The sequence below is a fragment of the Nipponia nippon genome, unplaced genomic scaffold (assembly GCF_047370975.1).
Source record: "Nipponia nippon isolate SJK-2023a ecotype South Korea unplaced genomic scaffold, ASM4737097v1 scaffold_3, whole genome shotgun sequence".
Lineage (NCBI taxonomy): Eukaryota > Metazoa > Chordata > Aves > Pelecaniformes > Threskiornithidae > Nipponia > Nipponia nippon.
The window spans coordinates 77,527,458-77,671,636 of record NW_028262347.1 but is presented as its reverse complement, the minus strand read 5'-3'; the positions used below and the strand labels follow the sequence as shown (position 1 = coordinate 77,671,636).

General features: G+C 40.7%; 1 protein-coding gene and 1 long non-coding RNA gene across 5 annotated transcripts; one reads left to right on the top strand and one right to left on the bottom strand.

The window, feature by feature from the left end:
• Window positions 1-36,686: 36,686 nt before the first annotated feature.
• On the top strand, window positions 36,687-121,096 carry SHISAL1 (shisa like 1). 3 transcript variants are annotated; one of them, XM_087767013.1, is made up of 5 exons: window positions 36,687-36,800; window positions 74,469-74,567; window positions 83,392-83,605; window positions 91,271-91,594; window positions 95,033-96,212. In XM_087767013.1, exons 2-5 carry the CDS (start codon window positions 74,501-74,503, stop codon window positions 95,046-95,048), a joined length of 621 nt encoding a protein of 206 aa, XP_087623139.1. In that variant the 5' UTR covers window positions 36,687-36,800; window positions 74,469-74,500; the 3' UTR covers window positions 95,049-96,212. The 3 variants fall into 3 exon arrangements, with proteins under 3 accessions (XP_087623139.1, XP_087623140.1, XP_087623138.1); XM_087767014.1 differs by lacking the exons at window positions 36,687-36,800; window positions 95,033-96,212 and adding exons at window positions 37,154-37,376; window positions 117,111-121,096; XM_087767012.1 differs by lacking the exon at window positions 36,687-36,800 and adding an exon at window positions 37,154-37,376.
• Window positions 74,572-122,464, bottom strand: LOC148054714 (uncharacterized). Of its 2 annotated transcripts, none has more exons than XR_015706740.1 (5): window positions 122,332-122,464; window positions 105,213-105,429; window positions 104,939-105,094; window positions 102,039-102,137; window positions 74,572-74,645 (listed from the first exon to the last, which is right to left on the bottom strand). It is a non-coding gene; the product is annotated as an uncharacterized LOC148054714 (long non-coding RNA). The 2 variants fall into 2 exon arrangements; XR_015706739.1 differs by lacking the exon at window positions 74,572-74,645 and adding an exon at window positions 101,159-101,234.
• Window positions 122,465-144,179: the final 21,715 nt, after the last annotated feature.

Below are 144,179 nucleotides of genomic sequence, written 5' to 3'. Positions count from 1 at the left end.
TTCAACATAGCTTGGGTCGAATATCTGCATCCTAAAGCTTATGGGAGTTGCCACTGCCTGGAAACCAAAAGTGCATATCCAGAGCGCATCCACAGAGGGACCCGCTTCCTAGCACTGCCCCGTACCCACTCACTCTTCCTTAACAGCTGAAACTTCCACCAGAGAGATTACATGGTTTTGGTCAATTTATTTCTGATAGATGATAAAATCTCACTGTCAAAGATGGTGAAAAAACCCGAAAATGTTTACCAAGCAAATGAAAAGTGCAGAAGTAAGGAAGTGAAGGCTATGTGAATCCTGCCAGCCTGGGACAGATGGTGGCAAGCTCCAGGCAGGCAGGGTGTTTCCAGCTTATACCTTACCTTTCATAGCTGCTCTGTCAAATTGCTCTTTCCTGATCTTTAATAATCAGATCAACTGTAGTTTCGGGCTGTATATTTTCTCCTCTCTCTCTCTCTGCCTATTCATGATGGTAAGGAGAGCAGTGGTGCTGCACTTGCCAAACCCCAGAGTGAAAGGACTTCTGGTCCCCTGGTGGGTTCAAGTTGGAGGGTCCATGCCCAGAACAGTGTAGTAGTGTTATTTTGTGTTATTGCAGGGCATTGGCGGTGGACTGGGAGCCACATAACCCCTCGATAGCTGCCATGTATACGGCATGTAGTGGTCACTGTGACTAATAGTTGACACACCTGGGCAGAGCTCAGCCTGTGAAAAAGGCTGTGGTTATGCGTATTCAACTACTGATTAAATGTAAACTGGCTATGTAAATGCACGTTCTTCGTAGGGCATTTTCATTTGCTGGGTATTTTCTTGGCTTGGTAGTTCATAAATCACTGGCATATTAAAAATCAGTTAAAGTAAATTATGTAAAATCCTTCATGCAGTGAAATAGTTTTCAAAATTATATTCATTGTCATTAGGGCAGTTTTTCCACCATGAAATAATTTTTCGAACGACTTGATTCAATAGACAAAAGAAGCAGTTGCAGTAATAAGGCATCATTCGTGTTGCAAGAGCTGATTGGAAAGCCTAAAGACAAGAGCTCTGTAATGTTATAAATGATTGAATTTTGAATTGCAGAAAAGACTGTAGCTATTTTTGACCATTACAAAACAAGCTGGTTCATTTTTTGAGGTGTATTATCAAATTCTTTCCACAGTTCATATGTAAAGTATATTAAAACTATTGCATCCTGATTGAAAGAGAACTGTAGCTTCCCTTAATTACTGAAGGAAGGAAAGATGTCCTCCAGAGATTTTTTTTAAAACTGAAAAAAATGTAAATTTACTTCCCAGTTTTCCTTCACTGCAATATCATGAAAAATTTTGGCTTTCAGCATTCTTAAGGAACCGTATTGCAAGCACAGAAGAAATGCTTTTTTCTTCCTTATAAAAGATCTGCCACCATTTGGGGGGCTTTTTTAACAAGCTGTTTTGTCATGGTAGGGGAAAAAGGTAGCAATTCATAAATAATTCAGTTGTATGTGTTTACACAAAAGCTTAGGAGAAATTAATTAGGTGTACCCAAGCCCTTCCAGCATTGCTTCCACCTGCACGTTCCAGGGCAAAATAAATGTGTGGGTCAAGCTCTATGGGCGCTTGGTAAGAACGATGCAAATGTGCCGGCTGCTGTCAGGCCTGCTGGGTGGGGTATGTTGCTGTTCAGTGCCTCCAGAGCAGGGCTCACCTGTGACCTGCCTTTCGCCACCACCTAAGGAAGTAAAAAGCTACTTTGAGCTTCTTTATTCCCTCTCTGGGAGGCAGCTGCCCTCCCCTTCACAGAAGAGCAGGGCCTGAGCTCCCTGCAGAGCTGAGGAGACCCTAAAGAGTAAGCTGGGCACAGACTGGGACGCGGGTCGTTTTCCCTGAGAACTGAGAGAGGGGAAGCCGGAGGGAGGACTGGAACTATGGCCCAGCTCTGGAGCAACCCAGTACCATCTTGAAGATGAGAACATTGACTCGTCATTTTCTTCGTTTATTCTCAGTATCTTGGGACACCTTCACTCAGACTAAGGCACAACTTAAGTGTGGTTTCAAACGAAGAGCAAAAATAATATGTAGTCTGCAAAACAAAACTGTTTTGTGGATGGGTCTATAGTTGAGGTTAAATGAGGGCTTTTCACACCTGAAAGTCATTTCAGATTCAAGTGTGACTGTAAAATTAAAAGGCCATTTTTGAAGCAATGCCCTCTGCAGATGTTCTTGTTCTGTAACAGGTGTGCACCTTCTGATATTGATGAATCCTCTTTAAAAGTATATTATATTTGCATGGAAAGAACAAGGGCATCCAGAAAAGGAGCTGGTTAAGACACAGCTACTGCACAAGGGCTTCTTTCACAGCGGCTCTTCAGCTGAAGCCCCGCGGCAGACGGGCACACGCAGCTTTACTGGCCTCTTTCTGGAGGACGATTTGCTCTGTCTTTTCCCACTCAGAAGGAAGCGGTGGTGCACACCCGAGACACCAAAGAGTTAATTGCCAGAGTCAGCCTCGGGAAGTTGCTAAGCAACATTGCTGGGCCCTGGCATCAGCTCAGCCACCAGCCACTTCTGCTGCCACATGATGCCTGTGGTCCAGCACCCTCCCTGCACTCGGGGGGGGGGGGGGGGGGAAGTACCCCAAAAACTTAGCTTGCTTCCTCAGATCCTGTAGTCTAATGAAGCTCACCTAACGAAAATAATTATTTTGTAATTTAGCTCCAGTGGCTTAAAAATTATTCCAAGTATAAAGTTTGTCTGTACGCTAAAACCAAATTATTCAGCTAATATCCGTTCATTTTAGATGTTTAAATCTGTCATTCCTATTTGAGATGAGCTGATTGGCTTTTATGATTTTAAAGTATTATTGTAATAAGTGAACATAAGTATTGACATCGTGTAAGTCTGAAACGCGATAAACATCTATCCAGTCACTGCGGTAAGTATGTTTTACAGAATTGATTTTCCAATAAATTACCACATCTTTTTCAGCCTGGTGTCCTGATCAAAAACAAGGCTATCAGGGAACTTGCAACCTTTGGGTAAATTAACAAGTACTGAAATCATTACAAATGCAGGACTGTATATTCTGTCACCCCAGCCCGATGACAGATCAAGAATTCTGGGCTACATCATCAGCTCTTAATGGAGGCATAACACTAGTCTATGTGCACTGTGGATTTTGCCCGCTGTGTGGAAGGTTAAAGTCCTGAATACCCTTGAGAGAGTAACAAAACTCCTAATCGGTAGTACATCTATTGTTACACCTATTCTCAGAACAGATCATTCTGGGACTGCCAGAGGTAATAAAAACTGCATTTTTATGGGTTAGTGTCCTGCAGCGATTTTGAGGTCTCACTGAGGACAGTGGCACTTAGCGGCTTTGCTTGCTTTGTGGATTCTTTGATATCAAGCAAAGTAAAACTCACACTGCAGCTTCTCCCCCTTATCAGGGTTCTTGTCTTGCTCTTTCAACCCGACTGCACTTACAAAACTTGTAGGAACTTAATTATTGGTCAAGTTTGGCTGAACTTGGACTGCTCAGAAGATACTGGTGGAAAGAGAAGATAAACAAGCACACAAAACCTATGAGTAAAGAACTTTCTTTTCCTTAGGGAACCAGCCTAAAATCTTAGTAACCACAAAGAATCCTTGCATAAGTTCCCTGTCTATCAAATGTACATGGATTTCAGCCTGAGGAAGGTACCTTGGATCAATAGGTTTGCATCCAAATTCTAACCCTTTGTTAAAGTGGTTTGCTACTCAGTTTTTTGTGATAAGTATTTTGCATAAATATTGATAATCCTCTTTTTCCAAGTCCATTTATGAGACTTTGTTAGCAAGTTTAGCAATATCACTGTTTTAACATATTTGATTTTTTAACTTCTCTGAGTTTTTGGATTCTCAAAAACTTCCATGGGCACTGCAGGCATCTGCAGAGTGAATTTATGTTTACTGGCAATATAAATGCTTTTCCTCATTGTCTTTTCTAGGTTTTTAGGAATAGTTTATGGCACTGTAGCAGTTTGCAGGCCATCGGTAGAAATGGCTACTCTAAACTCGCTCTTTTTTTATTTGATTATATTGCGTTTATATTCAGCCGCATCTGGAAACTATTCTTAGCTAAAGTCTGAACAACATTCTATAATATTTCGGCAGAATTTTTTTGCATCTTCTGATTTTCAAGCAAATCTCTACTCCCTTGGTCTGAATCAGGTTAAGTATGTGTGCTGCTGTGGGAAGTGGAACCATATCTCTGGAAATCAGAGTGAAAGTAAGAAGGGTGACAGCAAAATATTTCCAGGATCAGCCATGTTTTAATGATGATCACAGCAGAGTGTAATACTGACTAGCATCTTGTACAGTGACAAGTACAGAAAACTGCTGTGGAAGTAATTCTGGTCTTGTTCAGGTTAATGGGAATTTTACCATTGACTTCAGTGGAGTCAGGGTTTCTTTTTTTTTTTAATTGTTTTTTCATATTTATACCACTAGACAGCATAGAAGACTGACAGAAATCCAACATACTCTGCTTTTGTTAGTATTGCTCTTCTTCCTCTCTTTTTCTGAGCGTTTTTTAAAGTTCAGTATAACGCTTCTCAGCTAGCCTTTATTTAATTTCTTATCTTTATAGAGAGACTCCATGAATCCTCTTACTGTTCATATAGTAATTACAGGCTTCTTTTCTTCTGAGCAGACAGTAAATATATTGTTCTTTTTGCGTTTGGATGTGGAGTCTGGAGTAGCCCTGGGGTCATCCGAGATCGATGAAGGAGCAGCAACAGCACTGTGCCTTGGCTGGCAGCTAACAACTGTTCTGCATCAGCCTCTTTAGTGCACAAGTGGTTAGCTTGGGGGACTGGTAATGACATAAGGAGCCTTTTCCAGAAATGTGCTGGAAGGGGTCTCACGAGAACGTCTTGTTAAAATTCCACTTTTATAAGTGGAAATTTCTTTGCCTCAGAGATCAGTCCCTTTCCACGTATCATTTAATCATGACTATGAAAGATGACTTATCTCTGAGGCTAATAAAAATATTTTGCCTTCTGACATACATTATATTGTATTTTAAAAAGATGTAAAGAAAAAGGAGGTGATATGACACGTAAAAATTCCCAGCAAAAGGAATCCAATTGAGTACTTCCCAAGAACATTAACATTCCTGATTCCCCAGGTAAAGTCTCCCATCCCTCATGTTTAATGTCATAAATTGGTCCGTGAAGAACACCATCAAAATGAAGAGTATTTTCACCCATAAAATGATTGCAGATTGGTGGTGTTTTGCAGATTTGGTGGTTGTGGCAGGAGATGACAAAAAATTTCTATTATTCAAGCTAATAATCACTATCACCACAGTCCCACTTTCACCAAATATGTGAATCCCATTTGTACTGATGGCATGCTGAACATTAAACTAAGCATAGAGAAGATACGGGGTGAAATTCTGGTCCTACTGGAACCACTGGAAGTGGTAAAAATTCCACTGACTTCGGAAGGGTAGAACACTGAGATTTAATTTGGGTCTCTGCTCAGGGATTGTGCATCTTGGAGGCTAGCAAGCATGACACTGAGAAATGCATACTTTAAGTTAGGTTCCTAAGTGCCTATTTAGGCCCTGAAATAAATGGCCTAATTTTAAAAAGCACTGAGTACTTACCAGCTGGTGCTGATGAGACCATTCCAATGAACAGCCACTGTAGCTTGTTCTAACATACACAGACCAGTGAATATTTATCCCAAGTAAGCGTTGTTCACTTTTTTCTTTTTGCATCTGTCAAAGACATCGCAAAAAACTTTGAGTAAAAAAAGTAACAAAACGCCAGCTTATCGAGAAGGATATTGTAGAACTCACCTTTTCTCTTTGGCATTTTCTTCCCCTTATGTTCAGGTATGAAATAAAATGAGGATTTGCAACTTGACTGCGGAATTACAAGCAGATGAGAATCAGCAATTTGTTCCCTGCTGCATGGCCTAGATCCTTCACTGGGAATGCAACAAAAATACTGACTCTGGAGCATGACTTGAACATACTGATGAGAAAAGGTATTCAGTATTGTATTAAACTCTCTCATTTTTTTCTTCTGTGCACTGTAGGAAAGCATTCTGATGATCAAAACTGGTGGGTTTTCAGTGTCCTTCACAGGCTAAGATGATCAATGCTGCTGGAATACTGAATATGAGTTTTCCCTAAGTATGAACAAAAAGTCATTGTGGCAATGGGAGGGTGTTGAGCATATATGCTAAAAATAAGTAAATAAAGAGAAAAAAGGGATTGATGGAAGTCATTAAATCCCTTTAAAAGTACGGTCAGTTTTATAATACAATGATCATAGGTCAAAAAAGAAAATCCTCAAGTCAGCGTCTTAGTTGATCCTTGGTAGTTTTGCACAAATAGATAATGTCAGGTCTGTTCCATAAGATTTAACTCAGATTGATTTGAATCTTCTGTTCTTTGAAAAGTGGCTGTCATCTGCCTCTCTGTGTTTTAACTAAGTAAGACCTAACCTGCTATTTAAAATGTTGCAGAAGTGGCTTAACTGAAGCCTTGTTTTAGGTCTATTGCGATTGAACCATTGCAGTCTTGTGTAGATGCACTTAAATCAATGTATAGCTGCCATATAAAATTCCACCCTTTGAATTAAGCTAAATCAACAGAAGCCAGTTGTAAATCAATTGAACTGTGTCCACATGTGGATTTGCTTCATGTTTAATGAAATTGATTTAAAGAAACAATCCTAGTGAAACCACTGCCACTTTCTTTTGCAGGCAGAGCCTATATTATGTTGATTTATTTGGAACTAGGACTCTTCTGGCATACATATTGAATAGCCAGCATAGCTCTGCAGCTGCACTGTTGAACATCAACCTAAATTCTTGGTCTTGTTATGGATTTGGCTAATAAATTTTCTTGCATGAAGCCATGTTTCTCCCTCAGTGAGATTTAACCCATGCATTTGTCTTCCCCAATGGGTTGGGTTTTTTGGTTTTTTTTAGAGTGATCTGATTAATTTAATCCAAACAGGATTTCACCCTATGATTTTGTCCTGCCAGAAGTAGCACAGGCTCCTCATATCAGCAGTTATGTTCTTAACGTAATAGTCTAGCTTTTCAGCTTGATTTATGAACACACAAACAGGGAGAATTTTAAATTCAATCACAAAAAAAGGCCATGTATTCTCTAGCCAGGATGTTCTGGTAGGGTTTCCATCGTATCTAGGAAATTGATGCTTCCATGAATTTATGGCTTCAGATGACAGCAGTCTTCAGACTGCTCCTGATTAAATAACAACATTACTTCTAGGATTGTAGCTCCAACTATTTGTACTTCTGGAAATTGCGTAAAGATTAATTCATCCTCGTTCATATGTTTATCCTTTAGTGAACTGAGTTTTGTTTTCCTGTCCAGAATTCATAAGTGTTTCTTATATATGTGATTCATTTTGGCGAATATCTTCAAAAGGCAGCATGAAAGGAAAAGTTCAGACTTGCATATCTCCAATTCCTAATGTCTTATCTGAAAATCACAAATTTACATCCATGAGAGACATATGTAGAAAAAACCAATGGGTACCTATGATTTTGTCTACACTTTTTTTTTTTTCCCAAATATGCCAGTTATTCTAATAAAAGCTATTGCCACTCCCTGCAGACTTTACCTGATGGTAGCCATAGACAATTACAGCTACAGTAACACGGCTGCTAGTGTTCTGCTCATCGGTGTCGCGCGTCCTGCACACCAATCAGAAATTCAGTAGGAGCATGGGGATGCTAAGCTAAAGAAAAATGAGTAGTGGTGTGGCCTTTCACACACACCTCCCCTTTGATCTGGAGTAATCTATACATCTAATAACAGCTAATTGTGTACATACTCATTATTTCATAACTGTACTGCACAGCAATACTAGATTTTTTTTTCATAGTGCCAGACCCTAATGAATCTTTTCTGTAGTATATAATGTCTTATTTGCCTGCGGTGGTCTCTTCTTCGTTGTCCTGACTGGTAGTTTTCTGTAAGCACTCTAAAGGGAACTTCAATAACAACACAGATCTGGAAAGGAGAAAACAGATGCCGAGCACAAGCCAGAGCCTCAACTCATGCTAGAGATACACCAAGTGCAAATCTGCCTGCCAGCCAGTGCCCTCTCAGGGCTGTCATTCCCAGCATAGTGTGTGCTTACCATTCTCAGTATAACACTAACACAAGCATCCAAATGCTTTGAGATTTTTAAGGGGGAAAATTTGAAAAACCATCTCAGATTTGCTGCGAGTAGTTTCTTAAAACCTGCTTTGGTATAGTTAACTTCAGTAAAATATCCAAATGAAAACACTGAAGGAGTGTGACCAAGAGAATAATCAAAGATATAGAGTTACTGACTCAGCATGTTTCATTACCAAATATGGAAGTTTTTAGTCCAATTTCTTGTTTGCAGGCATCAATATTGAGATTCAGATCACTATAGTCTCTGGAGACAAACCCTCCTTATTTTGAGCTGTTCCTACCCGTCTCTGATCTAGACCCAACTTCCCCAGCCTTTGTTCCTTGTCCTTTGTATGCCTTTTATGCCTACCAGCTCAGTCTCTCGGGTCAAAATAGCCCACTATCCTGCCTTCATCTCCTCTTCCCATGTTTCTAGTCCCAGATCTTCCTCCTTCCCCCTGACAGGATGCAGTCACCTCTCCTTATCCCAGACTTACTGCCCAGCTCCTGCTGCTACCTCTTCCTTCAGTCTCATGCCCTCTAAAAATGGTTCAATTCTCAAACTACTGGCCCGTGAGGCAATGGTAAGTGGTCTAGGAAATAATTGCATTTTCAGATAAAGTGTGTTGTCAATTCAGATGGTGACCCACAAGGAATTCAAATGGCTGAGAGGCTTTACTGAGCAGAAGACTTAGGAACTCCTGCTCTAGAATACATTTCCACAGTTAATTTGACAATAAACTTTTTCTTGCCACGTATGTGACTTCTAAATATGTAGAAAGATTTTTTCAATCTCAGATTTATAATCTGTTGGGTTGGCAAAATCTTCTATAAATTCCTTAACTGTGCACATTGGCCTGACTTCATCTTTCATCCAAACCATCAAGTCTATTTCTGTTCCCCTACCCCATCTATTTTTACACGAGGACTTTGTGTGTTACATTCTGTGCTGTGCTGGCCATTGCACTCTCAATCTTCCCTTCATTCAGTCACGCAGGTTCCAGAGCACTGTATTCCCAAAAACTTCTGTCTCCCGTGACCCTGTTTGCAAGCTAGCAGCTTCTCTTCTCAGTTCTTACTTACTCCAGTGCTATTGTCTTTAGTCTCTACCTGGCACTTATCCTACTGCTTCCAGGCACATACATCTTCTCCTTGCCTTTTTCTTTTGCTTTTTAAAGTATTCTTTCTCTTGTTACTGTCAAATATAGCACCCTCCTTGTAGAGGTTGCCCTGCAGAATCAGAGCTGTGCTTGCCTCTCTCTTCCAGCACCAGCCTTTACCACGCTGCTTGTTTATGCTGCTACTCACTGTTTACCGTCACATTCAGCAGAAGCAAAGTATCCCCCGGTGACAGCAGCGTAAAAGCATACGCTAATTTTTTAAAATGACAAATAAGGTTTTTCACATTCTCTTTGGAGAACTCGTATTCTAGCCTGTTTGGGGAAGCCTTTTAAATTATTTTTTTCTACACAATCAGAAAAACAAATGGAAAATACCGGTTTTTTGCATGTTCCCAAATGCTGCGTGCTTCCCAGGATCTCAGATAGAACTATGCAACTAGGCAATTTTAAAGCTTGTCAAAGCTGCAGACAATACAAGGCCAGACAATACAGCATAGACATAACACATTAGAGTGTTACAGTTATAAAATAAGAGGAGATGTGCATAATAGGGAAAGGAGTGAATCGAGGGCAGGGGGGTAAACGGAGGGCTGAAATTCCTTCAGCAGTCTCAGTGGTTCTTAAACAATTGTATCTAGCTGCATGCTCCAAGTGGTTTTGAATTTGTCTCATTGCTCTCTAGGGTGGAAAGCTGCTCCTTCTGTGCTGTTCCTTCAGAACAGCCAAACACCCTTTTGTCTCTTCTGGGCTCAGGCTTATTTCTCTGTCTTCTGTAAATTCATACACTTGATGCAGGCATGATCTCTGCAGCCCTTAAAACCCAAAGTCATTGTGGCCTGGTGTAGTACATTTCAGCAAATAAACATAGCGCATGTGATTTTTTTTCGGCAGCAGTTTGTCTACTGAAGACCGCTTTAATTCTTGGGTCTCTCGCTGTTCCTTCAGCTGCCTGACTGCTGGACAGTCCCGGGCAATACTTATCAGCACCCTGTTTTCTTTATTATGGCACTCTCAGGCATTAGAGTAAAGGGCCTTTGCCAGCTCAAACTCCATAGTGTGTCTGATAATTGTGCTCGTTTTGGCTGGGATAAGAGTTAATTTTCTTCATAGTAGCTAGTATGGGGCTATGTTTTGGATTTGTGCTGGAAACAGTGTTGATAATGCAGGGATGTTTTAGTTACTGCTGAGCAGTGCTTACACAGAGTCAAGGCCTTTTCTGCTTCTCACCCCACCCCACCAGTGAGGAGGCTGAGGGTGCACAAGGAGTTGGGAGGGGACACAGCTGGGACAGCTGACCCCAACTGACCAAAGGGATATTCCACACCATATGACATCATGCTCAGCATATAAAGCTGGGGGAAGAAGAAGGAAGCGGATGACGTTCAGAGTGATGGCGTTTGTCTTCCCAAGTAATCTTTACGCATGATGGAGCCCTGCTTTCCTGGGGATGGCTGAACACCTGCCTGCCCATGAGAAGTAGTGAAAGAATCCTTGTTTTGCTTTGCTTTGCTTGCGTGCGTGGCTTTTGCTTTATCTATTAAACTGTCTTCATTTCAACCTATGAGTTTTCTCACTTTTACTCTTCTGATTCTCTCCCCCATCCCACCAGGGGAGAGTGAGTGAGCGGCTGTGTGGGGTTTAGTTGCTGGCTGGGGTTAAACCACAATACTGATAAAGTTGATGTTTATATTTTTGTATGAAGCTGTCTGCAAGCCATCAAAAAGTCTCTTATTACAACACAAGCTCTGCCACTGGGACCCTTTCAAGGACTGACCTGCTTTCATAAAGAGCTTCAGGCTGGTGCAATTGTTCATTAGCAAAGTGTTGTAGGGCATTCTGGGACCTGTGACAGTCCAGGAGTATCTGATCTAGTTTCTTAATTTTAATTATCACTACAGTACTAAAGGCAGCAATTCAGAACACTGTTTAGCATTGGGAAAGGGAGAATACATTTGCCACTTTGCCTATAATAATTTGGATTTCTTCAAATGATAGACAGGGGGCTAAGCAGAATCTCACAGGAGACCTCTACAAATGCCATTAATTTCTGTTTAATAGGGTAGGAGGGTATATGCAGAAAGACAAGAGAAAATATAGAGATATTTATGTAGAATATTCATTTTTGTACTTAAAAATCTTTCTGCAGCAGCTCAGAGACAGATGACACTCACTGTTCACCTCACTGGGGGAACTCAGGGTTTAAATAAGGCTTCTCTAGCTAGTTGAAATTTCTTGGCAGTTTATTACCTTGGTCCTTAATTGCATTCATTTCCCTGTGGAGATTCCTTTGAGAGAGATTCTCCATTACATGGCTGCTGGGAGATTTCCAACAATTCACATTTTTCTCAATTAATTTCAGACTCAAATATTGACTAATTTTGGGAATGAAGTGATAATAGGACTGAATTTCTGGTTCGGAGAGTTGGATATATGTACCATGGGGTATTAATCAGTATATACTATTAATTTATGCCCCATTGGATGACTCTCTAATGTCTGCTGTTTAGATGAATTCTCGACATTTTTGCTTCAGAAGCAAATCGAAAGGACTAATGTGATGGTGGCTTAATGCCTCTGAAGATAATGAAAGTGTCAGAGACTCTTTAGCTCATGATGTGAGAAGCTGGTGAGAATTCAAGATCTGAATGCTGGAATTAAACACAGGCTGAAACCCTGAAGTTTGTAGATGGTGGAAGATAAACCTCCTTTTCTCCATGTAAGCCTAAAATATCACATTATGATCACTGGATTGCATGCAGTGGTACAAATAAGTTGTCAATGGCTGTCGAATTTTTAACAAATCCAACTTGATTTGGATGCAAAACAGAACCCGAAAGCATTTTCAGGCTCATTGCTAGGCCTCATTCCGTCTGTATCAGTTTCTAATCAGTCATCACACAGAATTGTTGAAAAAAGATATCAATTTGAAGTTAAAACATAACACCTCATCCCTGCTTTAGTCAGGGAGCATAACAATATTAGGGCTTTCCTCAATGTCACTCTCCAAAAATAACTCTTAAACTGCCCAAGTACCTTTTAAGAAAAAAAGTTTAAGGAATGGTATGTGGTTCCTGTGACAGTGTCCTCCAGGCTTTCCCTGCTTTCAAATTCTTAACATATTGCCCTCTCATAAGAGAATGAAAGCTTCTGTGCTGCACTACCATAGCTCCTGGCAATTTTTGAGTAAGTAGCCCCACCACATCGGCGTGCTCATACCCAGTGGGTCCTTGTGTTCTGAGAATTGAAAAGATTCTTTCATTTCATCAGATCTTTGGACAACATTAATAATTCACCATTTTTTATTATAGAGGGCTACTATTCTACCCAAAAGGGCTGTTTAATCAGGCCTTTCAACTTTAATCAGCTGAGAAATGCCTGCTTTTTCAACTAATTCCTAGAAATAATGCCTGTCCATAAAGGAGGAATTCAGCCTGACATGAATGTACTTTTTGGAAATCATATTGCTATTAGCCAGAGCTTGCTACATATCTGGAAACAGAGCCTGCAATGTCAGTGAGATCACAGGCATGTGTATTTTTTTTCTCAAGTTCTCTTAAAATTTCTCCATAATGCTAATTTAACTTTTCAGTAGGGTATATCTGGTAGTCTGTGTTACAGGTTGAAGGGCGGTTGCTTCTTTAGTTTTCACTAGCAAGTGTATTTTCCTCCATAAAATTTTTGAAATGTGCGTCTAACAGAAGTGTCTAACCCCCAGAGTGTCTATTCCTTAGATATGTTTCCATTCAGAGCGTTACAGATGCTCAATCAGAGAAAACAGCGGTAGCAATACAGGAGGCAGCTAGAAAATTAACAAGGTCTTGCAAAGCAGAAAGAAATCGGCATGAGTACAGAACCCAGATAATGGCAGAAGTATGAATCATCTTCATCTATTGGATATATGAACTTCCAGGTATTACTTACCTGTACATCTTTGAAATGTAATTCCAGCACCATCATAGTTTTGGCTGGCTTACGAGTTTGGGGGCTAGATGTGCCCATAAAGGGAGTCAAACTACCAAAGCAACCATAACAGCCATGTGTGTAATTTTGTAGATAGATAGATAGATAGATAGAAAAAGGAAAAAAGCTGCAAAGGCATATACATAATATACATATAGAACAGCAATGATATATTAGATCCATTTTCACCTTGATGTCAGAGCTCTGAGGGCACCACCAAGCTCTGCGACCTCTTCTTCCACCCTGGGGTTTTGGCTGATGTGACACAGGCAGGTGATGTTGGGTCGGGCTGCTGGGAAAGCAGCTAGCTTGGAAGAAAAAGCTGTGAGAAGCCTTGCTGGGGACTTCCCACTCTGGCTTGGGAGCCAAATTTAGCTCAAGCCTCAGCCTTGGTCCTTGTTTGAGCTATACTGCAGGAATGCCTTGCCTGGCCATGGACTTTGCTGATCCTGACTTTGTCTTCACGGCTTGACTTCCTGGCTTGGTGCCACGGATCTGCCCCGTCATTGTGGACGTGTCTGGAAATCATGGGACTCTTGGCTGACCCTGGTTAACAGCAGCAGACCCTCTCAGCTCCCCTTGCACTGGCACCATGGTTCTGACCCCTTGTTGGTGAGGACGCTGTCCCAGCCTGTCTTGCAGTTGCCCTTAGCTCCCTGCAACCTGACCTTGCTGCTCCTTGACATTTGGTAATATCTCTTCATTCATCTGCTAAATATCACATTGCGATGAAAAAGTGCACTTAGCATCTCAAACAAGTGAACTAACGTGTATTTGAGACAGAGGCAGGGGTGGGAAATGGTGAGAAGATGTGACATCCTGGTCAGGAGTTTTTCCAACACTTAGCACCTTCTCCGATCGTTTGGTATTTCTTTCATGGCAGGATAGCAAGCACTTTGTAGCGACGTGGAAAATGGAGATTTAGAAAAACTGGTGGGTTTTAACTGATGTAAAAATATTCCTGCCTCTTTACTGCTTCCTCATAATATGTTTGCCAAACACAGCACGTAAGTACTTGTAACAGAGACTTGGGCTTCAACTGAGGTATTTGATACTGTGGGAGCTGTCTCTCATCACAATGAGACTTTACATGGAAAGATTATTTCCTTTCCCATATGAAAGGCAGATAGAAATGACTGAAGAAAAATAAGCCTATTGCCACAAATCGTAAACTTTTGTATTAAGGCTCCCGTTAGTACATTTCATGTGCCAAGTTGTTATACTCAAGATCTGAGTGTTTTTGAGGAGCTCTGACTAGAAAATAGGGACAGGGAATCTCAGATCCTGGGTGAGAGGGGTGGGAAAACAGGGCAAGGAATAGGGCCTGTGGAAGAGAGGGGACTGGTAGGAGCAAAGCGGAAGCATTTGAGGTGAAAAAAAAATCAAAGGTAATGAAAGAAAGACAGAGAAAAGCTCTAGATGGATAGAAATCACAGTACTCCATAGCTCAGTAAGCTGTATTACCTTTATTTCCTTTCAGCCCCCCCATCAGTGCATCATTCAGGTTATTCACACATCACATGGTGCCATTTTGCAAAAGCGGCTTTCCTCTACACTTCCAACACCTGGAACCAGACAGGATGGCACAGAGGGGGTTTCTGCAGGCACTCCTTTTCAAAAGCAAAGTTAGTGCTTTCCTGCAGGGAAACCATCTCTTTGGTGTCCTTCAGTGCTGAGATAACATTGTACTATCTGCAAACAAATTATCTGTATTGATCTGTCCAGTTAGGTGTGCCTGCCAACATGTCATTAACTCCCTGCTACAGCTAGAGGAACCAAAGACACCTCATGTAACTGATAACAGGATTTAAATGCATCCTTTGTACCAATATTTCATTGCCCTAAGAACCCTGTGGAATTCGATACTTCTTTTACTCCCTTCCTGGACCATTTCACATTCAACCATTCAGTAAACTTGCTATACCTATTCCAGGAGGTAACAAAGCATGTGTTTAGAGCAGAAAAGGTTAGTGTTAGCCACAGCCACTGGCTAAGTTTTTATATACAACTGGGGTAGACAACTGGAACAACTAGAAAGAAGTTGGTGTGAAGCAAACAAAAAAAAATTAGTAGAAATATTAAAATTTTTTTCTGGTTTCTGCAAAGGATGCACTTTGTAACCAACTTTGAATTAAAGCTGGGCTGAAAAGCTCATGGAGAAACACGGGTCTCCCCTGCTTAGCATATTTCCTTGAAAAGTCTGATCTCTCTTATTGCTTGTCTTTTGCCTAAACCTTTACAAATAATTGTCTTAATACACTGTGTTCCCTAACACAGTTTCTTTTTTTATCACAGGCTAACTGCATTCTTTTTTTTTTTAAGGGGAATTTGAAAAATATTCCAATCTATTCCTGAGGTTTAGCATTCAATGTTGGTTTAGAAGACAGTAACCTAACAAAATTAATTTTATTTTTATCCAACAGGGTGAAAACTTGGGGGGGGGGGGGGGGGGGCATAGTTTCAGAGGCTGCTTTTCTCTGTCCTCTTAGGAACTCTTACAATTGCAGGATGACCTCTTTTGTAGTTCTCCCATATGTCAGATTTAACATATCTCTGAATGTTTCTCTTCAGCTGGCTACAAAGCTCTTGCACTTGATCCATCATCAGTATTCTCCCTTTGATGTCATCGTTCTTCCATAGTATTGATGTTTAACATGGCCTTTTGTGTTTTACCTTCTTCTAACTGGGCAACTGTGTCCTCTTGAGCATGGAAAGAGAGAAAAAGAAGGCACCGTTCCCCAAGTCTTTCAGTCACTTCTGAGCTTGCACCAAATAGTTACCTACTCACCCTTCAGAGGTTTCAAAGGAGGTAAGGACCATCAAGGATTCCTAATGCTGAGTGCAAAAGGATATGAAACAGAAAACACCACAAGATCAGAAGACATAAAGGGAAGTCTTAAAACAACATGCAGTTCAGCAGTGGAATTCCTTGCCCCAGGAAATTGTGGGTGATGACAGTTTACACAGCTTAAAGAGGACATTTGACCATTTAATATAAGAGAAATACAATTGAAGGTTGTTAACTACACAGAATGCCCCTGAGCCACAGACTGTTAGAAACTGGAAGAACATTGCAGGAAAATGTCAAACCATGTTTATTCCAATTCTTGTGCTCCCCCATAGAGGGGTATTTCTGGCTATTGTTGGAGACTGGGTACTGGCAGAGATGGACCTTTGGTCTGACCCAGGACAGGTGGTCTTGCGTTCCTGAGCAAGTAACCATCTTAACCAGAGCGGGAGGGTGGGTTGTTTATTTTTGGCTTGGGTTCTTTTCTGGGATGGAAGGTCAGAGGCCAAAATGGGACATAAAAAATGAGGGACAGGAGTTCTTCTGTAGTGTGTTGGGGTTTTTTTCTTATCAAAACTTCAAATTCCCAATGTGCTTGGATTTGTTAAACTCAGCATGTTTTCCCATTTCATCTTGCCTTTTTTCCCTCTCTAATCTAAACTTACCTAGAGAGTCCTGGATTCCTTTAAACTAACTTCAATTACCTAGCTAAAGAATCTATATTTGGATCAAGGTCACCGTAGGGTCCCTTTGCAGTCAATGAAGAATGCTAGGCACCTCCAGTGGGTGATTCATATCATAGGTGGGCTGCATCTCCCTCAGGAAGCATGAATTAACTATGCAGGAAGCCTAACATGACCTTGTTTCTAATTTAAGCACATCAGCTAAGTGTCTAACTTGTCAAGGCCTTGAGTTAGGTAGGAACAGAACTTACTCTCCCTGTACCTTTATCCTTTTAGAGATTTATTACGTGCATGTGTCGTGAAAAGTCATCAGCTCTTTCAAACTTCTAATCCACAGAAACCACGTCACAGCTGTTGTGACATGAATATAAAATCAAAATCTACAGTAAACAAAAATGAAGGACAGATGCTTGGGATCCTCCATTTCCAGATAGTTTTCATATACAAACAACATTATCAGGATAAAACAGAACAAGTTTAACAGGCAGGATAGAGCATACATAATACCACATAAAATCAACATTTTTGCACCATACAGCCAACAACACAGGTCCTGCTATAATATGTGGCTAATCATTCTTCATTTTCTAAGTACAGGAAAAAGGAGCCATAAGGATTTTATTTGCCATACTATTGTTATATCTGTTTCTATTGGAATTCTTTTCTAATTTAGTAATCAAGCTAATTTTGTACACAATAAAATGTTGTCATCATAACTTAATTTTGCATTTTCCTAGGAAAGAAAAAGCAGACACGTAAATGAGGTTTCCTGTAAGCAATCTAATGGAATGCAGTTCTTAAAACTGAGCACTTAACAATTCTTACTTGTAATACACACAGAGACACACAGTTACTGTAGCTTTCTTTTTGGAAGCATGAAAGAATTTACAATATTGCTTCTACCACAAGCAGCAGAACTCTAGAAACCATTATTATGAATTTTACTTTTCTTCTCAAGAATTTCATTAGCTGAACAAGAGCGATTTTGAGTTCTCAGTTTTGGCAATATCCACACAAAGAGTATGAGCATTAAATGCTGTTACCCAAGATTTTACCAATTCAGTTTTCATTTTATGAAGGGATGATTCATATATACTTTGTGCGGTGTTTTCATAGGTGGTTTATCCAAAAGTGACTTTTCTCAGTGATGCTTTCATGTTTCTTTTCTCTGGAATGTTTAAGTATTCTCATTTTGCAGATGAGAAGACTCCTGTTCAAGTATCCTCAGACTTATACACCGAGTCTCATCTCTGTTACTTCATTGATATTGGCCATTTCTCTTGAGATTGTCACAAAGCACCAACTGGCACAGGTCTTCATATAAATACTAGTGGTCACACTATAACAATTATCTGGGAAGACCATGTTAGGGTCCACTCCAGTCCCTCCAAAATAAACTTTTTTAACATGTAGTAGTGACTTTTCATCCCAGAAGTAACCTGTCATGAAATGGGACACGACCTCAGTTTAACAGTGGACCCCAACACAAGATCAATAGATCTCAATCTTGACTGTTCATTGCATAAGTTGATACATATCAGTGCGGTATTATAAAGAGATACTTGAACTAGATACCTATCTCTGTGCTACAAGAAATGTAGTTTCCTTAGCCTGGTACTTCACTTGGGCACTTTATCGGTTCATTTGGAGACCACTGAGGCATGTCCACATGGTGTTGTGTGTTACAACTCCAACCTGTCAACACAAAAATCCTCTCCTAGAAAGCCATAAAAAACAGGAGCAGCACTGATTGCCCCAGAGTTGTTTGTGGACCTTCCTTCCCAGCAGTCAGTTCTCAGTCACGTACTGAGTATAAAGCTGGGACAAAAAGAGTGAACAGTCTTTTTACCCGTTAAATCACAAAGGGAGCAAGAAATGTTTGGCCAACTCTGAGTATGGCCAGGATGATATTATCCTGAACAATAATCGGAAGTGACTGGAACCATGCTGAAGACAGCAGTTCTCTCATTTTCCAGCTTTCCCACTCTTTCTCAGCAACTTGGTATTCTCCAAAAGTCTTCTATTCCAGCGCCGACTCGGCTTTACCCAGCTTCAGTTGGAAGGCCTGACGGCAGCTCAGCCATGGCCCGGGAGTAATGCCAGCTCCTCTTAGCATGCCTTGGAATTGTGTGTGAACACCAAGAGAAACACATGTTCTTGTACAGCTCCCGGAAGGAAGACTCACCAGCAAAGACTAATCATAAATCACAAAAACAGAGCTGCAAAAGACCTTAGGATGTCATTTAGTCTATCACTTTGCCTAAGGAAGAATCAACTGTATCTACCTCACTCAAAACAAATGGTAGTACAACCTATTGGGAAACACTTCCAGTGATGGTTTCAAGCATACAGCCTGCCTTCCTATGTTCTGGAAACTTTCTTTGAAATCTCTTACCATTGTGAACACAGATTGAAACCCAGTGATTACTGCAGTGTGCTGAATGGAGCACCAATGAGCTGCTGGCTCTTTAAGCATTTTCCTTAAAACGCTTTTTCTGTAACGGCTGACAAATGTGTATTCAGGTCAGTGAGATGCAAATGGCAATTTTATTGTTAAGTAACTTGTATGTTTTAGAATAGTCAAAATCAGGGGGTTTAATGGCAGCTGAACAGGATGTTGAAAACTCTTTCAGACCCTGGCTATTCTGACGCTCCTATCTCGCCCGCTTTCTTCTCTTCTTTAGAAACCTAAGTGCTCTGTCGCAATCACAGAGAAACTTCCCATGGGAAAGTAACCAGTCGTTGCTACAGTACTGGGAAGTGAAGGGGTTTTCCTGTCCATTTGCGTAAGATGCTACTGCCCTTTTAATGAGTTAGAAACTTTCCACAAAGCATTTAAAAAAATGGAAACAAAGTTGATCTGTGGTGTCAAATATTAATTAAGTGGACCAGTCTCCTGCTTCTTCCTGGAAAAAGGCTTTTGCTGTACTGAAATGTGGCTCTTGCTGCAGATCTTGTTTTGCTGGTGAGGTACGGTTGTTGCATAATTAAGTTTTTGCATGAAGTGTGAGATGCTACCTAACAGAACAGTATCAGCTTTCTTGAAACAGCTTTTCAACACACTCTTTCTGTATGACTCTGTGATATGGCTCAGCTCATTTTCATTAACTAATGATAATAAATAAAGAAAATAAAAGTTAGTTTGCTTAAGAGAGAGCTAAACATGTTCTAATTTAAATTTTTTTATACACAACCTGTTCTGCCAGCAACAATTTCAGACTTTGGGGGGGGGGGGGGGGGGGGGCGGGTCCTTGGATTCAGAGTCCAAAGACCATTATCTTACCAGATTTTCTTGTTAATTAAAATGAAAGGTAAGAATTTAGCTAAATCTCCTTTCCTTCATTTTTTCCTCATGATCTTCTCTTATTTTTTCTTTTCTCATAAATACCTGGATTACTTTTAACAAATAAATATTCTTAAAGACAACTACATGCATTTCATTTACATGCCAGTTAAAAGAAAAATAGCTTTCCTTCCTCTCATATTTCCATGTAATTTCTCTTTTTAAACATATTTCTTTCTCCCTTTGTGTCTTTATTCCTGGAAATTTTATTGCAAATCAATACCTGAAATCTCCCGAAGAACATAACATTCTGAATAGGAAAAAAGAAGAACTCGTTATGATAAATGTCTTCCGAAGAGATTTCTTTTTATGAGAATATAAACACAGAACCTTTCATCAGCATATAAAATCTCAGATCCTCATACGCCTCTGAGCCTGTCGTTATTTATAAAAATAATGAAGCCTTACATATGTCATGGCTATACACTCCTGATTTCATTTGCAATCCTAAGCACTTCAGGTACTGGAGGTACCAGCAGTGCTTAAACTATGAGCTCTTTGAGAAAAGTGCTATTTTATTTGGTCTGTGATTGCACAGTGCCTACCACAGCCTGATTATACCAATACACATAGCAAATTACAATGAGAAAACCACTCAGTTCACTTGAGACTGAAGACTCTCGCCCTATTCTGCACCAGCATCTAAGCAGTTAGCATCATGCTCATGGAGACAGAGGTGATCCTTGGCCTAGCAGCTTCACCACATTTGGAGCTCGGCAAATGATGAAATAATAAGCGTGGTTTGTCTTTTCTTTCCAGGAAGGATTGTCTTGTAGTAAGGCACCACAGAGGTCCTCGGGAGATGTTGGTTCAGCTTCTGATCTCTTCTACAGATTTCCTGCAAAAGTTGAGAGAAATCTTTCACTCTGCCTTTGTCTCAGCACTAAACTTCTAAAAAGCAGATTTTGGCATTTTCTTCTTCTACTCTGATTTTTTTTAAGCATTCATACTATGAGTGATTCTAAACGAGGAGATTAGCTTTGTTTGCCCAGTCTAACCCAATGGGAGTCCAGTATCAGTGGGGATGTTAGGCTGTACTGTAGTAGAAATTATGGAAATGTTAGTGATTATTCATCAATCAATAACATAATTCAAGGTTAGATATACACTCAGTGCTTTACAAATAGATGAAAGTGAGACATACTTCTAACCAAAGAATGACCTTAGAAAATTATGACATACAGTATCGAGAGCAGAGTGACTCAGACTGATAAATTTTACTAATGATTTATTTACCAAAAATGCATTTGTTCAACAGTCACAATTCTTCGCTGATTTGGCTGATAGTTTAAAAATGAAAAAAAGATTGGAAATATAAATATACTGCAATTCTTTGTTTTATAGAATCATAGAATCATTTAAGTTGGAAAAGGCCCTTAAGATCGTCAAGTCCAACCATTAACCTAACACTGCCAAGTCCACCACTAAACCATGTCCCTAAGCATCATCATCTTTTGAATACCTCCAGGGATGGGGACTCCACCACTTCCCTGGGCAGCCAATTTTTGCCTTCAAAACTATTTTACTGTTGCCAACATTTAATTTTAAAAAAGGATTAAAAAAGGAAGGATAACACTTCTATTCTGGTCAGCCAAAATATTCAGTAATTCCGAATTATTTCTTTTACAATCTGTGTAACTGGAAAAAAAAAAAAAAAAAAGTTGAGTTTAGCCCAGTAAAAACGTAAGGTAGCAGACACTCAGATGGTCTGGCTTAAAACAGGCAATTAGCAGTGAAGTTGGCATATGTTGTTGGTTGGACTATTTAGTTGGCTGGATGTTCTTGGATATTTTTATAAGCCAAACTATTAAGAAACTGCCTCTACAGATTTCCAGAGCTTTATTGCCATGAATATAACAGCAAATGTCAATAACAGAGTCAACTTTCTCAAATAAACAAGAGTGCCTCAAAATGTATAAGGAGCTGTGCTGTTGTCCATGTTTACAATTCAATGGGCTTTTTTCAACATTTTTTTAATATCAAGGATAAATTGGATTCTCATTTAATATAGTGTAATGTTCCTTGTAAAAGACAATGTGGTAATAACGTGATATTGCAGTTTATTTTCATATTCCTGTATTATTTAGTATTTGTCTTTCTAAGACACTAATTATGTTTGACAATGCCTAGTGTATCAAGTAATACTGCCGTTAAATCAGAATTGAAAGACTCAGTTCACTTTGACCAAATAATAAGCTCCTTCTATTGCCAAACATAGCCCCATACATTTTAATGGGCTCATATTGATCATAAGGGCAGAAGACATTACTGAATGATAGTCAGCAGAAATTACAGAAATGTTACGTAGAAGACAGCATGGGCAGAGAGACGATTCTCCCAATACATCCTTTTGGTGTCTTATTTCCTGGGCAAGCACAAAGGCTTTGTTGGCTATGTCTTAGAGGAATATCCTCCTCTGTGCTCTGACAATGATACACCAAAGATACTCTCTCAGCATAAATCATCCAGTTTGTGCCAGAGGCTGAGGTACTATGCACATACATCTTACATAAATGAAAGGGAATGAAGTCAATCATATTATTTTGTCTCTGTAAGCGAAAGGAAAGGTCAGTTCATTCAGACTGAAGCATCACCAACCTAGCCTAACTTCTTCTTTCTTCTCTCTAACCGGTCTTACATGGAAGAATGAAAATGGAAAGTTGTTTTAAATACTGCATGCTCACCTTTTGGTCTCAACAAAAACTGCATCTCTCTCTTCTCTCTTCATTGACCACCACTAAGGTTTATGTTTGCCTGCCAATGCACAGAGGATTTGTTTTTCCACACTGTAGTAAGCTGACATTTTGGCAAAGCAATATTTTTCTTATGAAGGAAGGAATTGGACACCTTAGCAGCTTTTTGTCATAGGCAAGCAAGGTGAGCTACAAACTTGAATTTATCATGAACAATGTGTACATTCTTCAGAGGAAGAAAGGCCCAACACTAGCCATGGCTTTTTCTTGAGTTCACATCTCATTTTTCATTGTGATGCCAATTTAATCTACCACAAGAGCAAAAAGAATGAGATCAGCAATGAGATTTGCCTGTAGATGAAGTACACGGTGCAAGTTCCTCCTAGAGATAAACCACCAGACTCACTGAACTATGAGTACGACTTACCAAAAGTAATGATTTTGTATAGCCCGTAGATCTCCCTGCTCATTCTACATTAGTAATTGTATCTTTCCAAACTCCAATAATATTTCAATTGGTGCTGCTCTGAAATAGCTTTATATGTGTATCTACTATAAAAAGGAAAGAAATTAACCTTAAAAATAAATTTTGTAATAAATGATAGAACCTTCCTTCTGTCTGGTATTGTTGAAAATGCAGTCAAGAGACTTATCTTAAAGGGAAAATAGGACATCATTTAGGGGAGACAGAGAGGGGGAAAATCCCATTAATGACACAATTTAATACAGCGACCTCAAAATTAAAACATCTATCATCATTTAGACTGCAAATAACACTGAAAATATTGACTTCAGTTTATGAATGCAGTAAGACAGTAGGAGAATGGCGTATCCTACTGCTAAAATAATACTTGTCAGGAAATTGAAGACACTTGGAATTTTGTTTGGCTTCCTGATCCATGCACTGTTATGCCATATTCCCTAAATACAGCCAGAGTTAATTATAAGTTGCAACGTGGCATGCGCTATGTGCATTGACTTTATGACAGTGGCATATTCTGTTCACTTTAATCTGTAGCTCCTATTTTGTGCATCACTGTGAACAATTTTGAAGAACATTTAACTTATTATTTAGCTTTCTGCTGTTTTACATTGTGGTACAACGCTACTTAATATATAGGGTATCCTATCATGCAATGCAAAATGTTGTGCGCTCTGAAAGCCAGTACACGAGTTGAGTTGACAGCAACATGCGTATTTCCTGTAGAATATAAGCCTGGTGCTCGTGCTCTCTGTACCCAGTGTGAGATAGCTGTGAATGGGTGGAAACCCCCTTTCCATCACTGCAAATGACCCATGCAAAACATTGGTGACCTGATATCTTAGGACCAGCATTTCTTATCTTCCTCCATTTCAACTGAGGCCCATGACCAAAGCTGGAGCCCAGAATTTCTGAAAATCAGACTCTTCAAGCCCTATATCCTGCACCTGTTCAAAACAGTAGTCTCATGGATTTCAGCAGAAGGAGCACAATCCTTTGGATCTGAAATTAGAAAGTCTTTTCTCAAGGCACTGGCTGAAAGCAATGTATCTATGTTGTGTTATATCACTTGGACACATGGATCTAGGCACATTAAGACAAAAAAAATCCAGACTCTTGACCTCTTCCCTCTTAGGTGATTGTTTACAGCTTATCAAGCATAAAGTACCTAAATTGACAACATTCTACCAACTTATTTAAGGAAAAAAAAAAGAACCTTTTTGTTTGTCAAAGGAGTAGAGGGAAAATACAGAGATGGAGAGAAATCAAGGGACCTTCTTCTAATTTTATGTATGTTGATGTATGTCATGAGTAACTTTGCTGAAACCAGAGAGACAAGCTGATAATAACAGAGGGTGAAGGAGGGTCACAGAACGGAGAAGGCTAGCTAGCTAGTTGGGGATCTCTGCACACCCTTAAACATCAGTTTAGTGATATACTTCTGTATGAAATTGGTCTGTGACTTACACGGCTTCAGATGGTTTCACTGCCTGGACATATCACAGGCAATGCCGCCATAATTACTGATCTTATGAAAGTGAGAAAGGTCCTAAGTTTATGCCAACTTAGATGCATCTACAACTGGCTTCCATGAAAGATAAGTCAGACCCTACGGACAGACAGAAATCACTAATCTATTGCTGTATTACCTTAACAACTGTTTCTGCTACGGAAGTCTAATAAGTATATACCAGGCTTCCAAAAGAAATAATAACTACTGAGCAGCAAATATAAATTATTTTGAAATACTGGTCATAATGCTGAGCAGAAAGCGAGGACTGTTTTATTTCTGTAACAATGTGTTTTATTATGATCAGGGGACGATTTTTTTTTTTTTTGCACCTGTACAGCCACACAGACTTCTGCAACTTCAGCTCAAGGGAGTGAAAATCCAATGTGGCCTTTGCTCCTTTTCAGAAAAGGTTAACAGTGTCCCCACTAATGGGAAAATGCTTCACATTCTCCCTGGAAGAAGCCTGGGAGAAGTGTTTGTCTCAGGAGGGACTTACCCATTTTGCCTTTATCAGCAGCCTGTGTGAATTTCTTCTGCTGCATGTTAGAGCGCTGGGTTTTCTTTAATTCCTCTTGCACTGTTTCCATGAGCAGCTAGCATACTGGAGAAAATATATTGCATTCTGGGGTTCAGGGATTTGGATGGCACTGTCACGGTGTTTGCAGACATGTGTTGACATGTTTTATATTTTTGGTTCAGACACTCTTCCTTGTTCTTTTTGGAGTATAATGGACCACAGCAAGCAAGCTACTCATTTTTAGTTAGGTAAGCTGGGAAAGGGGGAAGCAGCTGGAAAAATAGGAGAGGATGCAATTTCATTATAGGATCTTCTTTTGAATTCATTTAATCATTTAAATTGCATGGGTGTCAGTCAAGGTGGTACTGAGTGTCTAGTCAAGGAGAGTTTTCTCTGCGCATTGAAATTCTCGCACAATACTCAGATGTTTCTTTCAAAAACTGTGATTGAACAGTTTTTTGAGAAAGTACATTAAATGTACTGCTCTTCCCTTCTTCCTGACTTAGAGACACAGAGCTAGTTAAAAGCCGCTTGCTAGAAGACAGGTAGAATAAACCCTCAGAGTAACTGAAAACATTAGGAAGATATAGATGCTATATACATAAATGCCAGAGGAAGTGACTATCTTTAATAAATATTTCTTACAGTATTTGCAATTCAAATGTTATATTGGCATTTGAGTGCTAGAGAGAAGAGACCTAAAATGAAAATGACTGGAAAGTAACTATTTTTATTGCAAACAGAAAGAAATGTACAAGGTAATCAAACAGCATACACAATGAAAAGCAAATTAGATTTCTGAAACTCTTCCTGTTTTTAGTGACTCCCATGTGGCATTTGCAACACAAGCAAGCAAACTTGTTTATTTTATAAATAGCAGGCCACATCCCCATTACCCTCATGCCACTCTAACACCATAGGTGATGATAAGTTGATTTAACAGGTGCTTTCTCAGCCAGCTGGCAAAGGGATGCCATCTCCCTTCAGCTGCATCCAGCGTAGAGGGTGAGCTAGAGGGAAGAGGAGGGTTGGTCACGACAGAATATAATTTACTGGTTTGAACTGGGTATGGGGCAAAATCAGGTGCAGCCAGCGGCATGTGAAAGAGCATCATCTCTGGGCTGCTCTGAAATGTCAAGGGGGAGCTGAAATGCAGCGTAGGTGAAGAGAACAGAGATCGAGTCAACCTGGCATGTTAAGACATATCTCTTTTCCTTTACAAAATATAAGATACTCTCACATTTTAATCATAATACCTGATTACATGTGAAATAGGTTAGCAATATTGCCAGAAAGCAGGACTTTATACCTCAGTAGTGGTATACACGCAAATTGATCACCCCAGACAGATTGCCTGGGAGCCACTTTAACTAATGGCTAGCATTTCTCATTATTCTTCAGCATTTCTGTTTTCTAACTATTTTTGACTTTGTAACATCAAGGAACTTGGCAGTGACTCATGTAATGTGAGTTCCTCCCCTGCCTCTCCCATCATTTCCCTGGGTGATCCTGAACAAGTTACTTCATTAATTTTAATTGGATGCTGTCATGAGAAAAGGCTTGTAGGGCTGGGCTGCAAGTCTGCAGTCATTCAATCCTTGTTCAGGCAAATTCCTATTAATTCTAGCGGGAGTTTTCTCTGCGTCAAGACTGCAAGATTTGCCGCAACTGCATGTGCCCAAAAGGCTGCAACAGTTGGATGTTGTTTCTGGTTACGTGAAGGTTTATTACAATCTGCTATTAATACTTATCTTCGTGTTTGCCACTTGAACAAATCCAAAAAGGCCTTTTCCTCAGTCTTTACTGGCTGATTCCAATCACAGCAGGTATTGTCAGGTGAGTCTGTTTTTCTGTTACAGCTCTGCCTATTCCATTCAAACTCTGGGCAAGTCTTGGCAATGAAGGAAAAAGCACAAAATAATGTGTAATTTTTTTCCTACCATTGTGCAGCAAAAATGAACAGGTAGATACAGTTCCCCAGGAAATTTTATGTTCTTGTTCCCATCGCTAACTGGGCTGTGAACAGCTGGCTTCAACTGCAGGAGAAACCCAGCCAAATGTGATTCTTCAGCAGAGACCAGAGACAGTTTAAATAATTCTTACAAGATTCTTAAGAATATTGAAAATAAATGGAATGTGGAAATGCTAGATTAGAATGTGAGTGTGCCTGATTTACATAGCTTTGTAGAGCGAATATTGCTGTTATAATTAAAGCAGTGACAGCTACTGATTAAACAATATCCTTTTAAACGCATACAGGAGTACTATAAAAATATAAGAAGAGTCAGAAAAAATTATTGGAACTGTGCAAAATAAAGACAAAAATTAAAACAAATATTATTATTATGTTCCACTTGGATTCTCTACAGTTCCTCTCACATTCATTTCTGGTACCCAGGAGGCTGGGACAAGCTCTTGACATGTGGGAGGGATGAGGAGGATGTATTTGTGAATGTTTACCTTCAAAACTGAGAAACAACTGAAAATATTTGTGACTTCTTTTTATTTACTTAATTGTATGTTTTCCTTTGCAAGTGTTTTTGCCTCAAGAGAGTGTCCAGAATTCCAATGGGCATGACCAGTCACGCTGGTCGCATTCCCTGGCTGCCATGACAGGGCTTTAGTATGAGAGTCAACACAACAGGATTCAGAAACTCTGACATGTAAATGCCACCATGCATTTGGGTAAGAAGGAACCACAGTCACTGTCACCATGGTTGGCATTAAAGACCTCCACCCCTCTAATTCTGCACACATTTTATACAGGAGCCCTTAGATCCTTACAATGAACTGGTTTCTTTTCATCCCTTGCAGTTCCCTGTGTGCTCTTTGTTGAGTTGCTTCTCTTCCTTCTTCTTCGATTCTCCCTATAATTCTACATTTCTTCCCTTCTCTTCTGCAACCCCTGCTTACCCGCTTCTCTTTTGACACTCTGAAACACCTTATCTTCGCATTCTCTGTTCTCCACTAACCCCAAAGACTGACATTGCTCTTTCCCTGAGCATCTCCCCTACCACATACTGCCCCAAAGTCCAGATTGCTCTCCCTATTTATGCACAGTGAGCAACTCAGCACAATGGACGTTATGTGGTGAGTTAGGCAACCTGAGTATGACTCAATACTGACTGATATGCTTTCTGGCAAAATACAGTTTATGTTGTGAGGAGGAAAAAGAAATACTTTAGCCAAGATAAATCAGAAGCTCCACAAAAAGCAGCATGCAAAACAGTCTTCTATTTTAATGAAAATTATGGAAATACAAGCTTAATATTATGACATCGAATGGCTAGTAATTACTACTTACAGACAGTGATATTGCTTAATGTATTTCATCCTGAAAAAAAATTTCACCGGGCATTGCTCATGGAACACCATAGATATGCAGCCGTCATTTAGCAAAGGACAGCAAAATCACGACATCTTATTAGGTTTGTGTTGAATAGAAAAGGACCTTTGTTTTAGAAGTCTCAGTTATAATCCCTTCCTGTAGGAAGACACATGGAGCAGTATTTATCTAGCTCAGACAGAAGTGGATGAGTTTCAACCTATGCTTCCAGTCAGAGCAGGAATTTCTGATGTACTCAGGTCACCTCTGCTTGCTTTCTCCCTGGGTTTGGCTACCAGCCCATCAGTCAAAATGGTTTCTTCCATTTCTGTCAGTGATATGTGGTGTCTTAATGTAGGTGTGCCACCCAAAAAAGCATTTTTTTTCCCCTCAAAATAAACAGTGGCCCAAGAATGCATGGTTAAGGGACTGGAATACAAAGTAACCTATTTCTGCTTCTTTCACTAATAAAAAGGTGTCTGGTATAAATAAGCAAGAAGGGAAGGAGCAGCATGAAGCAAGCAAATTTGTATTGAAGTTGCACTTCAAAGTGAAGATAACATTTTCTAATACATCTGTGACCCAGATCCTCAAGGATATGTAGCTGTTTTACTCTGATGCTTAAATAATTTTAAGAATATGGGCACAGATGATTTAGAAGGACACCTAAATATCTGTCCTCCAAACTGCCTGTGGTTGGTGTGTCCGTTTTTGCAAAGGTTTGCAAAGGAGAAAATAACGAAGAGAGTATAATACAGTGCATAGCAGAGAAATTAAAATGCTGTATAAGCTCATGAGAATTTCTAGCAAATACCCGGACCCTGATGAAAGCAGTGGTGCAGTTTGGTACACTGGCTCTTCACACATATTTCTGTGAATGGTTGCAGAAAGTGAAGTGTAGAAGGGAGGATACAGCAGTCCAGTGAGGGAGAAGCATGCCATCACAGGGAAGGTGACCATCCCAGTTTCCATTTCAGGCAGGAGAACTTTACAGTGGAGTTAAAAATTTCCTTTTCTGGTCCACGAGTAAGAAATCCTAAACAGGAGGATGGAAAACTGTTTCGGATGTAATCACTCATTAGTACACAGGCGATTTTGATTATGAGCCATGCCCGTTAACAGTAAAGGCACATTTACTGTATGCAAATCCCAGCCCAAGGATGGCAATCTAAAAATTGTGAGCATGGAATATTGTGCAAGAGAAACCTATTTACATGATGGTTTTATAGTTTATTTTCTCTGTGTGTCTGCTCTGCACTGACAGATTCCACGGAGATTGAATATAAAGGAAAACATAAGCAACTCTGCAAAGTATGCTTCAGTCTCTGGGTTCAGCTCACATTAAAAACCCTTTCACCCAGCTTTTGCAGTTCGTTACCATACAGTAGAACATTCCCTTTGCCTGCATGGCTCAATGTTGCACTGCATGTTTCTCATTCAAACACTTTCTCTTTTTTCCTTTTTTTTTCCTGTGAATACTAACTTCAGGGAATATTTCCAGTGAAGTGCTAAGACATAAACGATGTAAATCTTTATAAAGAGTAGGGAGATCCAACATCTTGGCGTCTTCTGTTGAGCAGTATGTTTTGACACTTTCAATGTTTTAGGTTCTCTCTGTAATAACAAGGATTAATATGATGTGCCTACAAAGAGATTACGCGAATGAATTACACAGGAGATCGGGGAAAATCTCATTTTGTGCACCCATCAAAATAAAACCTTTTTCTGACTCAAAAGCAGCCTTCCTTTTCTCCCTTATTGGACCAAATCCTTAAATGTCCTACAGCTATAAGAGGACTGAAAAAGACTGGTGAACCCGAAGCTAACCTATATTCCCAGCAAAATTCTGAACAATCTATCCTGCAAAGGTCACTTATGCCAGCTAAGAAATACGAACATGAGTCAGTCCCATGTGCCTCTCACACATACCACCCTCCAAACCCCATAACGCGAGTATGCAGTGAGGGAGTTAGCTGTAGAAGAGCTCCTGCTGGTTTATAGTAAGCAAAATACAACAATACAAATTCCTTCTCATTTGGAGAACCTTAAAATACTTTACAAACAGTATGTCCCACAGCATATCTGGGAGACCAGATATTTTTGTGTTTTATGTTATGGATAGCTAAACTAAAACATGTTCCACTTGTCAAGGGTACCCAGAGAATCAAAGGCCTAGGGAAAAAAAAAAAAAAAAAAGATTCCAAAGAATCTTGCGGTGCAACTACAAGAAAACCCACCCTGTTTGCTATCCTCCCTGCTTCGGTTTAATATTTCCCAGTAAAATACAGCCATCGCACATCTGTGTAGCTCTTTCCGTGTCAAAGATCTCGGACTCCTTTAAAAATTGTGAAAGATACAATTCAGCAATAACAATCCCACCCCTCAAGTGTAGCCATATTTGGCATGAAACATAGCCACTGTTCAACAATCCAACTCTGTGTAATGATTTCTGACAGAAAGTGAACAGTGACAAAATGAAACTTGTGGAAAAACTATTAGCTGATATGCATTGTACAATAATTTAAACCGTAAATTGTGGAGAACGTAAAACTCGTCCCAGCACTTGCTCTCTTTTCTCTTCGCACTTCCCATTTGTTTTGCATAACTCTACTTATATTGCAATTGTTCCTCCATCACTTTTTTCTCTTATTAAGGATTCCACATCCAAGTCCAAATACTGCATCTAGCTGCATCTCTTTCATAACTGGAGGGTTTGGCTGGACGCTGTGGCCACAAAGACCTACTTGGATTTTGTAGAGCCAAATCCTCTTTCTTTCTTTCCACTTCCTCCCTCCTCTCTCCACCAACACAAAGTTATACAGTCCCATCCAGCTCTGACTCTTTTGGAACTGGTAACTTCTTTGCCGTGCGCAAAATGATTCAGAAGGGTGGGTTGTCTTTGAAAAAATGGCACCCTTGCAGAAAACTATAAAGATACCTTTGCTTTTAATGTCAGACGGGAATGCTGCTCCAGCTCTCCACCCTCTGCTTTACAAGTCCATTGTAACACAATTTAAAAGCACAGAGCTATTAACCTTTTGGGAACAATGGAAATCATACAGTTTCTCCTAGGCAATCAGTAGAAAGTGAAAGATCAAAAAGTATTTAAAAGATAGAAGAGGCTGGGGATGGCCTCACTGAGCTATTGAGGGATAATCCACCCATTGCGTAATATTTTGGTGACAAGTGTTAATGGGTTTTAAATGTCAGGTGTTGTAGCATAACCCACTGTCTACACAAAGAAGTAACCAATATTTTTTATTTGCTTATACAAAAATAGTTACCCTCCTGTCTTTCCTTTCTGAACAGCAGCTGGCTGGGGTGCATGTGAGTGGGAGAGAGGTGCTGTAGTCTGACTTGCTTAGCAATCAAATGGAGGAGAGAGCACCCTGAATTCACAGTAGGCTGCTCTGTGGGAGGAGGAGTGAATGTCCTTCCCTCCTTGATAACAGGATTAATGCCAATCCCACACATTTGTGTGTGTTCTGAGGTGGATTTATCGGTGTAAGCCCTTACCATGAGCTAGCATGGCAGAGGCATCTGCACTGTATAATGTTGTGGCCCCTTCTGCTTCCCTAGATGTGGGCTTGAAAGTGAACGTGTGTATTTCTGTACATGTGCCTATGTGTGTATGTAAATCACACAGCTAGATGTCCTTGCACTAGTATCATTAACTACTGTTTTACCTCTTTTATTTTCTTTTTTTAGTTTTGGAAACCCCAGCTAATGAAAACAATAACAAAATGTTTACGCTGTAGCTAGTCCTTTCCAAAGTCATGGCTCCAGTAATGTCTACAGAAGTATATGTCATTGTTCTTGGTTCTCATTCACTTTTTAAATATCAGTTTCTTCTTGCAAATGATACATATATATATACACACACACATATACAGCCTGGACAGCAACAGTAAGGCCCATCCCTGAGTCATTTCCTTGAAATTTAGTTCTGAAAACCATCTTTGGCAATCTTTCAGGACCATGTGGTAGCCAGAGCCATGTCCAAACCACCTGAGTTTGGACTTCCCTGTTTGCAGTCAGCACTTTGATTGTTAATTCATTACAGATGTCAACACTTCTCATCTGAAAGGATCTAATGCCTTGGGTGTACCTTGTTAGCATGCAAGTCCCTTGCAAAAAAAAAAAAAAAAAATCCATGCAAGTTCCCCTTAGATAATATTTAAAGATGAATTATGAAAGATGACTGAAACAATACTTGAAAATACTCTCTTTTCCAAATATTATATGGAAACTGTGCATTTCATATCATAACAGCCCAATGAAAACTATGTAAAATACTAGGAAAGGTGAATTAGCCATTTTGAAAATGAATCCGATGCTGACATGTGCTATACTTCTGCGCTTGTAATGCATTAATAAGATTTCCTGACACGGCCTAGGAAAAAAGCTGTATGTATGTTAACAGTTAGACAGAGGGCGAAAGTGCGTGGAATTCCAAGGGTGGAACAATGCAGCCTTGTTGGCTTTGGCAAAGTACAATCCTTAGTGATGAAAACCTGAGAAATTTGGGGTCAGTCCCACAAAGGCTTACACATATGCTTATCTTTATGCATAACTCATGCGTGCAAATAGTTACAGCATTTGGCCTCTGACACGGCTGCTTCAGCACAGAGTTCTGTACCGTAAAGCCTAGGGTGTGATCTTGTCCTTACTGAAGCCAGTGGGACTTTCTGTGTGAGCAAAGTTAGTTATGTGAGCCAGCAGAGCTGGCCCGTAAGTGGCTAAAATAGTACATTAGCTACTCAGATGCTGTGAACTTTAAAACAGTTCTTTCCTCTAACTTCAGAGGGAAAAAAGGAATCTTTGAATAGTGGCTCTATGCTATTTTTCATGATTATATTATTTACTGTGGTATCGTCCCAAGGCCCAAATGAGGTTCCCATTCAAGGCTTCTTTCTACCACAATTACGCAAGCAATCGCTGCCTGGATTCTAACCATCTTTTGTATTTTTATATAGAACTTCAAATTTGAAACTTAGAAGTAGTATAGGCTTAATCAGGAACACTGCCATACTCGGCAAACCTGGTACTAATACAAGTTCCAGCACTGGTTTAGGCAGGAGCGATAGATAAATCACTCGTCTTCTCTTCAGTGCCACTCTCCATACCAAGGCATGTACTTGAAGTTTACACAGTGATAGAAGTCATGATTTTAAACAGCTTTTATTCTGAGAGACAGGAGTGCTAGAGCAGGAAGACTTGTAGCTATTTAAAAAAATAAGAAGTGTCTACTAACTACCTAAAATATAAGACTGGTTTTATTTTATATTTGCTGCAAAAGAGCCATACAACATCAAGCAGTTGATGATGAGGCTGTTGGGACACAAGCATTTGGTTGCTGCATCTGGCATTAGAATGGGATGGCAGAATCACTGATCAGGATTTAATTTTCATTTCTTGTCCTAATTTGCATTTCCCATTACTGTTTGTTGTATTTCAGCCCTGTGGGTTTGGGATCTGACCAAAAGCCAGTTGAAAGCTCAAACCAGTAAAAGTCCAGCATTTCTTTCTCTCCTCCAAAAAGAGATGAACAAAAATAAACACCCTCCCTCCCACTCTTGACCCTGACACATAAACCCATGCGAAAATGCCTGCTCCTCAGGAAACAGGCATGAGTAATACAGAATCATTTGTGTCGTATTTAAAGGGGACTCTGGCCATAGCTTTTCCTTTGGTCATTCACAACAATAACATGGATGAGGCTGGGGGGGAGCGTGTCACTCTAATAGAAAGAGAAGGCCAGGAAAAAAAGAGTGCCTGAAGCCCGCGTACCTCACAAGAACAGCTTTGAATCTTTGTGTCCATGTGGGAAGAGCTTCCTTGATACCATCTGCTTAAAAAGAAAAAAAGAGGAAAAAGAGGGAATAGAACAGCTTATCGCCCTTGTCCTCTCAGGGTTTAGTGAAGCTGAGGAATCGGCAATACTACAGAATTGTAAGAAAAAAACAAACGGATGAGCTGGTGGTCCACCATTCCTCTCCTCTGTAATTATTTTATGAAAAAATAACAGCAGCCCACCTAGTCATAAGGAGTTTTATTTGGTGTCTGTAACAGAATTGGTCCCAATGGGAGAGCGTAGCCTAGTTTTACATGGCTGCATAATGAGACATCCTACTAAAAGAAATTGGCACCAGCTGACAGAGGACCTTGACTTCTGTTTGAAATCGTTCAACTCTCCAGTTTTTAAACAACTGACTAAATTTGCTAACGTGAAGGAAGTTGTAGTTTATATTCTTGCCAGATCTGAGAAGTACATCTGCAATCGCTCCTTTCCATGTGCAACACCTGTGCAGAAAGTGCACTTCACCTGCTTGATTATTCAAAACGTAGTTTCACACAAGACTATGACTTAAAACATGTCAGGGAGAGAGACTAGGTTTAAGAAATGATGCTTTACTTCCTCCAGATCATAATTATAGAGAAGCAGTTTCGAACATCCAGATTATGTTATCAAGCCGCCTAATTTAAACATAGCTCCATCCCCAAACAGTAAATAACGTACATGTGGTGGGCATGAGTCATCACTCTTCCAACAGCGTCTGTGGAGCTCGCTGCTTTGCACGATTTACGCATTAAAATGTAAATGAAAAATACTTTTTATTGTAAGTTGAGCTCCTACGAGAGAGATCATTCACAGACACGGGTTTAGAGCAGTCTTCTTCCCCGAGGTCACAACCACCTGTCGGACTACGGAGCTGTGCCGCAAGAGGCGGGAGGGAGAGGACGCTTTAGCTGTTTTTAGAAAAGTGGCCCCGTAAATCGCCGTACGTCTCCCTCTTCCTCCCTCGGGGTCGCTTTAGGCTCTGTCTTAGCGGGGCAGGTGCTGCGGCTGCAGCCGCGAGGCCACGCTGGGCGCGCTGCGGAGCCCGCCGGGCTCGCGCTGCCCCGCCGGGCTCGCGCTGCCCCGCCGGCGCGGCCGGAGCCGCTCCCTCAAACACCGGGGTCCGGCTGCCGCCCGGCGCGCCCCGCTCCCGCCGAGCGGACGGGCCCCCTCCAGCCCCGGCTGTTTTAACTCCTCCGACTCTTAGGCTGCTCCTAGGCAGGGGCCGGGCCGCGCCGGCACCGGGCTGGCGCTTGCGTCACGCCGCTCCTAGGCGATGCGGCGTGGCAGCGCCTTCGCACATCGCCGTGGCACGCTCCCCGCGCCCCGGCCGTGGCGGTGCCGGCGCCCACGGCTGCTGGCCGGCACCTCTGCGAGCACGCGCGGCCTTCACCGCAGCCGCCGCGTCCTCGCTGCGGCGGGCCGGCCGGCCGGACGGACGGACAGGTGCGGCGGACCGGGCTGCCGCCGCGGACGCACGGCAGCCCCGGCCCGGCCACTCGCTTACCCGCGTTTTGTCACGGAATCCGAAGCAGGCGGGCTTTCGGCGGGGGCTCCCCCGGCCGCGGGCGGGCAAAGCCGCGCCAGGGCCGCTGGCGGACGCGGCTTTGATCCCTCCGATTAAAACGTCCCCAGGGAGGATTGCTTCTTAGCGGGCTGCTGAACGCTCCCGGAGTAATTTAAAATCACCGAATCACTATTTATGAATGTAATGCTCTTAAAATTGAAAGTACACTTAATCCCCGGAGCCCTCCTAACGAGCGGGGGGGGGGGGCGGCAGCGGAGGGGGCTCCGGCCGTTACCCCCGCGCCCCGGCCGTGCGGAGGCGGGCAGGGCCCAGCGCCTCGCCGCTGCCCGCCCGGGGGCGCCGGGCCGCTGGGAGCCCCGGGCGCGGAGAGCTCGGCGCGGGGAACCCGCTGCTCTCTCGCCTCCCGGCCCCCGTGAGAGGGGCCGAGCCGCCCGCTCGCTGCTGACGGGAGACCAACTTCACCGTGGGGAGCGGCCCCGGGGGCAGGGGCCGCGGCACCGCCCGCCGCCCGCTCCGGCCGCACCTGACCCGCTAATCCCCCCCGCCCGCTCTGCCCCCATCAGCGCCCGCCCTCCCGCGGCCAGCCGCAGAGGCGCCGTGGCGGCCCGGCTCCTCGGCGGGGCGGGCAGCGCTGGCAGCGGCCGAGCGGCGCGTCCCTCCCCAGCGAGCCCCGCAGGAGGAGGAGGAGGAGGAGGAGGAGGAGGAGGAGGAGGAGGAGGAGGGCGGGGGGTGCGCCCCGCGCACCCGCTAGGTTTCACCTCCACCTGTGATGCCGCGGCGGCCGCCGGCGCTGCCCCTAGCCCCCACCCCCGGAGGACGCCGCCGGGCTTTCCTGAGGTGAGTGGCCACCTCCGGGCGGCTCTGCCCTTCCCCGAGCCGGGTCACGGCTCCGTGCAGCAACGTCCCGAGCCGCGCCGCCCGCTCGGGGGCCCGCGGCAGGGAAGGAGCGCCGGGTGCCCGGGCGGGGAAGTTTGCGTGCGGGACAGGGGAGCCGGCAGCCGGCGTGGGGAGAGGCGGCGCGCCCGCTCCTGCGCTGCCTCTGTGGTAGAGGGGACGGGCGTGGGAGTGGGGAGGCACCTGGAGAGCCGGCCCCAGGTGGAGGGAGAGCAGCTGGTTGGAGCGGAGGCGGGGGGAGGAGAGGAGAAGGTGGGGAAGAGGGCGGGGACAGGAGGGGACGGGGGAGCCGCAGAGCGGGGAGATGGGGAAGGAGGTGGCGGCTCCTCAGCACCGGCGCCGCGGCTCCCGGCTGCTGGACTGAAGCACCGCGCCCTGCTCCCTGAGGTCGGCGGTGCCGCCGCCCCGGGCACCGCCGCCGCCGCCCCCGGCCCCGCGTCAGCGGCCAGTTTTCCTTCGGGGCTTCGCCGCGCAACTGTTGGGAAAAGTGGCTGTGCCCCGAGAGCGACTTAGCGCAAGGTTAGGGCTCGGTTCGTACGGGGCTTGCGGAGGGCGGGGGGGTCGCGGGTGGCGCCTCTCTTCGCCCCCGGGCGCTGCCTCGGAGCAGACCTGCCCGCGCCCTGCCCCGGCTCCCGGCAGCGCGGCTGCGGCCTCGCCGGCCGGCAGCGAACCAGCGGCGCTGGCCCGGCCCGGGTTGGGGTGGGCGGCCGGCGCCGGTCCCCCGCGCAGCAGGGCGGCAGCTCGCCTTTCGGAAACTTTGTGAGCCTCCCGGGGCGAGAGGCGGGCCAGGCGGTCTGTCGGCAGCGCGGCGCAGGGACCCGACGGAGAGCGCGGGCTGCGGGATGGTTATCTTGTTTGTTTGCCCATTACCGAGGCTGCCGGCAGTAGGTTTATTATGTGTGCGACTGGGTTTTGAATCAATATTTATTTACAGGGCTCGGGTATTAATCACTCGTGTCTTAGAAAGCTCATTAGTGGTGACTTGTTTCCATGACAACAGGACCCCTCCGAGTCTTCGGGTTATCTATTTGCCCGATTTCATTTTTTTTTTCTTTTCGTGAAGCGTATTTGTAGTAGTATCGTGTTGTGTCACCGAGGAGAAAAACAAGCAAATAAAACCTGCGTGATCCTGTGGCCCCTATTCAGCATTCCTCTAAGGCTCAGTTATATTCCCCAGCCTGAATTAGTGATACATGGATGGGACTAAGCAAGTGTGCGAGTTATACAAGATTTCTTAGTGCTTGTTTTACTGCCTTATCTCCTTTAGCTACAAAGCTCAGACTAAGATATGGTTTGACTTGTCGCTTGTTCAAAGTACTCCTTAGATGTGTTAGTACTGAAAAGTGGGATGCTTGCTATCTTTTTGTTTGTCTATCATTTAGTAGCACAGAACCCTTTGAGAGGAATTGCATTGCAGTCTGTGTAGTTTTATTGCTACAGCAGAGCTGGGAATCAGGAGTGACTTATTGTGTAACTTTGTCACCTTCTGGTGGTGTGACCTTGACAGGTGTCTTAACTTCTTTATATCCTGCCGTGTCTCAAGAAAAGGAAACGTTGCCCGCTTGTACCTGTGAAGTGCTCTGAGCTAATCAAGCAAAACACTTCTAAGATGGAGTACTGTTAAAACTGAATATATTGTTTTCTGTGACGAGGAGTAAACACATCTTATACATCCCCTTTCCCTAATGGTATAGGTGAAAATCCTCCTTTTTAACGTCAGTCTTTATTTAACATAGCACAGTCATGTTAGCTCTTCAAATGATGTGTACCGTTATCATCCTGCCGAAATCAGTTATTCTAATCCCAGTTATGCTAACTACCAGTGACTGGTTTCCTGGGTTAACTTCATCAGAGTCAGGTAAAAAGGAGAGTCTTTCGCAGTCTGAAATTTGTAGGAATATCTACTGTGACAAAAGGTATACGTTCAGCAAGAAGATATGATAGTAAAGAAAGAAAAGACTGTAAAATTGAATTACAATCTTGATCACTTGCCCTAGCATCACAACCTGAGAGGGACTTAAATGCTTTTCTTGAGAAAGAGAGAGAGCAAGCGTGCACTCTTAACTTTACTATATGTCAAGTTAAACATCTGAAACTGTTCTACCAATTTTCGTTGTTTTCCAAGAAAGATTTTAATATGTAGTGTTCTGTTGAGAAGCATTGGGAGTGTGTAAGAAATGTTTTAGAATGTACAGTTAAAAACCAAAATACTGCCTGAGAGATCTTCAGTTGTGACCATTTTAGATGACAGGAGTAAGTTATAATTGTAGAAGAACTTCAGTAAGAAGCGTCTATTTTTCTTCTTTCTTGAAATGCTCCTTTTAAGTGAATAAACAATACCTATTATAAAATAAGTATCTCTCTCATACTGTGAGGAAGAGTCTATCCCTAGCTCAGTTCAGCAAAGTGCTAAAACGTATGCCTCATTCCAAATGCATTAGCGTTCCCTAGTATCAGTAGGCAAATTGCCCTTCAAGCTTTTACTTAAATATTCCAAAGAATCAAGGCCTGTGACCTTGACTTTTGTATTCTGTTTTTTTTTTTAGCAGCTTAGTAGTGAGACATCTGTCTGAAAATATTTCTTGGGAATAGAGGACCGTCTGACCATTAGCAGTCTTTAGTTACCAGTGAAGTAATTTTATGACAATCCCATGAAGAGAAAGAAAGAAAAAGAAATGACATCTTAGTCAGCATCTCGTCTGCTTTGGATGTCATTGACTTAAAATTTCCGTACTGAACCGTTAAATTTTTACTACTTAGTGCTGCACAGTCAATACAGGTAGAGAGAAAGTGATCTAGGTTTTACTCTGTGCTTTACATCCTCTGCAAAGCTCAGTCTTTTATTACTGGTGATAGTAAGAACAACAGATATTCCAGTTCAATTCTCGGACCCTAGTTGCCATGAAAGAAAAAGAAATCCTTCATTTTATTTTTTAAGGCTGATAACAGGGCAACAAGAAAGATAATTCATAAGAAGCCTGTATTACCTTTATAGTTATTTTTAAGAACAATAATCATTTAAGATTGTAAGAAGACATCCGAGTATATGACCTGTCACTGATGAAGGTGTTCTGTTTGAGAGAGTCGGGGAAAAAGTACACAGATGTGAAAGCTAAATCCATAGGTATGGATGATGATACTGGTTTACATTGTATTTTACTCAGTATTGTACCAAAGTAACTTGGATATAATGTACACTGGTTTTCATAAACAAAAATGCTTCTAACAGTATTCATATTCAAGCTACGTATTGCTCAAGCTGCATATTGTTTAAACTTTGCTGGCATGTGGAAATAAACTTAGTATTGTTTGTTCCTCTGGTGTTGGAAGTCCCTCAACTGGTTTGGTGAATAAGGTACTGGACCAGTATTTCGTGGAGGTGGTTGAGCTCCTTTCTCTGTAACCGATCTACTCTGGACATGTCACTTTACCCCTCTATTTCATCTCTCCCCTAGTCATCCTCCCCCTATTTATCATTCAGTCTTGCTTATTTGGAGTGTAGGATCTTCAGTGTGGTCTTGTTATGGGCATACCCTGTGCCCAGACAGATCTCTGTTGGAGTAGCAAAATGCTACTGCAGTACAATAACAAGAAATGATAGCCAACGTTTTTCCTGTATGGGTCACCATGGTCTTTGCACGATCGCTAGTTACTGTCTGAGAGGCAGTAAGATTGTTGCAGATCAGTGTGAAGATGAAATGGAGGAATTGCTTCTAGTGCTAGTTCCTTAAAATTCCTTGCTAAATATGTTTGAAGAAAACAGCTTTCAGAGAAAAAGTTCACGGATCTGTCCTCCAAGGACTAGAGAGTAAATAATAGCTCATTCCTGCTTTCCTGAGCACTTATGTTTGAGGTCAGTTTGAATGTTCTAGTTTTCTGGATGTCAAAATAAGGCAATCGCGAATTTAAAATACGCATATTAGCAGCAAGGCGCTCATCAAGGGCAGAAACCAGAACTAAAGATCCAAAGTGGAATCTTGATAATGCGCCCCCCCCCCCCCCCCCCCCCCCAGCCTTTTTCCAGTGTTTTTTAGGAGGTAGAAAGGAAGATGACTTTCCAAGTATACTTTTTGAGCTTATAAAACACACAGCTTCATTTGACAGGTGTGAGTAATGACGTTAAGAAGGTATGAGAGCTGTTTCTGTATTATTCCAGTTGGGAGCTTAATTATGTTCTTCATAAACTACTATAAAATGTTTACACTTCAAAATAGGGTGTACTTGGTTCAACTATGGTTTTTTTGTTTGATCTTACTTTTCAAAATCACTGTGCTAATCAATACTGGTGCTTTCTGATAAACTAGGCTTTCAGATTGACCCAGGGTTATTTCCTTTGAGAGGTTTACAGATGAAAAACTGACTTTTAGTGTGATCTCTTTTCTGTTATATATGGTAGATGTACTTCTGTCTTTCATCAGAATTTAGCTGGCAAAATTAAGATAAAACAAAGAATGTATTTTCGCATACCAATGGAAGGTAAAGTAAAACTTCTGTTTCAGTCATTTTATTCTTCTTAAAGATGCAATCTCTTAAATATGAAGATGTAGAAAAGCTCCTTTCCGACCTTTCATTTACTTGCCATGTTTTTAATGAACTGTGTACAATGATTTCAAACTGACTTAGATGTTTAAGGCCCAAATTTGAAACAACCCAAAGATATGTGTTTTTAAAAAAATGTATTCTGGAGGGAAACCTCTCCCAAGTCTCTAAAATCCCTAATGCTGTACATGTGCAAGTTGACATGCACAAACTCTCTATAGTCACTTGGCAGTTTTGGACCTGGGTGTGTGTTCTACTTACAAAACAGATGAAAAGAGACATCAGCTCAAATTACTTCCAAATTCAAGTTACTTCCAGATCTTTTTATTGCTCAAAACAATGGAGTTCAGTAGTTGAAGAGCTCTGCCAGTGATCGGTTTGTACCTCACTGCAGGATAGACTATAGGGAGCCTGAAGAGCAAAGTAAATCTTTCATCTCGCAGAGTCCCACTGAACATGGTGTGGCCTCTGGCGTGAAGGAATAGAACGCATGAAAGTTTTTATGAGGACTTAAAAATTCAGGACAAAATACGGCACTCAGTGAAGACAAGCATTACAAAAAAGTTATCCAGATACTGGTGAATTGGGTAGTAATAGTTAGCGATGTTAATAGTTGCCAGAAGCCCAGTAAGAGTAGAAGCCGAATCACAGAAGTTAGAGTAGATCAAATCTGAGAGTGAGCAGACCAGACTGCCTTACTGCTTCAGAAACACCAAACAAAAGGATTAATTTCACAGGCTGTGAAAACAAAGACAGAGCTGTTTGCTGGCCTCTATAGATTCTGCAGTATGAAGTCTTCATTATCTCTGTGCCTTTGCCTTGATTGTAAAGAGTTCATCCACTGGTGATGGGAAATATCAGTGGTGTGATTCCGATTCAAAGAAGCTGACTAGTGTCTAGAGGCAAACAACACGTGGCAAACGGTTTGTCTTTGCCATATAGTATCTTTGCTCTGGCATCTGGACAATACCCAGTAGACTTCAGAAGCCTCTGCTCTCAGGATAATCCTTGAAAAACTAAGAACAGCATAGTGCAGCCTTTGGAACAGTTCAGATTTCAAGCACTGGAGGAAAAAATGATTTTTTGTTTCCTTTTCTTTCTGATAACTGGAAAAATGTGGGCAAATTTATTTGCTAGCGGTTCGTAGGACAGAGGATAGATTCCTGCTTTGATTAGTACCCCAGATGCGCATATACTGCTTGCTAAAATGTAAAGAAGGAACACCCCACCCCCAAGAAATCAATGCACAGCAGGAAGAACAGATAGCATGTTCCCCACTTACAGCTCAGTTCCCTCTGTCAAGATATAATGCCTCCAGAGAGGAGCCACTGAGTACTTACGTGAGTTCAGGCGGCATCTCAGCCATTAGATGCTGCTTCTGAACTGCCTTTTCTCTTCAGCTGGCATAATATAGCATTGCTTTTATGGTAGGACTGGGTTGCCTAGGCTGTTTCACTTGCAGGAGATGTGCTCTGAGCCCAGCAGTTGACAGGTCTGGCTGGCTGGCTGGGCAGGGTGGACGCCAAGGTACAGATTTGTGATGTTCTCTGGGGATAAGGCAGGGAGAGACCTCGCCTCTGCATGTGCAGCAGTCCCAGCACCAGCCTGCGTGCTTCTCCTTTTGAGTCTCTTGATTTGTAGGCTGACCTTTTCACGCTAGTGAAGCTTAGCAGGCCCACCCAATTTTGTCACTTTATGCCGGGATGTCTGATGTTGCAGACAGGGAGTCTGTTCCTGCTCTATTTGGAGTCAAGGGCAGAATTCTCACTGATTTCCATAGGAACAAGATGTGTTCCTAAACATACTTCAGTAGCTAGAAAGAAACTTCCTAATAAAGAACCAGGCTATAACATTACACAAAACATTAAGCATTGTTCTAGGCTTCAAAGCTCTTAACAGTAACACGCTTGCAGACCAAGCACTGCAAACAACAAATCTCGGGGCATTCCTGGCAGGACTGTGGGGGATTACCAGCTCTCGTTCTGCCCTGAGAAACAACTGAGGCTTGATCATGTTACTGATAAAATCCTATTTATTCTAATGGACACTATTCAGGCCCCTTAGACTATATCAGAAATAGAATTCTAGAAGCAGTGAAGTGTGACATAATAGCTGTTACACAAAGGATTTACTATGTCAAGCAGAAAAGGCAGTGGGATTTGAATTTACCTGAAGAAGCAAAAGGCCCTTTCCCACACTGATGTGGAGACTGTTGGAAGTTACCAAGGAAAACTTTGGACTGCAGTTCTGCTGCTTTGAGTTGTTATACTTAGTCAGACCAGTTCCTAACTAAAACCCTTCTTTATTTTTCTTCCTTTGGGTATTAATTTCCACCCCCTGCCCCTCATCTTACCCTTACTGACATTCCTGTGTTTCACTTAACAGAGGAACCTTTTCAGTTACAGCCTTTTTCTTTAAGAGGGGTTGAAATGAAGGACCTAGAGCCTGTTGGAGGTAGGGGATTCCAATACGTAGCTCATAGATACCTGCAGTTCCTTGCTTGCTTTCCAAAATCCGTGCGTTCCGTTAATTTTGCCACTAGAAAGCCACTGTTCTGTCCAAATAAAGCTGTCAGGGTGCAAGGACGTGGTGGGAAGGTAGTCATTTGAGTCATATAGATTGTGCATTTGCCATTTGCATTGCATGCCCAAACGTGAGAGCTTCAGGGCTGCTTTTTCACACAATTTTCAGCTTGTGGTAGTCAGAATACCATTTCCTCTGATTACCAAGTGAAGCATGGTTATCTGCCATCTTGGACTGGTTTCGTTTTGCAGTGAACATTTGTGAGACTATGGGTTTTTTTCCCTGTAGTGTCCTAACAGCATCGACATTTAATAAATTCTTCTTCACCTACTCCCGTGCCCAACAATTTTTACACTTGGGGAAAAAAAGAAAGGGGGGGGAAGCTTTGTCTTGTAAAGCATGTGGCTGACATGCTTTCCCATTATATCACTTCCCAGGTAATTCATATTTTAATGTTCAAAAACATAAGCAAAAATTCTACAGAGGTAAACTTTTCCAAGGAAGTTGTGTCCGCTTCAGACACTTTATCTTGAATGGCAAATATGAATGTTTAATATGCATTAAAAACCAGAGCACTGGCATTGTCTTATGCAGTTAAGGTTGGGTTCTTTGTTCCTGTCTCTTTTTTTTCAGTAGAACCATGGCATGTCATTTGGACAGAAAGCTGCCAAGATAATAGACCAAATGCTTTGTTTTGCCATGATAATAGACCAAACTTACTATTCTAAAGATACAAAATATTTCTATTTCTAAAGGTACAAAATATCCCAAAATGCAGAATTTGAATACAAAGCTGTTTGACTGATTTACCTGAAAGCTGTAAAAGACAGCACACGACTATAGCCAGAAAAGGTGTCAGCCCCAATTTTTATAGTCATTAAGAACGTAACACTACCCAAAACAAGGGAAATGTTGAGCATGTGCGAATGGAAGCTGAACATCATCTTCACAGGATTGTCTTCATTGCTATTTGGAGGTGGGGGGGGATTAAGACTTTCATTCTTCTAAATATCATATTGTCAGTTACACCAGCAGTTAAATTCCCCTTATAGATATGTGGTGCAGGAGCCCTGGCCTGAATAAAACACTGGTTGCATACCTGGCTCCTTGGAAGAGTTGCTTACTGACAGATTGGGCTAGAATTGAAAAGTCGTAAGAGAAATCAGTGACTGGCTGTTTTCAATATTGAAACCATTTTTATGAAGCAAGTTCAATATAATCATGCTTGTTATCTTTTTTGATTGTGTGGAGTTTTTAAGAGTAATTAATCGTGATCCTGTTGTAAAGCGTTGTGACGTGGCAGCATTTCCTTGATGAAGATATTGCTGAATTTTCATTTTTAGAAATACTGTTGGCATGGATTTAGAAACCTGGACTCTAGCCAGAAAATAAACAATCACTGAAGCCAACTATGCAGGGAGATTCTATACACACAAGTTGGAGACTGTTAATTACTACTTTGTGTTGCAGCCTCTCTCGTCTGTGTTTGGGCAAATCTGTGAATTCCTATGTGAAGTAACTCAGTAGGCATGTAACTGGCCGCAGAGGGATCACTCTAGTGCAGGGGCAGTAGCCAGCGCAATGGTTACTGAGCCACATCCTGTCCCATAGCCCTTCAAGGACTGGTGGCAAAGGAAAAGGGTCCTGTGGGCTTGGTGCTATTCTGCTTCTAACCTGTGATTTGTGACAGTCTTCAAGTTGTTCTGTTGCTAGCAGAGCATCAGGGTGTACGAATCGCTATGCGGTTAGCATCTTTGCTGCAAGATCAGGCTCCGTCGCTCTTAACTTCTTCCCATTTCTGTTCCCTTCCTTTTCGCTCAGGGTGAGCTTCACTGTTCATCTCTTGACTAGTGTCAGTCAACAGCAGATCCCTTGAAACTCTAGAGGTGTGTAATTTTACAGAAGAAACCAGCTCACATCATACATTGCTGATGATAATTACTTTTTAGGACCTTCACACATAGAACTATATTTTAAAATTAAAGCCTATTGCAACAAAAAACCAATTCACCTTTATTTCAGAGTAGAAGAGCACAGGTGAAGAGTTACTGAACAGGGCTCAAATATGTCTTTAATGTGAAATAACTGTTTTGAAGACATGGATCCTACTTTTATAAGTCCATGGGCAAATTCCTATTTATTTGGATGGAAGCAGGGTCAAGCCCCATGTGTCTGAGGGATGCTATTGTGAAAGCAAACCCTTGGAGTCTCCTCTGCAGGAATCAGGATGCACTCCTGGCCAGTAATCTAAATATAACAATGTGAAATTTATGAGGAAGGGAATTGGCAGTAATAACACTTCTTTGCCTTTCTACTCTTTATCGTCAGCTTCCCACACTTTCGGGTTTTCTTACCAGAGAGCTGTTCAGTCCATTAATTGTCTTTGCTAGACAGTCTCTATCTTCTTTCTCATAGTAACATATTCATAGCAGGGAAGGTTCTATCCATCATTAGTCATTTAAGCCCTAAGGCCATAGTCCAAAGACTGCTTCCATTTTTTTTTTTCCTATAATCTATTATACATGAGAGAAATGAATATGTATCCACATGCACACATATAGGCGTACATGCATAACTCTCATTAAAACTAACTTGCATAACGTGTGTTCATTTTATGCTTTTGTAATTGGTCTAATCTCTCAGTGATACTATGAGGGGTGCTTATGGCAAATCTTGGTCCAGAGTTTGTAACCCTTGTAACTGTTTTCTAACTCCACCTAGCTTCTCCCTAAATCTTCTGGGTTTGAGCTGCAGTGGAAGATTTGCAGTAGCATGAACATGAGTCCAAATGATTGAGAGCTGATAAGAACAAAATTTAATACTTTACCTATTGAACATCAGTAACATCTTTCTAAACTTACAGCAGTGATGGAAATGAAATATGGAATAAACATGTTCACAAGGCTTCAGAGTTTTAAACATTTAAGAGACTATTTTTCTCTTTTCTTTTATTCTTCTCTGAAGTATGAAATTTAATCCAATAGTCTTAAATCAATGGTAATTACAGTCCCACCTTAAAACGTCAAGCAAGAGCTCCAACAACACAGGCGTGCTTTTCGGAAGTGCCCTGTACTGCGTCTGTCTCACAGTAAGCCCTAGTCAGGACTCTTGGTGCTCGGTGCTTTGTAAGGAAAGATAAGAGGAGCATTATTCTCAAGGAAGTCAGCACCTTTCTTAAGCAGGATGTGTTTATATGGGTGTCTGTTTTGATAATTAGGCTTCAAAAGCAAGCATTGTTTTTGCAACCTTCTGCATAATAGTTATAATACAACAAACTATTAAAAGCCCTCTATAAAATAAATAATGTAAATGAAACTGTAGTGCTGGCACTCTCCACGATCAAAGCTGAGATTTTTCTTCCTTTAGTTTCTGAACTTGCTCTTCCTTTTCTGTTCTGCCTGCCTTGTCAGTCATGTATCCCTCTTTAGGTAGGCTTAGGCAGGCACGTAGTGGAGAGTAATGGAACTCTTGTCATTTATTTTAATTACCAAAGTCAGGACTGACTGTGTTTTGCAGTATAGTGGTGGCGTGGGCTGAGCTAATAAAGCTTGGGTGTCCAGCAGCTGCCTACCAACTTCCAAAATTTGCCAGACTTCTATCTCAAAAACTATTTATTGTGCTTTCTTCCTCTTCATATCTTGCATAGGAAAGGGTACTAGAACGGTGGCAGTGGTTTTGTATCATGCAATACTGATCAGAACCAGGAAAATCCTTTTCCTGTTTCATGAGCCTAATCCCTATTTCCTTTGCTTTTTCCTTTACTTTTCCTTTCTGTCTGGTATGAAGTAAATGTTCTGGTGTTTTAGTTTCAAGCATCAAAACCAAACAAATGTTTATCCCATTTAAACATGAACGTCTTTTCTATTTTTTTCCAATTCAGCTGCCAAAACAACAAAAAATACCAGTCAGTTGCATGGCCTTATTGGAGAACATATATCTGGCACAGAGTGGCCCCCCAAAAGAACATAGGTCTTCCTGTGAATTGAGACGCTGAACACATGATACAATCAGTTTGTTTCCAGAGTCATCATCATTGCAAGTCCTCTTTCCTGGAAGAGAAGTCCTGTTGTCTTGTACAAGAGCATTTTCCATGATTGAAAAGCCAGAGACTAGAGTTTGAAATTTAGGAGACCACTAAAAAAACCCCAAAGCTTGTTTTAAGGGAGTAAATTATCTATGTCCTTTTCTTGAAAACAAAGCTAAGATGTGGTCCTCAAGGAATCTGGTATCTTCAATTCTTAAGCCCACACTGGCTGTGCTTATCATAGAATCACAAACTTTTTTTATCCAGTTTCAAAAAGTGCTGTTAATGCAAAATGTAGAAATATTTTTTGATGTATAGCTGTTGCATCATATGGTGGAATTATCTCATATGTCATTTCTATATCCGTGCTGAATGCAATCCATCAGTATGATGGTTTTGTTCATTTGGGCGGCAGGGGAAGGAAGGATGTCACCTAAATTAAATTGCCTAGCTATTAGTAGCAAAGCAGACCCAATAAAGCGAGCCATGTGTTATACGGCTTGCTACTGCTAACAAATGGATTGATAGAACAAAAACAAACGTAATGATAGAACAAATACAGAGCCTGAATTTTGAAGCACCAAGTGACGCAACTGGAATTCATTGGGATGGCAGATTCTCCAGCCTTCCTTCCCCTGTGAAAGGGATCCAGACTTTCCAGCAAGACTAAGTAGAGATGTCAATGATTTAAAATACATAAACAAGCACATAATCAATACTGAAGTTTGTTCTCTCACAAGAGTGAAGGATCTCTGAAAATGTAATGGTAGGAGTAGTTAGCAGCAGATCTCCCACATTAGAAGGATGAAGTAATGTCTGAAGAACATGCTGCTTTAAGGCAGAACTAATGAAGTACCACTTAAAAAATAAAAATTTCCTTCTGCATGGTCTGTTTTCTTAGTGGTATGCTGTATCAGTTTTTGGTCAAAACTGAAGTTCACCAGGACACAAACCATTCTTCATTTTTTTGCCATGTAAAGCACAATACAATAGAAAGTAAAACCTTCAAAACACAGGTGATCAGCAGGATACAAGTAAGGCATAAGTATCTGTACAGTATTAGATTCCTACTAAAAATAACCCTGGGAAGATTCTGATTCCTGTCTTCATTATGACAGCAAAAGGGATCACCTGCTTTCCTAGAAACAACTTAAGGACTGCATGAGTCTGTTTTTTCTGAAGACCTTATTCTACAGAGGCCAAAACCTAAGCAGTGTGCAGGCTGACCACAAGAGTCTGCTGAAGCTTTTGCCTGCTGTATAACCTGTGCAGGGTCCAGAGCAATTTTAAGTTGAATATCTAGGCAGCAGTTGTCTATACGCAATACTAACTGCATATCAGTGTGGTGGCTTTGTCCTTTAACGGGAATCGGCTTTCAAGACGTAAAAGTCTGTTTGAAGAGTTCTCTTGCGTGCTCTGACCCTGAGTTGTGACTTCATTATATTCAGTGGTTTTAGAGTCTCCAAAGCTGGGTCAGCTCTTCAGTAAGACACAGTGAAGGGTGGGTTATAAGTATGAAATTGTGGCGTTTTTGTTCCTGTAGCTGAACATTAGAACTTGAGGCTATGGTAGTTTGTTTTTACCCAGAAGCAGACTTTAAGACAGCCTGGGGAATGTCCTCTAGTGCCAAGAGGTTTCAGGAAACCGTGGTCTTTGCAGCCATCAAAAGGTGACTTTGAAGTCATGATCTGTTCTTGTAGAGTAATGCTTTGCTTGTTTTTGAATAGGCATTCTGCAGGGGTGGGGGACAGGGCAAGGAGACTGGGCTTTGGTGTGGCTCTTTTGGATTGAGCAGATGACAGAAAACCGATGTAAGAGTGGATGTTCTGGGTCAGGTTAAGTATCCATCTAGCTTGCTGCCGTGTCTGTGATACTGGCTGGGCTAGATAGCCTATCATGTAAGTACAGGGCAAACATTTCCCCAGGTACACCCTCTCAGCTTCTGGCCATCTGCATCGCAGGTACTTTCTGCATTAGAAGTCATAGTTTTGTGTTTAATAGCTGTTGGTGGATATTTTTATCCATGAAATTTATTTAATTGTTCTTAAAATATAGGTAAGCTTTTGTCATCAAAAAAATCCAGTTAATCTGCATGCCCTGTGGAAAAAAACACCTCCTTTTGTTTGTTTTAGAGCTGCTATCTGATAATACTATAATATTTGTATTATGAGAAGCGATGCGTGATTGTTGCCTGTTCAGTTTGTCCATGCCACTTGTAGATTTTTGTAGACTTTTGTGAGATTCCTTCCCAGCTGAATCTTCCTAGTCTGTTTAAATGCTTGCATACAGAAAACATTTTACACTTCTTGCTGTCCTTCTCATTCCCTCCTGTTCCCTTTCCAGCTCTAGAGATAAACTGTAAACTAGTGCCATGTTATAAGGAGCTTTTCTTTTGTTTCCTTTTTTTTCTCAGCAGTTTCTGAAATTCTGTCTGCTTTCTGACTGCTACTGAGTACTAAATCACCATCTGCATAGAGTTGACGTGCATATTTTTTTTTATTACAGCTTTCATATCTCTCGAAGATGCAGTAGCCCACCCAGTGTTGGAGCCCAGCACTGTGCAAAGCTAGTGAGGGGAGGGGGTTTCCTCCTTGCATTACTTTGCATTTACCAATGTGAATTTCATTTGCCATTTTATCCCCCAATTACTCAGTATCGTAAGTGATGGATTCTACTGGAATGATTTCTGGGTGAAGGCAAGGAAGTGTTCTGCCAAGCTGTGGATGCTTTGAAGAGGGAGTCAGCTCAGTATAAGGGAATGTGTATCTCGGGGCTTGTCATAGTTTTGTAGAATTGGAACTCCTAAGTTCTCCAAAATAAATTCGGTCAAGAAATTCTCCTGTTAAGCCTGTGCATATCTTTGCCTTCTGCCACAGAGTCTTTGAAGGACTTAATGGGCAAAACATGACTAAATGAGGTTATGGAGGAGTAGTGACAGCAGGAATGTGGAAGGTCTGGCTTACTAGTTTTCAGGATCAAGGACAACAGCGGGAGGAGCAGAACACATGGTTCGAGAAGATAAGCTGACAAGAAGAAGAGGAAGAGAGACCTGGAATCACAAAAAAGAGATAAAGGTTGGTCTCCATCAGAAATCTGTTAACTTAGAAACACAGCATCTTGATAGCAGGACGGTCAGGTACTTAATCAGTTGACAGCAGAAACGTTCATGGTATACGTGCACTGTGGTCATTGTGGTTCTGTAGATTTTTGTTTTTTCTCAACTAGCAAAAATGAAACAGTTCTCCACCATGGCTTTATGCTATGTTTCTTGCACAGATGTAACATTTCTGAGACAGAAGTGGTACTTGTTTTTTGTGCACTATGCAGTGTTTTGGTCAGCAGTAAGAATTAGACTCCTTGGTGCTGAGAGAAAGGACCTTCAAAGTGATATGGATTTCCTATGCTTATTCAGACTGCTTTAAAACTAGAGTATGTGTCCTTGGGGATGCAGTACTTGGTCTTCTTGTGTAAGGCAATCTTAAGATATGTCTCCTCACAAAATACAAAACAAGAAGAAAAATCTTTAAGGTTGTCAAATCTTCCTTCCCCTATAAATCATAAGGTTTGCCAATGTGGAAACTAGCAATGTCTTCAGTATGTTACCAGATGTTTAGGGGGTTTCCCTCGCTGTGTCTTTACCTTAGCTAGAGCATGGGTAATCATTACCTCTTGGGAAAGCAGATTTCAGTTATTGGTGTTGCAAAAGAATTCGGTTCATTGTGGAGTCACACAGAGTGTGCCTAGACAGAATACTTAAGGTAACTACTATCTAGCTAGTCTTCACATGAGTTTATCTCAAGGAGACAGAACAATTGTTGAACACCATCAACAGCAAACAATAGCAGCTAAGATCAGATATTAAAGAAAATGGAGTTATTTTTGCCATAGCCCTTTGTCGTGGCATCCTTGTGGTCACCTGAACAGTTTGAGGTGCCTCCGTTTCCAAATATGGTATTAATGTTATTTCTATTTTTAGGGGATTTACCTTCTTGCTTTCATTTACTCTGTGAATTCTCATTCTTTCCAGAGGTGTTTAGACCCTCTAGTCATGCTCTTTTGCTATATCTTTTAGATTAAGGCATCAGCATTGTCAGCATTAACGTGTTATATCCTCAAAATATCTATGATTTTCCTTTAATTACCTTCTTTGCTGGGAAAGTAATCTACAGAATACATTCCCTTAAGGGGTACCGTAAAGGTATTCTGTTTTTCTAACAGCTTTAGACATAACCTCGGGCTGCCTAAGGTATAGGAAATATTTGGAATCATTTGTCTCTCCAGATTTTTCTCCTCATTCTCTTTTTATGTATTTGATTGGTTCTTCTCAGCCAATGTTTAAGTTCTGCCTTCTTTTAATTCACTCTTTACTTTTGCATGTTATTCCAATAGCCATATAACAAAAGACTCCTCTTGTAATCTGTGTCTTAAGGCACAGACTGCGGAGTGCTTGAACCTTTTGAGCTCTGTTCTGTCCCTTCCTGTATCACGTTAATATTGTTCTTGGACCCTGCATTAGCAGTTTTATATACAAAGGAATGGCTTGTCTAGTGAGCGACGTGGTTAAACTCAGTGATGGGTAATTCCTCCTCCACCATATCACTATGTGTTTTACCTTTCTCACTTCATTTACTGAAGCGTTGTATTCGATATTCACCCATTGAGAAAATAAAGTACTCTTGTTTAACTTCTTTCCATGAAGTGGGTTTTTGTTGTTGTTGTTGTTTGGGTTTTTTAAAGTTTTGATATCATGATTTGGCTAACCATGCCAACTTTTGTACGCCCAATACAAAAGTAATAAACAGCCCATTTGATTTTGGGCTGATAGTCTTGCTTATCTTCTTCTAAAACCCTGTACATAACTCTTAAATAGAATGCTTTTGAATTAATTATGTTATTGACATGGTTCTCATGTTATGCAAGCTCTGGTTCTTATATGTTCTTGCTTAAGTGACATAATCCCCTTGTAGTCACTGCATCCGTTCTTCATATGGCAAGAAGTTATCTTGCTCTCAGTTCACTATAGGTCCATGGGCAACTTTCTGTATCAGATTTCTTTTGCTTGTAATAGTTCGGGTTCTTTGCAGTTTGCATAGTGGTTGTCCACTGTATACTTTAATTTGCTTCACTTGGCACATCCTCATTTCCTCAAGACAGTTCAAGTCTGAATCTTCCAGTGGTCTTTCTCTGTTTCTGTTGTATATTGTAGTTACAGCCTGGTCTCTTGTCAGTGCAGTATTCCTCATTTATCTCTAAGGATGTTTCATAGTTGGCCCTCTCTGCTGGATTTGACTAAAAGACTGCTGTCAGAAATAAGGTTTCTTAAAACTGTCTGACACTTAACTGGGGCCCAGTGCTAGTAGATAGGATGTGATTCATTAAACTGGATGTATTAATGCACAATGGATTTCTCTCCATCTGTCATTCAGTGGAGTCAACAGCACATTCCTTATCTTCCAAATGGAGATGTTCATATTGATTTGCATGCGGAAAGCGCTTCCTTCTCCATTAAACTGAGTATAGATTCTGTATGCTACAGAAAGTTTTTAAAAGTAGGTGAGATGTATCCTAGGAATGTCTGAATATCTGCCAGGCAAATTTCTGCTTAGGGACCCTTAAATTCCCCCTCTTCTACTAGAGGCATTGAATAGACAACAGATTTCTTGTTCTAGTGTCATTTTGGTGTGGGCTTTTTTGTTTTGGTTTGGTTTTCTTCCCAGCATACCATTCTGTACTTGATTTTAGAAATGAAGTGTGGGGCACAGCAGCCTTTTCCACAAGAGCTGGGCCCTTTGCAAGGTTGTGTCTAGAGATGGGAAGCAAGAGCAATGATCACAGCTAGTCAATCCGTTGTCATGGGCCAGTAGACAGTCCCCAGTCCCTACTTCAGATAATGTAAGCTTACCCAGAAGACTTGTTCCCAATATCCCTCTCTTCATATTTATTATTAGATAAATGCTCAGTCCATCCTTTTGATGGGCTAAAATGAAGCAGACATTAGCAGAGTCATTTGGATCTGAGATGCTGGGTAACAAAACTGACAGTGTTTCAAGTGTTGAAGGAATTGTTCTTTTCAGGTAGCTTGTAAAGTGACTTAACTTAAAACATTGTTCAGTGATGAAGTATTATATGATGATTGCTATGGAAATAAAAAATACTACTCTTCCTGTTGTTTTCACTTATATCCTTCCTTAGCTGCATTGATACTTAAAAGAATTCGAACAGGCTTTGAATTTTCATTCTGCACAACTGGTTTTATTTTCAAAGTGTACTTAGGGCAGAAAACGCTTGTAACCATTACAGTGTTTGAAAATACCTTCCCCATACCTGGTAGTCCAGTTAGCAGTAGTAAGTCCTAACGTTTTTAACCAAGTACGTTTTCCTAAACACCTGAAATAAATGTGCTTTTATTACCCAAAGACAGCTACTTGTTCTGTTGGACTCTAGCCTGTTTTGCATAAACTTGCTTCATATGTGCAGCATCCTTTTCATTCCTGAACCTTGTTGCTAAGAAGCTTTCTCAGTCATTGGTCCATCTTCTCACTTCATTTTTATTAATATCCTATCTCATATTAGTTTCTTGTTTCCATTTATGTAGTGCACTATGTTTCAGCATAGTTAATAGGTGATTTTAACTGAAAGACAGTAAAAAGGCTTTTGGAATAGGTTTTAAAACACATTATAGTGGATTTGAAAACCTGGTTTATCACATTTAGCAGCTTGAGACAATGTACTATGATTTCTAGCTTAATTCAGGCAGATTCCAAAAAGATCACGCTATTAAGTGGAAACACCTTCACGAACTCACCAATATTTAAAGTTTTTATTACACTGAATACGCATTGTGGTATTCGCAAAATCCAAAGGGTGAAAGTCAAGCTGTTACATGCAAATGGGGAGTCTTCTTGTTAAGCCAATATGAATATATCTGTCAGATTTTAAAACCCTCCAGAAATACTTCAGAAGAAACAGAATATTAATATCCAAGACTATTCCTTGTTACTTAAGATGGATGCCTGAAAATACATTGTCCGAAAATGCTAGGGGGAAATCGCTTTCACATCACTTGTTCTCCAGAAGTAAAAGTTCCTAGTGTTTGAACAGAAGTCATGCTGCTTGTAAGTAATGGCAGAATCAGTTTTATCTTTTAAAAGCTTATTCTTAAAAGAGTGAGGCATCAAAAAGGTCCAAGTCCATTAAGAGAAGTAGGATCTTTGATTTTTTTTTTTTTTTTTCAATCTGGCTCTCACTCTGCAAACCCTGAACAAAGCAGATTGCATTGACACTTATGTATTGCAATACTATGACAGAACTATACTTCTATTGTGGAGAGAGGGTGTGCTTACAATGACATGTCAACACTACAGTGGTGGTTGTTATATATTTCTGTTATACTTGATTATCACACTTGAGACCTAAGTTGTCAGTTGGTCATGGAGTGCTGAAGCAACTGGATAGATTTTTAACGTGTGCATAGCTGAAAAACAGAGTAGCACTCAAGGCTGTTAGGTGCTGTATGCAGTCTGTGCTTAAATATATAGACGCTACCTGTATGCACACTTTCAAATTGAATCAGGTTTGTAACAGTGGAGAAAATATTAATGTTTGCACCAGTAGTTATTTTGTGTTGTAAAAGTGCTGATTTTCCTGATGAAAAACAGCTTGCTTTAATTATGAGAGTACCTTTTTCCAGTAAGAAAGTTCTGAAGGTTTGAAGTATTCATTTTTTGGGTTATATTATGGGTAGCTTTAGAGTGCATTAATTTTCTCATAGCATTGAGCCAATGGAAGAATAAACATTTTTATCTTCACACGAATGAACAATGTGTTTGCATGACAGAACGATATGAATTATATAGAGTATACAAAGAGTTTTTATTTTCAATAATACATTTTATTAAAAGCAAAGAAGCTTTAGTCTGGCTTTTAATAGTAAAAATAGGTGACATAAATATAAGACTCATGATTTTTTTTTTTTTTTTGTTAGCATATAACAAACCTTTCCAGAATGTTTTTTATGCTTCAACTACAAAGGCAAATTGAAATATGATGCAAGGTGGATAAAAAAGTAGCAGGCTAATTAGGTGCCGCGGTGTAGTGTTGACAGGTTGATAGATCCATTATAGTGGAAATGCTTTTGCTGTAGTGCCCACTATGTAACTACTTGTAGTAAAACGACATTACTTTTAGACTTCTCGCATTGCGTTCTCTCTCTTAAATACACAGACCCGCACACACACTTTCCTTTGTCTACCTCTGCTCATGGTATGCCAGAAACTTCCTGGCATGCTGGAAGACCTACCTTTGTAGCCAGGAGACATGCTATAGGAGGCCCCGATGTTCAAGGGGTTTGTGTTTTCATGTACCATGCGTGTCTCAGCTGGCTTCCTATTCTGTTTTTCTCTCATCTTCTTGGAAATACTGCTTTCCTGCTAGCTGGTAGCTTATTGGTACAATGGGAAGCCTGACTGGAGAAAAGATGGATAATTGGGATGCTTTTCCCTTGTTATGAGACCAAGATGGAAGTTTTCACTAATGTTCCTGGTGGTACTGATGTTCGCTTTCTGTGAGTAGTTTCAGAGACCCACTGATGTGCTCATGTGCTGAGTAAGGCTGAATTCAGTTGGCTCTTGTTCTCCTCCACCTATAAGGCAAACAACAGAACCTAAACACTTGCCTCGGGTTAACTGGCAGCAGTTCCAAGCACTGATTTGCTCTGAAACCTTGTATATGTGCTTCTGTGGGAGATCTGCCTTTTAAATAGTAAATTTGAAAATGTCTGTGGGTAGTCACACCAATACAACTGCCTGGATTTTTAAATGAATGATTTTAATTGCAAATGCTTTGTTAGCCCTTCACGTGGATATTCTTCTGAACTGGCTGTATTATATAGTTGCAATTGAGACAGTTCTTTATTAACAGCTTGTTTCAGGTTCATTGAGCTGATATCCCCACAGGTCTCTTCTTAAGCGCATCTATTTGTCTTGGATTGCACGCATTTAGCAGTCAGTCAGAGATGTTTAGTTTAGAAGTCTATGTATTGCTATCACATATGTTGCTGCTTTAGCTCTTCTCATTGCTTGTTGGGTTGTAAACATTGTCAGATTTGTCTTCATTCCTAACCAGTTTTCCTTTTTGCTTACTTCAACAAACAATGCCTTCTAGATTTCTTTATGGTTTGTTTTATGTACTTGAAGATCTCAGGTATTTTTCTACTAAATAAACAAATAGGCTTACTCTTTCATATGCATTAGTGATTCTTAAGTTGCAAAAAGCACACATCTTACCTTTATTAATTATCAAATGACTGTGCCCTGCAAGGAAGCAAACTGTGATGTTTAAGTTCTGGTTGCTACCTCTTGACTTCCCTGAAGAAGATTATTGCTTCTTCAGGTGAAGTTTGATCTCATCTCTGAGCATATTTTGCAATAGTTTTCATTTGAAGAGCCCCTTTGTGACAAGATTTATGACATTGGAAGGCAGTTACAGTGCAGATGCCTAGCCTGGTTATGAACCTTTCTGTGAAGGATTAAGTGGAACTTGGTGCCCGCAGTCTTGTAGTTTCAAGCTGCAAGCCTGATTAACTGAGAAGTGCTTTCCTAAGTGTGATTATTTTTTTTTTTTTAAATTCTTTCTTAATCAGTCCTATACTTCAAGGTGAGTTTTCTTTTTAGTCTGAGAGAGAGACATTTCTGCAAGTTAGAGTGGCCTTCCCGATTATTGTTAATTACCGTACAATATGAGGAAGATGATGAATTGCATGACTTGCTTTGGAAATTCATCTGTTCAGAATCCCCTTCAGCAGCTGCTACGCTTAGAGGTTATGAGCAAGATGAAATTGCAGTTTTACCCTTTTTGTCTGGCATTTTCAGTATACAATTGAGGTAAAGACAGTGTGTGTGGGGGGGGGGAAAGATATGACCCAAAAGCATCCTGTGAGAGTAAATAGCTCTTAGATAGAAGTACATCAGGTTAAGAACAAGGCCTCCTTTAAACTGACTTTTTGTTATTTACTGGATGGTGTTTCTAACTGATAGGGTTTCTGAACTGCTGTGATGTACTTTCTCAAAGAAAACACATTTTTTAATCTACGTAAAAATCAGTCTAATCTAAAATATTATGAATACATTTTGAAACCATTTCCATACTTCTTCAAATTAATTGGTGTTTCAATACTCTTCTGTTTTCTAAGTGCATCTTTGAAATAAGCATTATGATCCAAGCCTTACTGAAAGATAATTCTAGCTTCCTACTCAAGGGCTTTTGAATTTCTCCCATATTTCTCACATGACAAGTGAAACGAGACTTACTCCAGAGAGAATACGGAAAAGATTGAGACTATTTATTGGAAGGTGGGATGCAAAAGGACATACAAAATTAGAAGCGATACAGCAAGGGGAGATGAGCCCTTTTGTAATGCAAGAATAAGACAATGTTAAACTGGTCCAATACTATTTATTTACAACTAATCAATAGAAGTCATTGAGCTAAAAGATATCCATGCTGATAAGAGCTCCAGAGAAGAGCTGACATTTATAGAAACAATGAAATAACTGTAATAATTCACTGTTATGATAATTACATAAAGAGTTTTCAGGAGTAAAGTTTTTTCTTCAAAACATTATAAGCCTCTAACAAAAGGGATATAGAAGAAATTTACCTCAAAGACAAACTTCTGCTCATGTCCACTTTCAAATATTTACCAGTCTGTTCTGCAGAAGGCAAACTGGATTTGACCTATGACTGGTATGACAGCCGAATTTTCTGTAGGAATTTCACTGTAGCCTCTTCTAACCTACTGAAATACCTCTAAAAATCTACTCTTAAGAATCAAAGCTTCCATTTTGTGTTCTTATATTGAAACTTTTGTCATTGACCTCAGCGTAATGAATTTGACATTAGAATTAGATTTCCGAGTTAGTGGCCATATGGAAAAATTAAAGCATATTGTATGAGGAATGGAGTGACATTAAATAGGGTTAAACAGAAATGTTTTTGCCTTTTCAAGGAGGAAAAAAACCCTACAACTGTTAAATCAACCCAGAATGTTTCATTTCACACAGGACCGTGTGTATTTCTCTTGCTCTATAAATTAGAGACAAATAAAATAAGCTTTTGGATGTTTCTAGAATAAAATGCTCAGTTTTTTTCTGTTGTTGTTCTCAATTCTCTACATCTAGAATATGGAACTTCTAATTTTAAAAAAATAGTCATTTTTAGCTGACTTTATAAATGAGTATTCTTGTTATAAAACTTAAGTTTTGGTGCATGCAGTATAATCAAAGTGTCCTATTTTGATTTACACAATGAACAAGCAGGAAATCGGCTCTTTTCCTCAAAGAAGACTTCTTAAAAACAAGAACTTGTGTAAATCCTTACGAGTTAAACCACCTGTAAAAGAAATCTAGACAACTGGCTTAAAAGAACAGAGCTGAACGTAACTATCTAGAGTATAGCCATCTGATAGTGCTACCAGCCTGGCCAGTAAGCAGAAAACTAGGATGATTAAACTAAAGTTCTAGCAGTTGTAGCCACCTGTAGGTCTTACAGGTGTAAGGTCTTAAGGCTACCTGGAAGGAGAAAAAAACAAACAAACAAACAAACAAAAACCAAACCAACCAACCAAACCCCAAAATGTTTTACTTCTGCTATGTTTAAATCTATCATGAATACACATTTTAGGATGAGGCAGCAAGCTTAACAGTGTCTCACTGCAAAGAAGAGGCAGAAGAAACCCTCAAAATTCGTGCACATGGAATAAGGTACTATTCTGGCTTTTGAAAACTATGTAAACCATTCTTCGGGCAGATTATTTCCTGCAATCAGTAAGATTTCAATGCTTAGAAATTTTTCAGCATTGTGGCCAAAACAATTAAATTTTTTCAATGGTATTAGTGTAGGATGGATAAGATGCTAAATAAGAATAAATTATATCTTTGCATGAAAGACTTTGGAGTGGCTAAGCCTTCTTAGGAGGGCTGTGTTTATTTGCTACATTTTGCTGTAACTATAAATATAGATTATTTTCTTAAAGCAAAACCTTGACAACATATTTAAAAGTTTGTTTGACTTATGGTTCCGTTTAAGACCTACAGTAGCTACAACAGCTGCTCGCTGACTATTCAAAAGCACTTGGAAAAGGCTGAAAAGCCTCCTTTACCATTGTTGTGGTGCCTGAATAGGACAGTAATCCTAGATGGTAATTACATGACGCAAATTACACCACAACACACTGCAGTCTACGCTTACCCTTTTAACTGATGTTGAAGTCTAGGTATTAAAACATGAGGGATTCAGGGGCAATGGGGTTAACCAAGATAAGGATTGTTTTGGAGAGGGAAAACAGGACAACAAGGAGAATACAGAGTAATATATGACCTTTGCTCAAATACCACAAACCAAAGCAATATGTATAATAGTGTAGAAGACAGCTGATTACCAAGGAAGCTGAGGAATGGACTGCTGACTTCGATTTTTGGCTAGAAAAGATCATGTGTCAGTGAACTTAGAGATGATGGGGAGGTAGAGGAGGATTTTAGAGGCAACTAGAAAGCAGAATAAAATTCAAGACCTGAAGGGTTCTTCAGAAGTCATCTGGTCATTTTTATTCCCACCATTTTGGCTGGAGGGACTAAATAATGATTTAAGCAGCTGAAGGAGGTAGAAGATGGGAAGGAATAGAATAAGGTTATACAGGAGGGGAGAAATCACTTCTGCATCTGGCTCCTACTTCCTTACTTGGACAACCCTGTTTTCCATTACACTGTCAGTTAGTTTCTATCTCATCCCCTCCTTTGCCTCTTGAAATATTAAGCCATCTTTCCCCAGTTTTCCAGAGATGTCTCTCTGAGCTGTCATTCCAGATAAAATAAGGAAGGCAGATTTCAATCCTTCTTTCTCCATATCAGACCTCTTTATTTAGGGGAAGGCTGAAATTCAGGTTTGGAACTTGTAGCTGAAGGGGGTTAATCCTAAATATAAAAAGCTCCTCTGCTCTTCACAGACTTCATTAGATTCTGTTCAGCTACATGTGAGTTCTAAGGATTTCATAATTTGGTATATTTTTGGATGTAATTTACCGTCCCAAGACACAATTGTCTGGGGTATATGACTTCATCCATACTGATAAATATATTACATAGCGGCCATCAGAGGCCTTATGGTTAGTGAAAAGAAAATCACTGCAGAATGAGCGTCTGTGATGGCTGCCAAAAGGATTACATTTTTATTAGACAAGAGGGTCAAAAAAAATTTTTACAATACATATGATGTTTGGGAACAGACCTTGAAAATGCATTAAGATACTAGGATTAAAATAATACTCTGCTCATAAAATTTGTATGCATATTGTGCCTCTCCGCCTTAGATGCTGTAGCACCAGCTTTTTTTTGTCATATGTTTTACAATCAGGTTTTATGATAAGTTTTCTGCGTTCCCCATTCAAGCAAAATAGCTAAAACTGTCTGCCTTACAGGATAATAAAATTGTCGCTTAACAAATGTAGCTAATTTCATATTGCTAAAATACCCAAAAGAATGGGTCATTGGGACCAGACTGTGAGAAACTGTTCCCTGGGCCAATAAGGGATTCTTTACGTACACTTTGATGAGGTAACGCATATGATGTGGTATTACTGCAGAGAGGACATGCAGTTATTCAGCCAGAATTTCCAGAAACAAAGCACCTCGCTTTTAAAATAATTCTTGTGATTTAAAACTCTACATTCTTATTTCGTTTCTTTAACATGTCCTGTTCCTCACCATCTCTGAATGTGGAGGTTAAGTATGACCCTTCAAAGATATCTAAGCTTGTTTTCTGCAAGGATGGTTTAAAGTGATATCGGTATCCCTGTATTCTTTCATCAGAATCTTTCAATAAATTGATGTGTGTATTTAATTATATGCAGGTTAAATAATTCTCTTTTAAGTTCTTAGGGTCAGAGACTTTGTAGGAGTATCTCAAAGATAAAGTGGCTGGCATCTAGTTCCTGCCAGAAAGTCCTAAGTTAGACTTCTGACTGCCACTTTCCAACTTCACTAGTACAGAAGGCGTCACTATGGCTTATAATGCCTTCAAAGTTGACCACTACTAAATAGGGTACAGCAGAATTACCTAGCCATACCCTCTTTTGTATGTAAACCTTGTGAAAATCATTTAAACATTGAGTGAGTTTATATTCTCATATGTAATGGGTTGGGGGGGGGGGGGGAGGGGAGGGTGGTGTTTCTTTTTCTTTTTTTTTCCTAACCTGGTCAGTTTTCACAGAAGCATGGCATTTTTAATCAGTGTTTCGTGTTTAAGGTGTTAGACCTAGAAACTTGATATACAGTTCTCAAATCTGATGTATTCTTCCTTTATGAGTGTAACTGCTCTGTGCATCAGCTTCTTTTCTGTAAACTAGAAATAGTACCACCTCTCCACTTGTCTTTTTTCATTTGTTTAGGCTCTAAAATATCTGGGAGAAGAAATGGACTGCATGGCTGCAATATTGCTTGCTAGTAATATCTTTGCTGTGTGGTATATATGATGAATGCTGTACTTTCTTCCTTACATATGAATTATTTGGAGTTGATATGTTCTGTTGATGATGTGCTGGTCTATAAGGTAAATCCGAAATGAATGTCGCTGTCAGGAACCATTTCAGAAAGTTCTGTCAAATGGAACTATTGGGTACTGTCAACCGGAAGACAAGTAGTGGTTTGTTACTACGGATGTCAGCATCCGATGTAAAAAGCTGATCCTGTTGACTTCAAGGCAAAACTCCCACTGCCCTCAGTAAAGCTGATATTTTACCCTGAAACTTAATTATAAGTTAGCTAAGGAGCTAATCAAAACACTATGGTAAAGTTACTTTGCACAAGATACAGAAATAAATGTGCTTCTCCATGTAGAGGAAACTTACATAGCATAAACCAATTGAGCTGAATAAAAATACATGGCTGGGTCATGCTTATTTTATGCATGACTCTAGTACACTTTCCATCTGCAAGTTATAAGGTGCTTACTGTTTGTGCATGCTGAGGTAAGTTGGATTTAGAAGGATGCTGAAACTAGTAACATACTACTGGCTTACAGAAAGATGGGTAAATATTTTTTTAGGAATACTTTGTTTCTCACCATAGAGCACAATTGTCAGCTCAGGGGCTGACACAATCCACAAGGGCGGTCATTCCTCAGTCAGTTGCTTTGTAGTCATGAGCCTGTGTTCAGGGTCACTTACTGTTGGTTGGGATGTGGGGTGATTGTTCTACACTCTACAGTATATCGTGTGAGCCCGTCGACCTCCTACCAGACTTGCACATGTACCAAGCTAAGGTGAAACTGTGTTTCCAATGTAGTTGACAGCAAAACCTTATTTCAGTAGTGACATAATTTTGCACCCAGCTGAGTCCAATGGGACTTAGCCCCATGACTGAAACCGAGTGTATTTATCAGTCTTCATAATGGCACTTAGGGCAGTTATATTCTTGAGGCATTTAATTTTTGCCTTTAAGCTTCACTGTTTAAAAAGGTAAAACTAATCCCTATCAATATTGGAATTTTTCAACAAAGTAAACCATTCTAGTACCTATGCGGAGAGAAGCGTACGTATAGGTCGCATGCAATCAGTGCCGGCTTTGCACTGTAATAACCCAGAATACCATGCCAGAACCTCTTTCAGGGGTGAGCTGAGCTTCACTCCATCCCTGCCTATACAAGAGACTTTCAGAGCCTCTTTGCAGCATCTCTTCCATACAGATTGTTCTCTGTGCACTACTGTAATTACAGGCATATAAATGGCAAGTGTTGCAGGTGGAAGCCATTTCTTAGGTACGTGGCTGTGTGGAGCAAAGTGCAGTGTTGATGTCAATGGCTCATGACTAGGTTTCACAGGGACTATTGTAGTACTTGGAACACTAAGGAGTACGCTCTCTGTGTATGATGTATGCCTGCCCACTGAGCATACACAAATAAATATTAAGCGAAGGAAGCCACTTCTAAATGAATTGTGGTTTCAGTCAGCAGTTAATGCTTCTGGTACATTCCTGTATTTCTGCTCAATTCCACTTGGTTCAATGGGGAGGGGGTGTTCAATGCTTGATCCATGTGAGGTCGAGAAACAGGATTTCTGTGGAATTCTATTCAAGTCTTTTCAAGTAGCTTCTCTTGCACCTACCTCTGCACAGCAAAAAATCTGCAGAAAGCCCAAGCTAAGACATAAAATAAGCACTTTTTACATCCTGTAAAACAAAGGTTGGGGCCTGTGATGTCGCCACCAGCAGCACAGCTTTGTTTTACCTGGTTTTTCAGTTGCAAAAATGCATGCTCAAAAAAAAAAAAAAAGAAAAACGATAAATAATTGTTAAAAGCCACTTTTCTGTTGCTCTGCATGCCTTTTTTCCTTCTGCTTGGCAACCTCCACACCTGCTGTTCTGACTACTAAAAATTCTCCTCTCTTTTGTCCTGCATGTATTTCTGCCTAAGAGGAGAGGACAAAGGATTCACTAGCATTTTTCTTGGTTCTGCTGCCTTCTAACTTTCAAAATGAAGTTCTTGTTAACAACTCAGTGTTCTTGGGGCTCCAAAATTTAGAGTTTTTAATTAGAATGGCTATGAGCTAGGATGGTTGCAGTAGCACAGGCACGTACTGCTCTTAAACCCAGCTTTTTAATTTATTCTTTAAGTGTATTGCAGTGAAAAACAGCATTTTCTGCTGCAGTGTGAGGCTGCTGCGTTTAACAGGAATGAGGCAAAAGAACAGGTGAAAGGAAGTTACTCCCATCATCTACCATACAATTTTTCTCTCCGACATTTGTTGGTTCAGGGCTCCCACACAGTTTCCTTTTTCCTTAGCTGGTGCAGTGACAGCTCCTTATCCTGTCCTAGTCTGCTTTAAGAACAGCCTTCATTTGTGATGTTACTGAGAAACATTTCAGTATCTGAAATGTTTGAATATATTGAATATACCATTGCAGATGTTTGAAGGAGGAAGGCCGGTTCTTTCTCAGCTTACTCTGATGGGTGTTTTCCATCGTTATCTTTAATGAGAGGGTGAGCAAGGTTTGACCAAAATGTTTCCTGGAATCCAAAGAGTTATTTGCCTCTTAAGGGAACACAGATAGCTAGTTTCAGATTTCAAAAGTGAAAAAGTTGCCCTGTGAACAAATTCGTACAAGAGCCACCCCATCCCAGAAACAAGACCACTACCACACACATGGAAACGGTAAATTAAGTGCAGAATTTTGGCAGTTCACCCCAGGTGACTACCTGGGCCATTTTATTTCTCATAATCCTTGTTGTTGCCAGCACTAAGGGTATATTGACGCTACTCTGTGGTATAAAGACAGCTGAGCTGGTTCTAGATGAACCGACTTAAATACTGGAAGCAACCTATATTTCTTCACAGGGTAGGCGAGCCTACACGTAGGTCTGCACTAGGACAGCTGGTGTGCTTTCAGTTCACATTTAGAACTGGCATGCAGTGCACATTGAGATGTTTTCCTTAGGAAAGTTGGAGTAATACTGCCAAAATACTTGTAGTGCAGATCCATCTATGTCAGATAAGCTACACATTGTGTTGGCATAGTAAAATGATCCTCATGAGAGAAAAAAAAAAAAGTATTTTTGCTAGTTTAACCACAACTGGCAGCTTCTTCTAGCACTGCTACATTAATCAGGGGTTGCACCCTTTCCTGACCTAGCTAACTGTGCCAGCAAAATTAGCTGGTTTTCCCATTGCAATGTGTCCTGGTTTTAAAATGTGTTAAATAGCATAGTGGCATTTTTGAGCAGGAGCACAAGTTATCATTTCAATGCTTGCTGGCCAGAAAACCATTTTAGAGCCTTTTAGAAAGCACTAGCTCTAGTGCTGTAAGATAGGGCGTGCTTAAGGTAATAACTTTGCAAGGATTGATGCCTAGTGGTTAGCCAGAGTTAAAGTATAACTTGGTACCCATACAGGGGCTTGCAATGTTTGGTTAGATTGTAAAGGAATGCAGTAATAATTCATATTTGTAAAAGGACACATCATTTCTGAAGTTGATGGAAAGAGGAAAAAAGTATTCGTGAGAATTCCTTTGAATTTGGCGTTTTTAAATTAATCCTTTTTTTTCTGAGTCCACTTTAACTTTTGCTTAACTTATTCATCATATTTTTTCACTTTTGAGCAAAATAATTTTTGAAACTGTTTTACAAACCCAGAGTGACTGAAGGTTAGAAACCAATCTGTTTAGATACAGATAATGATTAACAATGTTTAAGAATGTGAGAATGAAATAAAATTTAGATGTCAACAGACTCTTCACAGGAAGGTTTATTTTTCAAAGAGGCCATTTTGAAAGGAAAATGTATCAAAAGTGTTCCCATAGAGACTATAGGTAGTGGCAACATATTGGTGAAACCAAAAATTTATTTTTCGCTAGATAAATTGTTGATATATTATTTTCTTCTCAAACGGATAATAAAAATACACTAGCCAGGTTTACTGCCATGTTTATAGATACACATATTCTCAGCTTTTAGAACTATGCTGTAATATAGAGATGAGCGATATTTGTCTATTAGATTTGGGAGATTTTTAAAACATGCCAGTTATAACACCTCTAATTTTACCTTCATAACTGGTTTTATTTCTCAATAATATCTTCAAAATTACATGGACAAACTGTTTCCAATAAACTAGTAGAATTTACATTATTAATTTAAGACTTGGAAATTGTAATATTGTAAATTAAAGTACATTTGCTCTGGTTCTGTACTGAAAGTAGCTCAAAAACACAAGCTTAAGTTTCCCTAGAGAAGAGCTTTGCATTTCTTAAAAGCTGAAATGATAACTTGATTAACAATAGAGATTTTTTAATCACTTTGAAATGAATCCTGTCCTGCTCTCAAGTTCTCTCAGAAAATTATTGCAAAACTGTGTATGTTTCCTTATCATTCCTGCCTCATGGGAAACTAAGAGCATTCATAATTTCAGAGTCAAAATTCAGTTGTTTCAGATTACTTTGTTCCATGAATAGACCACACTTGATAGTTTCATTTTACTAGATTTATTTATTAATTCATTCATGAAGCACTAGTTTCAGCTCACACAGCTGGCTAATCTTAGAAGCTGGTTGCACAAAATTGCTCAGCTGCGTTGTTTGACTCAATAATCCAGGTTTGACTCAATAATCTGTTTGACTCAATAATCTGAACGGAGCTTAGTTCATTAAAAATAAGGATTCTGGATGACTACAACAAATCATGGAATCATAGAACCATTTAGGTTGGAAAAGACCCTTAAGGTCAAGTCCAACCGTAACCTATCACTGCCAAGTCCACCACTAAACCATGTCCTCGAGCACCATGTCTACCCATCTTTTAAATACCTGCAGGGATGGAGACTCATCCACTTCCCTGGGCAGCCTGTTCCAGTGCCTGACTACCCTTTCGGTGAAGAAGTTTTTCCTAATATCCAACCTAAACTTCCCCTGGCGCAGCTTGAGGTTGTAGCGAGGTGGGGGTCGGTCTCTTCTCCCTAGTAACAAGCGATAGGACGAGAGGAAGCGGCCTCTTTGTCAGCTGCCTACACTCATGCTGATACAGGCCGTGCAAATGAGAATATATGAATATTTCAGTCTCTTAACAAAACTAAGTGGTGTTCAGAGCATTAGGAAAGGTTGCAGCTCTTGGCTGCAGAAGGAATTTTGCTTTTGAGAAGTGAGAAAGTTGCCACTAACTTGTAGCTGAAGTTAGTTATCAGTGTCAGTAAATCATCACAACTGCAGCTGTTATTTTTACATAGCTAACTGTTTTCCCAAAGTAATTCAGGCATTTTTCCCCAAAATGAGATACAATGTATACAGTGAAGGGACAGTTGTAGGACAGACAGCAATCTAAAATTTTCTGACCAATAAATCCAGGAAATCAAATATTTATCCTACCAAATGCAAATATGTAATGAATTACACCAAGAAAATGATTAGCTAAAGTTTATTTGCACTACAGCTACATTATAGTAATATCTTTAATATCTTTAGTTTTGCTATGGAGACAGTGAGGATTTTGGCTGTCAATAAAGATTTTGTGCTATCTTAGGGAAGTTGCTGATCAGTTCAATTTTGTGATTAAAAGGTCTGAATGTACCACTGATTCTCTAAAATTAATTCTCTTGTAATAAGGGAATCCTTTAACTTCTGTATCAGATTCTGCTGCGCAATGTACTGTGTAGTCAGGGTAGGAACTGCTAAAATCCATTTCCAACTTGCATATGTATGATGTGTGTCTCAGAACGTAGGTGTAGGACAGGTTGCAATGGCTGACTAAAGGTGTTGGTGAAAAGGGAAAGGGGTAAAAGAGGCAGGAGATGAATGAGCGGCTTTGACAGTTGGCAGTTATAGCATGTACAGGTTTCTTGGCCTTGTCCTATTAATAACAGCTGTAGACTGCTTGAAGATCACAGGATGGTCTTCAGGCTACTTAATAGCTTTGTTTTTTAGGACTCATGCATGTTGTCTCTTCATAACTGTTTGGAGAATAGCTGGGGGAATTAATAAATGTGGGGGGCTGAAATAAAACAAAGTAGTTCACACTTTCAATTTTAAAATTTATAAAATAAGGGAGAAGAATTTCATGACCAAGTTAGTGTAATATAAATTTGCTTGTCTTTAGCAATACTAAAACCCTAACTCCAATGCCTTAGCTGGAGTTGTGTAGAGACTCACACATGCTTAACGTCAAGCGTACGTGTAGTAAGGCGTTTTTAGGGAAGAGACACTGAGTAATGGTAATGCTGCACTATAATCCAAAAGGTTTTCTACCAGCTATTCCTTTTCATAGGTTGTTTGAATTGTTTCAAGTAAGACAACTGTCAACTGAAAACTAGTATCTGTTTTTCATAAACATTTTCTTGAGGTTATTGCAGTGTGAAACCACATGTTTTCTTAATAATCAGGTTTTCTTTCATGCCAGTTAAATTGCTGCCTTTGTAATAAGACTGTAGTTTTATTGTAATAGCATTCATTAACTCATTCTAGATGCATTTTTAAGCCTATTTTAACATGAGAAGTGAACAGAGCTGGACTACAAGTTAGGTTTGGATCACAGCCTTCTCTTTTCCATCTCATTTTAAATAGCTTTCCCAAGCACTGTGATTGTCTCGGCCACATTATTCATCCCCTTACTGCTACCACAATGCAACCAGTCTTGTCTCTTGTCTTCAGATGGGCAAATAGGTTGAGGAGGCCATTTCCCTTCTCGTGATCCTCCTTGTCCCAACAATGTAGGAAGTGCAGCAAAGCTAATACGTGTCTGAGGTTAGTGAGGGTGTTTTCCAGGAGGCTGGGGAATAAGAGATTATGGAAATCAGAGCTTTTCTAGGTATCATTTAGTCATAACTGTGAAAGATGACCATGCCCCAAGAGAGTGGAGGAAGAAGTGGAGGGAAGCCCATCACTGCAACTGCTGTTGTGGCATGATTTCTCAGGGCCAGGTCACTGGTACTTACTAAGATTGGAAGGCCTGCTGGACATTAGTGTGAAAAGAGGGAGTCATCCTCCATTACATAACATGTGGTGGTATGTTTTTACTTCTATAGTTGTGTCTGTATGTAGGTGTACCTATCTTGGTATAGCAGTGATATACCTATGTATCTTTTGGTTAACTATGAAAATTAGCAGAACCTCTATGGCTCTCTGCAGTTTTGTAATTCTGTCATTTACTTTACCTTGGAAGAGCTGGCAGCTATTGGGGTAGGACCTTCTGGTCACTAAGAAAATACAAACAACTGAAACTGAAATGACACTAAAGTTACACACACAACCTTGCCATAAAGTGTAGAGCCAGATTTAAGAGGAGGTGTAGGAGGTATAGCAGATATGTTTTTTTAAGGAAAGCTTGTAAGAAGTGGAAGTTGTAAGCCTAAGAAAAGGATGAGTAAAGATAGGATCACACTTTCTGTATGTATTAATTAGACTGATGCAAAGAGAGGTGTAACCAATGTATCTGTAGGTAAATAATTCTCCAGCTCCGCTGGGGATAGGATGGGCTTGAATCAAAGCAAAGGAGCTGCAAGTTAGACATAGGAAAATCTTTCTAGCCATGAGGTTAGAGAAGCACTGGAAGGGAATTGCCTGAGAAGGCTGGAAAACCCCTCTGGGGGTGGAGATTCTGTGAACTTCTGATAAGAATGGTCTAGATGTATTTAATCCTGTGGCAGAAAGATGGATTAAATGATCTCTTGAATTGCCTTATTTTCTGTTGTTCTATACAGAGAGCTAACCTGTGAGGCAGTGCTGATGTATTTAATAAATTCTCTTGCTAGCTCCTTTTGTTCTTCCTAATAACCAAAAAATGCAAAATATGCAATGTTTTTCAAGCATCTCTTCTAAACAGAGCTTTTCTTTTCCTTCAAAGTGAGGGGAAAATTATTTCTACATTAAAGTCTTGCCACATGAAATGGTTATTTCTCTTGGCAGCTTTTCTTTCCAATGATTCACTGATTCCCTTCAAGAAAAGACAGCTAGATAAAACTGTAAGGATAACCAAAGCAATGTACGTAGCAGCAGAGTAAGAGCTAGAATGTCACGGTGTGTGAGTAAAAAGTAAAATCTGGCGTAATGATCTGATACATATATCTGGTCCCTGCACCTGATGTCCATGGTGAGGAGGGAGTTTGAATGCAAACGAGTTCAGTTTCTGTAGTGGTGGTAGTGGTATGAGAAGTTAGAGTGCAATTGCAGGCTCTTCATTGGCAGAAACAAAAAGCCACCCACCTGCTGTGTCTCATATTAATGTCTGTTCTCCTTGATCATAACGTTACAGCACCTTTCCTTTGAATGTTGCTCTCTTTGAATCATTCATTGTTGCATTTTCTGCAAGGGAAAGCAATATTCCTAATGTAATCCTTATTCTGTGAAAAGATAGCAAAGCACTTAAAAAGTGTGAGGAAGGGCCATTTCATCTATTTCATAGTAGACCTGTTGAAACACAGAGTGAAAAAAAGCCTCTAAAACTGTGATTCCTCAACCATTTTTTTAGTCTACTTTATGATGTAGCTGCAGAGATACTTGTGATTGCTAGCAGAAGGGAGGAGGTGATGTGAGTTTAGGAATCTCAGAGGATATGGAAAAGGATGGGCATTCTCCTTCCCTCCACAAATAAGCTTAAAATGGTGCATTAAAAATTAAAATCGGTGCCTTAGACCACCCTTCTAATTGCTGATTTACAGAACTAGAAAGAAAACCTAATCTCTTAGCCTCTAGGCTCTCAAATTTTATTTAAAAAAGAAAAAACAAAACAAAAAAAACCCAAACCAAACAACAACAAACAAACCTACAATCAAATTTAGCTTTCCTCTTTCCTTCAAATGTAATTGTCTAATTTTAAAGTGCCCTGTCAGTCTTGACTAATAATAATCATAAAAAATTATTCAGCTAGTTCACCGCTAATTACCATGTTTCTATCATGTCTATTCTGTGGCCTAGCATTAGGAAACACTTCGTATGATCTAGGCGCTTTCTTTTAGTGTGCCACCTGTTCTCCTGCCCATCTCTTCCACCTGGCTGATTGAGCTTAATAGCTCAGAGACATCCTCATGATACTGCACTAAATATGACTGCTTTAGTCAGACAACAGCATGTAAAAAAAAAAAAAAAATTCAAAATGGTCAAGTAGTGAATGGTTAGCTGTATCTCTGTCCTCCTAAAAATGGTCATATTCAGTTTAATGATCACTGAAGCAGTAGTTATAAAATTGGAGCATTTCCCCATCATCACAAATATGTATGTATGTATGTATGTATACATGGATTCTGTCACTCTCCTGGCCTTTGATGTGTGGCTCTGGTGTTTTAGTCTCTCGCACTGATCTTCCCAGCTGGCACTTAATAAAATACAAGCATCACAAGACTTGGATTAAAATGCCAATTTCATTGTTGCCAGTTCTATTGGACATAATTGAATAAATCTTCCCCTCCCTGAAAAGCTTCTAGATTTCTACATGCAGTACTGATTAAAAAATTACTAGTAAGGCTGTATGTACTCAATTACTAGCAAGACTGTACTTTTCAAAAAAACATGCATCTTATTTCCAGTCTGAGTTAATCTTCCATAACTCATCTGCCTTCCCCCCCCCCATCATTCTCACTGCCTGGTCAAATTGCATGCTACTAAGTGAGATACTTTATGGAAATCTACTATATTACTACTATCTTTAAGCTACCTTCATCAACAACAACACTGAGAGAAATAAAATTTACTTTAATATAAGCCCACAGTGATATGCATTAATTATATTACTCTCCTTAATTATTTATTAATTGGATTCTATATTAACCATTCCATTAACTTTCTTTAGATCCACATCATGCTCACAAGCTTGTAATTACATGGATTATCTCATTTACTTCTAAAAATGTCCTTAGGTTTCTTCAGGTCCTCTGAAAGCTGCCATAGTTCCCCAGCAAACTGAAAAAAGGATGTATATGTCCCCCAGCCAGCTCTTCTAGAATAACTGGATACAAATTACACAGAATTGCAAATATCAAATTACAAACCTTAGTATCAACTCATTAATGTCATCCTAAATTATTCTTGATATGGAAATATTTAGTAGTCTGGGCTATACCAAACATCTGTCTCTTCCCTGATACACAACAGAAGTGCTTATTGATCTCTTTTTAATTAACTGTTACTAAAGCCAAGATTTCCCTCTAGTAATGAATTACGATCAGAATTCCTGCAGCTTTGGTTTACTCAGGAAAAAATCTTTTTCCTTTTATTCCTAACAATATTGGCAATAGCTTGTTCTTTGTATCTGTTTTTCTTTATTAAACTCCTACATTCTTAACTTCTGGCTTGTATTCTGTATTACGCTTTTTTATGTAATTCTAACTTTGAGTGTGCTTGGTGTTTTAACTAATACGATATTCCTTCTGAAAAAAGGTGTCGGCTTTTTCAAATAGGATTGATGCTTACAGAAGTATTCTTAATGAGCATTCATAGTTTTCTGCACTTTTTTTTTTCCCTCATGGTGTTATGGTTTCTAATTGTTTTCCCCTTGGAAGAACTGACTTATTTTAAAGCTACAAATACAGTGGTTTGGATGTTAATCATGTTTGCAGATAACAGTATAAACTATCGTGATTTATTGTACAAAAGTTACACTGATTTTTAGGTTTGTGACCTGTTGTTTTTCGTATGCTAAGGTGACTTCTTAGAGAATCTGCTTGTTCCAGACACAGCATTTTTTGTTAGTGAGAAATCTTTTGTATCTACACGCTTTGTAGATAGCACTGTGTCTCCCCTCCTGTGCCCACACATGCTACTCAGAATTTAGTTATTCATGATAATGTTGGTTTTCACCCGCTCCCCTTTGTTACATGCAGGTGCAATTGTCCTGGGATTTTAATTTGATTCAGTAGATTGTAGTAGACACCTATTAGTAACCTAGTATTTATATGATACAGCACTGATTTCATAAGCATTTGGCATCATGTTGCTCTTGAGCTGCCAGAAACAAACAGCGTAATTTTTTACATAAATTGCTGTTTTCCTTTCTTTTTTCCAAGCTGATCCTTTATAAACACCTTAGAACAATTTTTTTTATCAACTCAAGAATTCCACTCACCCCATCAGGTTTCAGCAGCACCACCTAGGCTTTCTGGTTTATAGCCCAAGCTCCCAGTGTTGTTGTGCAAACCAATAAATTACCTCTTCGTTATTCTCTAACGTCAATGTGAGTTCAGGATGCTGAAGACCTTATGCGTCCAGCATTAGTCTGCATTAGCAGTGACAACAGGATAGGGTACCAGACGTTCCTATTGATGTTGATGACAACACTTGCGTTGGGAGGGAGCCTCTGCTAGAGCTGTAGAACGTGCAGCCGGTGATGTTGAATCAATGCGGATGTAAGATGCGTTTGGACTCGCCCCGTTGTGAGGCTCTTCTGCAAAAAAACTAGGATAGCCTGTTTATGATGACTGCCAGCCAAACTGCATCACATCTCACCCTCATTTCTAGGAAAACAAGAAATAATTATCCCATGAAATGCTCTGATTCTAATGAAAAGAGTTTTTTTAAAATGTTTCCAACCATCTCAGTTGCTCAACCCACTTTCTGAACGACTGCACCCTCTAATGGGGTAAAACAGATTGACTTTCAAAGCAGCCAATTTATTTTTACATTGTTTGTATCCTTCTAGTCCTTATAGACATAATACAACAGCCCATTCTTGTGACAGTAAAACAAGCGCACTTTTGCTGAATGTAGATTTCAGAGGAGGTGTGAATAACCCATAAAGACTTCATGTGATTCATCTCTACTCTGGGTTAATGAAAGGTATGTAAATAGCTGTATACATTCATGGTGAAATGAGAAAGGAATTTTAACGGAATCGTAGAAAGAAGAATTTATTTCACTTCTAAGTCCAGAAAAAAGTATGATTTTTTTTTTTTTCTTATTGTGTGAAGCCATCTCATTTTACCAAAGCTTTGTGGGTAAGAAAAAGTTTGAACAATGAAAGTGAGATGAAACAAACACTTAACCATGATGTTGCATCTTGTCAAACAGGTAATTCTCTAATGGACCAATGAAAGCCAACGATGACAAGTTGTGGTCAACAGTCCTTAAATGTGCTGATGGTTCTGCTTTCGTTACTCTTGTCAGCAGGTAACTTTTATACTCTGAACTCATCTTTCACTGATGCGTGCCACAGGGAAAAATTAGTTGCAATTTAATACTGGGTTCCTACAAAACAAACAAGATCAAATGGATTGTTAATTGATTAATAAATAAATAAAGCCTCTTTGTATTTAAGAACTGGAAGCTAGAATTTTAAATGCAATTGAAAATTCAGTTTAAGAAGGAAAAGGTGGTGGGACACTGACATGGTAAAGCAGGCTGAAAGTTTAAAAGAAACAAAGCTACTGTTTTGATATGCTGGTTTTTCAGCTCCTCCTACACCACCGTACAATCCAACCATTTTGCTAAATAACCATCTATTGGAAGTAGAGCAAGTCAGGTTCCAATTGTATGTTTTTATATGTGCACAAAAGAGTATGTAAGCATGTGAAGGACTGAACTTGGAATTTCAGCTATTGTTGCGATGAATACATGTTAGATACAATGTAACTTATATATATTTAAAAGAAAAGTGCATGATGTCATGGTATGCAAATATGATGTTATTTTCCTGAATCTAAAGAATTGACTGGACCAGGGAGTGGTTCCAGAGATTTTTCTCTTAATGCTTGGTAGATCTGCCCTAGATGTTTGCTACCAGCACACAGAAAGGATTTGTGCAGAAATCTGCCAGTTGTTAGATTGAGAATTAGTCAAATGCAATGATTATTAGTAGCATTTGTTCTTCAGGAGTTGTTTATGACATTAAGGTTTTCTGTAATTAGGAATGAATATTTAAAAAAAAATAATTAAAACTGTTCTTAGTCCAAATAGGTTTGATCCTATGAGTTTTTAACTCTCAGTAGAACCTCTCTTATCCTCCATTCTTGAAGCACTTTTTAATCCAAAAAGATTTTTTTTTCCCATCACTGCTCCTTATTCCCTTGTACTACATCACATCGGCGTTATATATCTTAAAGTATCCTTGTGCTCCAGTAAGAGCTGGTACTACTCTGTCTGCATAATGCCTATAATATTCAGTGTTAGATCCTCACCAGTCCTTTTGCTAACAATTTTATAATATTATCAACTAGACTGCTTCTCTGCCTAATCTTAAAACACTATTTTCCTTTAGAGTCCTTGCACTGATATCCCAATGTATGGCGCTGCATCCCTAGTTATGTAACTACCCTCCTCCTATGTACTAGAATCAGGCACAGGGGTTGTAGCAGGTTAAAGTCATTTCAGAAAGCTATTTCCCTCATGCATGAATGAAGCCAGTTATTCGAGAAGACTTCAGTGAATGTATCCCAGTGATCAAACATCACAAAACTTTTCCAGCTGCTCCAGTCTCCTGTGTTGACTTTTGTTAAGTTTTCGTACTTCTACCACTCTTTATAGGGGACTTCTGCTAGAGACCTCCTGAGATCCCACTTCTCCAACCATTTTCCTCAAGATGATATGAATATGTATGTTCCAGTTGAATAGGACACTGTGATTACACTGTGTGTGCAAATAGAAGAAGTCAGCCACTGGTATATATACACACTTATTCCCTCAAACCCAGACATAAAGCCAGTGTTCTGATATTTTTTTCTCTTAGAAGAAAAGTACTGCCTTTGAAGGCAGTTACTCTTATTTTCAAATAAAAACATTACTACTACTGTTTTTATTTGAAATTAATTACATATATCTTTTACTTCTTACATTATTTATTTATTAATATCCCAAACTATGCCTTTGTAAATATGTACCTTATCTTCTTGTTGCTCCTTGGCTATTAGTATTTTATTACCTGACATCCATTATTAGCATGTAGAGTACAGGCTTAACTAGAAATCATTACAAGCTTTTCATGCCAGCCTAACTCTCCTCCTTGGGGAATTTTACTACTGACATCCGTAGGAGTGGGTTTAGGTCACTGCTAACTCACGTACTTTTTACAGGATGAAATTTATTATTTACTATTTTGCAGCCAGCATGAATGTAAATTTTTTTTGTCCAAGACAGGTCAGCTTCCATAAAGGAAAACTACTGGCTTCATGGAGTGAGAATGACAGGGGAAAAAAAGGATGCTATTCTCGCTGGAATGACATGAACATAATTTTTAAACTGACCTGAAATGAAAATCTAATGGCCAGACTCCTTTTGAGTTCCCTAAATTTACAGACTTCTGTCTGTAAGATCATGCTTTACTTCCAAGTCTTTGATATACTAAGATTCACGATCTCAGTACTTAGTTTCTAAAATCTGTATGCATGGTTGAAAACCGCATTTAACAATTGGAAGCATAACTTTCACCGGCTCCGCAGGCGGTGTGAAAGCAAGGGCACCAGTAACAGAAAAATTCCTAGAGCAACTGTTGGCAGAGCCGGGTTTTCGTTGTGTCAGAAAAGGAGATGCAGCGACGGTGGCAGTGGAGCAGAGGTGTGGTCAGATACCAAGGTCATGGCTCAGAATGAGGATGAAGTTTGGTAGCTTTAGCTGTGTGGTTAGGAAGGAGATGCAGTTGCCTGGCGTGGGCAAAATGCTCTCAGGGCAGGGACAAATAACGCTGAAAAGAAAGGCTTCAGTTCGGAGTAGGTAGGCTATGCTCCATTTAAAAGGAGGATGAAATTGGATTGAGAATACTGAAACTTCAGACTGATTTCATTTCAATGCTATCAAGATCACAACGGCATGCAATTTTAGAATTTCTGAATGCTTACTAGTTGTGCTGCCCGCACAAAGAATGCATAATAAAGGGAGGAGCAGCATGCAGTCATGCCAGAATACCCTTTCTGACCGCTATCTCTTAGATTTGCTTTGCAGTAATGTTGATACTTACATTCATTTAATGGCTTGAAACAGATTTATAAAATCAGGAATGACAGCAAGGCTTATATTAACAAGCAAAAATTGACAGATTATTTGCACGTTACAGTATTTTTTCTTTGAAGTAGGAAATGAACGTCCATATAGCAAAATTATCAGAGGATCTCAAATGATTAGCATTGGGTGAAGTAAAATGCATACATGTGAATATTTCTGTGGACCCATATGGAAAGCTTATGAAGACCAGCCATTCTGAAAGCCTTGGGGCTTTAAAAATTTAGTAGCTAAATTAAAAATTTAATCAGGATTACACAGATCTCTAACTGTGAACAGATAGGGAAGTAACAGTTTGAAGTACACTGGCTGTTTACTTTTTAAGGTAGAGTAGATAAATCTTAAAATGAGCTTAAATCAGTCATTTGAAGCTTGACAGACTATTCTTCTCTCGAAATTAGTAGAAACAGAGCTAGGAGCATCTATAGGACTTACCTGTTCAATAATACTTTTGAAAAATACTATGAAAATTTGCACATGCAACTCCATTTCAGAAACCTCTGCTATCTTTACAGACAACTTAAGAGCCTTTCAGGTACAATACTTTTTTCTGAAGTATTTCTGTAGAAATAGGGCTCTTTAATCATCAGGATTTAAGCAAAGTTATTTTCAGGAAAAATATATTTTTTAAAAAATTACGCTTTGTGTATTGGATCTCTGATTCTCAGAGAAGCAAAGACAGCAAGTAAAATTACACAGATTACAATAAATTGATAAAGTTTTTTCACTGTGTACTAGGTCTGGCTGGGATGGGGTTAATTTTCTTCAGACCAGCCCCTATGGTGTTGTCTTTTAGATTGGTGACCAAAAAACTGTTGGTAACACACCAGTATTTTAGCTATTGCTGAACAGCCCTTACACAGGGTCAAGGCCGCTCCTGTTTCTCCTTGTGCACCCCAGCGCGGAGGGGTGGTGGGCAAGAGCCCGGCAGGGGACACAGCTGGCCCAGCTGACCCGAACTGGCCAAAGTGATATTCCCTACCATATGACGGCATGCTCAGCAATGAAACTGGGGTGGGAGTTTATCCAAAAAGTGCTCGGGGACTGGCTAGGTATCAGTCTGCTGGTAGTGAGTAATTGCTTTAGCATCACTTGCGGGTTGGGTTTTTTTTGTTGTTGGTGGTTTTTTTTTCCTTAGTCATTTATTAAACAGTCTTTATCTCGACCCACGAATTTTCTCGCCCATCCCACTGGGAGGGGGAGTGAGCAAGCAGCTGTGTGGTGCTCAGCTGCCTACCAGGGTTAACCCACCACACACTGACTACGAAATTCAGACTGTAATTCAGTCATCGTGTTATGCTCTTATTTGTGCATTTATTTTAATCACTGACACACATTTTACTATTTAAGGATTTGCTTAGGACTACATTTTATTACAGACATCACTCCTCCTCTGACCTGATGTTATCTTCATTCTCCCTTCATTCTGTAGTCATCCTTCCCCCAGGTTTCATCCCCAAAGAAGTCTGGGGTTTGTTTTCCTTTTAAAATGGGCAAAGGACACCTTCACATGTGCTGTTAAGTAAACCACTTTGCAGTGACGAGCAAGCTAAACTTCTTAGGGTCCTGTAGCCCTCTAGTGTATTTTCACAATGCAATGTCTCTCAGAGCACTGAATAATTTCAGAAGCATGGAAGTATTCGATTGTTTATGAAACATAAAGAACTAGATTTAATTCTTATAACATGCACTAGATGTACATACAAGTCAGGTGTAACCTTGCAGGGCTGCTGTTCACTTGTCGTAGCTTAACACGGGTGTAATTCACCTAAGCTAAGTTGTAGTAATAACATAGGAAAAATGACATTTTTGCTATCCTGTTATTTGCAAAGCTAGTTCTAGCAATAAATATCTTCCATTAAAATGTCCCAAACTTGAAACTACCATCTATACTGGAGGCTTCAAAAATTACTAACATGTAAGCAGTTCTAATAATGTAACTTTTAAAAGGAAAAATAATATATCTTTAGCCATAAAAGGCATTATACCTGCATTTTGAAAAAAATGGTGATTTTGTTGATAATGCATGATAAACAAAATTTGTCTTGCACTCTGAGGCTTTGCAGGTATCAAAGAAGAAAATTGTTTCCTAGGAGCAGCTGATATAATTCAAGTGCAGATATTCCAACTAAGAAGGAATAAGTCATGATGGCTAAAAAGTGAAAACTGTTAAACTGATCAGTTCAGATCAGTTATATTTTCTCTATGTCTGCAACTGAAGTAGTACATAGATGAAGCTGTCTAATTCTCATAAGAAATCTGTAGGTTTAGTGGAAGCTATCCCTCAGCTGGATAGGGAGAACACTGGACAAGGTGGGGAGAAAAACCCCAAACACAAATGCTCGGGACATGAGCAACCCCTAAGGGAGAAGAATAGAAAGATATTTTTCTTACTAGGGAGTTTATTGCACAGCTTTTTCAATATAGCACATATGTATCTTCCTTTGAAGCATCTGAAGCTGGCCATTTATCACAGAAGGATTAGATGGGTGCTTCTCTGCTGGATACTGTAAATAAAAATACCGTGGATAAACATCACTATTGGAAGTGCAGTGCTACACTATGAAGGCTACCCCTTCACTTGCATTTATTAGGCCCAATAATAGGACTTACTTTCTGTTTGTTGACATCAGGCATAGACTCACCTGTTTTCCTAGTAATGACTAGTGGAACTACATGCATTGTAATGCATGTAATGCACCCTTGCAAGCTGATATCAAACATTTACAAAACACTTGGGGACCTTTATAGGTGCCTAACCATGTGCATCTAATGCCATTTGACTTGCCCTAGATCATCCATGTGTGCACCAAACCTACAAGAGACCTGTATCTCCTCCACTGAAAGCTGGAGAACAGACAGGACAGCCTAGGGAAATCTTAGCTGGCACTGGAGACCTGTATTTAAGTAACTGAATCAGGCTCCTGTTCTTGTTAGAAATCAAATAGTTAAAAGTTCTATTTAGTTTGTGAATTTCTGTCATGCCACATGTCTCTTCCATTATTTTCTAGATTTAAGTTTTCCAAAAACAAATGATATGTAGTTAAAACTAAAATGACCGTGGGGTAGACTGCAACCTCAGCAAGTTTCCTGTTGATACAGAAGTGGGAGGAGTGGCTGATATGCCATAGAGGGGTGCTGCTATCCAGAGGGACCTGGACAGGCTGGAGAAATGGGCTTACAGGAACCTCATGAAGTTCAACAAGGGGAAGTGCTACGTCCTGCATCTTCCTGAGGAGGAACGACCTCAGGCACCAGTATATGCTGGGGGCCAGCTGGCTGGAAAGCTCTTTGTCTTTGTGGCTCCATTAGTAGGAATGCTGCCAGCAGGTCAAGGGAAGTGATCCTTCCCCTCTATTCAGCACTGGTGAGGCCACACCTGGAGTGCTGTGTCCATTTCTGGACTTCCCAGTACAAGAGAGAGATGGAGATACTGGAGAGAGTTCAGCAAAGGGCCACTGAATGATTAATGTGACTGGAGCATCTCTCACATGAGGAAAGGCTGAGAGAGCTGGGGCTGTTCAGTCTCAGGAGGAGAAGGCTCAGGGGGATCTTATCAATGTATATGAATACCTGAAGGGGAGAATGTAAAGAAGACTGAGCCAGACTCTTTTGGGTGGTGCCTAGTGACAGGACCAGAGACAATGAGCACAAACTGCAACAGAGAAGGTTCCCTCTGAAGGCCGAGAAACACTTTTTCATTGTGAGGGTGACCAAGCACTGCCACAGATTGCCCCGGGGAGGTTGTAGAGTCTCCATCCTTGGAGGCATTCAAATGCCGCCTGGTTCTGGGCAATGGGCTCTAGGTGGCCCTGCTTGAGCAGAGGTGTTGGACCAGATGACCTCCAGAGGTCCCTTCCAACCGCAACCATTGAGTGTTTTTTCAAGACTTAGTCAGTCCTGGAACACTTTCATTATTGCTATGTTAATTAAGAGGGGGTGCAGGGAAGTAAGTACTTGTTCAAACAAATATGTGGTCATGCAGTTGCATGCTGTGTGGATTTTGCAACAGAATTTGAACATGCAGATTTGTTGCAAGAGTTACAGAGGGTTTTGAAAACCTAAGTCTAAAGAAAGACAATTTCTTTACTAATTATAGCATCCTCAGATTTGGAACACGCATTTTTCCCAGGCAGGGCAAGAGCAGATATGTAATTAGTTTTCTCAATATCTATGTTCCTTTAGAAATCACATTCTTCTAGCACTTTCAGTTCCTGAGTGAATTAATCTACAAAAGGATTTTCTGTTCTGTTAAAATAATGATGATAGGTACGTGTGTGCGCACATGCCAGTGTGTGTGTATATATATATAAAAATGTAAAATGTTTAGAGTGGTTTTCCTTCACTCAGAGGGCAGTATAAGTTACCTTGTTTTCTCTTCAGTTTAGTATTCTGTTTTTTGCTCTAGGCTCCCTCTATACACACAAATAAAGAAGTCATCTCCACTGTCACAATCCTTAAAATGTGACTAGACCTACAGAAAGAGAGTGAGAGATTCTTGAAATTACTATATTTTATAAAATTGAGAAACAAAAATGTTAGGAATAGGCTTTTTTAAGCAACATAGAAAGAAATGAGGATTAGATGGATAAGGTGCACAGATGCAATTACAGATCAACAGGGACTATGTGCAGAGAGATACCATACAGTTAAGCTAAATCCATGCAAGTCATTATCTGTAATCTCTTGTACTGGTAAACTGATACAAAAATCATACAGCAAGTTACAAGGGTTAATTCTGTCAGTCTAAAGTGAATATTCTTTATTAATTGGTGTAACCTTACGAAGTGCAGCTACCCACAGCATCGCTGTGCCTCTTTTCTCTAATCAGAGTAAAAACATTTCACTGCTAAGAGTATTCAGACTCTTGACTTCTACATTTCACTTTCCTTAGAGTGTGAGGCCTTTGGGAGATCTATACAGTACCTGTAATTTTAAATGATGCTGTAAGGCCTACCATAACACAAACTGTAAATCAGTTAAAATGCTGGCAGTATGTGCAACCAAATATTGGCGCGCTCAAGACTTTTTAGATCAACAGGAAGTTGCGTGTGGTTGCTTGTGACCGTACTGGAAGGGATCTGTACCCTGCCCCTCTGCACGGTAGATTAGCGCAGGGAAACCAAGATGATTACACAGCTTCCAGTTCAGGGCTGTTTGCAACCAGTAGGGTTAGAGCATGGTCAGAGAGCTTGCGTCTGCCCACAGTCTTGCCACGTAGGTGTAACCACAGTGTGCCTGTCGCCGCACAACTATCGGCCTCAAGTCAGCATTCCAAGGATATATAGAGAGCGTTTCTTTTTCTTTTTTTTCCCCAGGAAAATTGATGGTGAAATCAGTGTGACATAGTCCCATATTCCTGTAAAAAATGTTCTCAGAGATTTAATAAACACTTTACGTGAGAATTTAATAAAGGAGAAGTGTAGGAACTCCCAGGAATAGCTGTATTAGTTCTATCTATTTGCAAATTCAGAGTTGTTCAGATCTCTTACACTTTTGTAATTGCTATTTCTGGCAGAATAATTCTTATCAAAGAATGACCTTTACAGTTGAGAAGATATTTTCTGCCAAGAACACTGACTGTAAATCAAGTGCCATCAAACTTTTATTGCAGTTTTTACATAGACTTTTTGTTTTTATGAAGTCAGGAGAATCAAACATGAACATTGTTGGGTGTTTATGGATATCCATATATTTAGAACAGCAGTATGAAATGTTTCCCTAAATATTTTTGTGCTTCTTGGCATGGAGGGCATTTCTTCTCTTCCCTTAAAAGAAATAATAATAATCAGAAACATAATAACAGTAAAAGTCAAAATACAACAAGAGGCTAAATATTGTAACCTTTTAGTACTAAATGTTATGATGTTGAAAGTTCTGAAATATTAATGTTTTTCAGAAATCAAACAACAATTGTTTAAGCTTAACCAATGAAAAATTATAGTTCATAACATACAGATAACACAAGTGACTCACAAAGCCAATATTGTTCTTTGTTTTACAGTGTTGTCCGCACACTTTCGGGTCTGCGAGCCATATACGGACTACAAAGGTCGCTACCACTTTGGTTTTCACTGCCCCCGTCTTTCTGACAATAAATCTTACATCTTTTGCTGTCACCATAACAACACAGTATTTAAATACTGCTGCAATGAGACAGAATTTCAGACTGTTATGCAGATGAACTTAACAGGGAACGCAGATGGATATATGCATAAGTAAGTAAATGAGTTTTAAAGTACTCTTCACCAAACTGTTCCTGGCCTAATAACATAGTCTGAGGTGTACTTAATGATGGAAGCAATTAGAATAATTGCACATACAGAAAAACATTACTAAAAGGTTTTTGCTGTTACAGAACTCCTAAAAGAAAGGATATTTTATCTCTGCTTTCTTTGCTTTGACATGGGCTATAAACATTGCTAGGAGAGTGTGTACGTAAAAGTTGCATATAACTATAACAAATACAAAGTTACATGTAAAAGTTACAAAAGTCTCTGCTCCTACCCCAATCTAATCCAAACTATGTTTAAATGTGTATCAGTAAAAATAATCGCCAGAGCTGTCTGCAGGGGAGAGAGGGAGTGAGTTGACATTTTCCATATCAACCCAAATGCACTATTTTGGATCTCTGATGTTTTGAATATAAATCTCTCTTAATCACTGACCTTGGGGAACAGAACATATTTGCTTCTATACCAACATTGTGTGGTCTCCTTGCCTGTTACCTGGGATGCTTCCATGTACTGCTGGGGCCTGTCCTCTAGGATAAATGTCAGTAACTTTTTTTTTCTAAAGAACCAACAAGTAAGCAAGTAGATCTTAGTTACTGATTACCTACTTAGGATGACAAAATCTTCACTTGTGGTCTGTCTCCTATTTAGTATTTGACATTCTGGCCATGCTAATCTGCTGCGATTTCTCTTGGTGCAGAGGGCAACTTTCAGCTGATGTAAACCCCCAAGGTTGAATTCTGATCTATCTGCTTTCCCCTGCCATTTTATTCTGGTACCCAGCCCCTCCAGGGCAAGGAAGGGGCAGGTTAAAGACAACTGGAATTCCAGTCTATTGATTTTTGTTTACAACAGGGATTTTAGTGTTTTTTTCTGCTGTTCAAAAGTCGGTCGGTGTGTCGTCATTCATTCCTACGGAAGCAGGTGCAAGGCTGCTAGGAGACTGTGGTGCTGGAATACTGGTGTCGGCTCTTTTAACTCACTGTGTGCAGCTGTGTCCAGCAGCAGGCAGCTCATGGAGTCAGCAAACTGTCGTCTTCCTTAACAACCATCCCTCATACAGCTCTGCCTAGAGAAGTTTGAATCTTGCATAGATGTAGAAGTTGCATCCTCTAACTTTACAGGTGTTAAAGTAACAATCACCTATTATAAAGATGTCTGTGTACTGTGTAGAGTAAAAGACAGACAAAAATAGACTCTACCCATCTAAGATACCTTTAAATCAATGTGGATCTGTACTATTTTGTTTTGTATGTGCAGCTATGTCCTTGAGGTGAAATTTCCTTGCCTTGGCCTTGTAGTGCATCTGGGAACATCATGAGAACATATCACACAGAACGCTGGGGAGACACTTCAAGTCTAACAGGCACATTAAAGGCCATCCATTTTCTCCACAGTTTGTGCAGTCCAGACAATCCAGAAACTGGTAGCACCCTCACCTGGGGCTACCCAACTCTGCCAACATATATGCCTCCAGGCAGCCTGGTGGAGTTTATACCCCAGGATGCCCCAGTGCCCCCGTGCAGTGCATACTCTACATATGCTCTGTGGTAAAAGTAGGATGTGTTCCCCCTTTGTTTAATGGGGTGACCGTGCTACCACGGCAGCAATCTGATGCCTGCCCGAAGAGAGGTCCTCACAGGACGCTCAGTACAGAAGGGCTGTGCGCATAGTCGCAGGCAGAGCCAGAAACTGCTTCACGCTCAGAGTGATAAAAAGAGAGTCTCAAGAATGTTCTAGTGTGGCTGTTGCCCCTGCACTTTCCCAGTTCTTTGTCTTGCACACACAGCAAATTTGCTTTATTTCTTCCCTTACTGTTCTGCACCAACACTGCTGAGCAACCAAGTCTGCCTAACAGGCAGCTTCGTCACAGAGTTTGGGATGTTACTGGCCAGTTGTAGTTCAGCCGAGTAGAAAGCCAATGCCTCAGGCTTTTTTCCAATATCTCAGCAGCTGCTCCACGTAGTCATGGCCAGAGCTTGCTAAGGTAAGGCCCTTCTGTTCTTCCTTTCACCAACAACCTGAAATGGACAGGGCAGTCAGCCACTTTCCAAAGCAGACATGCACAGAGGATCAGGTACAGTCTGATTGCAAAATATGCCCTGGGATGTAGAACATTTCTCTGCCTCCTGCATTCTCTGTTTGCATGCCCACTCACATCTGTATATGTATACATACAGAGAAATAAATATAGGGCTGTTCATATTGTAGGGCTGTTGTGTGTGAGCAGTTCCTCAATGGGAAAAAGGTAATTTGGTATTCTATGAACTACAGTATTTATTTTAATGAAAATACTTAGAGCATAGTGTAAGTATTATATTAGTTTTTGTTTAGCAATCTTTTTTTTTTTTAAAAAAAAAAAAACCCTCAATTCATTCAGTTGTGATGGAAAAAGAGCTACTTCTGTAGTCACAGAATTTCCTGTGGACATTAGCTATGTGCTAATCTTTTGCAAAGTTATGTGAAATCGTGCTAAATACAATAAAAAGCTTTTGGAGGTGTAGCTTAGGAAAGTGCGAGAGTGGAACCGGTATTGCCTTTTTGTAACTCTCTGAATCATCACTTCTGATAAATCAGTCAGGGCCAGGAAAATGAAGAGACGCTAACTTTCTATGTAAAACTCCACCAGTGTACTGAGACAGAGGGAGAGAGATCTCCTCACCCTGGGCTCACTGAGGTTGGTAGAAAACTCCCTTATAATATTAGTATGCTGTGGAGGGGCAGAAAGAAGTGAAGCCTAGATGCCAACATTAAAAACATTGTAAAAAGCATCTTTCTTAATATACTCTGACTTTATTTAACATATACAATAATTTAACTTTATTTGGATTCTAATACATCCAGGGTTCACTTTACAGTAACAAAGTCAGCTCTTTGTTTAAATCTAATTTCACACACCACTGAAAAAAATTCTGATGAAACCTATTGTACTGTGGCTGGAGAGAATGATTTAGGGTATGGGAATAGCAATGAACTGAAAAAAAGGATTATAGTTTTCAGGGAAGAGTGATTCAATATTGTTATTTGGTTTATTTCAATATTATTATTTGGTTTATTTTTCCCCTTAGCCATTCTTATGATTATCAAAACAAATTTCTTGTTTTATAATACCATTGAGGGAAATAATTAATGAAGTGACTTGTAACTTCTTTGTCATGGCACAGCTGAAAAAACATGTTTGTCTTCTGCTGTCACACAATATAACTATAGCCAGGTTTATTTACATTTTTTTCCATTACTATAACAAAAGATTTCTATGATTTATAAGTGCAGAATACTGGGCTATTATATCTTTGTGATCATGGAGATTAATCAGTGTGTAATATTTTTGAATGGGAACAATTCATTTAGTGTTAAATATAGACATACCAATGATATCTAATGGACAAGAAATGTTCTGCCATTGAAAGTATTTTTCCATAAAACTTTGTCTAATATGTTGTTTAACTATTCTTAGAAATAGTATTCACTTGAATCTAGCATTCACTCTCTCAGATTTTCTGTTATGAATGTTTTGGTGGATTATCAGCAGTACTACTATGCTAGGGTTCCTTAATCTGCTACTGGAACTGTGTTATGGCAGTCTGTAATGCATCCATGTTTTTTCCTTATCTTTTATTCCAGTTTTTCAGGGTTGAATGGCTTTTGCACACCACACTATGACATTGCACTGAAAGCAATGTGAGGATAGAATAGCACTATCTTTATCCATGTACAGCTTGTCCCCTGCAGAGCTGGCATTTCCTTAAATATCTCCCAGAAAGTCATCTTTACAAGAAAGAAAAAAAAATTACTAATTTGACTACCAACTGTTGCAAAAAGATGTAATTTAAGTGGGAAGACCTCTCAGGTACTACAGTAAAAGATTCTACAGGAAAACACAGGATTGGACAAAGGCCTTGAGATAATAGTAAGAACAAAATAGGAAAAAAAAAAAAACATTTAAAATGTACATGCAAAATCTGCACAGATTTCCTCAGTGTTAGAAGTACCAAGGCATTTGCTAGGATGTAAGCTTGCAATTCCTTGGGGCAACTACTACTGCAAGGAAGAACCCCGTTTAAGGAGAACAGGAAAGAAACAGTTTCCATGGGCATCTGCCTGCATTTAAACTCTGCAGCTGTAGAATTCTGCTCACAGTTGTTTTGATTTCTTGTTTTTTAAGCCTGAATTCCTGAATAAATTATTTTCTGTTCATGTGCTGCACATAAAAACCAACACACTCTTCTAAAAAAAATATAGCCTGGTCCTAACCTGCTTGTCATCTGTCTCAAAAAGTTAATGAATTAGATGGAAGGAATCACATGGGTAAGAATAATAATAAAAGAACCTGTCTTTTCATTTGTGTGTAGGGATGTTAGAGAAATCTAAGCAGGATTCTGTAGATGGAATAGGAGGAGATGGGTGGTAAAAGTATGTATTGTTCCGAGAGCCCAATTCAAGGCTCCCTGAAGTCAGAACAAATCTTACCGTTTACACATGTGGGCTCTGTATCAAGGCTATACTATATATACATCATATTTCTGTAAAAGATGAAGTATCTTAAAATAATGAGCTATTAAGCTTTTCGGCTAGGTCCATAAATTACCCTGTTTCACAGACAAGCTAAAAGGCAATTGTCTTGTAACTTTTACTCTATAGATTTAGCTTTTAAATTTGTGTGCCAGCAGCAGCAGAGGACTGAGCAACATAGCTTTAGAAGTCATTTTTAGTGTTATATTGCTAAACCTCGTGTTGAGCCTGAACAGAAGCCTCCAAAATGACTGATTGGGAAGGGCAGGAGTGCTAGCAGGGCAGGGCAAGCTTTCCAGCTGGGGAAAGGGAGAGGAGATACAACTACACCAAAACAACTTATTATACTTGATTGTCCCTGTGAAGGAACAAACCCCTATAATTTGAATCTCAGTACATCTGGAATCTGTTCACACTTTATTTTTAATTGAAATGAAACTACTGCACAAAAGTACAGGAAAATCAGATTGCAAGATGAAACTGTTACAATTAAATCATTCAGTTCAGTGAAATGAGAGCAAGTCCTAGGAGTTTTTTGACTCCTAGTTCTTTTCTTAATTTGTAGGGAAGTTTTAATTTTTACTATAATTAGTAGTCATCAGCAAAATGAATATTTTCTACCGTCTTCATAGTTTGAGAAACAGAAAACATCAAAGTATGGAATTTCCCTCTGTGTTCAAAACATACCACTTACTAATTTTGCTTGTGATTTTTCACAAGGCCCTTTTGATAGTGCTGTTGTCCCACTGTCTGTTAATTAAAGTAAAGCAGTCTCTCATTTTTGTACTTGTGAGAAACAGATGTTATTTAGAAGGAGCAGATGGATAACTCGCATACGGCATGATTAATAAATTGTTACTTCAAATTGGAACACTCAAAATAGCTCTAATTTTTGCGAACCAAAATTTTAATGGGTGAAACTAAATACCTAAAATACAAACAAAATTCGTTTGAGTTAACTATAAGAAATGTTCCTGCCTCTCACGTTGTTGCCAAAACAAAAATAACATGTTTTCTAATATTTCCATTCTTATTATAGATCAAATACAGCTCACCTGTTTGTAAAACAGATCCTGTGGGTATTAGTGATGAAGAACAGGATTTGTTACAGTGGATTTCTTCCTGACTTCTCCAGCCTTCACTTCCCTTTTGTTTATATTAGCAGAAGAGTTTACCCCACTAGGAATAAATCCACTGAAACTCAAGAGTAGCACTGTTGAGAAGCCTGGATTAACCAGATCCCGTTACATTTTCAAGTGCCTGGACTGCAAAGATTTTAATGCATTAGAAAGGTCTACCCGCTGTTGTGTGAAGTTAGGCATGCGTGTGTACGTCTTTAGTAGAGGCAAAGACGCTCAAGTTAAGGGTTTTCAGAAGTACTGTATTTTGTCTACTTCTAATCCTCCTGGAAACTTACTGAAAGTTTTTTAAAATCCTAGGCTTGCGTAATCCTAAAGTTACACAGGCAGGGACCCATTAACAGCTCTACCTTCCTCTTGTTACTTACAGTTATTTGCTATGGAATCTCATTTAGTCTAAGCACGTTATATCTGTGCAGTGGAAAAATCATTCCCTGGAGAGGAGAATCAGTCTTCTTAAGTGCTGACAGACAGCAACACAGAAATTAAAATTCTGATTTCTTATCTGATTTCTTGTTTCAAATCCCGATTTTTTCAAAGTATAAAATGAAAGAGTCATAGAAAAGTTTAAATGGAAGTGAAAGTTCAAAGCAGAGACTTGAAATATTTTAGATCCAAAAAGGCTTGGGACAAGTTTTTAAGACATCAAAATATCTTTCTGGCTTGCATCTATAACGTGACTTCTTGGCCTTTTTTCCTCTCACAACGCTTCTGTTTGGATCAATGATCTGATAAAATACAGTTCCCTTAAAGTTTCTCTGAATGTCTGTGAAAGAGAGCATGGGTGAGTGTGTGTTCAATTTTATTCATGTAAATTCAGGTTCACGTAGATGTGGGCTGCCCACCTATTACTTCATTTTTCTCCAAGACTGTCTTCCTAATGACTTTTTTTACTAGTGTCCCTTCTGCTTGCTCTTGTTTTTACAGTGTCTGGTACACATACTTCCACATTAGCTCATAGGTCTAGATTAGCCTTCTTCGCTGTACACCTAACCACCTCATTCTTACCCATTTCTTTCCTTCTCTGTTCTGACCTCATCCTCCCCACTCACGCAGTTTCCAATCCAAACTGCATTTACACCTGACAGTCATTTTTCTTTTAATAATATTGCATCTCCAGCAGAGCTTTAGCACTTCTTCTCCTTTTTGATCTCCAAATTCTTGACCCCTTATACCTTTTCCTCCTCCCCCCGCTCTTTCTTTTAATACCTTTAGTCACCTGTCATAGCTTTACAGCTCCGTGTACCATGTCAGCAGCTGATAGTTTTCATGGCTTTTACCTATATATACACATTATAACGACAGCAACACATAGATGTATAAATGTAGTATATATTTTCCTTCCTGTGGAATGCATTGTATAATGCGATCTTGTCAATGTTCTTCCTTCCTAAATTTATTACCAGCAAACTAAGGGATCTTTAGCAGTTAAATTAATTAAATTCAGAGCAAATCCACGCACATTAAACACCTTTTAAGATGACTGGTTTATAATGCATGTCAGCAGTCAATGTTTTCAATAGTATGGACACTCCTCGGTCTCAATTATTACACCATATTTTCATACGGTTACCCCTCGCTCTCACAAATGCCCTGTCACTTTTGGTAGGGTCAGTCTCTGGGAGTGAGAATTTGCAGAACAAGACATACGACCCATCAACCATGTACATACCAGCGGTCTCACTTAAAGCATTGAAGCTAACTGTAAACCAAATTTATGTGCTGATACGAATACATAGATGAGAGGGAGAAATAAAAATGTTTGTAAGACAGGTGGCCTTGGTTTTTAAAAACCTCCCATGTCATGCATATAGCAGTATTTAGATTGAAATAATAAATAATTTTTAAGGACACATGCTTGAGAACAAAATTTTTGTTTCATCCATCTATATGTTATATTTATATAATTAATTAAACAAACCACCTCGATAAACTTAACATGATGACCTTTACCGATATATGGGATAACTTTTTTGTTTTCCCTTTTTTTCTTTCACAGCAACTACAGTGCACTGTTAGGAGTGTGGATCTATGGCTTTTTTGTGGTGATCTTGCTGGTACTGGACCTTTTATATTACTCTTCAATGAACTATGATATTTGCAAATTTTACCTGGCACGGTGGGGCATCCAGGGAAAGTGGATGACACAGGGACAGAGCCGATGGATTAACCCTGCTCAGGATCCAAGCCAAGTACAGACACAGCCTCAGCCAGAGACACAGCCTCAAACTCAGCCACAGCCTCAAACATCACAGACAGTACATACTTTAAAAGGAGATGCTTTAAGCCCACCCCTGATGTCTTTTCAGAGTACATCTGCCTGGTAAGTAAGTTAAGCCGTATTGTGATATATTTTTTTGACTCTGTTGTTTTGTAGTGTGAACTATTACCTGTATTTGGAAGTGCCTGTAAATTCAGGCTGAACAGCACCATTTCTGCACATAATTCTTTATATTATGAACTGTCTTACGGAATTACTGCTTAGGAGTGATTTCTTACTCCGGAATATGTTAAGTCATCTTTTAATACTGTTGTCAGAGAAATAGATGCTGCCATTTATCAGTGCTAAATAGTTTTACTACTCTGTGGTACAAATAAACTACAGATCTTTGTTCTACATTGACTGTTATAAAATTAATTTTAATCTGTTGTCAAAGACCAATTGCTGTGTGTATCTATGTATCTGTTGGTCTGGTTTTAAAAGATTGTATAAATAGCAACACTGAAATAGCTTCAATGCGAGATATTACAAATCCACACTATTTGTGGCATGAGACACAGAAACAACATAAAAACCAGGTTAGGTTTTTTATATGCATAGCCAAAAAAGCATAGCTTGATCTCATTTGACAGAGTGACACAAATAGGTTATTGTAAAGTTAAGTGCTACAAAACCAAAACACCCCCACCCCCAAAAAAAAGCCAGACCAAATGGGAGACAGATACTTCAGGAGCAGGCAGAACATGCAATATAAATTGAAGAAACGAAATACTGATAAGCATGGGACAAAATGACATTGAATGATTTTGGGCTGTTTTTACCAATGAACACAGAAGCAAAGGAAGAGAGCTCAATAAAACTATGGTCTGAATAAGGTGTCAAGAAAGGTGGGGGCTTGGCAAGAGAGAATAAAGATTTGGAAGGGGGCAGAAAGGGTACAGAGTCACCCGTGTATTTTAGTAGTGTTCCAGAAGGCTGTGTGCTGATTTTTGGCAAAATAAAGTCATCTAAGAATGAGTAGGGTAAAGAAGAAGAGAGCAGTTCCTGAAGCCATAGAGCATGTGAAGCCACAACATTGATCTTGGTCTGAAACCTTTGGGTAGCACTGTGTTGCAGATGGGATGATGATAGAAGTAGTCATTTTATTTCATAACTTGCCCTTTAATTTTAAGTGTAAATCTAGAGCAAATGGGGTTGAAGATTTTTCGTAATAAAAAGGTAGTGATAGTTTGACCCAAGGAGAAGGATCAGGGAAAGAGGAGGTCGTTTGGTATAGTAGCTGGTACTGTATGTATCCAGTGCAGATCGGACTTAAGGATCATTCTAGCAGGCCTTGTCCAAACAGAAGAGTCTAACAGTGCTACTTAAGATAGAGACTTGCTTGTGCTTAGTTGTAAGCACTCTTCTTTTCACTTCTTCTTCCCCTTCTCTCCTTTTTTCTTCTAATCCCTTCAGCTTTTTTGCACATTGATTTCCCAGTCTTCAGTCAGAATTGTCGTACGGGTTAAGACCAGCGTTTGTAGTACAAAAATTGTATTCTAGCTTAATACGTGTGTGTGCGCGCGTGTGTGTATATAAAAATGTAATGACTGCATTAATATATATAAAAATATTAGCCTGGTTATACCACTTGGTAATTCCACCATACTATTACAAATTAAAGGAAACAATTCAATAATTCCTGAAGGATTCTCGGCCACTTTCCATTACTGACTTTTGTTGTTCTGTTTCTTTGCTTTTTTTGAAGCATTAAGCGGGGAATGTATGTTAGGATCAGGTGAGCATACCCCATATGCTCCTTTTCCTGTGTTTGCAGGAGATGAGCATTGATAAGTCACTCCAGTAACTCTCACCCCTTCCCCAATGAACTGTCTGTCTGTGCTCCCCTCAGTTGTCATAAAATTGTTTCTTTTTTTCCTAATCCTTTCATTGCTCAGTGGAAGAAATAAGTAGATGTTTTCCTTAGCAAAACCATATTCATCCTTCATATTTCAGCATGTAAAACATGACAATAGATGCCATATTTTCAAACTTATAACCTGCAAGTTTTGAAACTCACAACCCCTTAACTAAGTGCATAGATGACTCAGACTGAGTTGGATACCTAAAAAATACCCAGAAAAAGGTAGTAGGCACTGGTGATCGCAGGCAAGGTGTTTAGCATGTGAAAGAGGTTTTTGAGTAAACAGCTTCCTCAGACAATGACAGACTTGTGTACTACAGCAATTGCTAAGACAGTGAGGAGTAAGAGGAGGTTGCCTGGCTATTTATTTCTCCATTAGATAATCTGCAGGTTATATACATGAAAATATGGTAATTTTGCCATATAGAAATTAAGCTTAGTTTCAGAGTCCGGTTCTGCGGCAGTCTGTATTTGATGAACGACGTCAGTACTGTCTTCTCAAAATGTAGTTGTACTATCAGTGAAGAAGTGCAATGGAGTTACTGGATTTATAGTGTCCATCACTGGTTTTAAAATTAACTGATCTATTAATACCTTTTTGTGTTTTATACCTGAATTTCCATTATTCTATATGATGACACCAACCTCTTAGATGCTTTGGTAACAGCAGGTTTCCAGTCTATAAAAATCAACTTTTCAGTTTCTGTTGGCATTTTTAATGTGTCCTAAACTTATCCTGGCTTTTCCCTCCATAGAGAAAATAAGCATTTTTCTTTAGCACCTCAGAAACACACTTATGTATGTATATTGATGGTATCATACCATAAGAACAGTTCCTGTTTACAGATGAGCTTTTTGAAAATACAAAATAGATTTTTTTAATCCTGTGAGATATGCATATATCCCAGGGCATAAAAACTTAAATACTGTTAAAAACATTTTCCAAACCAGCTTGCTAGTTTTCATGATAACAGATGTTGTTGACGTTGTTAGCTTCCTGTACTACATCTATCCTAATACAGTTAAAAAACATGCCCGTTCTAGAAGACACTACATGATGATAATACGAAAGTGATTCTTGCACATCAAGAATCTCAGCAACACCGAAGACTTTAGGTATCCTTATTGCAGAGAACTGACAGCATAAGAAACTATCCCAAGAAAGACGGCAGGATTAACCTATAGTTTGTAAAGCAGTTTGGGATCTTCCTGGATTAAAAAAGTTATGTAAGCGGTTTTTATTTTATCATTTCTTTTCTTGTTTTAGTTTAAATGCTATGAATTGGCAATGCAACCAACGACTGAAACAGATATGTCAGAGAGAAAAATCAAGTGAGTCGTAGTATATAGTGGGTAGAACCATCCCCAAGATGTTTAAACATTTTGTCATAGCAGATCACTTTATTATTTACTTGAGACAAAGAGGACCATGTATAGCCATAATATTATTATAACTAAAGAAGTCTGGAATCCATTATACATGCTGCTGGCTGCTCTGCAGAGGTCTTGCAGTGTTGTTGCAAGGGCAGGAAGGAAAATCATTAATCTCAGAAACATCGAGCCCAATTCAGAATAATGTTGCTTCATCATGTAGTATATGGATTTTGTGGCCCAACTAATGTTGATTTCTTCTTTAGTATGGAAACCATCTGAGGGCTGTCCAAAGGCCTGTGTGGTCTGAAGGTCCTGGTGGATGTACCTTCCGCAACCCAAACGCCATCACAGACTGCAAGCGAATGAGCTTGAACGGTTGTGGCTTGCCTCACGGTGGTTGCTCCAGGTCATGGCTGAGGTGCATGAGCTGGGCCCTTCCACGCTCACTGGTCCGTGTAAGAACCTGCAGCCTGGTTAGCCTGAGCAAGCTTTTAACAGCTGGAGATCAAACAGCAACAAGCAGCAGGCAAATCATTACTACTGCTCAACAAAAGTACAAGCCAGGGAGGCAAGAAAATGAAATGTTGTAAGTTGAGGAATCAAAATCCTCACTACTGAAAAAACTTGTTCTCACAACCACAGGAATATTGTTAATTAATAATGACTAAAAAAGGTCACATAAGAGGAAGTGTGGGCCAGGGCAGCCTGGCAGAGTTTCTCCAGCTTCTCCGTGGCTGTGCTGTGTTCCAGATGTGAGAAGGGATCAGATGAACGTGATCTCTCTGCCTTGCTCTGGTGATGTTAAACTCCTCCCCACCTCCATCGAGGATGAAAATCACAGGGAGTACTGTCTTGAAGTCTAACTTTTGCCTCTCTGTTCCCTGCCTTTCTGCACAACGGCATGCAGAGGCAATGTCTGCTCTGTATGTGATCATATATGTTATGCTACGTGACTCACGGTTTTGGAAACCTGCTGGTTGTCCAGAATCAGGAACAGTATCAGCCCAGCAGGGTAAGCCCGTGCTTATTTCCTTTATGCAGTTGGAATGGGTTAGATAAAAGCAAGTCTATTTTACTTCCCCTTATTAGATGTTGCAATCTGCTTTTGCTGTGAATTCCTCCGAGTCATGTTGTCTTTCGGACAACAGATAGAGTAGTTTTTAGCCTGCTACTATTCACCTGCTACTTGACACCTCTTCAAATGACTACCAAAGCGCTTCTAAACAAAGAGAGAAAAACGCCTATAAAAGTATTGGCAGAGTTTGGAAGCCAGCAGGTAACTGAGCATGTCCACAGCAACTGTGAAAAAACCACAGGGAATAAATACTTTGCTTCTGGCTAAAAAGGCTACCTGAAAGAATGCCCTTTGATACCAAATTTTGAAACAGGGTACAGACTATGACTGGAGTGAAATAGCCACATTCAGTAGGTCCTCTGCTTCAATAATTTGAGAGCTGCACATGCAGTCTTGCCTGTGTCACCTAGCTTGGGACATTGGCACTGAAGTGGGTCAGCTGTGCAGTGTGAACGTGGCCATAGTTCACCAAAAACATTAGGCGCTGGGGTGGTGGGAGGGTTCTGTGCAGAGGCTGCTCTTGATACAAGATATTTACAGTGACAAAGTGTACAAACTCTGCCTCCTTCCATTTTAAGTGTTTTGGAAATAAGATCTCAAATTTACATTTGCAAAATCACTACGTTAAACAGGAATATGATGATACTATTTTAAAGGCGCAAAATCTTGCATCATGGGGCGAAACATAGTATTATTTACAGCCCCTACCTAGATTTTTGTATTATACTCAGACTAAATATGGCAAACCAGAGAACCAATAGTGGGGTTTTTTTTAAAAAAAAGATGGAAAGAAATAAAATTGAATACTCTTATAGTGCTTTTATCCAAGAACTGTCTGGGAATTAACATCATCTGGAGAATCTGGTAACAGATGTTAGGTGTGTCGGGCAACATCTACCATTATATGTGTGCCTCCATTCCCTTAAAAATATCTTGGGTTAGAATAACAGGTATTGTTGAATATAAGAATAACAGGTATTGTTGAATATATTTTCTTTTAAATATTCTTGTCTGTTTGCTAGGAACTGCATAACTGTAAAAACAGAAATTGCTTAAAAACAAAAGCACAGCTAAGGAAATCAGTTTCTGCTCTTAGAAGAGCCAGATGCTGAAACTCATTTTGTATTGCATATGCCATCTCCTGCCTGGCCTCCTACTTGATGTCAGGGCGGGAGACCAACACCACAGACAGCGGGCATGGAACCAAACACCTCAAAATCTGCAATGCTCCAAGTCTTGTTTACTTGCCTCAGTACTATAATCATGCAAATAAATTGGAAGATTTAGTTTTGATTTTTATCATTTGCATTTAAATAATTCAAGATACGTAAGTTACTGCGTGCTTGCTTTCTTCCTTTTATTTAGAAATTCGCCATTAGCATGTGAAGTTAAGCCAATATGCAAGGTTTCTGTCCACCTCAATCTGAATATAGGCAATCTTTGTGTATATTGACAGGCACTGCATCTTTTGTTATACATATGTAATACATATTGTTCATTTCATGCTTTATTCTCCTTTTCCTTTTGCTCTGTAAATTATAGACCCCATATTGAAACATTTATTTCTCTACATTCTTGTTAACTGCGGATTCATTGGATATGGGCTGATTGATATTCCCTGTTTTAGCTGGTTCTCGGCGTTTCCATCAAATTGGGACTGTCACATCCATCAGCTTCAGGAAAGTATTTCTTTTAAATGGACTGTACAGTTGAAGCGATTTAACTTAACTTAAATGTGGCAATGCATTGTCAGAAAATAGCAATTAGAACAAAAGTGAGTAGTTAAAAGGTTATCTGAAGACTATTGCTAAATGAACTCTGCACACTGAGAAATGAAAGCTAGTAAAAATTCTGGAAACCAGTTGTGAACATCTTCCATATTTAAATTTTCTCATATATTTTGAGTAGAACTTTTTGCAGCAAGATTGTTACCTCATCTAAATTATAACAAATACAGGATAACACTACTGAAGTAGCAGATAGCAGCGTAAAATTCATGTGAAATCAGAAGACTGCAATTAAGCCCACAATTGCACTGCATAATGTTACAGTGCTACAGCATCACACAGAGGAATGAGTATGACATCCCAAGTTTTATCAACCAATTCCATCTTCTGTCACAATAGAAACCACCTAGTTTTAAAAAAACTCTGTAGTTATTTTAGTAGTTACAGGACTCCTACCCCTTACATCCTCTTAGGTGCCAGATGCTCAATAGTAATTGTAATAGCACATGCACGTTTTACACATTTTATATATGCACTGAAAAATAAAATAGCAAGGTTATTCTCAAGCTCCTCACTTACTTAGATTCTGAAGTATCACAGAGAAGCTTTAAAACAGCCCCAGCCACTTTGCAAGTACAGCTGAGTGCAACAGCTGAGCTTCATACCCGCATACGTTCATGCAGTCTGGCCATTTCTCTCAATAACACATCAAAGGTGTCCAGGCTGGCTGATGGCACCTTCACGTTTGCATTTAAAAAGCTAAGTCAGGCGCTCACAATCACTCCCGATTGATTTAGATCTGTAAATACAAATGTAACTGAAAATCAGCCTAATTGTCTCTGACATGCTTTTAAGAGTAGCTGGATCTAGACTAGCAAAGGCAAAGGTACGAAGCAGCGAGTAGCTCCCATACCTTGTATTGAATTACGCAGTCTCAGCTGTATTAAGCTTTAACTGGCAGGGACCAAAACTTGTATTACATTCATAAAATTCAACTAATTGCGTTTAGTTTTCTAGAGACTAAATAAGGCAGATTGATAGCAAATGACAGGGAGAATGAACAGCTTCGGCCAAAGATACTGCAAGTGGTAGAAGAAATAAAAGGGGAGGTGTTCAGGAGCTAGAGCTAATGCTGTAAACAGGCAAGCCTTCCTCTCTTTATGCAAAGTTGCAACAGTTGCGACAGAACTCAGAGTTCTGAATGGAAAGAAAGCACTTTTCAAAAAAAGGAAAAGAAAAAAAGAAAGAAAATGATGGATAGAATACTGTCCATCCTAAGTAGTCTATGCCCCAGAGAACTACTAAAAACACCTGCAAAACAGCTATCTGTGTACGCTCGGTGCTTTTAACAGAAGTGAGAATGAAGAAGAAGAAAAAAGTAAGAGTTTCTGAAGTAAAATCCTATTGCTTTCAGTGTCTTGGAAAATCAACTCCCAGCATATATTTTGGATGTCAAGAAACAGATAATTCCCTAACTCAAGGAGGAACAAGCAGGTAGTAGAGCTGAAGATCGTGTACAGACCACTTTATTATTCTCAGAGTTATTATTAAACAAAAAGCCATATGTAATAAATAATCCTTCTGTGGGGTTGCAGAAGATCTTTTAGAGTATGCTAAAATTACTACATGAAATAATGGCATACTATGGAATACCAGACAGTAATGAAATCATCAAAAGCTTATGTGATAATGCTGAATGCATGACTATAAATGGTAACAATGTCAGACAATTATTTGCAGTGAGAGCTGAGGTCAAGGATCTGCCACATCATTACTTTTTTTGTCACTGTTCCCTGATTAGATCATGACAAAGACAACTGCAGCAAGCAATTAGGCATTTCATCAGAAAAGCGATAAAACATGTTTGTATGACCTTGGTTTTACAATGATGTTTCACTGCACAGTTCAAGAAAAGGCCAGCAATTAGACACAGTCAGTTTATTCATCATTGGGAAGATATCAGATATATGGCTGTTTAAGTCTCAAAAGGAAAATAGATCAAAAAGCATTGACATTTGAGAAACATTGGAGTCATTTTACTGTTCGTTAAGTCATGAGAGAATGCTGATGTCAATCAGCAAACAATTTTCAAGAACTTAAAAGGTTTTGGAGAAGTTACATGATCAACACTGTCGTAAATACACATACACAGATATCTACAACCATAACTGTGAAGAAAATCTATTCATTGCAGAAAAAAACATGCCTCTGAAAAGACTTTGAAATCCAGTATAAAAAGTTTCTTGGAAACTGGAAATGCTAAAGCGTTAAAACCAGTTTAAGACATTAAATGGCAGGAATATGATAAATGTCACTGGAACACAATTAGAAATGCTGCTGCTGTTTGTTAGTCCCATATCAGGTGATAACGTGATCCCAAAACAGAACAAGTGAGACACATTACTTTAAACATCAATGAGTTTAATCAGCACAATGCTATGTAGTCTCCACAGAGCAGCATCAAAGGATTAAACGGTGGAAACTGGGCACCCATCATAAAATACAGGAGGGTAAAAATAACTGTAAAAAGTGGTTGCGTATGAAATAAATAAGCTACCTCACTTTACTCCCCAATAGGGTAATCTTTTTCCTGATGTTTATATGTGTTGGTAACCTTTCCTTAGGCTCCAAAAAATCTCAAAGGTGGAACGATTGTGGAGACATAACCATTTAGTAAGTGTTAAAAGCAGTGATGGAAAGGTGTTTGCACAGCGGTTCATGCGATCACCTGGCAGAACAACGACTGTTGGGCTCAAATCTAAAAGGGGACAAGGTCCAGCTACAATTTTTCTTTCTGAAAGACTGGTGCTCTGCTACATAGTCAAGTAGTTTGTGCACAAAGGAGCCTTTGTAGTTATGGGAATTGTGTGTATTAAGTAGCTAATCATATCTCTGAGCTGAATTCTGTATTGGAGCAACTCCTTGCAGTCATTAAAGTGATGCTGCTCTGAGAGCTGGCACACGCTGCACCGGCTGCCTTCTTTCTGTTGAAAATTGTTACTAGCATGTGGAAAAGTGATTGCAGTGAGCTTCATCAAAAATTACAGTAAATTAATTAAACAGTCATTAACTATATTCTATGTTGATTAGTGATACAGATTTTAATCAGTCATGCAGACAAGGGGAGGCAAGTTATTTTCTATTGCATTCCCAACATCTCATCTCTGAAAAGTGATGAGTCATAGGGAGCTGCTGAACCCAGCACCTTTTAACATTCTTATGCTAACAGCTCATCTCCAGCACCGTTTCACCTAAAAAGTTCTAAAGAAATTGTGATTGGAAAGCAGCCAGAGTTCACCCTTTTGGATCACTAAAAACCTCCCAAACTTCTCTTATGCTGCTGAAGTTAACAACTGAAATTAACTGGAAAAATGCCTGCTTAATTTGCATTTTAAGACGTTTTAAAGAAAATTACATGAGGGGCTGGGAGTTGACTTTTTTTTTTTACTGTTCACTGAAGCCTCTCAGAGCCCACAACAAAAATGGTGTCCCAATTAAAAAGAGCCGCACTGTTTGCATGAACAACTAAAGACAAAAAAGTGGATGCATTTTTGTGGATGTGTTAAAAATACAACCTAATTGTGATGCTATTGAAAAAAAAAAAAAACAACTTGGTTCGGCATTTGCCAGCTCTTGCTCAGGTTGACTCTTCCTGTCTTTTCCCTGGAAATACATAAAGCAGAAGTAAAAATACCTGAAGCAGTCCAACAACCATACTTAAAGTCCACAAGATGATGCTGGCTGTAAGGGGCACGTTTTGGAGGAGTTAGAGACAAGTGAGATAACAGGAAAAAAGAGCTTCTTAAGCATTAGGGTAGTGACAAGAGTAATCCAGATCTTCCCATTTTGAGTCCTAATCTTTACACTAATAAATTTCACCTGCGAGGGCAATCCCTGCCTCGTTTTCTTTTTTCCTTTGTTCTATTTAGATTAGTGCAAACATGGTCTAGAATGTTTAAAAAACAAAATTTGTAAAAATTAGCTAGGGGATTGGCTAGCGTTTCCCTGTCTTTCTTAAAGGCAGTTCTCATGACCACTGGCTATCGCTGGAGTTAGCACTGCTTCTATATACTGTAGAAGTAAATGAGTACTTAATAGGCTGTGGCGTATTTATCCACACAGTGCTTATGTGAGCTAGCCAAGTTTTGTTACTTCCATTTGACAGATGAGATGGAAAAGCTTAGCTGGTTACTGAGGGCCACGCTGAAAGTCTTTGACAATACTTCCATTATTGTAATTTGTGTAAAATTTTGTAAATTTTCCAATACTGTAACAGCAAGAAATTGCTCCCCACACCACGTCTCATATTGCAGTTTCCAGAGGATCGTACCTCCTTCATATCTAGGAGGCAGTAATCCTGGGACTGTGGAGGCATGTAGAAGTCTGTAGGTTTGGGCTCCGACAGTCCCAGGTTCAACCTGCTCTACACACAAACACTGATTCTTCTAGTTGGGTTTTGCACCTTACCTGAGATGCTATGAGGAGTCCACATGGAAGCACGTGAGTAGATTTGCTCCCACAGTGCAGCATGTAATCTGGTGCTTTGGCAAGGTTCTAGTAGACTGGCTAAGAGAAGACGAAGGGGTCATTAAAGGATTCACAAACTTTTGGCACTGCGTCCAGTTTCTACACATGTCTCTCCTGTAGTTCTATGAAAATTTGCAAATGCATTACAAAGATCAAATATACAACAGGCTGTAATCTAGCTCTTAAAGACTGATTATACTGTGCTCTGCTTTGGTTTCTGAAACGTAGCACACCTACCTGGGCAACAAAGTTCACGTGTCACAACACTAAGATTGCACATTTTACATTATGTAGTAAAAACAGGGACATAAGTTCGGGTAACAGCACAACTCGCTTTCTAGTGTTCTGTTGTAGGCATCACTGATATAGAGTATCCTGGAACCACTTGAAATATCCAGTAATACAATAGGTAACCCACCGTCAGTTTCCTATACAGTATGATGGCTAAGCAAGCTAACAAAATTCTTGAGTATATAAAGAGGAGATGCCAGTTAGAAGTGGGAGCTGTTATCTCACTAGAAGTGGTGAGACTGCTAGAAGGAAATGTCACCTTCACTAGGGCCTGTTGCAGAAAAAATTGTAATGGCAGATGGGAAACCATTCAGAAAAAGCTGCAGAGCTTATCTGACTTTTGGAAAGTCTGTCAAACTGTGAGAAGTTTAAGAAGCTCAAGGATAAAAGAACATTAAAAGGCAATTTGATCCCAGTCTGTAAATTCTTCATGACAAGGAGATTTCAGATAATAGAGGACTGTACCAAACAAAGACAGAGGAAGATCCAATACCTGGAAGATCAATTTATACAAATCTTGACCAGTGATAAAGAGCAGGATTAACCTCAGTCAATTTAGCAATCTAAGAGTCAAGCATCTACGAGTTATTTAGGCATCCTCACTAACACATTGAAAGAGGCATTTCCAGAGGGCTATTCAGCCCACCTCTCTTAGGATGGACTGAATCACTTGGAAGTTTCTCTTCATTGATTTTTTTGATGTTATGCTGGAAGATGAGCTTATACAAGTCACTAACATTTAACCAGCTGAAGTTTGAGAGTGGGATTCATCTCACCTACATGTACATTTCTTTTCAAAGTTGGCAATTCAGCAAGGAAGTGTCTTGAGATGCAGCAGCGTACCCATTACTTGTGATTTTAAAACTGGCAAGGGGGGGGCTCATGGAATATAAGCAAGAGTCACTGGATGGGAAACTAGGTCTGAACAGGAAGCCAAACTGAGGACCCTAAGGAGCTCTTCAAAATCTGATTTATCTGAGGAATGTGTGAGGCTGTGTTCCCAGAAGATTCACACCAACATCAGTTTTCATAGAATCATAGAATCATTTAGGTTGGAAAAGGCCCTTAAGATCATCAAGTCCAACCATTAACCTAGCACTGCCAAGTCCACCACTTAACCATGTCCCTAAGCACCACATCTACCCGTCTTTTAAATACCTCCAGGGATGGGGACTCAACCACTTCCCTGGGAAGCCTGTTCCAGTGCTTGACAACCCTTTCGATGAAGCAATTTTTCCTAGTATCCAATCTAAACCTTCCCAGCGCAACTTCAGGCCATTTCCTCTTGTCCTATCCTTGCTACTTGGGAGAAGAGACCAACCCCCACCTTGCTACAACCTCCTTTCAGGTAGTTGTAGAGAGTGATAAGGTCACCCCTCAGCCTCCTCTTCTCCAGACTAAACAACCCCAGTTCCCTCAGCCACTCCTCATAAGACTTGTTCTCTAGACCCTTCACCAGCTTCACTGCCCTTCTTTGGACACACTCCAGCACCTCAATGTCCCTCTCGTAGCGAGGGGCCCAAAACTGAATGCAGTATTCGAGGTGCAGCCTCACCAGCGCCGAGTACAGGAGGACGATCACTTCCCTAGTCCTGCTGGCCATGCTATTTCTGATGCAAGCTAGGATGCTGTTGGCCTTCTTGGCCACCTGGGCACACTGCCGGCTCATATTCAGCCAGCTGTCAACCAGCACCCCCAGGTCCTTTTCTGCTGGGCAGCTCTCCAGCCTCTCTTCCCCAAGCATTGCATGGGGTTGTTGTGACCCAAGCATCGCATTCTCGTCAGACTTACAGAGCAGTCAGAAAACACAAGCCAACAGCTGCACATCAAAAATCACACAATGCTTTTCCCAATTGTTTCGTCCTCTGCCGTTAGGGAACGCAGGGGACAAACATGCGGCCTTCTTCCTCTCCACCTCTTCCAATAAACGCCTGATTATGCAGCTGCTGCATAATAGCTGCTGATGCCAGTGGGACTGCGCCGTGATTGCATAATCACACCAAAGAATGGAAATCTCTGGGCAAAGTGTCATCTCGGCACCACCTGCCAAATCCTCGTCTCTCACGTTCTGCAGTCACAGAAAGCCAGTGGTGGTAGCAGAGCAAAAGAGGTGAACATTTTTGTGTGTAAGTAACTGGCTTCCAATTTTTTATTTGGAAGTGCTGTGAGATTATAGTGGACACAAGAATATTGACACAGCACAGCAGGATTCTCTGTTACAGTGTGTGCATGTGATAGCTGTTGTTGAATTATTCATTCTGCATTGTTACGGTCTTTCTGCCTCTCATCTAATATTAAGGTGCACACCTGAAAACCACAGTCATCACTGGGCAACTGCAAGAAGCCTAAATGTCTGCCATGAAAAAATGAGCATACAATAGATCCACAGTAGAAAACGTGCACACACATGCAAACAAATGAGCACATAATGAAGAATAATGTAGAACAAACAGAGAATAACCCACCAGCTGGCAGTCATAATTGTTCAAAACAAAAATTTCCATGCTTCATAAATTATCATTCAAACCAAGCCATACCAAGTGGCATACCTCAGCCCGATGACGCCAAGCAAGCACTGTTTTTCTTTCTCTGTGACTCAAGAAATGCTACTCAGCAGGGGTCATATACTGTCATTGATCCACGCACCAAGATCCTATTGCAGCCAAAGGACGTTTATGCCCCAGCAGACCAATATCTAGATGCAGCTGTGAGACAATTTAAGAATAATAAATCAGTTCCACCACTGGCATCAAAGCATGTTTCTTTGTAAAGCTGGCAATACAGCTCAGATAGATAACCACGAAAGAGAAATTGTTTTCTTGCCTCTTGCACTCTGCTGAAATTGTCCAGGGTCTTCTTGGCCTCTTCTCTTCACACATCTCAACACGTGTCAGCTTCTCCTATGGCTTTTTACATGGGAAAGGCAGGGAGGAAAGAGGGAAGAGACATTTCTGCATAGAATTGTCTTTCTAACATCTCTTCCAGCATGTACTGCTGTTTCAGTGATGGTGCTGCAGGTGTTTTACCCTTCTGCTGCTAACTACAAATAAACAAAGTTAAAAATTATTTATTGCTTGAATGGTTATGTGCAAAGAAACATACACTGGATCTACAACAGGAAGCCAAACAGTAACCAGATTAAATTGCAACAGCTTTGCTCCTATTTTTTTAAATGTTGATAATTTTGTTAATGTTAAAAGCTGTTCCATGCCCTTTTTTTGAAGTATCTTCAGAAATTTCTTTTGAAAGAAGTAGTTTTAGATTTCATACTGCTAGAAAGGCCACACAAATTCAGTCAAGGAAAAAAAAAATCATACACAGTTAAGAACAATTACAGGAAACACAATGACTGTTTCATCCTACATTGAAATCAACACAGTAATTACTACATATTTTTTCTTGAGCTCTGACTCAGAAGACTAGCCTTCTTAATACTGAAAAGTGAAAGTAGAAAAAAAAAACCTCTTTGGTAAAAGAAATAACTATTTCAAGAAATACATTTTTTTCCATATGCCATTAATATGCATTTTCTTTCCAGAAATGAAAGTATTTCCTGTATTGTGCAGAGGTAAATAAAAAAGCTGATTTAACTGGGAGTAAATGTACAACCTGGGGCTAAACCACAGGTTTGGGGATCAGAATTCCAGTGCTGAAACAGATTCCTCCCTCCTAAATAGACAGTTCTGCAGTTGGAGCAAGTTCAGCCTCCGGCGAGGCACAGGGAAGCGGCACACGCATCTTGTTTCAGCTCTGCTGGAGGAAGCAGCAGTTATTATAGAAGCGTTTTAATGTGCAGGAGAGAAAAATGGAAATGGGAGAAAGAAAGGGGAGTAACTTAGTAAGTCAAATGAAATGCAGAGGCTAGGTGGGGACTGAGGAACAGTTCCAGTGTCCAGAGGGGCTCACCGCCTACCTTGCTGCTAGGCAGTTGTTGGATACGGGCATGGGGAACTGGCCACCTTGCTCTTCAGGACCGCTGTTCTGCCCCCTCTGCCCCTGCAGTGCCCGCCTTGCTACCGGGGGAATGAAGAGCCTGGAGCGTTATTAGGAATTGTGGGTGATCCAGCTGAGATCCGGTTCAAGCAGTATATTAATCTGATCTGCTTTGGAAACGAACTTTGCCGCCTTCTTTCTAATTTAGAAAAAAATTCTTCTGCTGCTTCTAACATAAATCCCCTGAAATCTCAGTGGCTTTTGGTTTTATTGACTTCCATGGGCCTTGAAAGAAGTCAGCACCTTGAAGCTCTGCAAATGGTACCAAAACACTCTAATCTAATGTTTGACTAACCCCTTTCCCCCCTTTCAGCATGTTTCAACAGTTCAATTTCCATCAATGTGTTTGGTTTTATCCTCTGTTGGACTTCAGGACATACTAGGCAGCAGTCTTAATAGATTGAATTTTGCTGATGCCAAGGTGGCAAAGAGCACTGGGGCAAAAAGAGATAATAAAAGGAGCAGGAGAGTCGCCTGATGTAGGGTGGCCTACTTCTGTTTAGCTCAGTAGTTCATTCTTGAATTTTACCAAGAAACTAAGCTACAGTTATATATAAAATGTGGGAGGTTATATACAGAAACTGTGGGCCAGATAAATAAATGATACATATATACACATATATACATAAACACGTGCATGTGTACTCATATAACTATACGTATATGCACATAGTTCCTTACATATGGCCACATTTCTCCTTCACTTACTAACTTTTCTGTACAGCTCAATTAATGTCAAGGTACAAACCATATACATCATCCTGTATGATAAAGCTGCATTTAACCTCAGCTGTAAATTGCAAAGACTTGTTACAACACTTGGAATTGAGCATCCACGTGAGTAAAGATACTCTACACTGAGTATAGCTTGCATAAACATCCTTTTAAATTACGTCCTTCATTTACAAACAAATTATTGGTCACTGTATGGCAAAGGAATTACAAAAAAATGAGAGGTCACAAGGCTTAATAAAAGGACACACTCTGTAACTGCTCTTCTTTCTGAATCAGGCACTACTGTTATACCAAAGTTTTGGAGTTTTTAAAATATCCCTAGTCAAGTTTTTGGGTGCATTAGGAGATGGCGTAAGGACGGAGTGGCAGTGTCCTAGCAAGCTACATCATAAATCACATGGCAGGTTTTACTGCTTGCTTTTTAAACCTGGCTTTCAATTTGTAGCAGGTCTGTTAAATTCAAATTGTCAGCCAGCATGAAAGGAGGCCTTTTTCTCATATCACATACCTGAATTTTACATAGAAGGGCATGCTCTTGTAAAGCCTCTTGTACTTTTCATTGTGCTCTCTTGGATCTTAGATGTATGGGTGGACACTGCTGTATAAGAGCTCAGCAAATGTGAAGAATACTTCAGTATCTTAGGTATGTCAAAGTCCCTTTGTGGGAACAGATTTTGAAAGCTGGTAACATGAGCTTTTGGGAAATTGGGATGAGCTGAAAATCAGAGACATTCAGATAATTCAGTCCTTACCACTGATGCAGAAATATTCAAAGGTTCACTGATTTTTTTAAAAGCTTTTACAGCAGTACCAAGAGATTTCACTATGCAAAAAAAAATTGAGTATCAAGCCCTGCTCCAAAGAATGCTCTCTTGGGGTGCTACAGTCACAAGCCTCAGGGATGCACCTTTCCTGCCACTCAGCCAATGAAAGTTGGAGAAAGAAGGGAAAAAAAAATATCTTTGAGACTGCTCATCCACAAGTAGGATAAGAAGCTGCTTTTCTTTCCAGAGGTAGCTGTAGGTGGGGAAATACCTACAGGCCTCGGTTTTTCCATCAAAATCTTTTAGTGTGTTATAGGTCTTAAACACATGAATCAAATCTGCTCATGAATAAACATGAGGGAAGAAGGTTTCTAACCAGAATATGGAAACTACAGAACAACTTCCATTTAGTGGTACTGGATTGTAAATAGCACAGGGTTGGATATATTTACATAGAAGATTATATATTTGCATGTGGCAGTATGAGACTGAACATGATGGTAACAGAAATCCATCCTAGTGTTACACATTTTTACAATTCAGTTTTTGGAGGCAGTGGAACTACTCATTCCCTAAGTTAGCCGTGGGACTTCTAAGCACCTGCACCTGAACTGATTACCCGTCCGTTTCTTTTGGAGCCAGTAAGGACAAGGGGGAGTCCCCGCAGCGTCACTCACCCAACTTGACACTTATCCCAGGAGGAGGAGAGTAGCTCTGCAGAGGTGCCTGTTGCTTTCTGTTGACAATAATGGAGCCTGAGGTGACTCTCTGAAGACATTTAACCATTTTGATGTCTAAAGTTAGGTGAGATGAAACTCACTTATAGTATCTAGGCCATTAAATTACACATAGCAATAATCTCCTTTCCAAAGCAACATGCCTGCCCCAGACAATAAAGAAGCAGGCAAACAAATACTATATCTTGCCTCTAGCAATAGTTCCTCTTGGCCTCTCCATGTCTAAATATCTCAAGTCATCTTCCTCTATGACAGGAATGCAATTAAAGCTATTTGGTCACTCCAGTTAGCTGAAAATATGTGAAAGTGAGCACAGTCTCAAGTGGAACAAGAAGTCTGAGTTCATTACATGATAGCCCTATTAAGTTTGGCGTTGTGATTCATTGCAGTCTTGAAAAAAACTGAAGGCAGTTCAAACTGTATACATAGCAAAACCAGGGGAGGTGAACCATGCATATTAATTTGCCTTCAGGTGTATCAGTTATTTAATGGTTGCCACACATTAGCCTACAGGAAAATTTGGCAACAATCAGCCAGATGAATTTCAGCCTCAAGTGACGCATGTGATTCAGGCACCCTGGTAGTGACTTGATGATTTCATAGATGTCTGGCAAAATAATAAGTCCAGCTCACTTTCAGTTTTACTTGTAATTGGCCATCCACACTTTTAAGATGCTTTGGAAGGCCCCGGGGTGTTTTGAGTATTTTTTTGAAACAACCTTAAGAGGAGGAAGAAAACATTTCAGGTCATTAAAAATCAGACTGCAACGCTTCAGCGAAGGAAGACACATGCAGCTTTTCAGTGATCATCTTTCAATTTATGTCCTCAAAACTTCATCTGTTCCTCTATGCAGCACTCATAAATCAGAACTTTGAATGCTTCATATTTCCTTTAAAAAAAAACCTCAGAAATTCTCCAAGAGAACTGGATGTTTTTACTTTCCAGAACTGTGTTCAGGAGTATCAACCATTTTAGGAACTATCAAATGAAAAACATGGCTACTAATTGAAAAATACTTGACTTTCAGAAGCATAGGATTACTTCAGAAACCATTATTCACAGTAAGTAATATTTATTTATGTTAGCAACCCTATTGGTTTCACATCACTGCTCTTTGTAAGTGAGAATTGTAAAATATGGCCTTTAGTAAAAAACAGAGAAAATTGTATCCTGTGTGGTTTCATTCCTCTCCCACCCAACCCAGTTGATGGGACAAAAGACGTATTTAATTTGTAGAATTATAGATATTCCAGAAACTCTACAGGAAACCCGTTTTCTCTCTTAGCTTTGGTCTGTTAGCCAGGCAGCCATATTCATAACAAAAGTTAAGCCAGCTGCTGTTTCAACACCCACAGTTCTGGTGGAGGAGGTGGGGAAGGCAAGTCCTCGCCTGCAGCAGCTCTCCAGGCTCACTCCAAGTGCCAAGTCTCCTCCCGCATCCGTCTGTGAGACAGACCTGGGATCCAAGCAGATCCCAGGCTTCACTTACCAAAAAAGCAGCCAGATCATCGGTAACGAGACCATATGGTGTGCCAAAAACAGCACCGGTGCTTCATTGCAGGGGAGAGCTGGGAAGCAATTTCTAACTGGTTGCAATTTGTTTCCCAGCTCTCTGGCTACCAGCTCAGAGCGCTGCCCTAAACACAAGACTGAACCAATGGACCCACCAGTATGAAGCCCAAACACGAGCTATACACAAAGTGTTCCTCTGAAAACCATCTTTGAACTCTACATTAGCAACAAGAAGTCATAGAATGAAATTAAAAAGTAATTTAAAGAGGCAAACGAAGACCCTCCACTGGTGTGAGTAACCTTATCTCAGGTGTGACAGCACTGCGGGGCTTGGCTGTCATTAATTAGCAGGTCTTAGCCTTGAGTTTAGATTTAGCTAGGAAATAAATAGCAGTAGAGTGTAAATACTTCAAGTTGCTCTATGTCCCTCTGGTATGGAGAGTACCCCTGCACCTCCCCTGACCCACCAGCCTTTTGTCTGCAGGAGAGCAGCACAACCAAGGACCTGGCCAGCAGGTACCTGCCATCCACCAGCAGCTCCTTCTCCCATACAAGTGCCCAAGCCAGCCTACCCCCTGGGAACGCAAGTTCTTCCCAAAGTTTCTAAAGCTCCTGTAAAGCCAGTGAGCAGCTCTCAGCAGTGATGTAAAGTGCAGTTTGTTTTATATCCCCCAGTCCTTATGGGAGTTATACAAGCTTAGTCCAGGCTAAAAGAGGCGAGATTCTTAAGAAATTAAGTGAGCAATTTAAAAGGCAGATTTACCAACACTTGTAACAAATTATTAAAATAAAAATTTCTTAAAAATTGCACTGCTTCATAATTTGTGCACTTGAACTTTTCCTAGTAACTCTTTCTCAGCATTCTAAAAATTCTAAAAATTCAGTCATTGCTACTCTTGAATATATTGCTACAATGCTCCAATATCTAAGACAGCTGACAGCATTCACTTTTGTAACATATTAAGCCTTTAGGTGATAATTACCTTCCATAACACGGACTGGCTGTTCTGCTCTGAATGCGCAATGGAAGTAAGCACATGCCTATTTGCCACCTGTATTTCCCAGGTGGAAGGGAGGAGAACAGTCTGACAGGTAACATGCAGCCCCATTTCCAGTGACTGGTAGGTGGGACCTATTCCACCTGTACTTTTGGGCTGGTCCCATTCATGCCTTGTGCCTGACTTCTTGTTCCTCATCCAGTATGCATTGTACTGATGCTAATGCATTGTAGCATGAGCAAATACATTGCTGTAAGCATAATCCAAAGGAAACTCATATAATCCAAATGGTTCTTCCCACCTCAAAGTAACAATAGGAGCAGACAGCATCTCTCATGTGATTATGGCTTTCCCAGCATCAATTATAGAAAGCAGGCTTTCTGGTGCTTCAGTAGGACTACTGTGAACTTAGTATAATCTTTAACCCACCCCAGCAAAAGCTTTCTCTCCTGATAGCCTTGAGTATGTTGCAGCACATAGCATATCCCAGCACTGCTCAGGGCATGTCGCAGAAGACTTGTAAGTAGGCCTCGTCTTTCCAGAAGACACCAGCTAAATGCATGCTCTTCCACTCACTGTTGCAACCGACCTATCTTTTGCCTGATGCTCTTAAATAAGGATAGCAATTCACAAGCTATGATAAAAAAAAGGGTAGGTTATGTCCTCCAAAAGAGCAGCAGGGCAGAGAAATCCTGCTGAGAAAGTCTTCTCTTGAACTGACAGGGAACGGCTTAATCTCCTGAGCATTCTGGTGTTACACCCCGGATCCATGACTCGGGCTAGTTGTGGTTCACAGTTCTCTATCTATGCTTAATCAGAGCATGCAATAACCTTTCCAGTTGACATTCACGCCTGCACTAGGTAAGTCATGGGCCGCCAGCTTAATACAGTTGGTACCTGCCCTCAAATAGGAACCCCTCCAAAATGTCTCCATGGAATATGATCAAGATTTAACAAGCCCGTCTGTCCCGTGCCTCCCTGGGGCTTATGGGTCTGTTATGAAGTCCCACAGGTTTTCTTAACAACTGGTGGATAGAAGCGTCCCAGACGTTTCTGAATACTTAGCAAAGGGATTCTCTCACTTTGCCCCATTTATGCATCCCCCAACCACCAAGAGTGCACCCACCAGGGCAGAAGCTTCTGGTTTCATTCTTAACACATCCCAGGTATTTCCATTGTCTTCTCTTAGCTCTGCAGGTAAGGGGTTGCTTAACTCTGATGAATCTGGGATGTGTTGCACATCTATTCTGTTTAAGCCCTAACACCTTCCTGAGGTATTCTTTTTCAAACATATTTTGACATTTCTCTCCACCTTTGCAGAATTGTCAGCTACAGTAGAAATACCACTGGAGTTGAAAATTCAGAGTCCATTTTTCAAGTTGAAAATTTCCAGTGCCTGGGTTTTGTTTAAACTCTGAAGCACCAGATGTCTATCTTCGCTGAGCCAGCTATTATTTTAGAAACATTAGCGATGGCTACCCGTGATGGTGGTCATTTTACATAATGGCTGCAACAAAATTGATTTGCCACCATTTAAGGCAGTCCTCTCTTCTGACCTCATGCAGATGCCATGACGCATTTCACAGCTAGACCAGAGGAGAATTTGTGCTGCATCAAAAGCGATGTAACCCAGTAAAAGATCACTCAGCCTGGGGATGAAAATCGGGGCCAAACCACCGCTCCTTTGTGGCAAGATGGCAACATCCAATGCCACTGCTTAATGTTGAAGTGTTCTAATCAATTCAAAAAAATTGAAACATTCGACCTCTTCAGGATTGAGCCAACCTGAAGCAAATTTTTGTTGCTGTTGAAGTTTCCCCTACATTGGAAAAACCTGAATCGTTCAGCTATTTTGACGTTCTCCTAAAGAAAAAAAGATGACGAGCCCCACCTAAAAAGTCTGAGATGTTCTGCTTTCTTTCACGCAAACAAGAGGGCCAAACTGAGATTGCACCAGCAGCATTCATTCTGGCATTTTGCAACTTTTAAGAATTAGACTTGGTAACCCGAGCAGCCTTTCAGCATACATTTTGGATATAACATTATATACTGTGTATACATAGGAGTGTACAGATGCCAAGCTATGAAAATTATTTCCCTGCTCTTTGGCAGACTCCACAGGCAGAGGGATTAGATTATGTTCTATTCCTTTCTGGTTTGTAATATATTTAGACACCTGAATTGCTTTTCATTTGGTGCTTGTTCTGCAATTCATTTCTCATATCCTTCCCTTCAATCTTGTGAGGCTTTTTTCAAAATCTAGTCTGTTGTGCTTTGTCCTCCCTTGTCCTTCCATTTATGGGGAGGGAGGACATTCCTATTGCCTATAATAATCGGTGTATCCGCCAAGGGCTGCTTTATTGCAGAAAGCTGTTTGTTAGCCTGGTATCCAAGCTTTTCCGATGAACAGAGAGAGCAAAAGCTTTTCTTCCACTCCCAGCGTGACCAGATTTGAAGGCATTGCAGCAGAACGTCAACAGGCAGAGATCAATGTAGGTCTGCTTAGATCAGTGTAATACAATTTTATGCCAGAGCGAGATCTGGACATTTGCGGAGACCGTTTGCTTTGTTATCTGAGGTCTGAAGAGGCTGTGGTGATTGATGGCACTTTTATGTGAACACTAACTTAGCAAGAGGCCCTGGAACGGTGAATGCAGCAACTGTTTACTTCATTTGTCAGAAAATGACAAAAGTCCCTGAAAAAGACTTGTCTCCAGAGGCTCTGAATCATTCCTTCATTATTAATGGATGTCATTTTTTCCAGCGGAACTAAGCCGCCATGCAAAGTCATTGCTGTGGAAAAGGAGGCAATCTTTTAGTTAGCTACTTCCTTGCCGGGCAATGAAAATCAATGCAGCTTGACTGGGTGCTGTTCACTGAGCAGGCAGGTAGAGGAGCGATGGCGATCTGGGGTGCTACACAATGACGGTAACCTTTGCTAGTGAGTAGGAGCAACCTGAGCCATCTTCAGAGCACACACTTCAGCTCTAAATAAATTAAAATCCTGTAGAAGTGACCACAAGTGACAAATACAGGGCTTCTGTTGCCAAGCATGCAGATATAACACGCTGGCTAACTGCACATGGAAATTAGCATTTGTCTGTCTTAGGAAAATGCAAGTATTTTCAGTGATCTCACTGTTGCAAAACGATCTGAAGCAGTACCTCTCAACTTTACTAGTCCAGTCATCAATCAGTCAGTCACACACCACACTTCGCTTCTCACTAGAGGAAGAGGGCCTTTCAGCCTGACATCTGTCCTGTCGGGCTTCGGTTTCAGGCAGAAGCTGTTGATTCGGCACCAGGCTCAGCCAGGAGCTCGGAAAACGTGGAGTGAATACTTCACACTTGATGTCAGAGGCTTTCAGAGCTGAGTGTGGTCTATGCGTTGCTGGCTCTGCTGTTCACATCCTCCCACTCGTTCTCCCATAGCTTTATACACACATTAGGGGAACTGGCAGAGTTGAAGCTACTCGCATGAGTGATATTTTATCTTCTGTGCTGCATACGAATATTCGTAAACTTTCCGATGGTCTTTGGATCCAGGAGCTCTCATTTTACACCGCCTTGGTGACACTCTTGATTTTACATTGACCTTGGAAGAAGGATCTGGCCAGGAGCAACTTTGGGACTCTCAGGTACAGGGAAAGAGTAACTGGCTGATGGGTGTGACACATTTAAAATTGCATTCTGTCCTGGAGCACACAAACGCCTGCTCTACCTGCTCCATCTCTAAACATTTCTTTAAAAATAAATAAATAGCTAAAAGAAACCGCATCCTGTCAAACAATCTAGGGATTTAAATTCTGCAGATTGTAGATTAGTAAAGCATTTCATCTGAGCTAAAGCACACATAGCACTCTACAGAAGAGTGAAAAGAAACAACTGAAGGTGCTGTGAAGGACGTAGGTGGCTCCAAGACGTGGTATGTGCTCATACTCTTCAGTTTTTCTCTCCCCAGGTGTTTTTTAAATTAGTTACAACTAAGTCTCAGGAGACTCTCTTCTAGATATAAACAACTTGTTTTAAACTTCATCTGCCTGCAGACCTCACAAGAGGCAGGTTTGCATGTTTTGTTAGTATCCACTTCTACAAACGTCAGAAAAGGACAGTGACAGAACAAAACAACGCAAAGTAATTTTTTGTATTTCTAACATGAATAAGGCTGTCTAGGCTATTTGATTATTAGAAAGCAATTAACTGTCTAACCTTGACATGGGTTTCATTTGATGATTGAGTTTTGGGTAAAGGCTTAAATCTTCTGAGTTAGTTGTGAGAGAATTGCATATTTCTGCTCAGCAGTCCTCCCTGGCTAACAGTACTGTGAGAAATGCCTAAATCGGAATTAAGATAATACAGTTGAGCTACAGCTCGGGTGGCTGCCTACCCGACCTTGCACTTCCGAGCGGATTCACTGCTGCATTTTCAGCGGAGTTATGCTGACGTGAAAGTTGAGACTCAGGCCTCATATACTGAATAGATTTGATGGGTAAAACACTAAATAACCTCCAACATGCTGATTCCCACAGATGTTCTGCTGTCCAAACTAGATGTTTCTTTATATTTTATACATTAATGGCATGTAATATGTATAATATAGCACATAGACTTGGGAATACCCAATATGCGAAGAACCCTGGTGGGAGAAGTTAATTAAGTATTGTTGCTACTAGGATACCAAATTGTGCCTCCAGCAGCTTGCATTCATACCACTATGCTTGCCTGCTTGAGCAAAAAGATGCATTGCTTTAATTTATTATTATGATTAGTAATCTTGGTCTACCTCAAACCTTACCCTAGTTGGGCTTTCAGCCAATTGACCTACATGCTGCCATAGTTCATATACGGACAGATCACATAGCCAGTGACACACACACACTCTGCAGAAGGTGAAGATGGGCAGATTTAAAGCATCTGTTATGTCCAGGAGGCACTGCAAACAAAAAATGGCGAATACTCACAACATTTCTGTGAGGAAAGCACATGAATATAATATTTACTCGTTTACATATGTGGACATAGAAGTGCATTTTCTCATCATATGAAGGGAATAGGGGTTAGAGTAAGCAGCCTATGCTTGGTCTGATGCCTACACTCATTGGTAATGAATGCAATAGGAAGACGCCATGCCATTTGATAAAGGCCTTTACCATATGGTCAGAGACACACTTTACTCAAGTAAACAGCTCCAGTGAGATTATCCACAGAAATAAGATTTACTTCAAAGTAAATTTATGGTTGCAGAAGGAAGCCCTCTGCACTTTGTACTTTCAGAGTAGACTACAAGCAGTAGAAATGGAAGAGTTTAGCAGTTCTTCGCATTTCCCCTTTCACCTTTTCAGGCAAGTATTTGATCTTTTCATCTCACAGGTAGTAGACAACACCACAATGTGGAATGGGTACACTGGCATACATATAGAAAGAAGGATTTGGGGTGAAATCTGATTTTTATCATGTAGCATATAGCCTTGCTGTCTCCAGCAGCCAAGGCTCTATATCCCTCCCTGCTAAGTTCCCAGGGTTCCCTCTTGATGATGCTTACCCACGGGTTGGCCTGGCACATCATCAGCACCTCAGGTGTGCACCCAGACCCAGGAGCTAGGCAGCACTCCATGTTCCCCCAGGTTACAGGTAAGAATAAGCAACTTGCACGCCTACTGTGTGATTAATATTTTGCAGAACCAGGACCAGTTTAATACTAACAGGGAGAAACAAGGTTAGCCTCCCACTCTGACTATATAGAAGAAAAGAGGAGAATGCAACCATCCATGTCACACAAGCTCACACTGGTCCAAATAGAGCCAATGAGGGAAGGCAGAGGCCTCCTAACACCTCTTCTTTCTCACACTTTTCCTTCCTCTTTCTTGCCTCCCCAAATTAAACCCACAACTGAGAAAACAACAAGTTTTTCTTTACAGGAAATACTTCTATGTTGGGTGCTCATGAAACATTATGGGAATATTTGTGGTTTATGTCTTCCAGAAAATTATATTGATGTGCCTCAAGATGGGAGAGGTAAGATCAGACTTCAAGGAGCAGCTTTCAAGAAAATCAACTAAATAACAAGAGCTGAAAAAATGATGGATAAGCAGGAGAGAGAAAGACTACAAGAGGGAGATTGAGCAAGTCATCTGAAGAGAAACACCATTCAGACAACCTCTATAGGCAAACGATATAGAAAGAGTCTCCAGAAGAAAGCAGTCTGTAAGCAATATTTTAATTCTAGACTGACAACATTATCTCTGAAAGGAAGCAGCATATTTGAGGAAATGCTCAATAGGAAGAAAATTAAGTTGCTCTGGCAAATCCACACAAAGGTGGAAAAAGATCACAAGACAAACCTTTGGTAGATAACTTTTCTTTGCCTCCCCATCCATCTATTGCCATTTGAGCCTAATCTAAGTGTCAGAATACTGAATGTGAGTTTTTCCAAAGTTCTCTTGTGAATATTTTGTCACAATAGGGTAGATGCTGGCAATCCCCATCACTGTTCACCATATTGTGATATGCATTACAAGGTAAGTGAAGCCCTTTCATTGAGTCAAACTGCAGGATAGCAATTGTTTCAACCTTCATACATATTTTAAGATCATTGGCAATGATTCTGCTAAGACATCAAATATCTGAGCATATCTTGGCTTCAGCTTCACACACCCTCCTGAAGAGGGGAGCTTTATTAAGAACCAACACAGATACCCCATTCCACTCCCATACTCCTTGAAGCTGAAAGAGAAACAGAAGAAAATCAACAAACTATATATTTAAAAAGCAATAATACCATTGTCCCTCTGCTTTACAAGGCAATAATCCAATTCCTTCAGCCACTGACTCGCTTCAGAGTTTACCCCTCAAAAATCTAAGAATTCATTTGTAAGCCAGAAGGGCAATGATGATACCACAGAAGTATGTGGAGTACTTGGTCACTAGGTTGCAATAGCTTGACTTAACTTTCCACAGGACAGGTTTATTTTAACATCATACAGTATCAATTACATAAGCAAATCCTGTGAAATTCAATTATTTAAGATCTATAGATGGAGAACCTGGCAATGACAGCTAAACAGAGTTCATCTAGAAATCATAACACAAAGCCATGCTAATGCCAAATTAATCCTTCATGCCTAATATTTTGTCCTGCAAATCTGAATAACTTTAAAATAACCATATATTTTACTGTATAACCAACATGAGGAACACCTTATCAATGAACAATCAAGTTTTCCTTTTGTACCTCTTTGATTTGAGTGAATTTTAGTCTTCTGTTGAACTTAAAAGGGATAGACGACTGAGTGATTTGAGCTAATTCGCGGCTACCGGAGCGCATGATGGTACGTGACTAAAGCCACGCAGGAATAAATAGTGCTGGGAGACCCAATAAAGCTGGAGACCACAGGAGTGCCCAGTCTTCAAAGAAGGCCCAATACGTGCGTACCCCTTTTCTTTGCAAACCAACTAGTAAAAAATGCCAAGTATCACTGAGTAAGGGCAGGTGACAGCTAGTAAGAAACAATTCAAATGGCACAGGTGTGAGTGCCACCCTGCAGGCATTAGACTCCATCCTGTCCTAGGTAAGCTTAAGGCCTGGCCCATTCTCACTCTTCACAGAAGCTCCTGCGTATGCACCTCTGCATCCAGCTGAACTTGTAGCGCCGTAACAGAGCTGCCACAGTGCAACTGGAGTGTTTTACCTTGTGAGAAATGTAGCACTTACTTAAAATAAAATGGAGTCAGTATTTTTTAAACCTTGATTCACACTAAACCTAAGAGATTCTAGTTTTCTAAAAAGAATACATCATCAGAGCATTGCAGAACTGTTCAAAGCACTTCAGCTGGGAACAAAAAGGACCTCCAGCAAAGACAGGCTATAAGTAGCTTGCAGATACTGGCAGACAGTCCAAACTGCTCTCTCCTTGATGATGAGAGCTTCGGCAGAGAAAGCATCAGTGCTCCTGGTGGCGGGAGAGCTAACCCTGTGAGATGTAAGGCGGTGCTATTAGTGCCAACTTGCAAGAAAAGCAAAGGAAACCAAGTAGCTGGAAGCAATGCCATCCATGCCTCTGCCAGCATCATGTCTTTGCCACACTCCCACATCGGCTCCGAGATCCATAACCCCTGCAGACACCCAACAAAGTACGTATCTACAGTAATCGGTCTTACCTTGGCGCTTTGTAGTAACTGTTTGCTCCTTTCACCTTCTACCAGCACCTACTTTCATTGTGAGGTGATGACCACCACAGAGAGCTTTGTAAAAAGCTTATGTTCATGAAGGAATTTGTATTAGATACTGGTTTGTGTGACTTACTGTATTTTGTAAGGGTTTTTTTCCCTTTGGGAATTGTGCGTTATTAATGAGCAGTTTTATGCTTTACTTCTAGTACATGTATACCTTGTAATTGATGTGCTTTTTCTTTGTTTGTTTTCTTTTATTCTCTATACAGAGCCAGTTAATATAAGGTAGATACTCTCTGGCTGAAATTCTGATTTTGCCTACCAATTAATTTATGGATAAATCCATGTTGTAGCTGATGAACAAGTGTTCATCAATTGTGTTGTTGTAATCATCTGATAGCCTCTCTAGTTTAGCAGAATATAAGATCCTGAATAAGACTAATGCTCATTGGGCCTTAAACTAAGGGGAAATATTGCACCGCACGTGCTTCCCTACAACCATCACTATCGGCCCTTCCCCCTTAGCATTTGGAACATGGTAGAAGAGCACTGGCTAGACAAACAGTCACCTGAACATCTCAACCATCTGTGTAGCTGTGCTCTGATGTCCCTCTCCATTTAACTGGTCACAGTTACGGTGAACCAGATAAACTGCAATGAATTCTTCAATGATTTCTGCAGAAAGGGACTGGTTCAAACACAGTATCTCTCTAAAAGAAAAGACCTGGACTAAAAGAAATATATTTTCCTCTATGTTCATCCTGATATAGTTGGAAAAATAAAGGATATAGAATTAACATTTACAGAAGTGTATCATTCCCTTGTACACCCTATTTAACAATGGCAGCTGTCTGTCTCAGTGGCTGTTAATGACCTTCATGCTCCAGAAGCCTCCTTCCTTGTCCAACTCATTTTCTCTCTTCAGTTTTACTGAGAAGTGAGTGTCCAACTTCTTAATAATTGCTGTGTATAACGTAGAACATAAAAAGATAAGTTATAAAGCTTGTGCAGGACTTGGTGTTGTAATTAACCATCTTTCGTGCCTGGTTATCAATCTTAAAAAACACAGAGTGAAAACAATCTGGCCTTTTAATGTATACTTCAGCATATTGTAGCAGCTATTTTAGATAACTGGTTTTAATAGTTTTGTTATGGTTGTAATTTGTACACGAGATCTGTCCACTTGAAGAGGCGATGAAGTAACATGTCAAAGTGATTTTTAAAGTCAGTTCTATTTAGCCACCAGTGATGGTGTATGAAAAGTAAAGCAACAAATACAAAACCTCACCCACTCGCCAGGAAGAAACATCTTTTCTCGGCCTTGAAAATTCTCTTGTATAAGACAGGCATTTCTTCTAGTCCTTTTACATAAATAGTAAATTACTAAGAAGATAATATATACAGTACAATAGTCTATTTTAATAGTTTGCAGTCAAATTTTAGGCTAAGCTAACTAGAAATTCTAGGGTTACAGTGATTTCTCACTCTTTATTAATACATTGACAATTAATACTGTTTACATAACACTCGATGTTTGAAATCAATACGTGCCAGTGTCCAGTGATTTGCTAATCTAGTTTTTGATCTAATCCTGTCCTATTTTTTGCAGCATTCTCTAACTTCATATTATGAATCATGTTGTCTTTCTAAAGTGATTGCCAAGTAAACCAAAAATGTGTTTTACACTGCTATTGCACTGCTCTTGTCTTTATATACAGTAGTTTTTATAAAGATGTCCTTAGGTTTTAATAAATGAGTGTAACGTAAACTAATCTCTGTAATAAAACTTGCTTTCATGTTTCAAAGACTGTCTGGAATAGCTGACGAGATTTGAGTTTCCACTTTTTCCAGTAGCTTCAAATTTCATGGCTTCCTTTCCATCTGCAGGGAAATCCCCAGATACCAATACTCCGTAGCTTATACAAGTGGTTTATACAAGGGGAAGTGAAGAGAGTGTATTTAATGCACAGTGATGCTTGGATTTGAAGGGGGGGGGGGGGGGGGGGAAGGCCCCCAAAAAACCAAACCACAAAAAAAAAGGCTAAGGCCATTGCATAAATAAATACATAGTTCATTTAGTCTGCATCACAGTTCCAGCAGTTGCTAACACCAGATACTTAAGAGGGAAGTGTGAGATACTGAACAGAGACTGCTAAGAAATAAACATAATCTTTCCACTACGCAAGGCTAGCCGAGAAGGCCAAACGTGCAACTGAGCAGAACGCAAGCAACATTTTGATTTCCACACACAAAGTACTCTGTCCCACGCGGACGTTATCGGAGATCCACCTACCCAGCTGAAGCAGGGGCGAATACAGTTTAACTTGCTCTGTACAAAAAGGCAAGACCAACAATCCACAAAAGCAAGAGTTTGGGGTTTTTTTTTCCCCCCCTGCCAGGCTGAAAGATTTGGACAGTGAAATCCTTTGTAATGTCAGTTATTTCATGTAACATAGTTAATTCCTGCAGCTTCTAGAACTACACACATCAGCTCAAAAATGGAAAAGGATCATTTTCATTAAAGCAACACTTCAATAATTCTTAGGTTTTTTGCAACTGTAAGAAACTACAATTACATCCCACTGTGCTAAGACTTATGGAGACGTATTGCAGAAAGAAAGAGAGGACAAAAGGCAGTTTTAAAAACACATAAATACATAAAATACAAATGATCACAACCCACTCCCTTTCTCGCACTACTGTTGCAATTATGAAAACAGCTAAATTTACAAGACAAATGAATAGAGAAACAGTAAATAGACATATTGGGTGTGTTACAGCTCCCTTACCAAGTTTCAACAATTTTTACAGCGCGCTTCTAGTAATTGAGTAAGAATTATATTCAACACATTACGCTCAGCAGGAACTGCTTTTATATACCAAGTGAGCAAAATAAATATCTCTGGAATTTCCACAGAAGATGTTAAAATGCTGATCGTGACTTACAGACTGCCATTACCAAGCCATTATCACCAAATCATAAACAAACAGGATCACCACAGCCAGTTCCTTTGAATTAAGTGATCATTCTTACTGGAAAGCAGAGAGCGTGCTGATCAGCTTGTCGTTCACACGTACAGAAGGACAAGGAGAGAAATTCATCTTGGTTTTGATGTTTACTGCCAGGAAAACAAAACCCTGTCCCTCTCACCCAAGTTATTCTCAACAGATAATTTGTGCAGAAAATGGAGACTGGGGGGGGGAAACATACTCATATATTAGGTATGTGTGGGCATTCATGTGTCAGCGTATAATGGCTTGAATTTCCCAATCAGAATTTCAACTCTCTTCTTCAAACAGCTGAACTGCACAGAGCCTCAAGCTCTTCTCAAATTTGAATTCATCATTTCATTTTTAAGGGCAATTCTGTCACTGGTGTTTATTTGTAAGGATAATGAGGAATCTGTAGGATTTTATAAAGAACTGAAAAGTCACTTAGAAAGAGGGAAACTCCTCTGCCTCTCTTCACTAACACTTTCACCAGCTAGCCTTTGCCCCTTTCTTTTTTATACTTTTCCAACAAAATACAAAGTGGAAACAAAGCATCCCATTAGAGACGCCTGCACTTCCCTGCTGCACCCCCACTGTAGAGGACGGCACTCGCGGGGATAAATCCTGAAGCACGTGCTCTCCCAGCTTTCCAGTGGGAGCACAGTTCACGCTTCCCCAGTGGCCTCTGCTCATCACGAAAACTAAAGCAACACGCTCTCTGTAAAACGAGGTGTGTGCCTGCATACTTACCTTTGCTATTGTGCAAGCCTACTTTATTTTTCTAATTTTTTTTTCTGAAACTAGGGAATATTAACATAACATTTCTCAGTCATCTCTCTACCTCCTTATCACAGGCAATGCTGTCCCACTGGAATGAGCTATTCGTCTCACTGTTGAGTCTTTCACAGTGCAAAACAACCAGCACATAAGGCAGGGCAGACTTAAAATGAAGAGGCTGTCTGCGTCAGGAAAGTTTTTGATAAGAGCTGCTGGGAGTCTCAAGCCACGTTCTGGGCCACGAGGGGTGACAGCACTTGAACACGAATAGCTGCTTTGTCGCCGTGAAAACTACCAGTGACAATTGGGTTTAAATCCTTAGCTTTGACAACAAACAATCAAACACAAAAAAAGCTTTCTCTAGGTAATATTTGAGAATACTCTCCTATTGGCCAGCTAAGATCCAGTCTTAATTTAAGGCATTCTCCCAAATTACTTTTTTTTAACTACTTTTGGTTTTAACTGCCTTATAGTTACTGCTGAAAAATGCCTTTTTTCATGTAGGACTATTGAAAACAACTCAAATCTTAGAAGCATCTAAAAAGCTATGTTGCATTTGACCTCGAGTTTTTTGCTCCCCAGCAGAGGATCTACCAGCTCTTTTCTCCATTACCTTCTCACACAGAAATCAAGTATACTATACCACTGATAACTAATATTGTGCAATATCAAACTGTTCACTGCAAAGCCACCTTTCTCTAGCATGCCCGGATTTTGTTAGAAGATCGTATGTTGCAAAAGGCTGCTGGCATAGGTGGTAGCACAGTAGGAAGTACCACCTCCACTGAGTAAGTGATAGCTGGGATTTGCTGTATAAACTCCATTATCATTTTAACCACATGATACACCTTCTATTTCCCTGAATGAACACGCTCTAAGCAGCCACCAGAAAAAGCCAGCTAGGAATTTATCTAGCAAGGAGACACAGCATCCCTGTGCTATATCTGCTATTATTATGCAGATATAGGAGCTCAAAGACATTTCACAACCCTTCCCTTTTCGCTAATGGCACAGATGTTTGTTAAAGCAACTTATCTCTAGCTAATAAAAAAAAGTAAAAAGCCCCAAACCCTAGGAAAAGAAATCATGTGATACTATGAGTCTCACAGATTTTAAGTTTTGTTATACTACTCATACAAATATGAATAAAAAGCACTGCTTAAGCCCACAGTTAAGTTTTTACAAGTTCCTGGGCTGCAGGCGAGCAGCACAGGAGTTGACTTCTGTTGTTTGTGCTGTGTAGTCATCATTCCTCCATTTCATATCTTTTTCCAGCACTGTCCACGTACAACGACCTACTGCTCTAACTGTAGCAAGAGGTGCCTTTTCACACCTCTGCAGGTGCTCCCATCCTCCCCAAGACACAGCCGTGCCTCCTGGCACTGAGCAAGCAAAACATCTAGCTGCAAGGACCAACTGCTTCACCTTCTCAAATACCGTCCCTCCTAGTCTGCACATGAATGCTTTCTTTTCAGCCAAGACATCATCAACTGATGGCTTCGGCCGGGGGCCTGCTCCTTTTTCATCCTTACAGCGACAGGAGGAGTACCACAAACATTCTGAAGTGCCCAAAACTGGAACTGATTCAGGACTGAATTAAAATAGGAATACTTGGACTACTTGAACACTGCATCTTCCTCTTTTAACTCCTCCTCCCATTTCCCAGTGCTCGGACAACAGGAAATCAGGCCATGCTGTTACAGGGGAGAATCACCAATATTAAGAAATCTTCTTACTTAGCACTGCTCTGCACTAAAGCTTCCAGCATCCTTTTGCAGAGACACACATTCCTTGTTAGCAGGAATAGACAAATTGGGCAAATCCAGTTTTTCCATTTCACTTCTTCTCCTCAACAGTTAAATGAAGGATATTTTGGTTGGACCATGGTCTTTACTCACCATCTCTCTCCAGTTGGTGCAAAATGCCCATTGTCCCCTGCAGTCCTTGCAGCCCCACATTTGTAGTCACTAGAGGTTCAGACCTCCTAGATGAGATCCCATTGCAGGGCCCATCTGGAGGTCCAGCGTGCTCTAGACCAAGCCTTGTTCCCAAAAGAGACTGTCAGAGCTGTGATAAACTCCTGCAGCCTGGTGCTACAGGCAAATTTCTACACTGCTTGTGGCCACTTCCCGAGGTTTGATCCAGGGCCCCTCGTGCTGTCCTCTCCTCCAGGGCCCAGCTCCTGAAACACTGCCATTGCCTTTGCCAGGTCTCCCCTTGTTGCAGGTGTGTTTTTCCAGCCCCACCACAGCTCCCATGCCTCACTCCGTCACCCAGCAGCGAGGTGTCTCCCTCCTTTATCCCATGAGCCAGAAACACCCATGTGTACTGAGGAAGGAAGCAGTTGTTAAAACTAAAAACACTTTTAAGTGCGTGCTTTGCATTTGCAATTTAAAACCACACTCTGCTGTCCAGATGCTATCCTGTTTGTACCGCAGGGCTGGGCTTTGGCTTTGCTGCTGCCCAGGCTCCGCTGAGATGAATTGAGGATACAAACCTCGGTGAGCTGGCAACCAGCAAATAAACTTTGGAGCAGAGCAGGGTAAAAACAGCGGAGTCTGAAGGAAGGCCAAGCTGCGTGTCTGCTAACTGTGAGCTGAGACCCCTCTAAGCCAGAGGGAACCCAAACTCCTCTTGTTGTCAGCACGGCTGTTTGCACGTATCCAAGTAGCAACTGCATACCTCAGCCAGGCTCCTTTCCCACCACAAAGTCAAATATCCAGAGACTGCCGCAGATCAAAAGAAGTAGCCACTCACCCAGTACGTGCGAGCACCACCAAGGATGTGTCTGAAAGCATTAAGAGTGATCTGACTCAAACCCAGAAAGTTTCAGCCTGCTTGGCTGAGGCCTGCTGGACTTTGGCTCGCCTTTGCTGTGCCATCTCCCAGCTCAAGCCATCGGCTCGGCCGTCCCATTCAAGCCTGCACAAGTTGTATCTCTAATTCCTCCAGAACTGCTATAGGAAAATGAGCATTATAAATGGCTACTCACTGAAACACACAAAGAAAATGTCAGAACTCACGGGAAAATATGGAATTGGATGGCATGGGTGGGGCTTCTGCAAAAACATGAAGCTTTTGCCAAAGCAACTGCAGGATTTGCCATTTCAGGAAAGTAGCCAGGTTTCTCATCCAAAAAACTTACCCTGGCGTACCGAAAGCCATTGGCTTCAGCAGAACTACTCATGGGTTTCCACGTGCTGTCCGGCTCCAAGGCACAAAAGCAGGGCGTGACAAACATGCACAGAGCTTGGGCAGACTACATTTGGCGGCATCTAAATCTTAACAGGTCAGCATGGGCCCTGAAGTTTACAGGGCATTCACAGAAGAGAGCATAACACAAAAGGTTGAGCTACTTCTTGCCATAGACTGTATCAGGGGGACGAAACTGAGAAAACGCCCACCTGCAGAATATTGCACGGTCTTCTTCTCAGGCCCTCCTAGCAGGGCCTTCATCGATGTAAATATGAGGGACTTCTTCTAATGCCTTGATGCAGAAAATCTCTAGGTCAAGACATGTGCATAACAAAACAGCAAATTCAAGGCCTCAGTCAGAGCTTTATGAAAACTGCTGTGGCTAATGTGTTCCCAGAGTCTGCTGCTTTACTTCTCCCTTGATGAAAAAGAAAGGAACTCAGTAACTAAGGGTGGTAATTAGTTCTACAACAATACTCAATAAGGGAAAGTTTGATTTTAATAAACAAAATGGAACTACTGATTTAACGCAAATATATTCAGCTAGAAGAGCAGGACATCTCAAAAATATTTATATTAGAAGCAAAAACAAAGCAATAATAACCACTCCATACAGGAAGTATTGCTTGCTTTCTGGTGATTAATAAACCCCAGGAAAGAACAAAATGGTCTAAATTTTTTCTTCCCTGTTTCCCCCAAACTGAAATGCACAAAGGAGATAAATGCCTACGGTGAAACCAAAGCCAGAATTTCATTACGGGCTTACCCTATTACAGGAACATATTGTGGTCCCCCTCCCCAAGGAGCTTAAATTATTTCTTATAATGTGGATAAATGTACAATAGGGAAGGCTTCTTTCTTCACTGGAAACTCAGTAAGGGGTATGCACTCCCTGTGCTTTCGGGTCCAGGCAGCAAGTTAAAGGTCCCAGCGCTGTCTGGCCGGTGCAGCAGGAGGATGGGTCAGAGACCTGCCCCCCTGAAGCAGTGCCTGGACACTGCCTGGACACCACGTGGACATCACCTGGACACCCGTGATGGCGTGGCTGGGTGCCAAGAAGCGGGGGTGCAATAGCCCATGTGCTCCGCAAAGGAGGGAGAGAAAAGCATAAGGGGAAAGGTCTCCAGCTTCCTCAGAGGTGACCTAAAGGAGCTGTAGGTTAGGTAGGTGTCATAGCAGTTTTCTTGTCATTTTTCAGCTCTAAAATATTGAAGAGCTCTCCAATTTTTATAGACTATCTGTCAAGCAGGCGAACTTCTCCTCCCCTGCCGGCCCCCGCAGCCACAGCTCCAGCAGAAAGCAGTGGGAGCTCAAGCACACGCATCCTCGGTCAGAAGCAATGGTTAAGGCCTACCAAAGCAACACTAAAGAATCCAATAAAACCTAATTGCAATATTTCTCATCAAAACACTTAGCTCAACAGGAAATATGATGTCATACAGGCAGTAAAAGGTTGTTGGGGTTTTTTTTATTATCCTTTGTTTTTCCAATAAACTGTAGGAAAACAAACTACAGATCCAGTCAGCCTTGGATGTTTGCCTCAGAGTACTTCTTAATATTGCTTTTATCTAAAATACCCTCTCTCCAAATCTGCCTGGCAATGTTTTCTCAGGACGCAATCTGTCACCGTGAATGTTGCAGACAGGTTTTATGGGTCCCACATCAGACCACGACTAGAGGTCGTGTGGGTTTTTGGCTGTCAGAAGCTCTCAGTAAGCCCTTGGGCTGCACAATTCATCTCTCTTTTGCCATCTCAGGTCCCTAACAAAATGCGTGTGTCTGAGTCCAGCATTGCAAGGGAGCAACCTGGAAATCTTGGATGATGTGATGAAGATGACAGAGAAAGGCAAGCAGTCCATATGGACTTTGCAGGCAGACATTGGTTAAAAAAAGAAAAAAAAATCACAGTAATTTAAGTTATTAAAGTGCGTTTGTCCAGACATCCCTTCCACACTTTAGGGATACCGAATCCACCACTTACACCACATGATGAAGTTGTGAAATGAGCCATTACACCATCTCTGTAAATGACATGCCCTTTTCAAATGTCTGCTTCCTTTCCATGTGCAAAGCTCCCAAAGCCCAGCTGCGACATTCAGGTTTCAGTGCTGCATCCATCAGTCACTGCAGACGTAACCCATGGGTCACGCGTTGTTACAGCAGTACTGGATGCTCTTTGCTTGCATCACAGCAGCTAGAGTCCATCGTCATCACTGATACGTGAAAACTGCCTTTTCTAGACAACTGGAATTGCTGTAACAGCTGCCTTTGCAATGAGCTTTTTTGGAAGCCAGCTGAAATGTAGAAGTCACTGACATGTAAAGATGAGGTAGAAACATTCAGGATCAAAGCAATGGGGTTTTTTTGTTTGCTCTCTAGTTTAGGGTTGGGGGTTTCCTTGGGGTTTTGCTTTATTTTGCTTTGTTTTTTAGCAGCACAGTGATAGCAGGATCTGTTTGGCATTGTTAATCAAAAGCAAAAGAGTGGGCAAAGTACTGAAAGGTCCGAAGTGCCAGGGGCGATTTGGAGCGTGCAGCAGTCTCGGCAGCGTTGCACGTTCACGCGTGCCCATCAATTTTACTCAAGCAACTCTTCACCTTTCCCACCCAGAGCTCAGTTTGCTAGCACTGGGCACGGTGCGAGTTTTATATCAGGGAGTCAGAAGCATCGCTGCCTCCACATTACAACCTGAGAACCGGGGGAGAGATCATCTGCCCGCAAGCACAGCACAGGGTTCAGCGCAAGCACAAGCTGCGCATCCAACACTTCAATGAAAGAAGCCAGCCATCAGGCGGTGGCTTGCACATACCTTTCTCCCCCTTTCCTCCAAACGTGTATTTGCCAAAACCAACCAAACATGAAGGTAGGTTGGGGTTGACTGCATCTTTGTTTCTGGTCAGGTTTTCCAGAACAAAGCCAACATGAATGCTAGACTGTCTCCTCCTACCTCGTGAAGGCAGGGCATTGGGCAAACATCCCGTGGCAGAGGAATCAAAACTCTTTTCATCTTCATTGCCTGTGTGCACTGTCACACCTGCACATGCCTACTGCAACATCTGGAGAGCAAAAGGTTTTGATCCGAGTCCAAGATGAAAGTTTTGTTTCAGTTCCCCACTATATTCTTCCTATTCTCAGTTTCTGCCTCCAAAATGAAACTCTGACATTTTATTTCTGACTTTTTTTTTTTTTTGTGCTGGTGGTGGATGCTCAGTAGTTAAACCCCATGCCCCAGTGAGGCTTTGGCTGCCCTCCAGGACCAAACAGTAAAAGATGCACTTTTTAGGAAACTACAGGATACAACAGGCACATTACTACAATAGTGTGGCACAAGCACCGAGCTATGCATATGCCCCATGATCCTTGATTTTGGTCTTACTGCTAATGAATTCCCAGCAAATTTACCATAAAATCTCAAAGAAATCAGAGCTACCACCAATACTCCAGAAGAGGGGCGGGAAGGATTCAGGCAATGTATTTCAGCAGCTCAATAGAAATAAACGTATATAGTAAGTCACTCTCAGGACACTTGTAAAGAGAAGTCTGAAGGAAGGCAGAAAGAGATAATTTTGTAATACTCGGTGTGAATCCCCACAATAAAGAGCTTTATGGATATTCCTTTGAAATAGAAAACAATCATTCATTCTAGCTGTGTTCACATCCTTTTTGCCTTCCAGGGTTAATCTGCTGAAAAGCTTTTAGCTAAGATTAATGTATATCCAGCTGTCTCTGGACTTTTTTTATCCAAAAATTAACACACACCAAACAAACAACTGTTGGCAATAACATATTAGCAAAAACCAGGAACATTTCAATTCAGACACAATTCCCACCACATTGCCCTTAATTCTGGAAGAATAAAGTGAATTGAATTTGTTTTCCAAAGGAAAAAAAAAAAGGGGGTGAAAAAAGGTACTCCACTAATTGATAGCATTGCTTAGAACACAAGGAGATTAAAGGGATTAATAGCTGGAAGCTTAAAGTTGCTGACTGCCTGCGTGGTACGGGTAATGACAACGTCAGCATGGTAAATGATGCTACCAATGACATCAATGGTTTCACCTCATACCAGCAAATCCTTTAAAACCTTCTGCAGAAAAATACACCCTTCACTTGGGTCTGTTGAATCACCAGGCTTGCATTTGTGCTTAGCGAGTCCTGAGGCAGAGCTAAAATTTATTTCCACCTTGCTGGTTCTTTTAAGCTCCCAGATGACTGAGAAACACTGTGCCACATGCTCACCTTCGGCCCTGCCACCCCATGCACCTCGTGCCTCTGAGGACACCCTCGTCCTGGCTGTGGTAGCCACCCAAGGGGCTGTGGTAGCAGGATGTGGTGTGGTGTGGCAGAGCAAACCCACTCGATTCAGCCTCTGCCCTCCTTGCCTCAGCCGATCCCCGCGCCCCCGGGCAGGACGTTTATTGAGCAAGTGCTTGCCCCCCACGTAGTTCAGGGATCCCTCCCCAGCGCCTGGCTTGGCAGCACACCCTGCCCTGGCCTCTCTGTGCCGCCTCACAAGAGGCAGTGGAGAGGATGCTTCGGCACATCTGAATTAAGTCATCAGTTTGCCAAAGCAAGCCAAGCCTTTGGTTAGATGTATTTTACCCTTCAGGCAACTGGGGCGGGGAGGTCAAGCTGTCAAACAGGCATTTCTCACAGCCCCAGAAATGTGGGGTGGGACCTTGGACTGGGCTTCCCCGTCCCAAACTGCTCAGCATGGTTTCAGCATGTCGGTAACAGGGCATCTCCCCAGCGTCATTGTGCCAGGCCTTCTACTCTCAAACAGAAAATGGAAACAGGCAAAGCACAGCTCCACCACAGATGGCTCTGGCATCAAAGTTTCACTTGCAAGATCTGCCAGGCAGCTGGAGGAAACATGGCGGATCTCAGGATCCCGCCATGCTGCTCACTGCCAAAACAAGCCACCTGCCTCCGGTGCCCAGAGGAGACGTGCCATCACAGCGGTCCTGGCCAGGGGGCCCAACACATAAAGACAAGCAGCGTCAAGCAGCCATGGGTCTGCCGACAGAGCCCCACGGAGCTGGGGACCCCAGCAGCCCCGATGCAGCAGCAGGGCACGCTGCCACCCACAGCCAGTTGCAGTGGGGTTGCTCACAGCTGCTGAGGTGCCGCCTCTGCCCTGGGTGGTTTGGTGTCAAATCAGGTGACTAGACAATCAAAACAACTTGCCAAAATCCCACAGCAATTTAAAGAAAAAAAAATTAACTTGATCCCCATGGCATGCTTCAGCAAGGCCATCTGCTAAGCATATAAAGCAGTAACAGTAGACATGGTTTATATCCCAATAACAGACCAAGATGAAAAGTGAGATTCCGGTGGCACTCTTTTCTGTCTGTGGCTGCCATAGACAAGGAGCCCCGCCGTGAACTCCAAGGAACAAGACACAGCTGTTTCCTATCCCTTGAGCTGCGCTGGAGGAAGGGGCCCTTATAGAAGATTAAATAAAGAAGATCAGATTAGAAGATTAAATAAGGGGGGGGGGGGGGCAGGGGGGAAAGCCTAACTAACTAGTTTGGCAAAAAAAAAAAATTCTTCACCAAAACACCACAAAACAAAAAACAAACAAACATGCAAATGCACATATCAAAGCTGAAAAGTTAAGGACGAACATTCTGAACCAGAACAAAGAGAAAAAAAACAACTAAGATGGCACCAACTACTTTGATCTGGTCTTGACATGCCAGTTTTTAACGCATCTTTCTAGGCCTTACTGGATTCCTTAATACACTGCCAAATATAACCTGGGTGTATTTAACTTACTATTTTTTTATTTTTAACCTTTCATTCACATACTCACCATATGGATTTTTTTTCAGTGCAAACAAAGTTGCTGTCATTTCATAGTACACAGCTAGACACTGGTAACTGTAAGTATCACCCTTCCTTACCAAAAAGAAATAATATACTTTTTAAAGCAGACTTACTGTCCTTCTACATTTAATTAACCACCAACAACTTTTTGCTTTACAATAGTCACAGCCTCTGCACAGGCCCTGTGATAAAAGGTATTTTTCTTTTTGAGATTATAAGGAACATGTTTCCAACTCTATGGAAAAAAATGTAGACAGAGGCAAGGATAACTTTCCACAAGAGCACCACAGCATAGCAGAGAAAGTCTGCGGTGTGGTGGGAGGTTAAATGAAGGCTGTGTAGAAATGTTCACCTGCACAAGTAGTATGGATAAGGTTAAGTCCATGGACCAAAGAGAAGACCATTGACCAAAGAGCACCGCCACCACATCTCTAGGTCCGTGTGTAGGTGGGTACACACAGGAGGTGGCCAAAATCCAGACATTTTTTCACTGACAGTTTTTTCAGTGGAAAATGCTGCTTCAATTCTATCAAAATTGGAAGAAAATAGAGTGAAACATTCTCATGAAAATGAGGTTGGACCTTATTCTATCACAAATGTTTCGGAAAGATATATTCCAAAAGGGATTTAAAAAAACCCAGTCTTTCAAGCCGTATGTACTACATTACATTTTCTTCTAAAGTTTAAAATGGAAATAAAATGAATTATTGCCCACAGACTCTGCAAATGCTTAACTTGGAGTGAGGAGGGGGAGCTCCCCCCAGATCTTAACTTTTTTGAAGAGTAAAACAATCTGTTCTCTGATCAGCACTACTAGCAGATATATACCTTTAGATATTACTCTCAAGTCCTTCTCTGTGCTGATCCACAGAAAATACATATCTGTTGCAGCTAAAGGGAAGTTTAATTGGAGCTGAAGAAGTTCATGCTTCCAGGTTGGGAGTTCCACCTGTCAGTAAGTACCACATGAACCAGGATGGACTGACATTTTCCATTGCCTTGCTATTGTAGGGTGGTAAAAAGATCAGCCTTAAATGTTATAACTTACAACACTTTTGTTTATTTATTTATTTTTTTTTTTTAAGTAATGAGGGAAAGATTTTCCAACATCAACTTACTAGGAAAATTCTTCAGGATGATCAAAAAACTTCTGAAGAGGTTGAAGTGCTGACAAGGAATGGGAAATTCAAACATCACAGAAGTTGTGGAATTAATTCCCCTAACATGTGTAAAACCAATTATCAGAGAAACCCTAAAACATGAATTTGTTTACTTGTTTTTTTCGGCCTGAAGGAATTTCCCTGGAGGGTAACTGTGAGAGAGCAAGCCTAACCGCATCCAAACCAGCATCCCCTAAGGAACTATTCAAAAATGCTACACAAAGAGGGAAACGCATTCCCAAATGTGTCAGGGCACTGCAATATCCAAGCACCTCATTGGCAAATGGACTGCTAACCATACTATAGCTAAGTTAAAACAGACGTGTTTTAGACTGTACCAAAAAATCCAATTAAAAAAAAAAAAGCAATTGCAGAGTGCAAGACCTTAAAATGGGAACGCCTTGGACAAAATAACATGTCAACAAAGCTAAAACTAGTAATGACATGATATGAGGTGTTTGAAAAGAGATTCAGATATTGGTGCGATTGCTGGATCACTGCTACAATACCACTTCTACCTCCTCCTTTTTTGCTTATTAATAGTTGCTGCTGCTTTTGCCTGAGAGTGCAGTAATTAAGCCACATATCAGAGACACATATGCATAAAACTGGAAGGCTTAGTGTGGGTTAAATCATTGGACTTCTTCTCAATAATGCCAAAGTCTGGGTTGTATCAGTAGACCACTGAGAAAAGCAGGATTCCCTATCTTCTAGCCTTCCTCGAGACACTGCTCCCCAATCTGTTGAGGCTCTTCTGCAGCCTCCTCTGAAATGCTGCAAAACTTATCCTCAGGAGGTATCACAGGCTGATGCTGTCTTCATCTTTTCCTACTTCCAGAGAGCTGAGGCTACCCCAAAGCAGTGGGGTTCCCATTTCAGCATCCCCCCTGCAGCTGGCCTACTCCTCACAACATCTTCTACCAATTTTATCTTGGCAGGTTTTCTGCAAGAAAGCAGACTGCAAGAAGGAGTCTTATTCTCTTGAAATATAAAAGAAAATAATTTAAAAAGTAGTCAGGGTCCTCTGAGTTCAAACTATACACTCCTCAACTGTTTTTCTTTGCACGTAAAACTCAATAGCTAGCTCCTCTGAAAAGCCAGAGCGCACAATGTGCCAACATCGAGGTATTGCTGGAAAATTCAGCTACTGCAGTTTCTCAGTGTTGAGTGCGGACCCTTCCAAGCACGTGCAACATGCACACCCAGCTGGGGCTTCAGCAACTTCACAGGTCAAAATAACCAAAATAAACCCCAGAAAATTCAATGTACACTGCATGAAATACTTTCCTTTTCTTCAAGGGAAGCTCTACTTAACAGACTTTCTGCTTTATTTTTTATGACAGCATCTGTTTATTTTATGGGGATGTTTTCCAGCAACATACAGAGCCTTCTGCAGTGCTTGTTTTTGAGTCTGATTTGGTGCTCACTTGCACAGCAAAAACGACAAATCATGAAAATAAAATGCTGGTGAACAAGCAAACGGTTGAGACTGTGCACGTATGCAAAGCTGGCAGCGTGCAGTGCAGCCGCCTCCCCCATGTCCGCGCGTCGCTTGGGCTGCTGCATCGGCCGTGCCATGCTGCGCCAGTGCGGCTATCAAGTCTCAGCGCCAGCAGGGCACAGAAGCACACTGAAATCACTTGGGTGGTAAGCAGTGCTCCAGATCATTGGGATTTTCAAAACCTGCAAGGGATGCAAAGATGTCAACAAGTGCCCTGCACCCTGCTGCTGCTCAGCATCCTCCACATGGCCCCAGGGTTTCCATTTGCTGTGGAATCATAACCATTGCCTGTGATTTTCCATACCAGGTTGCTGACAGTATTAGGAAATGATCATCTCTTTCCTATCCACTTTATTTTTCCTCTACTTTTTTTTTTTTTTATTTACAGTCTTCTTTTTCTTTTCCCCTTTATTGCCTTCTTTTCTCAATTGCATGACTGCATCAATATTCAAAGCTTTTTAAGGATTACATTACATGTATAAAGAAAAGTAAGGCATCAGGCTAAAGATACATCAGTTACTATTGCCCTGGAATAAAAATAAGTGACACAATACAGATCATCTGCAGCTTCTAAAATACTTACCCAAAAAGAATGGATTTGTCCTCTACCAGCATTAAAGGACAGTTACGTGCCGCCCTTGGGGCCTATTTGCTTTCTTCTGTTTCCACTGTAACACAATGAGATTCCAGCAAGCTTGCACGCAGGAAGAGCCACAGACAGAGAAACCCTACTTCTGCCCCTCCATCCCATCCACTGTGCACGCCCAGATTACCTGGAGCATTAATAAACTCTCAGATCATGGATTGCTGTAATAGTATACCTTAATGAGAGCTAATGGGTGATTAATTAAACACAACTCAAAGCCGAACACACTTCTGCCCATATTTACAAAATTTTCAATGCAGATACAACGCACTTGGAAAGCAGCATGTCACCTTTAACTAGCATTTTACTTCTAAAGGAAAAAAAAAACAAAACAAAAAACAAACAAGAAAAAAAAATCCCTTTCTTACTGCCAGTTTTCCACCAGCTTATCAAAAGCAAAATGGAGGTAAATAAAGCCAGTTTCCTGGACTGAAATAAGTCTCACACAGCAGATAAGCAGAGTTTAAGTCTAAATACAGCCAGGCCCAGACCCACAGAAAACAGTGCCAGCAGGAACCTTGGTGGGTCACCTCATCTATGCCCAGGGCACGAGGCAGGACCAAGCCTACCCCAACAGCTGCTGAACCGGCCTGACCCACGCCAACAAACTCCCGGCCACGGAGAAGCCTCCGTCCCCCCAGGCTGGCTGTTCCTGCGCTCGCCCAGCCCAGCACATACAGCCCAGGGGCTTTCTTTTGAGCCTGGGGGATTGTTCAGAAAGTCATTTACCACCTCCCCCAGAGCTCCACCTGGGATTAGAAAGGACGATTAACTTACTCCTTTTTTATACATCATCACTAAGCAGAAAAACTTCACTGCCTTCCCAGGGTTACTGCAGTCCCACTGTCCAACGCTTTACCACTGAGCAACTGGCCATGTTTTCGCTTAGGACGATAACAGGGCTTGTACAGAAACAAGAGGAGAACAGTCTTCATATATTAACTTCACTTAAAAGTGAAATCCTGCCACGTCCCATCTTCCTAAGCCACTCGTGCAGTTTAATCCCTCTGCCCAGGCGCAGAGAACGAAACCACCCGGCAATGTTTATCAGCCTGTCACCAAACATAAATGAAGCGTTCAGCGCTGGGGATGGAAGATCTCCCCAGCAGACACTGAGCAGTAGCAGTTGTGCCAGTTCAACTAAATCAATCGAATGGCTGGCAAATGTAATCTCGGGTTGTTTTTTTCCAGAAGTATAAATTCACATTAGAATTAACTCACTCGGCGTGAGCTGCCTGCAAGGCCACTGGCAAGCACGAAGCGTTCCCTGCCCGCTCTGCCCATCCCTCCTGCCTGCCTCCCTAACCGAGCAGCACAGCACCGTCTCTCCACAAGCCCCTCCAGCCAAGGTCAAACATCATCGGGCAGGAAGGAAAGAAACCCTCTCCAGCCTGGATCTATGGTAGTTTTGGGGTTAAAACAAAAGGAGAAGAAAAAAAAAAAAAAATACATCTAAAATTGTAAAAATCACCATGTTCAGTATACTCACATATTCAGCTGGGGAGGATTTGTAGCTCCATGTCCTGGAATTAGACTTTATTGAAAAAAAATTGAGGAGAAGGAGCTCTTACAGCTAAAAGAGGGGATGGGAATCAGCAATGCAAGACCTAATCTTTACCTAGTCACAGACATAAAAAATAGGTAAAAAAATATAGCATCTGTGTATCCCCAATTCTCATCACACTGGCTTGCAAGCTGGGAAGAAATTAGTCACCATGGACTGGAGGCCAGATCAAAACCAGGGATTTAAGGGTAGCACAGCCTGTTATGAACTCCCCAAGCATTGCAAATGTACTCTATACAGTATGTATGTATCTAGACCCTCCTGTCTACACTGGGTAAATCTATGACATCAAAGGGAAAAATGCAATAACCACAACATAATAGCAATATAATGTGGAGCACAACTTATCACCTTGCATAAACAACAACAAGATGAATCAAAAATTGGGTTAGCATAGGATTGATCAGGCTTGAAATCACATCAGTAAAAATTGCTTTTATTAGGAAAAGTTTTTTAGTGGAGACAAGTACTGACAGCCTGTGGCACTCTAAAACCAAAAAACCTATTCCAGCTGGTCAGGAGATTCAGCTTAAAAATAATTATTTGCAACCTGACAATGCTTGGTTCTTCTTAATCTCCTTATTTTCCTGGGTGCTTTAGTTAACACTTGGGGGTTTTTGTTGGGGTTTTTTTGTGTTTTTTGTGGGGTTTTTTTGTTCTGTTTTTGGTTTTGTTTTTTTAAACATCCACCTATGATTATGAGAGCTGAAAACTTCTTTCTAATAAATGAAAGCTGAATTTCTCAAGTAGTCACTTGCCTCTAGAGGACGGGACTTCAAAAGGAGAGGTGGGGGAGAAAAACCTACTACTGAATCAATTCAGTAAATTTCATGATCAAAATTTCAGGAGTTCATGATAGATTTGTGCCTTCATGTCTTTCAAGAGATTTGCAAAAATACATCATTACTTCCCACAATGTGTTACAAAGAGAAGTCTGGAAATTCCTCTGAATGCACATACATACACCTAAGCAGTGCGGTCCCTTTGAAATGCAGAGAAGTGCCCTCCCATTCTTCCCACCGTGTGATCTGAAGGGGAGGAAAAGGAGCATGAATAAAGATGAGAAATCAATTCTTTTTTTAAAAAAGGGAAAAAAAACCACAACAACAACCAGACCAGCAAGCCCAGGCAGGAACAGTCCTTTAACCTCTTCAAAGTCAGAGTGGCCACATGTCAAATGCCATGGTGTGCACAGGATTTCTGTGTTTTGAATGGTTGCTGAGCCACAGGTGCGTGGGACTGTGCTCTCCTCACACCGCTTTCTGCCAAAGTACTAGGGGACAGGACAGTCATTACCAGTGTGAGCACTGGTCTGGAGACATAGGCTAGGGCTCACCCAGAAAGGGAGCTCTTCCAAAAACCCACCAGTCAGTGAAGGGAGAGGCTTGGAAAGGCTCCTGAGAGATGGCCATCAAGAAAAGCACTGAGCCAAGCAGGGTTGATGGGCCTCCCAACTCTTTTTGTTCTCTCCATGCAGCTGCAAGCTCTTCTCCCTCCTAGAGCAGCAAAATTGGTCTATCTGCTGAATCAGTGAGGAGGAACTGGAATCTCCATAGCTTTACTCTTTTTGACCTCTGGCTTTCACAAGGAACACATTTAAGCTCTTTGCCCTAAGCTCTAAGTTAAAGGAAACTGCGCGCTGCAGCCTCCAGCCTTCCAGAGCTCCTGAGGGAAAAAAAGGTCACTGAATTCCCCAGTCTTCCCTGGGATTTGCTCCCAAGAGCTTAGACTTTGCATATTTGTGTGCCTGCTTTGCACTAGAGCACATCAGACCATAACGAGCCAAGTGCAAGAGGAATGCTCTGCAGATGGTGCCAGATGGATGCCAGACAAACTCTTCATTTTACTGTCTAGCACAACTGGTAAGCTTTTGCATCCCGGTCAAACTTCCAAGGCATCCAACACGAGTAATTTACTAGCTAGAGGGATGTGTCTTTCCAGTGCCAATTCAGGTCTCAAGTTTACTTATTCTCCTCACGTAGCACAACTGGCAGAAGTAACAGAGCAAGATCAAAAGGAAAAGAAACTAGAGGAGAAAAGTTGAAGTATGAAATAATACTGGTAACAGACAAGCTGCAATTCATGATCAAAGGAATGAATCAGGCCCCAACTATATAAATAAAGAAGTACCTTCCCCCATTTCAGAAAGGAAGAATTTGCTGTTTGCCCTCATGTCACACAATCCTTTCAAGTGCAGTTATACTTGGGTAGCTGAAAGGAAAAAAAGTGACAGAGCACCTCAAATTTTATTTACTTGCTTTAATCATCACAAAAAAGGGCTCTCCTGGCATCTCACTGCTTTCCCCATCCACATTGTGTATAATCCACAAAACCAAAATAATCAAACCCCAGAGCATCTTCCATTCCAGCTAAACCAGGAGAGTGTCAAAATGAGGTCTCATGACCATTACCAGCTCAAAGCAAAGGGACCTCAGCAGCCTGAGCAGCACTGGCTGTCCCCAGCTTACATTGCATGTCCCACACATCTGCCCCCCTCCATAGGCACGCAGTACCCAGGAGTGCCACCACCTGTGAGTTGACCCTACCCCAAAACTTCATCTCCCTAAATGAAACATGGCACTGCCTGGCCTCTTCTGCCCTCCTTCCTGTATCAGCTCTGCTATGTGCATGCTGACTTGCGAGGCAGCAAAATTCCTGTCCCCATCTCCCCAGACAGGGTAGGCAGCAGCTTGATGCTACCTACCCCATGGGGCTTCTTGGTCATCTGCATTAAGCTGTAGGCAAGAGGATCAGAGAGGGCTTGATGACCAGATGGTGGAAGAGAAATAGCTTTCCACCCACCAGGACCTCAAAGCCTTAAAAAGAAGAAGTACCCCAACCCCACCCCACGATGGGATGGCTGCCGCCAGGTCTGGTGCTGATGCTCAGGTGAGCAAAGGAGATCTCCCCACTTGGATTATTGCTGGTCCATCCTGGGGAATGGACTTTGGGGCCCCAGAAAAAAAAAAAGAGAAGAAAAAAACCAAACAACAACTAAGTTTTCACTACCAGAGAAAAAAAAAAAGGACTTCTATTTTACCATTCAGTCAAAAGCAAATCAAAACAAATGTCTAGAAATTCCAAGACAAATCGTGTGGTGAAATCCTCACTTTGGCTTTAAAAGTCCCAAAGGCCATTCACCTCCCATCTTATTTGTTAAGGGTGATACAGCGCACCCCTTTGGCCACAGGACACTGGGGAACCTGATGGCATTGAGGCGAAATCTAGGCTGTGACAAGCTCAGCGGGACCCCTGCCATGTTAAACACCAGGAAGCAGAAGAGTTTCTGTGACACATCTCAGACCTGGATGAGTTGTTATTTCCTCCCTTCCCCCTATCCTGTGCCAGAAACGAATCCAGACTCGTCTCCCCACTTTAGGAGAGGTTAGTGCCAGCAGCAGCACTGGCACTGCCTTCCTCAGCGTGTGGACTTCTTGTACTCTGACCTTTTGCATCAGAGTCAGAAAAACATTACAGGGTTTCCTGCCAAAACGGATGGTCTCAGAGCATGCCTGCGCATGGAGATCTTGTACTGAGAAGCCTGACATCAGTAGTAACTAATGGGCACACCGCAAAGCTGAGTATTAAAAGGCTTTGTGTTCCCATGGGAAGGACCAAGTTTTGCAAGACCTGGGCTCATACTTCTATGTTTTACCAACAACCCAACGTGCAGAACACTTGCTCCACCCAACAGAAAAGGCTGCAAGTTTTGGTGTCTATTTTGTTTTTCAGTGTCAACTTTGAAATACACAAAGTGTCCTTGTAGAACAGAAATTTCCAAGTAATTCAATGTTTGCGTGCCAAGATTTTTCAGTGCGATCATTCCTGAACAGAAGGTGAATGTTAGTAAACATGTTAAAAGGAAACATGCCAGCATCATCAGAATTAATTCCTCCGTTCCTGCTGACAATGGCTGACACATCTCCACAGAAATCTGAACTTCATGAAGCTACACTTTCTGAGAGAAAACAGATCCTTTGACGATCTCTGCTGTGCTACCAGGTCAAACAGTCCATTTCACCTCTTCACCTTCCCTCATCTCTTATCTATTTAAGTTAACGACTCTGAGGCATCTTTCTTTCCCTATTATTTTTGGGGTTTGGTCTTGACTTCAGGGGAGCTCTCACCTCTGTACAAGCTCCTTGCTAACTATTGTAACACTGATCATTTCAGCGTAAATTTTGACAGGACACGTTTTCATAAATGCTTCATTTATGTACATTAGTCACCTCATAAATAATTGGCAAACAATAAGTGACTCCTGGCTCTGTGAATGGGCACAATTGTGCTAGGACTAATGAAAGAATTATCCATCAACACATGATGTTTCACAAAAGAACAGTAGAGACGTGGATATACAGCAGTGCGATACAGAAAGTGATGACAGCTGAAAGCAGGGAAACTGGATGGCAGCTACAGAAATCAGGAGTTTTGTTTGGCTTTGGATGTAGACTGGAGCTGCTCTCGGCCTTACGTTTTCAGCTGACTTGGCTGCAAAATATTTCGAGGGTATCTGATTCAAGCGGTGATGTGGGGCTGCCTCCCCAGGCCGTTTCACTGGCTGTGTGACCAAGAACCGTGTTGTCATCCCTTCACTTGAGAATCTGGACTTAATTCACTTCCCAAGACACAGAGAAATACAAGCTCTGCCATGGGGAGAAGAGGAGAGACTTTCTGGGCAAAGACAAACCTCATCATGTGCTCCCACATCTCCATGCCACTCAGCTTGCCTTGAATTTTGTCATGTCCTTCAGGCATGCAGAGCAGGTCGGTAACTCCTGTTTGGCTTTGTCCCTCTTCCTCCCACTTTACCCTCCTCACCACTCTTCCCAGTACATCTGTACCTAGGGTGGTTGTTCTGCTCGGGTTTGGGGTTTGTTTCCTAAGGTAGACCGTCCGACTACAGTTACAGCTGTGGGATAACATTTAGGAAAAAGCATTTGATACTTGATAGGATTGAGGGGAAAATAGGGTTCAAACTCAGGCAAGGAGAGGACATTTGTGAGATGGGGCTTGGTTTATGGGGCTGGAGAAAGAAGGACTGTGGAGACAGAGGGAGGGAAATTGTATAAAGAAAAAAAAAAAAACAAGAAAAAAATAGAAATCCCCAATGTTTTTCCCATGTCTGCATGCCAAAATACAAGGAGTCTGGCTAAGAAGATGACGACTCCAGCTTTGGAAGACAGATGTCCCCAGGGCTGCTGAAGGCTGTGATCATGGAGGCCTGCTAGGGCCATGCCTGATAGGGATGGGACAGCAGAAGACCCTGGACCATGTGGAGTACAACTTCCATCTGAATGGCTTCACAGAAAGATTGTTTAACAACTCCTGCCTCCTGAAGCTGCAGGCTGTGCTGAAGGGAAGCTCAGGTCCAGAGGCTCCCTGCTGCCACAAGACAGGTTCAGAGAGACCACATAGCCCCTGGCTATATTTCCTCCCAAGGCACACAAGTTCATATGACTCCTCGTCTCTCCAAAAATACCACACCTTCCCTAGACAGCCGCATTGCACATTAGCAGACCCAGAATGGTACAGAAAGTTAACATGAGATGCCGAACAAACTATTCCTAAGCAAGTTCTTTCTCACACATCATCTCCAGGAGAGCAAGGCCAGGCCCAGGGTGAGGGCTGGGGCTGCTCATACGACAGTGCCTCCCAACAACACCAAGCATCCAGATCCAGCCCAACCATGCTGCTTTCCAGCGAGTCTCTTCCCCGCAGGCTAACGCTGCATCGCAGCTGAACGAGGGCAGCAGTCATCATCATGCTGCTTGGACAAGGGATCACCACACTCTGGGCAGATTTCCCAAAGACCATTTCAAGCCTGCAAAGTACCGTCTTCCACTTTCGCATCGCCAGTGGGGCTTTGCAATTAGACATCATTGGGGAAATAGCACAAGATCCCAGCAAGGTGGAGTAAGGTCCTCACTCCATCCCAAGGCAGAAGAAAATAAGGAAAGCACAGACTCAAACCTCTTCCTACCGATTGTGCCTGATGACCTGGCTCAGGGTTACAAAACAGGATATTTAGGGGTAGAAACTCCTCTTTCTTCCTTTAACAATTAAGGTCCATACTTCACATGACATGTCCTTCTACTAATGAAAATTTTTAAACTAATCATCCTGATTTAGTCAAAAGGTTTTTGTTCTTATCCAGGCTTTTTCTTGTCAATCAGTTTTTCTCTAAAACAGAGGAGTACCACCAAAAATAAATCTCTAGGGGAAAAAGTTCTTCAGTGTTTGATTACTGGGGCCCTTCAGTTACAATACCATTTGCACACTTCAGTAATTCCCTCCCAACTAAACGTGTAAAACATCAATACTACACATTATTTTAAAAAATGATCCTGGAGACAGCTTTATTTTTCATTCTATTCAACACAAGTTTAATGTGCTTTCTCTAAGAAGCTGCAGAAGAGAATAATTTGTATTCGTGCTCTTCTCTCTTTACCTACTCCCATTAGAAGCCCATGAGTGTCAATATTAGAGTACCCACTGCCTTTAAGAAAAGAGAAAAAAATAACCAGCAACAGAAAACCATGACAGCCAACCCTGACAAAAACTAAGCTGCTTTCTGTTGCTGACAACAGAAAGTCCAGCAGCACCTGTGGCCTGTACACCAAACTCTGAGGGACTTGAGATGTGTCTCATTCTGAACTGCCACCTTTTCCCTTAGCTCGGAGTTTGGCAGCATTATAATATTTATAATTCATCAGTTTTATATTCACTTGCCTGCACTAAGGGCTCCGAGATACAAGATTAAAATCCTTGTTGCAAAACTGAACTCATCAGAACTTCCTGCACCAAAAAAGCCCAACCTCGATTAATAATTCATCCACCCAAGGAAGGAACAATATTTGCTTTACAGTGTGAGTTTGGGGGCTGATTTTTATGGCCTGGAATGTCCAAAGGGGTATTCATAAAATAATGAAATGTAAGGCATAGTCTTGCAGGCTATTTTTAGAAAACTAAATTATCAAGCCTGAACATTAAAGCTAAAGCTAGAGCACTGCAGGACTAAGCAGAAAGAAACATAATAATGTCACCATTTTTTAATTTATTAAATATTTGTTCCTTTAAGTAAAATTGTACTTCTGTACAAATATTTCTGGGAAATATTTATGTACACAGTCTGACAGCTGAATCACCTCCATTTGCTGTGCATCCCATTTGCTTTTTCTGTATTATTCACTACCACAGAGACACGGTGATTTAACAT

Bases quoted from the DNA above. Each gene is read 5' to 3' on its own strand.
- SHISAL1 (XM_087767013.1), top strand. From the start codon at position 74,501: ATGACAAGTTGTGGTCAACAGTCCTTAAATGTGCTGATGGTTCTGCTT. The intron at 74,568-83,391 runs GTAACTTTTATA...TTTGTTTTACAG, and splicing joins TTCGTTACTCTTGTCAGCAG to TGTTGTCCGCACACTTTCGG. The intron at 83,606-91,270 runs GTAAGTAAATGA...TTTCTTTCACAG, and splicing joins GCAGATGGATATATGCATAA to CAACTACAGTGCACTGTTAG.